The sequence below is a fragment of the Zalophus californianus genome, chromosome X, assembly GCF_009762305.2.
Source record: "Zalophus californianus isolate mZalCal1 chromosome X, mZalCal1.pri.v2, whole genome shotgun sequence".
In the NCBI taxonomy this organism is placed as follows: Eukaryota; Metazoa; Chordata; class Mammalia; order Carnivora; family Otariidae; genus Zalophus; species Zalophus californianus.
In genome coordinates this window covers 91,362,831-91,507,009 of record NC_045612.1, presented here as the reverse complement: position 1 = coordinate 91,507,009, position 144,179 = coordinate 91,362,831, and the positions used below count along the sequence as shown (strand labels likewise).

The following is a 144,179-nucleotide window of genomic DNA, read 5'->3' as shown; positions in this document are numbered from 1 at the left end:
TCCATCATACAAGAGGAAGAGGACTCAGTTATTAGAATAAATTTACTTCCAGGCTTGGGGTATAGGCACATAGGCCTGGAAACACCAGAGATCAGGCTACACTTCTAAGGCACACAGTCATGTCTGTGGGACCCCCACACACACCTGCTCTTCTGTCTGTTCCCTATCTGCCCAGTCATTGTACCACAATCGCTATGAATCACTTCTTTGATTTAAAGAAGGACTTGGAGGGTGGCTCAGTCGGTTAAGCGTCTGACTTCAGCTCAGGTCATGATCTCAGGGTCCTGGGATCGAACCCCACGTCGGGCTCTGGGCCCAGTGCAGAGTCTGCTTCTCCCTCTCGCTTCGCTCCTTCCTCTGCTCATGCTCTCTCTCTCAAATAAGTAAATAAAATCTTAAAAAAAAAAAAATAAGGCCTTGGAAAGACAGCCCTTGACTCTGGAGAAAGTTTTAAAAGCATTTAATCAAGCATATTCTCCTAACAACAAAGATGTTTCATATCCTTTCCCCTTAGGATTAGGAAAATGAAAAAAACAGCAAGGAAACAAAACCGCGGGGAGACAGCAGTGTGAAAGGCCTAGTCCGGGCAGACTGCAGATGCAGGTGAACGGCAGCAAGGACTGCATCAGTCAGTGAGACGAATGAGAGCTGAAAGGCTTTCTCCGGGGCCAAGCCTACCTAAGCAGGAGGTTTTGCTGCCCAAGGCAAACAAACAGATGTCGGGGAGATTTCTATTCTAGAACGCTCTACTTTAGTGAATGAGTCGCAGTCAAACCCCTGTTGTTAGACCTGAAGGTCCTAAATTAGGCAAAAAGTCTTATCACCAACAGACTGAAAACACAGCCATTACTCTAATTGGGCATTCTTAACAATGAAAACCAAGGATGATTTACTGGCAAAACCTTGCCCATTGAAGAAGAGGAACGGACAGTCAGCTGTACTTGCTTTCCTGCTCCCCCATCCCCCGCCCCCCTCTTCGTCTATGTCTGGGCTTGTAGGGGAACTGTCCCCAAGAGCATAAGAACCAAGTGAAAGTGAACATTCACATTCTAGAGATTCCACTTCTAAGGATACCGCCAAAAAGAACAGGACAGGTCTACAGATGTTGAGAAAAATTAGGCAAAACTTGGAAATAATGCAGCAGAATGGATGCATGTTGCTTTCGAATGTCACACTGAAGTGTGTTCTAAGAGAGCCTTTCATTGATTATTTCATTATCTAGGAAAAAGAGAGGGAAAACTGAATGGGAAATCATCAGAGAGAGAGACAAACCATGAGGGACTCTTAACTCTAGGAAACAAACTGAGGGCTGCTGGAGGGGAGGTGGGTGGGGAGATGGGGTAACTGGGTGATGGGCATTAAGGAGGGCACGTGATAGGATGAGCACTGGGTGTTATATGCAACTGATGACTTACTGAACACTACATCTGAAACTAATGATGTACTATACGTTGGCTAACCGAATTAAAAAAAAATTAGCTAGGAAAACATACCATTCAATTCCATTTACTAATACTGTGGTTCAAGACCATGTAGTTACACATTAACACACAAACTTTTGTCCTATAGAGATGCAAGTGATTTTCTTTTCCAGTAGAAAAATAACCCCACAGGCATTTTTGTTGCCATTAAACAGTTTGATATCAAATGTAGCCATCTTATTCCAACATTCCTTCCGGACCTACATATATTAAATCTCTTGAATTGTCCTTTGAACCAGCTTTATCACCACCTGCTAGATCCCTCAATAATGAGTTAAATATTCGACATGAACTTGCTACATTATTTGTAAGTGCATTTTTTAACATTTTTAAAATATATATACTTTGACCAAGATTAGGCAATCAGGAGGTTAAAACAAAAAATTAGATGTCTAATTCTGGACAAGATGGAAGAGGTATGATAACCTTATTCTCCACAATAAATACAGTTAAAATCCTGGAACCACAAATATTGAAAGGAGCTGAATGGGGGGGCGGAGCAAGATGGCGGACAAGTAGGAGACCTGGATTTCGTCTGGTCTCAGGAATTCAGCTGGATAGGGATCAAACCATTCTGAACACCTACGAACTCAACAGGAGATCGAAGAAGAGAATAGCAACAACTCTCTGAACAGAGAAGCCACCACTTACTGGAAGGCAGGACGTGTGGAGAAGTGAATCCGAGGCAATATTCGGGAGGATAGACGGCGGGGGAGGGGACCTCCATCGGCCGCTTCTGGCAAGTGCTAGAGCCGCGGAGCACAAAATTGGAACTTTTAGAAGTCGGCTCCGCGGAGGGACGTTGCTCCAGTGACTAAGCGGGGGGGGAGGGGGGGTGTGGGAATCTGCCCGGGACAGTGTGGTCTCAGGACCCTTGGGGTCACAGAAAGACCGGGGATGCCTAAGTGCGGCAGAGCTCCCAGGTGTCGGAGCGGGGAAGCCGGCTGCAGAGACAGAGCCGAGGCGCGGGCTCTCAGCTCGGGGTGGCCATAAACTGTGATCCGCGGCCCAGTCGGGCCACTGCGCCTCCAGCAGGGACCCAACAAGCGGCAGAGCCGGGGAGACTCCCCTTCCTCCCCCGGGGAGGAGCGGCGCGGGAGAGCACCGCAGGGATCTGCTGGGTTTGGACACTCCACACGGGGTCGGGAGCCAGAGATAGAAACGCTCGGTCACAGGCCGGGTGAGCACGGAGTGAGGCCGGAGACCGGGGAGACGGGAGTGACTGCTTTTCTCTGGGGCCGCACTGAGGAGCGGGGCCCTGAGTTCTCGGCTCCTCAGGGTGGAGATTGGGAGGCCACCATTTTCACCCTGGTCCTCCAAAGCTGTACCGAGAGCTTGCAGGAACAAAAGCTCCTGAGAGCAAACCTGAGCAGCTTGCTTAGCCGGGACTGACAAGGGCGGGGCAATTCCGCCTCAGGCAAAGACATTTGGGAACCACAGCAACAGGCCCCTCCCCCAGAAGATCAACGCGAACAGCCAGCCAAGACCAAGTTTACCGATCAAGGAGAACGGGAGAACTCCAGCGCTAGGGGAATACTGCACACAGAATTCATGGTTTTTTTTTTTTTACCATGATTCATTAGTTCATCAAAGTTATTTTTTAACTGTTTTTTTTTAATTTTTCTTTTTCCCTTTTTCAACCAACATCTTATCAATCCCTTTGTTAAAAAAAACATTTTTTATTTTTCATTTTTAGGGTCATATTTTCTCACTTCATAGTAGTTACCCTTATTTTTGGCATATATATGTAAGTTGTTCTCTCTTTAAAATTTTGAGATACACTTTCTTCTAACAGATCAAAATATACCCTAAATCACTAGTGTATGGCTTTGTTCTAGTCTCCTGCCTGATCACATTCTCTCCCTTTTCCTTTTTTCTTTTTTTTAAATCTTCTTCTTTCTTTTTTCAAACAACTTCTTATCTTATCAATTCCTTTTATAAAATCTTTTATAATTTTCATCTTTACAGTCATCTTCCATCCCTTCACTGTATCAACCCTTATTTTGTACATATATAACTCTTTCTTCCTTTAAAATTTTAGGAGGCACTTTTTTCTAACAGACCAAAATACGCCCAAAATCTAGTGTGTGGCACAGATCTATGCACTAGCCTGATTGTATTTGATCATATTCTGCTTTTTTTGTATTGTTCTGTTTTTGTTTTTATCTTTTTTTTTTCTCTTCCTTTTTTCTTTCTTTCCCTTTCTTTTCCCCTGGTTTCAGGTCTTTTCTGATTTATATACAGTATATTTGCCGGGGACATGGTTAACCTGTTAGCATTTTGTTCTCTCATTCATCTATTCTCCTCTGGACAAAATGACAAGACGAAAAAAATCACCTCAGCAAAAAGAACAAGAGGTAGTACCATCAGCCAGAGACCTACTCAATACGGACATTAGTACGATGTCGGACCTAGAGTTCAGAATCATGACTTTAAAGATACTAGCTGAGCTTGAAAAAAGCCTGGAAATTATTACAGAAACCCTTTCTGGAGAAATAAAAGAACTAAAATCTAACCAAGTCGAAATCAAAAAGGCTATTAATGAGGTGTTATCAAAAATGGGGGCACTAACTGCTAGGATAAATGAGGCAGAAGAGAGAATCAGCGATATAGAAGACCAAATGATGGAAAATAAAGAGGCTGAGAAAAAGAGAGAAACAACTAAAGGATCACGAGGGCAGAATTCGAGAAATAAGTGATACGATAAGATGAAACAACATTAGAAAAATTGGGATCCCAGAAGAAGAAGAAAGAGAGAGAGGGGCAGAAGGTATATTGGAGCAAATAACAGCAGAGAACTTCCCTTATGTGAGGAAGGAAACAGGCATCAAAATCCAGGAGGCACAGAGAACCCCTCTCAAAATCAATAAAAATAGGTCAACACCCCGACATCTAATAGTAAAACTTACGAGTCTCAGAGACAAAGAGAAAATCCTGAAAGCAGCTCGGGAGAAGAGATATGTAACCTACAATGGTAGAAATATTAGATTGGCAACAGACCTATCCACAGAGACCTGGCAGGCCAGAAAGGACTGGCATGATATCTTCAGAGCACTAAACGAGAAAAATATGCAGCCAAGAATACTATATCCAGCTAGGCTCTCATTGAAAATAGAAGGAGAGATAAAAAGCTTCCAGGACAAACAAAAGCTAAAGGAATTTGCAAACACGAAACCAGCCCTCCAAGAAATATTGAAAGGGGTCCTCTAAGCAAAGAGAGAGCCTAAAAACAGCATAGATCAGAAAGGAACACAGACAATACACAGTAACAGTCACCTTACGGACAATACAATGGCACTAAATTCATACCTTTCAATAGTTACCCTGAATGTAAATGGGCTAAATGCCCCAATCAAAAGACACAGGCTATCAGATTGGATGAAAAAACAAGACCCATCAATATGCTGTCTGCAAGAGACTCATTTTAGACCCAAAGACACCCCCAGATTGAAAGTGAGGGGGTGGAAAACCATTTACCATGCTAATGGACACCAAAAGAAAGCTGGGGTGGCAATCCTTATATCACACAAATTAGATTTTAAAACAAAGACTGTAATAAGAGATGAGGAAGGACACTATATCCTACTTACAGGGTCTATCCAACAAGAAGATCTAACACTTGTAAATATCTATGCCCCTAACATGGGAGCAGCCAACTATATAAGGCAATTAATAACAAAAGCGAAGAAACACATTGACAACAATACAATAATAGTGGGGGACTTTAACAACCCCCTGACTGAAATGGACAGATCATCTAAGCAAAAGATCAATAAGGAAATAAAGACTTTAAATGACACACTGGACCAAATGGACTTCACAGACATATTCAGAACATTCCATCCCAAAGCAACGGAATACACATTCTTCTCTAGTGCCCATGGAACATTCTCCAGAATTGATCACATCCTAGGTCACAAATCAGGTCTCAACCGGTACCAAAAGACTGGGATCATTCCCTGCATATTTTCAGACCACAATGCTTTGAAACTAGAACTCAATCACAAGAGGAAAGTCAGAAAGAACTCAAATACATGGAGGCTAAAGAGCATCCTACTAAAGAATGAATGGGTCAACCAGGAAATTAAAGAAGAATTAAAAAAATTCATGGAAACCAATGAAAATGAAAACACAACTGTTCAAAATCTTTGGGATACAGCAAAGGCAGTCCTGAGAGGAAAGTATATAACAATACAAGCCTTTCTCAAGAAACGAGAAAGGTCTCAAATACACAACCTAACCCTACACCTAAAGGAGCTGGAGAAAGAACAGCAAATAAAGCCTAAACCCAGCAGGAGAAGAGAAATCATAACGATCAGAGCAGAAATCAATGAACTAGAAACCAAAAGAACAGTAGAACAGATCAACGAAACTAGGAGCTGGTTCTTTGAAAGGATTAACAAGATTGATAAACCCCTGGCCAGACTTATCAAAAAGAAAAGAGAAATGACCCAAATCAACAAAATCATGAATGAAAGAGGAGAGATCACAACCAACACCAAAGAAATACAAACAATTATAAGAACATATTATGAGCAACTCTATGCCAGCAAATTAGATAACCTGGAAGAAATGGGTGCATTCCTAGAGATGTATCAACTACCAAAATTGAACCAGGAAGAAATAGAAAACCTGAACAGACCTATACCCACTAAGGAAATTGAAGCAGTCATCAAAAATCTCCCAACAAACAAAAGCCCAGGGCCAGATGGTTTCCCAGGGGAATTCTATCACACATTTAAAGAAGAATACCCATTCTCCTGAAACTGTTCCAAAAAATAGAAATGGAAGGAAAACTTCCAAACTCATTTTATGAAGCCACCATTACCTTGATCCCAAAACCAGACAAAGACCCCATCCAAAAGGAGAATTACAGACCAATATCCTTGATGAACATGGATGCAAAAATTCTCACCAAAATACTAGCCAATGGGATCCAACAGTACATTAAAAGGATTATTCACCACGACCAAGTGGGATTTATCCCTGGGCTGCAAGGCTGGTTCAACATCCGCAAATCAATCAATGTGATACAATACATTAACAAAAGAAAGAACAAGAACCATATGATCCTCTCAATAGATGCAGAAAAAGCATTTGACAAAGTACAGCATCCTTTCTTGATCAAAACTCTTCAGAGTATAGGGATAGAGGGTACAGACCTCAATATCATAAAAGCCATCTATGAAAAACCTACAGCGAGTATCATTCTCAATGCAGAAAAGCTGAGAGCTTTTCCCCTAAGGTCAGGAACGTGGCAGGGATGTCCACTATCACCACTGCTATTTAACATAGTATTAGAAGTCCTAGCCACAGCAATCAGACAACAAAAAGAAATCAAAGGCATCCAAATCGGCAAAGAGGAAGTCAAACTCTCACTCTTTGCAGATGATATGATACTGTATGTGGAAAACCCAAAAGACTCCACCCCAAAACTGCTAGAACTCATACAGGAATTCAGTAAAGAAGCAGGATATAAAATCAGTGCACAGAAATCAGTGGCATTCCTATACACCAACAACAGGACAGAAGAGAGACAAATCAAGGAGTCGATCCCATTTACAACTGCTCCCAAAACCATAAGATACCTAGGAATAAATTTAACCAAAGAGGCAAAGAATCTGTACTCAGAAAACTATAAAATACTCATGAAAGAAATTGAAGAAGACACAAAGAAATGGAAAAACGTTCCATGCTCATGGATTGGAAGAACAAACATTGTGAAGATGTCAATGCTCCCTAGAGCAATCGACACATTCAATGCAATCCCCATCAAAATACCAGCCACTTTTTTCAAAGAAATGGAACAAATAATCCTAAAATTTGTATGGAACCAGAAGAGACCCCGAATAGCCAGAGGAATGTTGAAAAAGAAAAGCAAAGCTGGTGGTATCACAATTCCGGACTTCCAGCTCTATAACAAAGCTGTCATCATCAAAACAGTATGGTACGGGCACAAAAACAGACACATAGATCAATGGAACAGAATAGAGAGCCCAGAAATGGACCCTCAACTCTATGGTCAACTTATCTTTGACAAAGCAGGAAAGAATGTCCAATGGCAAAAAGACAGTCTCTTCAACAAATGGTGTTGGGAAAATTGGACAGCCACATGCAGAAGAATGAAACTGGACCATTTCCTTACACCACACACAAAAATAGACTCCAAATGGTTGAAAGACCTAAACGTGAGACAGGAGTCCATCAAAATCCTAAAGGAGAACACAGGCAGCAACCTCTTTGACCTCAGCCGCAGCAACGTCTTCCTAGAAACATCGCCAAAGGCAAGGGAAGCAAGGGCAAAAATGAACTATTGGGATTTCATCAAGATAAAAAGCTTTTGCACAGCAAAAGAAACAGTCCACAAAACCAAAAGACAACCGACAGAATGGGAGAAAACATTTGCAAATGACACATCAGATAAAGGGCTAGTATCCGAAATCTATAAAGAACTTATCAAACTCAACACCCAAAGAACAAATAATCCAATCAAGAAATGGGCAGAAGACATGAACAGACATTTTTCCAAAGAAGACATCCAAATGGCCAACAGACACATGAAAAAGTGCTCAACATCGCTCGGCATCAGGGAAATCCAAATCAAAACCTCAATGAGATACCGCCTCACACCAGTCAGAATGGCTAAAATTAACAAGTCAGGAAACGACAGATGTTGGCGGCGATGCGGAGTAAGGGGAACCCTCCTACACTGTTGGTGGGAATGCAAGCTGGTGCAACCACTCTGGAAAACAGTATGGACGTTCCTCAAACAGTTGAAAATAGAGCTACCATACGATCCAGCCATTGCACTACTGGGTATTTACCACAAAGATACAAATGTAGGGATCCGAATGGGTACGTGCACCCCAATGTTGATAGCGGCAATGTCCACGATAGCCAAACTGTGGAAAGAGCCAAGATGTCCATCGACAGATGAATGGATAAAGAAGAGCTGGTATATATACACAATGGAATATTATGCAGCCATCAAAAGGAATGAGATCTTGCCATTTGCAACGACGTGGATGGAACTGGAGGGTGTTATGCTGAGTGAAATAAGTCAATCAGAGAAAGACATGTATCATATGACCTCACGGATATGAGGAATTCTTAATCTCAGGAAACAAACTGAGTGTTGCTGGAGTGGTGGGGGGTGGGAGGGATGGGGTGGCTGGGTGATAGACATTGGGTAAGGTATATGCTATGGTGAGCGCTGTGAATTGTGCAAGACTGTTGAATCACAGATCGGTACTTCTGAAACAAATAATGCAACATATGTTAAGAAAAAAGAAAAAGAGGAAGATAGCAGGAGGGGAAGAATGAAGGGGAGTAAGTCGGATGGGGAGATGAACCATGAGAGACGATAGACTCTGAAAAGCAAACTGAGGGTTCTAGAGGGGAGGGGGGTGGGGGGATGGGTCAGCCTGGTGATGGGTATTAAAGAGGGCACATTCTGCCTGGAGCACTGGGTGTTATGCACAAACAATGAATCATGGAACACTACATCAAAAACTAATGATGTAATATATGGTGATTAACATAACAATAAAAAATTTCAAAAAAAGGAAAAAAAAGGTGCTGAATGACAATGAGAAGACAACCATCTAAGGACCTTAGGAGTTGAGGGATGGCAATGACAGGAATTCCGTGGGTTTTGTTTTTGCCTCCAATATTCACTGGGTTGGGCTCCAAAGTCCACAATCCAGACACAGAAATGAGCAAGACAAAAATGTCCCGGGAAAAGTTTGCAGTCTCTGGCCAAAAGAACAGTAACAGGTAGTCTCACAAGACAGAAATGTTTTTTATTTCTTTTTAAATTCAATTAGCCAACATATAGTACATGATTAGTTTCAGGTGTAGAGTTCAGTAGTTCAGCAGTTGCATGTTAACACCCTAGTGCTCATTCCATCATGTCAGAAATGTTCTTTAAAAGATTTATTTATTTATTTATTTATTTATTTATTTATTTATTTGAGAGAGACTGGGTGGGGGCAGAGGGAGAGGGAGAGAGAGTCTTAAGCAGACTCTGCACTGAGCGTGGAGCCCAACGTGAGGGCTCAATCCCACAACCCCGAGATCACGACCTGAGCTGAAACCAAGAGTCGGACCCTCCAGCCGACTGCACCATCCAGGCGCCCCACACAACAGAAACATTTTGACAATAGTCACCCAACTGCAATCAAACACTCCTGAGAAAAAAATGAATCTCTCTTGTGCCCATGTGAGCAGAGATGGAGTAGAGCGTGGATGGCCTTCCATCTCCACTTAGGGGTAGTGACATAGTGAGCTGAACTCTAAAGAAAATGGTGAAAGCAGCTAAAGAAATAACACATTACCAACAGTGCAATAATGATTTGAACGGCAGGGGATTTCTCTTTGGCAATCATGGAAGCCAGAAGACATGGGAACATTTTTTTTTAAACTTTTTATTTATTTATTCATGAGAGACAGAGAGAGAGAGAGAGAGAGGCAGAGGGAGAAGCAGGCTCCCAAGGAGCAGGGAGCCTGATGCGGGACTCAATCCCAGGACCCCGGGATCATGACCTGAGCCGAAGGCAGAGGCTTAACCATCTGAGCCACCCAGGCGCCCGGGAACATTTTTTAAAGTAATAAAAGAAAAAAAAATACTTCTTAACCCAGAATTCTATATACAGTGAGAAGGTTCTTCAAGAATGAAAGTGAAAGAATCTCCTTACATGAAAGAAAACAAAGTATTTGTCATTGGAGATCTACTCTGAAAGAATGGCTAAAGAAAGTTCTTCAAGCAGAAAGGAAATGGTACAACTATGAAACTTAGAAAATCAGGAAGAATGAATGACAGAAAGGGTAAAAATATAGGTAAATATAAAGGACTATCCTCCTTTTGTTAAGTTTGTTAAATTATGTTTGATGGTTGAAGCAAAAGTTGTATTATCTGATGCAGTTTTCAATATATTTAAAACAATGATATTATCAAGGAGGAAGACAAAGAATAAAATGGAGGTAAGTTTTCTCCATTTCACTTGAGGTAGTAAAAGTATCAACATCAGTACACAGTGATCTGAGCCTTGATTCCATCGTAGTCCAACACTCAAACAAGGACCATTCCAAGGGCTAGACATGCAGCATTGAACAAAGTACTCCATCTCTGCCCTTACTCAGTTCACTTTTCAACTGTTGAGTTCACTTTCTGTTTGAATGCCTTTCTCCATCCATGGTATGAGAAAAAACTTATTTTGGCTTTGCTTCCAGTTCCTTGCAAAGAGCTCCTCAAACCCTTGCAATTTCCTGATAGGGGTGTCTTTTGTTATTCACAATGAACTGTATTTATGCTAATTGGGTTACTATTGGTTGGCTCCTAAATAACTTCAGGATAAGGTGGGGCTGGTTGCCAAGGGAACCAACCCTGTGATTAGAGGTTTGAAACTTATGGCCCCACCCCCTGATCGCCAACAAAGGCAGAGAGGCTGGAGGTTGTGTTCAATCACCTACCGCTAAAGATTTAAGAAGTCATAGCTACATAATGAAACCTCAATGAGAACCCCAAAACAATGGAATTCAGAGAGCTTCTAGGTTGCTGAACAGCCTGAAGTGCTGGCAGGGGTGGCACGCCAGAGAAGATGTGGAAGCTCTGTGCCCCTCCCCGCATACTTTGTCCTACACATCAATTCTAGTTGGCTGTTCCAGAGTTGTATCCTTTATAATAAACTGATAATGGTACAGTAAGTAAAGCATTTCCCTGAGTTCGGTTAACTAGTTCTAGCAAACTATCAAACCTGAGTGAAGGTTGGGGGAAGCTCTGAATTTGTAGCTAGCTAGGCAGAAACGGGGACTGCCTGTGTACTCCATCTATAGCTGCTGTCTGAAGTGGGGGCAGTCTTGTGGGACTGAGCCCTTCATCTTTGGAGTCTGACCCTAACTCCAAGAGTTAGTATCAGAATTGATGGGGTGCTTGGGTGGCTCAGTCGGTTAAGCATCCTACTCTTGGTTTTGGCTCAGGTCATGATCTCAGGGTTGTGAGATCGAGCCCTGCATCAGGCCCTGCACTGAGTGGGAAGTTTGCTTGAGGTTCTCTCTTCTTCTCCCTCTGCCCCTCCCTACACACTCACTCTCTCTCTCAAATAAATAAATAAATTTTTTAAAATTTTTAAAGATTTTATTTATTTATTTGAGAGAGAGAGAGACACACAGCAAGAAAGGGAACACAAGCAGGGGAAGTGGGAGAGGGAGACGTAGGCTTCCCATGGAGCAGGGAGCCCGATGTAGGACTCAATCCCAGGACCCTGGGATCATGACCTGAGCCGAAGGCAGACACTTAATGACTGAGCCACCCAGGTGCCCCCTTTTAATTTTTTTTAAGAATTTTATTTATTTATTTGACACAGAAAAAGAGAGCATAAGCAGGGGGATGAGCAGAGGGAGATGGAGAAGCAGGCTCCCTGCAGGGAGCAGGGAGCCTGATGTGGCACTCAATCCCAGGACCTGGGATCACGATCTGAGCTGAAAGCAGATGCTTAATGACTGAGCCACCCAGGCACCCTAAATAAATCTTTTTAAAAAAGAGTTATTATCAGAACTTAATGCAATTGTTGGACACCCAATTGGTGTTGGAGAACTGAAGGACTGAGATTGGAAAAGATACCCCATATTTGGTACCTGGGAGAAAAAATTCTCACCATTTTCCAATACACTGTTTATTAGTCTAATTAATTGCAGAAGGAAGAGGGAAAGGTTTAGAAAAGTATTCAACTGGGAGGCCAGGGTGAGACTGAGCTACAGTTGATGCCCATGCCATGAGAGAACCACTGGCTAGGACCCTCTTAACTATGTGAGAGATTTAGCTCGAGTATTCAAAAGCTCTGATCCAGACTTCCACTCTGGCCAAAATGGAGTAACAAGGATTGTATTTATAGTCCAACCTCAAACAAACGAACAAAAAAAACTGGGCTGAGAGTCCAGGGAGACCAAGGAGGCTAGAGTTTATAGACAGAGTACCATAGAGGAGAGTGCTTCAGAGAGAGAAAACTACAGAGATTTGCAGAGGGTCCCCCTTGAATATTCAATACCATCTGAATGGAAACAGTACCTGGTGTTCAGACAGGGCCAAAAACATTGCCTGACTCCACCTACCAGACTGGAAAAATAACAATTTATGGGGCACTGGAGAAGCATACTCAGGAAGGTATTAAAATCTTGCCTTAGTAATGGAGAATAATTAGACCAAGACTGTATGGCGCTCCAGAACCTCCTAACAAATCATAAAAGCAAGACCAGAAAAGAGTAAATTGTTATTAAGTACCATAACTAGATCTTAGAATCAATCTCAAGAAGATTTGTAGCAATACCCAATGCAGTAAAACTCACAATGTCCAGCATCCAATCAATAGTTACCAGGCATGTGCAAGGAAGCAGGAAAATACATCTCATAATGAGGAAAAATAAATCAAAAGAGACCCAGAATGATACAAATACTAGAATTGGTAAAAAGGACACTACAAGTTATTATAACTCAATGCCATGTTCGAAAGATATAGACATATAAGATTAAAAAGGACCTAAATCGAGTTATAGAAATGAAATACAGGGATGCCTGGTGGTTCAGTCAGTTAGGCATCCAGCTCCTGACATTGGCTCAGGTCATGATCTCAGGGTTGTGGGACTGAGTCCCGCATCAGGCTCCATGCTGGACATGGAACCTGCTTAAGATTCTCTCTCTCTCTCCCTCTGTCCCTGCCCCCCAACTCATGCACATGCTGTCTCTCTCTAAAAAAATTAAATTAAATTAAAGATTAAAAAAAATGAAATACAATGTCTGAGATGAAACACACACTGAATAAGATTGCCAGCAGACTAGATACTGCCAAAGAAAAAGTAAACTTGAAGATGTAGCAATAAAAATTATCCACAGTCAAACACAGTTTGGCAGTTTTCTAAGAAATTAAACATATACATACCCTGTGATCCACCAACTCTGCTCTTAAATAGAAGAGATGAAAGCAGATATCTATACAAAGACATGTACATGAATACAAAGCTGTTCATAACAGATTTATAATAGTTAAGAACTGGGAACAACCTAAATCTCCATCAGTAGGTAAACAGATCAACAAATTGTGGTAGACTTATAAAGCAAAATAGTACTCAGCAATAAGAAGGAATGAACTATTGATACACAATATATGAATCAACACATTACAACAACATGTACCTCAAAATAATTATTCTGAGGAGAGAAAGCCAGACTCCCTCCCCCAAAAGTGCATAGTCTATGATTCATTAATACAAAATTGTTGAAAAATGTGGTTTTGATTTGAATTTCCCTGATGGCTAATGATGATGAACACTTTTTCATGTGTCTGTTAGCCATTTGTATGTCTTCTTTTGAGAAGTGTCTGTTCATGTCTTCTGCCCATTTTTTGACTTGATTATTTGTTTTTTGGGTGTTGAGTTTGAGAAGTTCTTTATAGATCTTGGATATCAGCCCTTTGTCTGTAGAAGACATACAAATGGCTAACAGACACATGAAAAAATGTTCATCATTATTAGCCATCAGGGAAATTCAAATCAAAGCCACATTGAGATACCACCTTACACCAATTAGAATGGCAAAAAATGACAAGGCAAGAAACAACAAATGTTGGAGAGGTTGTGGAGAAAGGGGAACCCTCTTACACTGTTGGTGGGAATGTAAGGTGGTACAGCCACTTTGGAAAACAGTGTGGAGAATCCTCAAAAAATTTAAAATGGAGCTACTGTAGGACCCAGCAATTGCACTCCTGGGTATTTACCCCAAAGACACAGATGTAGTGAAAAGAAGGGCCATATGCACCGCAATGTTCATAGCAGCAATGTCCGCAATAGCCAAACTGTGGAAAGAGCCGAGATGCCCTGCAACAGACGAATGGATAAAGAAGATGTGGTCCATATAGACAATGGAATATGACTCAGCCATCAGAAAGGATGACTACCCAACTTTTACATCAACATGGATGGGACTGGAGGAGATTATGCTAAGTGAAATAAGTCAAGCAGAGAAATCAGTTATCATATGGCTTCACTTATTTGTGGAACATAAGGAACAGCACGGAGGACATTAGGAGAAGGAAGGGAAAAATGGGAGGGGGGAATTGGAGGGAGAGATGAACCATGAGAGACTATGGACTCTGAGAGAAAAACTGAGGGTTCTAGAGGGGAGGGGGATGGGGGGATGGGTTAGCCCGGTGATGGGTATTAAGGAGGGCATGTACTGCATGGAGCACTGGGTGTTATACAAAAACAATGAATCATGGGGCGCCTGGGTGGCTCAGATGGTTAAGCGTCTGCCTTCGGCTCAGGTCATGATCCCAGGGTCCTGGGATCGAGTCCCGCATCGGGCTCCCTGCTCCTTGGGAGCCTGCTTCTCCCTCTGCTTCTCTCTCTCTCTCTCCTCCTCTGTCTCTCATGAATAAATAAATAAATAAATCCTCTCTCTCTGGCAAATAAATAAATAAAATCTTTAAAAAAAAGAAAAAAACAAACAAAAAAAACAAAAAACAAAAAAACAAAAACAATGAATCATGGAACACACATCAAAGACTAATGATGTACTGTATGGTGACTAACATAATAAAATTAAATTAAATTTAAAAAATTGTTGAAAAAGCAAACTCTAACCCAGTATGACTTCATCTTAACTTGATTACATCTTCAAAGACCCAATTTCCAAAGAAATTCACAGTCACAGATACCCAGGGTTAGGAGTTCAACATACCTTTCTGGGGAATAGAATTCAACCCACAACACCATCTGAATAAGCCGAAAAGCATTTTAAGAACATGTTTAATGTGATCCCATTAATTAAAGGAAGATGAGGCATAGACACTTGATGCCAAATTGTTAGGATTTATTTTCAACAGCAATCACGTCTATGTAATCATGACCTAAACAGAATCAACACATTCCAAAATGCAATTATAAATGCAAACTTGTTATCAGGAGCAGTGTCACTGCAAGCAAAAGAAATACAAACAATTGTCCAATGTCAGTCACTTTATTTATGGTTCCAGTGATGGGTTTACTCCCTTCTACTCGCAGTGCCTGAGTGCCAAGAAAACAAAAGACTGTTCATTAGTTCCTTTGATTCAGACGTGGTTGAACTCCAGGCATTTACTGTCTCACTCATTCCTTCACAGGCTCACACTTTCTCATCTGTGAACACCAAGCAGCAGAGGGCACATTAGTCTAAACAAGAAAATGGAAGCCGCTTCAAGTATTTACAGTGGATGGAATTTGACAGTGAACTGTCCACCCAAATGGTAGAGGAAATGAGAAGCAAAGAGAGTGGAGAAGGAACCTGGAGAGGAGCAAACCCGGGAACCAACGACAACCGTTAGCCTAGAAGATCAAGAGAAAGGAAGAGAATTGTCAGAGGTCAAGGTCAGCTGGCAGAAGCTGAAACTACAGCCAGAGGTAGGTTTCAGGAAGAGACAGAACCCCTGCCAAAGGAGCACCTGAAGCAGAGAAGGAGAGGGGAAAATAGCCTTTTTTCTTGCTTCTCCCCACCTGCCCATCTTTGATCTCCCACCAATGTCTCCCATTGGCCAAACCCAGCCAGGAGCCAGTATCCACAGAGGCCAAGAGAGTGCAGTCTGCAGGGCTAGGGCAAGAAATCTATGGGAGGGGCACCTGGCTGGCTCAGTCAGTAGAGCTTGTAACTCTTGATCTCAGGGTCATGAGTTCAAGCCCCACATTGGGCGTGAAGCCTACCTAAAAGAAGCCTATGGGAAATAATGCCAGCTCTTATGCATCTTCCTCCTAGATTGTTTGTTGTGATGTAGAAGGAAAGCAACTCATATTTGATGAACCCTGAAAACAAGTACACCTAGCTAATGAATTCAATAGGTGTGCAGTAACTAGAAATAGCAGTCGAATATGCTATTACATACAAATCCTGTATGAATTGTTACAAGTATTCAGGACTTTGCTTTATTCTGTTTTTAGTGGAACTTGGGGGAAATGGATTAGGATTTGGGGATGGAATGATAACATATTATTCCCATTTGAAGTAATCGATCTTTCATTTCCAAATTTTGCTATAAGCACATTTTCAGGAACAAATTGGACTCAGAAATGGGAGATGCATGGACATGAAGCTTCAGTCTGGTACCAAGATTTTCCGCATGGGGGCTAGAGAGCCCTCTTCCCAACTCTTAATTTGTATTTTAATTCTTCCTAGACTCTATTTGTTTTGTTTTATTTTGTTTTGTTTATTTTTTTAAAGATTTTATTTATTAATTAGAGAGAGAGAGAAAGCAGGAATACAAGCAGGGGATGTGGGAGAGGGAGAAGCAGGCCTCCCGCTGAGCAGGGAGCCCGATGCGGGGCTCGATCCCAGGACCCTGAGATCATGACCTGAGCCGAAGGCAGACGCTTAACGACTGAGCCACCCAGGCGCCCAATTCTTCCTAGACTTTAAACTACCGACTGCCTAGACATTTTTTACTTGGGTATATGGTAAACCTTGCTTTGGAGGACTAGTTATTTGTAAAGCACTATCGTGCATCCGATACATTCAGAATACCAACAAGCTAATTAGGTCATCATCTTCTTATGAGTTAACTATTACTACCTTGGGATCTAGAACTATTGGAATTGAAAAAAAAAATAAGTTACAATGCTTTTGCCGAGACCTTATGAATTCTTGGCACTCACACCAAAATTCACTTGGCACTGGAAAAGCACTAAAATGCAGTAGTAATTTTTAGTATCCTTAACTCAAAATGATACGCACTCAGAAAAATAACAGTATTCTGGCAGGTTGTTCATCCTACCAGTAATGTCTTTTACAATTTTGTATCAGTAGGAACCAAGCTGATGTAAAGGATAGGATATATGGGGCGCCTGGGTGGCTCAGTCGGTTAAGCACCTGCCTTCGGTTTGGGTCATGATCCCAGGGTCCTGGGATCGAACCCCGCCCTGGGCTCCCTGCTTAGTGGGGAGTCTGCTTCTCCCTCTCCTTCTGCCCCTCCTCTGTTGGTGCTCTCTCTCTCTCTCAAATAAATAAATAAAATCCTTAAAAATTAAAAGAACAAGGATATAAAATGTTTATTCATGGAACAAAGCTAATCGGTTCATCATCCTTCATTAGGAGAATGCTGCCTTAGCTAGTGTCAGACTCACCAATGAATCAGACATGGCTTTCCAATCACAGCACTGACACAGGATCCCGTGATCTCGCAGAAGTGAAACAAGGGCTCAGGGCTCAGTGTTGGTGGTCTACTCTCTACCAGCATGATTAATACCAAAGGCAGCAGAGGAGTTTGGCCTCCGGTCATCTCAAAAGGGGTCACATAAACAGAAATGGCAAGCCCTAGATCAAAGCACAATCTCAGAACACCTGAAAGTACCACGTGGCTCCTTGCAAGAAGGCTGCTGGTTCACAAAGGGAACACCAACACCAAGAGCTGCAGGAAAGGACGCAGGAATACTCAGTGGAGAGTCTCCCCCAGGCAAAGGTTAATACCATTTTCTAGGGCTCATTCAGGGGACTTTTCCTAGGCGGGCTCAGGTGGCCCATTTAATAGGAACTATGTGACTGTTTAAGCATCGTGCCTATGTGGCCACCATGCTCACATCTTTCAAGCCCGCCCTCAGATTTCTCCAGCTGAGTTAAGTCATTGTCACACCAAGGGGATGGGACAACATAGCCACAGCCTGGATTCCAGAGGGTATCTGGAAAATGTGGTCAGACAAACAGCCTCAGGAAATTGTTTTAAAGATTGTATTTATTTATTTGAGAGAGAGAGAAAGAGAGAGAGCACACCAGTGGTGGGAGGGGCAGAAGGGGAGGGAGAAGCAGGCTCCCCACTGAGCAGGGAGCCCGATACGGGGCTCGATCCCAGAACCCCAGGATCACGACCTGAGCTGAAGGCAAAAGCTTAACCGACTGAGCCACCCAGGCGTCCCCTCAGAGGATACTTAAAGCAGTTGAAAAGGAGTATATTCCTTCAGAAAATACACACAGGGGTACCTGGGTGGCTCAGTGGGGGGGTCTACACCCTCTACCTCTCCCTTTCCCCCCACTTCTACTTTCTCGTTCTCTCTCTCTCTCTCTCAAATAAATAAATAAAATCTTTAAAAAGAAAAAAGATACACAGGAAAGGCCCAACTCTGGTTTTCTGCTAATATACAACTCTGCATTCCCGCAGACCTCAAGTAGCTTTCACACACAAGGAGAGAGATGACTAAGATGGTCCCCTGCCTCTCAAGAGTTATTATGTCTAGTGGCTGAGACAGACTAATATACTGAATTTCGATGCTGGCATATAAAGTGTTTACCAAGGCAAAACAAATGTTCGGTGGTGCTACCTGAAGCAGAGGGTACTCAGAATGGCACCTGAGGTCTCTGCCTGCCCTATACAAAGCCAAATGACTGGATAGGCTGCCGGGTATTACTTGGCATATACTTAGATATTAGAAAAGTCTTACTGAGCAATTCATGCTCCAGAAGATAGTAGCTCAGGCTGTCACAGGAACCAGAACTTAAGTCAGCAAAGCAAGAAATTTAAGCAGTCCATTTTCACAGGACATCTTGGAAGCAGGAGGCAGGCTTTCTCAAGGCCCCAGGGGGCTCTATCTGGGGCACAGCTACTTGCTTTCAGCTGTTCCCTGCCTCTTGGGGAAGACAAAGTTCCACCCAAAGACTGGGCAAGTCCAAGGCTGCAGCCAAGTAAGCACAGGATGCCCATCAAATCCCGAGTGCTCTAGTGAAAAAGAATTGTACCAATGTCCCTCTCCTGGCTTTGACCCTAGACTAAATAAGATGATACCACCAGGGTAAGAGGGTGAAGGGTACATGAGACATTGTTCTATTTTTGTAATTTCTCATGAATCTATAATGACCTCAAAACATAACTTTTTATTGTTATTGTTTTAATGCAGTAAGGGGGTCTCAGAGCTCTTTTCCAAGGTCATAGAGCCTTTGAAAACGTGTAATTAGATCCCAGTCCTGACACAATAACTTATCTGATTAATTAGCCTACACTGCCAGAGTAGGGGTCACCCCCACCCACGTGCTGTAGGCCCAAGTATGCAATCTCTCTTTTACTGTAGGTATTCTTAATTTCAGGACCCAAAATATTATAATATCCATGGAATCTTAATTTGGGCAAGCGTTCAGCTTTATTTTTATTAACCTCTAACTTAAATTTAGCACTCTTTTCAGCTCATATACTCAAACCACTGCATCATTCATAGAATCCATGAATTTGTCACAATAGAAATGAGCTATTTTCATTCCATATCACCCTGTTGCTGAGCTCAAATCTGTGTTTATCACCACCTCAAAATTACGATACTAATTAGACTAGCCACCAGATGTCACATGATCCCTATCTTTGTGCCTGCAGATATTAGTACAAAGCAGCTGGGCAGTTGCCCAACGCTGGGTTGAGCAGATTTTCAGCTACTAAAGAATGAAACAGAAAGCTATTTCATGGATGACCAAGACCGCCATGTTGCTTTCCAGTACTCCCTATCTACAATTATTTTTCAATCCATACATGGAAGGTGGGGAGTCGTTCTCATTCGGGTTTTGCAAAACTAACACTCTCAAATGAAAACACAACTCCCCACAAGTCAGCAGGATTTTTCTAACAGACAGTACATTGACTATAAGGGTAGACTAGGCAAGTTCAAACACATTTGACTGTTGAGGTAAATTTAATACATTTTAACAGATTATGCACTGATAGACGTCATGCACGGTGTAAATGTGGTGAATAACACATGTTTTTCTTCTTATACTCTTTTTCTGCACACAACTGTGTATGTGTGTGTGACTTGTGTGTGTGTATGTGTGTATGTGTGTAACATATGGGGCTTGAACTCATGACCCCAACATCAAGAGTTTATCGGCGGAGCTGGCCAAACGCCCCTTTCTGCACACAGTTAAGAAGTAAAGACAGGCACTAGAGTAATACAAGTTATTTTAGGAAGGGTATTCATATATTATTCTGTGGAAATACCCCACATTAAAAAAGAATAATTTCTGCACAAAAACCAATCACATGGAAACAATTTTTCCAGGAAGGCACAGAAGGCCACATTTACCAGAATGCTAGAAGTTCTTAACCAAGATGAAGCTGCAATTCAAAATCCTATTTCTTTGACAAAAGACAGCTGTTAATACTTGGAAACATTGCACAACTCTTTCAAAAGGAGTTTTCTTGGTGGTAAACTTAAACCATGGGTCCATAATCTTTTCTTAAATCTGAAAGTATATCCAAGAATTTGGCCTAGCCAAAGATGACCTATTGATTTCCTTTTAAATAATGGCTTTGAGGGGCACCTGGGTGCCTCAGTTGGTTAAGCAACTGCCTTCGGCGCAGGTCATGATCCTGGAGTCCTGGGATTGAGTCCCACATCGGGCTCCCTGCTCAGCGGGGAGTCTCCTTCTCCCTCTGACCTCTTCCCTCTCGTGCTCTCTGTCACTCATTCTCTCTCTCTCAAATAAATAAATAAAATCTTTAAAAAATAATAATAATGGCTTTGAGATTTAATTCAAAAATTAAAATTTAACTTAAGTATACAATTCAGTGGTTTATTAGCAGAGTCACAAGGTTGTGTAACCATCACCAATTCCCGAACATTTCATCATCCCCCAAAAGAAATCCCATACGCATTAGCAATCATTCCCCATTCCTCCCACCCCCGAGCCCCTGGCAACCACTAATCTACTCTGTTTTCCTGGATTTGTCTCTATAAAGGGAAACACAGAAGATGTGGCCTTTTGTGACTGGCTTCTTTCCCTTAGCATAATGTTTTCAAGGTTTATCCTTTTTACTGGTGAATAATATTCCACAGTACAGACATGCTAAGTTTTGGTTATCCATTTTATCACTTGATGGACATTTGGGTTGCTTCCACTTTTTGGCTATTATGAAAAATGCTGCCATGAGCATTTATGTACAGGTTTTTGTGCGGACAGATACTTTAAGTTTTCTTGGATATACACCTAGGAGTGGAATTGCTGGGTCACACGGTAATTCTATACTGAACATTTAAAGGAACTGACTGTTTTCCACAGCAGTGACACCATTTTACATTCCCAGCAACTATGTATGAGGGTCCAATTCTCCAAATCCTTGTTAATACTTGTTGTGGTCTTTTTTTTTTTTTTTTAATTTCAGCCACCCTAGTGGGTGTGAAGTGGTATTCCATTGGGGTTTTGATTTCCACTTCTCAAATGGCTAATGTGCTTATTAGCCATTTGTATATATTCTTGGGAGAAATGTCTATTCAAATCCTTTGCCCATTTCTTAATTGGGTTATTTCTCTATTGTTGAGTTGTAAAAGAGCCTATTGATCTTAGTGTGAATGCTTTAATACAACTGGAATTTAACTCAAAAAACCTTGGAGAATAAGTGTTTTTACCCTGCAATATGAACTAGAGAAGCTCTAATTCCTTTGGAAACAATTTGTGAAATTGAGATTTTTCAACCCTGCAGTCCATTAAAACAAGAAAATTTGAACTGATTGGTTGTCCAAAAGGACACGCATATTGTCTTATCCAAAGACTACCCCAATTTAATGCTGTGATTCAAGCTAAGCAGCCTTCACAGTGGTGTCTTTCAACTTTAATTTGCCTCTGCTTAAAACGTACTGTCCTGGGGCACCTGGCTGGCTCAGTCAGAAGAGCATAAGACTCCGGATCTCAGGGGTCAGGAGTTCAAGCCCCACGTTGGGCATAGAGATTAGTTAGACACATAAAATTTTAAAAATAAATAAATAAACTGTACTGTCTTCTTATTTAATGCATTCAGGTACATATTTTCCTGTCACAAGTTTGTTTTAAAATCGGTACCTTTCAAGTTCTTTTCTTTGAAATCCCATGTGTTTTATTTAGCTCTTTAGACACAGGATTCTGAACAGATCTCAGACTGCCAAACTGGTCCACGGGAAAAAGAAACCAAGCCCTTGCTGCCAACAGAGGAACACAACCTTCCAAAGGGCAGGAGGGGGCACTACGGCATTTTTTTCTTAAAGTTATACCAAAATATAGCTAGTGACAATGAGCTTCTGGTTTTTTCCGACCTTGATCTCATGTTGTATACTAGAATGGCCAATATTGTCAATTTGATTGACAATATGAAAAGTCTTTCACCTTTAAAGGTGAAAAGTCTTTCACCTCTAAAGATGCAACCGAATACCTATTTCTGAGATAGCTTGTTTGTAATGATTCCAGGCAAGTTTGTAAAGCAGATTCTTCTATCAGCCCAAAATGGCAATGTCTGCAGAGCTATATGTGATTTTTCAGAAAAATCTCTCACCTTTTTTAGCACCACCACTGTGGGTAGCAAACATGACGCTAGTCTGTACATCTTCACTGCTGTCTTATGGATGTAAGGAAAAGGAGTTCTTCCAACTAAGTCAGAGAGTAGAAATAGAAGCCAATGTCCCTGGGATTGAAGGCATCTAATTAAATGCTCCTACTCAAGTAAAAAAAAAAATCAAACAAAACAACAACAACAAAACTTATAGAGCAAAGCACGACAATCCTGGGTTCATTAGCTCTGTGCCTAGGGCAGCTGGGAGTTATGGGTCGATTCCTTAGGGAAGCCCCAGAATCTGAACTCACACACAGTACATATAGATACTTCAATACAGTGAAAAGAAGCCACCACGATTTAATAGACAAGGTCCCTATCCCGTGGTCTCAGAGACAAGAAGAATGAGTCAAGAAAGAATGAAAGTTTACACACTAGGAAAACTAGATAATCTGAAAACAAAGGATGGAGAGGAGAGGGCTTCCTACTGGATGGCATGGTCGGTGGGCAGAAATAGTTATTTTAGTGCGCCTGGGTGGCTCAGTTGGTTAAGTGTCTGCCTTCGGCTCAGGTCGTGATCCCAGAGTCCTGGGATCGAGCCCCGCAATGGTCTCCCTGCTCATCGGGGAGCTTGCTTCTCCCTCTCCCTCTGCCCCTCCCCCCCACTCATGCTCCCTCCCTCTCTCTCTCTCTCTCTCTCTCTCTCAAATAAATAAATAAAATCTTTTTAAAAAAAGAAATAGTTATTTCTCCCATTTTAGTGCCTGCTGAAGATACCAAGATAAACGATGCCCTTGACCTCAGTGAGTTTGTAGGATGCCATTTTGCATATGTAGGCATATCAGAAACAACACATTCCAAAGAAAACTCCAGGATCCCCATGCAATACCCCCCAAAACACACACAGCCTTACCCATCTCAGCCAATGTCACCAACCACCCAATTGTTGGAAAAAATTTGCATTACCCTGATTCATCACTCATCCCACAATCAATCCATCAGTAGTCATGGAAGTTCACGCTTCAGAGTTTTCAAATTTAGATCCACTTCTCACTACCAACCATCACGTCCGCCTGGGTTACCACCATCTGAAAGACTAGTGCCAAATCGTCCCCACTGGTCCCGTTCCACTCTCACCCCTGCACAAGTCAGGGTGACCTTTCTACCACGTAGGTCAAAAATAGCATGCCCCACTTAAACCCTCCCAATGACTTGACAGTATACTTAAAAAGAAATTCCCACCTCTTTACCACAGCCCACAAGACTCTACATAATCCAGCCCTTTTGCCTTATTTTCGTCCACTTTCCTCCTTATTCAAAATTCTTAGGGCACCTAGGTGGCTCAGTCAATTAAGCACCCAACTCTTGGTTTCAGCTCAGGTCATGATCTTGGGGTCATGAGATCAAGAGTCTGCTTGAGATTCTCTCTCTTCCTCTCCCTGTGCCCCTCCCTCCTGTCCTCTCTCTCTCTCTCTCTCTCTCTCTCAGGTAAATAAATAAAATCTTTAAAAAAATTCTTCAGGGGCGCCTGGGTGGCTCAGTCGGTTAAGCATCTGTCTTCAGCTCAGGTCATGATCCCGGAGTCCTGGGATTCAGCCCCATGTCAGTCTCCCTGCTCAGTGGGGAGTCTGCTTCTCTCTCTCCCTCTGCCCCTCCCTGCCCCATTCATGCTCCTTCTCTCTCGCTCTGCTCTCTCTCTCTTTGTCAAATAAATAAAATCTTTTTAAAAAGATCAAAGCATTACCCATCCTTTAATTGCTCTTGATCTTTCACATCTGAAGGTCATAGGTCTTCATTAAACTATACTTCTGGGATACCCCTAGCCTTGCCAGCCTTCGGGAAGGGCTTTCAGCTATTACTAAAACTGGAGAGAACAACCTGGCTTGAACAACAAATGGATGCCCACCCAAAGCAAGGGAAAAAATGCAAGGCTATGGAGGAAATTAGGGCAATTTACCTGAGCGGTCTCCTTAGGATCTTGTTTCAGGTAGTGTCAATAGCTCCAAGAGGCTTGCGCTCACCTCTTCCTTCTGACACATCTGGAGTAAAGAGATCCTTGGTGATTATACTTGACAGAATAGGTAACCTTTGAGAAACACTTTGTGACACCTGAATTTGGCTGAGAACAGGGGGTAGGAACGTGAAGATCTGGCACTCGTCCAAGCTCTGAACATCTCTGGCTCTTGTATGAATTTTCTCACAGCTATCCTGGCACTAGCCTATCGGGCATCTTCAAAGAAATGGCCTATTTCAGACTTAACACAGGTACCGCATTGACCTTAGCCGCCACCACCTTGCTTAGCAAAATTTTACCACTTGTGGACTAAACCACTTCATTTCCAGTCTAAGCCACATTTTGAGGATAAGCTCAAGGCTCTTCAAAAGTCTGTACCTAAGGGTGTCCAGGTGGCTCAGTCAGTCAAGTGCCCGCCTTCAACTCAGGTCATGATCCCAGGGTCCTGGGATCCAGCCGCGCATGGGGGGGACTCCCTGCTGGGTGGGGAGTTGGCTTCTTCCTCTGCCCCTGCCCCATTCATGCACACATGCACACGCTCTGTCAAATAAAATTAAATTAAAATCTTAAAAAAAAAGTCTGTACCTATATCTCCTCCCCCATCACCCCCAGGCATCCAAGGTACATTAGTGGGGTTTGAGGAATACCCATGCCATTTTGTTTCCCACAAACATGAATGTTGCACCCATTCCACTTTAGGGGGTAATTGCTCGGCCCCAAAACAGTTCTACACCAACTACAGCTTCTATCCCTCCGGCATCTACCAATGAATGCTCACCAGAGAGACAGTACGTGGGAGAGAGGACTCCTCCCCAGTATCCTAGGACCTAGAAGTTCCCAGCAGCCCCCAGTCACTTAGTCTCCTCACAAAGACAGGCTCTATTGCTCACGACTTCCTGGCTTTCTGGACTAGTCACCCTTGTGAAAAGAGTCCATTATCCTTCATCAGATTTGGCAACTTGACATTGGAACCGGCCATTGGCCTTTAAGATTTCTTGTATCCAAGTCTGACACAGCACGAGGTGCTCGCGGGTCCAGCCCTCCTTCGGCTCGCGTCAGCATCTGGCCCTCTTGTGGAGCCACTCGGGCCTACGAGGCACCCTCAGCTCCACAACCAACCAGGCTTTCCACACCCTCATCGGTATCCTACCCCACAGGCCTCTTCTACCAGTTGGGGTCTCCCAACTGGTTTTCAGCCCCCAGGGGCTAACACTACATGGCTACAGCAGAACTCAGCCCCTGTCCTGAGACGAAAGTGCTGATGGCTTAATATTACCCACAAGTGCCTGAAAGAGTTAGCTCTTTCCCGGAGGCCCAGAGAGACTCAAGGGGAAACTGCAGCCGCACAGCGCCCTCACGTGTTAGGGAGTGGTCGTGCAGCTGGGCAAGCCTTCGCCAAAGAGCAAAGCTGCACTCGGAAAACAAACAGAAGTCCGGCAAAATTCCAGGGTCCAGCGGAGCTTAGGCACACAGAATGAAACAATTCACCCTTTCACGGACTTTTAAACAGAGAAGGAAAGAAACATGTGCCAGGTAACACAGTAAGATAAAAGCAAAGTCAAAGTCCTTGCAGGCCAAGGGCAAGCCCTGAATACCTTAAAGGATAGGACTCAACTCTATGACTTGAGATTTGATTTTTCTCCACAGCTGGTTGCTTGGGTAGTTTATAATAGCATATGGGAGTTTTAAGAGTTAGAAACAGTCACTTGTGGGGGCGCCTGGGTGGCTTAGTCGGTTGAGAGTCTGCCTTCAGCTGTGGTCTGCCTTCAGCTGGGGTCATGATCTCAGGGTCCTGGGATCCAGCCCCGCATTGGACTCCCTGCTCAGCAGGGAGTCGGCTTCTCTCTCTCTCTCTCCCCCTCTGCCCCTCCCCACTGCTCCTTCTCTCTCTCTTTCTCAAATAAATAAATAAAATCTTTAAAAAAAAAAAAAAGGGAAACAGTCACTTGTGGGTAAAAAGTGAAGTCTGAATCAGAATATTTTAGAGAGACTTACTGAAGAAAAAGAAAAGCAGTTAAGTTTTCTAATTTGTTTCCCAGACTTTCAGACCTAAGGATGAGAAATAAGGCAGAACACAAATAGAAAACCAAAGGGATTACAAGCCATGAACTTTAGCTTTTTAACATTCACGGGCACGGGGCACAAGTGGTTTGTGGCCAAGGAAAGACTGGTCAAAAATCAGGCCAGGCTGTTTTTCAACAGTGCTCTGTGTCACAAATGAAGCTGTCCTTCCAAAGATTAACTCACTTGATGACTGAAGATTCTCATTAGGTTCTAGTAAACACTGAGCAGTTTGGTGAAGAATGCCATTTTCTAAGAGAAACCTGCATCTAGAAGCCAACATCTAAGGTATTTGATTTCTTCCTTATTCTCAACTGGAAGACGAAGCTGGTGGTGAACCCGCGATGGGGCCAGGGGTTGGGAGCACACCTGGGGAAGAACTGCCTTCAAATGAGCAGTCTGAGCTACATTTCGGCCACAGGCAACTTACAAAACAACCCACAATAGCCAACATCTGACACACTCCGCTCTCTCCTTCAAGAAGAGTCTTGCACTGGTGCTTTTTGAGAGAACAATTTCCCCCCCCCTCCCCAAGAAAACCAACCAACCCATTGGCCATTATTGTAGGGGCCAAGGTCAGGCTACACCAAAATGTGCCACAATGACATATTATATTTGACATATTGTTTTATTTTTTTTAAGATTTTATTTATTTATTTGATATTGAGAGTGAGTGAGAGAGAGAGCAAGAGCAGGGGCAGAGGCAGAGGGAGAAGCAGGCTCCCCACTGAGCAGGGACCCCGACGGGGGGCTCCATCCCAGGGCCCCAGGATCAAGACCTGAGCAGAAGGTAGGGGCCCCAAAATATTGTTTTAAATAAAAGTTACTTAAGAAGCAGCCAATGCAAAAAGAACACTCTGACCCTGCCCACCTCTGTCTCCAGAAAGCAAGAAATAAAACTCCCATATGAAAGGTGCCCTCCCTATATCAAGAGGTAAAGAGACATCTGTCTCACCAGAGATAGGAAATTTAGAGCTGAGAAGTCTATATAAACAACCCTTGTTACTTTTTACTAATTTACTACTCCAGCCCAAATTCTGTTTTGAATTCCTTACTAACTGAAGCTCCTGCTAACCTTAAAAATAAAACTGTCAGTTACTTTACCAGCAAAAATGGCTTTATTCAGGAATAGCAGAGGATTGCAATCTGAGACAAGCAAGCTACAGTAAAACCATAGGTAAGTCCACGGAGCAAAGGAAAGAAATACTCTTTTATAGAGGAAAGGGGGAGGTTTTGAAGGTTGTTATAAATGAAAAGTTCACTGGAGTAAACTGGGAGTTGAAAGGATAGTCGCTTTTCATTGGCTGAGTCGTGACTCTCACTGCTTGGGCTTTGGCGGGGTAGGGGGACGGGGGAGCCTTTCATCCTCCTCCATATCAGTAAAGTAGAACCCAGGTGCTAGGTTTCGCTCTTCCCATTGGGTCTGCAATTGACAATGAGTCGTAGGGTATGAGAGCGCCCCCTGCTGGCCTCCCGAGTCCATTCTAAGTGAAATTTCCTTTTATTGATTTTGCACACTCCCAAAGTTTTCTTTGTCCTGTCAATTCCTCCCGGATTTATCATCTCTGCCTAAAAGGCACAAAAAATTCCTGGTCTTTGGTCATTTCTTTAGGTCTCAATTTCATTATTGGGCCTCCATGCACACGAAATAAAACGTTGGGTTTTTTTTTTTTTTTCCTCCTGTTAAACTGTCTCCTGTCAATTTAATTCTTAAACCAGCAGAAAATCCTTGAAGGGTAGAAGGAAAACTTTTCCTTCCCCTACCTTAGTTCAATCAGCTTCAAAGCACCTGGGACAAACCTGTAGTCTGAGGGTCAGGTTTGTTGACCCTTGCAGCAAGTGAGAACAAACAACAGAGGAATTATGGGGCATTTCCCACCAAAGGAAAAGGTAGTTATTATAGAGTTTGGGGGGCAGAAGTGGAGTTTAGGTAAATGATGGGCTGAACAAAGAGAACAAAGTTTCTCAGTGAGTAGAAAAGAAATAGTCACTCAAAGGAATTCTGGCTATATTTTATCAAATGTTTTCTCAGTACATGTTATAATCATATGGAGTTTTTTTTCCCCTTTAGTTTGTAGCTTTAGTGGACTAGGTTAATAGATTTACTGATCTTCAACCACACTGGTCCTTCAGTCCTACTGTGTTTTCTTTTGATACATTGCTGGAGTCTATTTGCAATTAAGGGATACTGTTCTATAGCTTCATTTATCCCTCCTTCCTCTCTTCCTCTCCCCTTCTTTCCTTCCTTCTTTTTGTATTATATTATCATTGTCAGGCTTTTATACTAATGGCAGCATCATGAAATAAACAAGAAATTTCCATCTTTTGCTTTAAAAAAAAAAGGTTCTTATGTCTCGCAGCTGCAACGACCTGGCAAAAAAATATTGTTTCCTGATCATTTGCAGCTGGCTTTATCTGAATCTGTTATCCCAAGTTGCTGGATGACAAGGCAGATTTTTATCTCCTCGATCTAGGCGAATTTTTACTGTATCACATAAAAGCCAGGCCTTTCCACTGCCCATAATTTGCCTGCCAAGTGTTTCATGAAAATTAAGTCTTCCTCTAACTCTGATGAAGGCAAAAAAGTTCTAAGAGGACTAAGAGCAGGAAAAACGGAGGTCATCAGTGCTTTGCAAATGAAGGAACCCAAGATCAAATGCTTTCTCTTGAGTCCTAAGCATATTACAAAGGCAAACTCTTACGCGGGGAAAAAAAAAAAAAGTTACACTAGGAGAGAGTTATCAAGGTGACTGAACAAGAGCCTAGTAAAGGCAGGATCAATCAGACTAGAACAGAACTCGATTTTCTAGTTTTTCTACAGCAGCAAAACTTCCGCTAGAAGCAGATGAAATAATAGAGTTAACCCCTGCTGGCAATTGGAGAAAATCTTTTATTATTGCCTGTCTGACAATTTGATTAAACAAAGAAAGCCCCAAGTTATTAGATTAGTTTGGGCCAACTGATTTCAGAGCCAAAGACAAATTACATTTGAAAGTCACTGACATTTGAACATTATTGGAAATCTGAGGCCATTTCTACTGTCAGAGATGAGCAAGCACACAAAGACTCGTGACACATGGGGAGGGTGGGGAGCAGTACTGCTGTATCTTCTGTTCATTCTGAGTCAAGACCAGAACTTGCTTGGCTAGGAAAAATAAATAATTCTGGAGTCTCACCCCAACTCGGTCACACACTAACTCTAAGTCCTTGGGCAACTACACCTCCAAAGCTTCAGTTGTTGGAGTTATGAAGTAGGGATCCCACTTCAAGATGCCTCAAGACGAGGGGCTCACTCAGTTGAGCATCTAACTCTTGGTTTCAGCTCAGGTCATGATCTCAGGGTCCTGGGATTGAGCCCCACGTCGGGCTCCACACTCAGTGGGGAATCCGCTGGAGATTCTCTCTTCTTTCCATCTCCCTCTACCCCTCCCCCTGCTCATGTTGCTCACGAGCCCACTCTCTGTCTCTAAAATAAATAAATAAATCTTAAAAAAAAAGAGACTTAAAAGATGCCTAAAGACGAAATGAGAACAAAAGTGGAAACACTCTGTGAGCTGTAAAGCACCACACAATGTAAAGTTATTATTGGCAATGGGTCAAGACCCTGATCCACTTGAGGCAAGTCTTAATGCCAAGAAGAACGCCAGAGAGCACCAATTTCAAGATAAGTTCTACTGTGACAAGGATAATCCACATATAATATAAATCACTTTTAGAAGTTTTTAGAGTAGGAGCACCTGGGTAGTGCAGTGGTTTGAGCGTCTGACTCTTGGTTTCGGCTCAGGTTGTGATCTCAGGGTCAAGGGATCGAGCCCCTCATCGGGCTCCATGCTCAGTGTGGAGTCTGCTTAAGACTCTCTCTCCCTCTCCCTTTCCCCTTCCCCCCCAAAATAAATAATAATTTTTTTAAAGATTTTATTTATTTATTTATTTGACAGAGACACAGCGAGAGAGGGAACACAAGCAGGGGAAGTGGGAGAGGGAGAAGCAGGCTTCCCGCAGAGCAGGGAGCTGGATGTGGGGCTCGATCCCAGGACCCTGGGATCATGACCTGAGCTGAAGGCAGATGCTTAACACCTGAGCCACCCAGGTGCCCCAATAATAATTTTTAAAAAAGAGAAGTTGTTAGAGTGGTTTCTGAGAAATCCTCTTATTACACTCACAGCTCCTGCACTGAAAATTAATTGTACTCAGAAAAGAAATGACATGTGAAGAAACCAACGAGAAGGAAACCATAAGAGAAGGAGCATCTCGAACCCCTAATCTATGGTTGTCCCATGCAGTGAGCATCTCTACAAAACAAGTTTCCTCAGATCCAATTTTAATGTCTAGTTTCTTATTGGCCCAAGCAGTTAAGTATCAGGCCTGAGCTTTCTAGTTTAAAGCCGAATGGCAGGGGCACCTGGCTGGCTCAGTCGCAAGAGTATGTGACTCCTGATCTCAGGGTCGTGAGTTTGAGCCCCACATTGGGTGGAGAGATTACAAACAATGTGGGTGTAATAAATAAACTTTAAAATAAATAAACTTTAAAAAATAAATGGCAGATATAAGATTTCGATGTAAAAATTTAATTTCATTTGAGAATAAGATAGAGAAAAGAAACAAGATGGAGAAAAAAAAATCAAAAGTCCCTGGATTCAATGTTGTGTCTGTTAAATCATTCTACTAGTACTTAACTCCCAGCAATTCGCTACACTTCCCATACATTGACTACACTTGGAAACGCTCATGTTTCATCTTAATCTAGGATCAAGTAAAATTGACACTCTGCTCTAATTCATGGTTCATTACTTTATTACTCGACTGGACCACTAGTTCCCAAAGACCAGGGGTTGACAGGAGAAGAAAAGAACAAGCAGAAGAAAGGGAAGTAAAGAAAGAGCCAGCGTACCTAAACAAAACACCAACACAATGAAGAAGTACCTACCTTGAGGACATTCAGAAAACTTTAAAGATGCTTGGTTACATTCTTTATATAGACTGGCTTCCAGAGCTGCAGGTACCTAGGACTCGTTTTGATCTCATTAAACAGGTGCTCCCTTTAATTTTTCTTTTAAGTAGGCTCTATGACCAGCACAGAGCCCAAACTGGGGCTCAAACTCATGACTGTGAGATCAAGACCTGAGCCGAATCAAGAGTTACACATTCAACCAACTGAGCCACCCAGGCGCCCCTCCCTTTTGACTTTTGGCTGAGAGGTATTCCTATTAGAAAATCCTAGCCATCAAAAGAAAAAAAAATCCTAGCCATCAATAGCCTACTGTGGGAAAAGCTGATGAAATCCTACTCAAGTCTGTAGTTTAGTTAATAGGATTATACCAACATTGACTTCTTAGTTTTGACAAATGTATGTGGTTATGTAAGATGTTCACATTGGAGGTAGCGAGGTAAAAAGTACACAGGAACTCTCTATTATCTTCCCAACTTTCCTCTGAACTTATTTCAAAATAAAAAAATAAAGGAACCCAACACACCCACTGTTGGCCAGCACTGTGCTCCGCAAGGCAATGGTTGGCCTCCCACAGCTGGGTGTGTCTTCCCTGGTCGGCTGCACTACCTCCATGGTCAATTCTGGACTATAAGGCAGCATCCAACCCAGACTACACTTATGCTCTGGAAAATGGCTTCGTTGATGAGGAGGAATACTTCTAGGCGCACAATGGGAGGGAACAAAGAGCTCTGAGAGACTTGTCTCTGCCTGTCTCACTCCCGCGCCCTCCAGCATCAGCTGGATTCTAGAGTCCATCTAGAGAGGCTCAGGAGGAATGTGACAACTGCTGGAGAAACCTTTGCTACTGGACAGACCGTTAGCCCTTTCTCTCCTCTTGCAAATGCTCCATTCAAGAAAGCTCATCTGCCACTCCACTGCCAATTTGGGACAAATGCCACCAGACTGATTCATAGGCAGAGTTCTCCTTTGACACTCATTGGCAGTCTCTCTTGATGGCTGGAGTTCCTGCTTAAGCAGACCTCATGGTGCTTAGCAATATCTTTAACACCCTTGTATTGAAGCACTCCTACTGAGGATTCATAATGATAATCTAATGACAGGATCCCCGTAAAAGACCTTAGTGGGAATTTTACTAAGTGGAAGTATTTTTGTGCTAGATGGCTTTTAGCTAATTACTTCCTTAAGATGGTAGATTACTTACCCCTCTTTGTTTTAGGGTTCCTGCCTCAAGTTTGGGATGTATTAAAGCTAACATTCTCTGCTACCCAGCCTCAATATATTCTGTAGCTTTTCTTAATATTTAAAGTAGTTTTTTTTATTTTTTAAATTTATTTGAGAGAGAGAGGGTGGGGGGAGGGAGAGCAGACTCCACACTGAGCATGGAACCCCATGACTGGCTCGATCCCATGGCCCTGAGATCATGACCTGAGCCAAAATCAAGACTCAGACGCTTAACGATCTGAGGCACCAAGGCTCAGGCCCCTAAAGGAGTTTTAAAACCTCTTGGTTATGTCTTATTTATTGGTAAGCTCCATCACTAAGCTGTCCAGGTAACTCAGTGAAAGCTTTTTACTGAAAAGATAAATATCTCAGACTAAATCCATCAACTGTTCCCAATCTCTCAAAAACTTGATTCTTTATCCATCAGATACAGATGGAAAGAAGATCATATAAAGACACAATGAATGGGGGAAAAGAAAAACAGGGTAAGCTAACATTTTATATCATTCACCATAAGATGCAAGGCACGCTGGGATAATCATGAGGGATGAGACAAGCTCCCTGCCCTCGTGGAGTTTACAGACTTGTAAGGGAGAGAGGGCAAAATCAGTTCAACACAGACATCAAAATAATGATAAGTGGTCATAGATGCTGCACATTAGAGGAGTAAGCAGCCAACATAGAGAATAAGGTGGAAAGGAGAAATCTCCCTTGGAATGAGCTGTCAGGAGAGGCTTCTCTGGGAAGATGGCATTTGAGCTGAGACCTACAAGAAAGAAGGAACCAGCTCTGCCAAGAATGGAGGGCAGAGCTCTGCCACAGCTCACGGAAACCCCTGGGGTGGGAACACTGGGCACACAGAGCAAGTGGAAACGAGTAGGGCAGCAATACATCGAGCAGGGGCAAGTGGCCCACGACTGGCATAGAAGTAGGACTAGGGCCAAGGGATGCAGGGCCTTGAAGGTCATGGGATGCAGGTTGCTTTTTGTCCCAGGTACAAACAGAAGCCAAGGGAAAGCTTTAAGCTAGGGGGTGACATGATCTGTTTTAAAAAGGTTCCTTTTGGGGCACCTGGGTGGCTCAGTCAGTTAAGCGTCTGCCTTCAGCTCAGGTCATGATCCCAGGGTCCTGGATCGAGCCCAGAGTTGGGAATCTCTGCTCAGCGGGGAGTCTGCTTCTCCCTCTTTTCCTCTGCCCCTGCACCCCCTACCCCCACCCCCACTCATGTGCTCCCTCTCTCTCTCTCTCTCAAATAAATAAATAAAATCTTTTAAAAAAATAATATTCAGATAACGATGATAAAGAACTCATGAACATTCAAACAAAACAAAATGTGTTTCTAAAAGATAAGTTGGATGACATGGGGAAGGGGCAGGCAAGTAGCAATTTCTAAAGGAAACAATTATCCACTCCCATGATTCTCTGTCTGAACCGATTTGTTTTGTGTTAGTAAGGATGTATCAGGTAGTATAATTAGACAGCACAGACACACACACACACACACAGTAATTTGGTTACTCGGTGACTATTTCTGGTGCCACCAGATCTTGTGGAACTCCAAAGTGTTACTGATATTATTAAAAAAAAAAAAAAAAAAAAAAGAATAAATTCAAGACGTACCTGGATCGCTCAGTGGGAAGAGTATGCAACTCTTGATCTCAGGGTCCTAAGTTCAAGCCCCATGTTGGGCATAGAGATTACTATAAACAAACAAACAAACAAACAAACAAACTTTAAAAAAAAAAGAAGAAATTCAATAAATATACTATTCACTGTGAAACACTATAGTAGGCACCATCAAATGTTATGGAATATGTATAAGTAGGAGGCATGGTGATGATTTACAGTGATGGGTAAAGGTGCAAAGAAGGAAAAGAGTGTCTACGTGTCACGGATTGTTAGCATCCGTTATTTCACTGAGCCCTTAGAAGTCCACTGTGAAACGAAAATCACCATGTTCTTTTTAGTGATGAATACCAAAGCTTAAGGACATTATGTCCTGCGCCTGAGTCATGCTTCTAGAAAAGCAGCAGAACCAGAATGTCAGCCCACATCTGTCTGGTTACAAAGCCTGTCTGTGCTTTCTCCTTTGTTCCACGCAGCCCACAAGGAACCTACAAGCCAGTGAGGGTATTCAAATCTTAGCACAAAAGTAGATATTTATGCCGCCAAGGTTTAGAAGTGCTATAAAATGGCCCGTTCCCCTCATTGGCAGCATGGAGGCCGAATGATGCCTGTTGTTGCTGCAGAAGATGTGAACCAGCGGGAGTTCGTCAGAGCTTGGCAGCCTTCCTCAGAAAGTCTGGGAGGCTGAGGGGCACCTGGGTGGCTCAGTCAGTCATGCGTCTGCCTTCAGCTCACGTCATGATCTCAGGGTCCTGGGATCGAGCCCCACATGGGCTTCCTGCTCAGCGGAGAGTCTGCTTCTCCCTCTCCCACTCCCCCTGCTTGTGCGCTCGCTCACTCTCTCTCTCTGTCAAATAAATAAATAAAATCTTAAAAAAAATTCAAGGCTTACGGTCATCCCTCAAAATTTATTTTCAGCTAATCTTTGATGGAAAGGTAGGACTAGGAAAGAGTCATTGAAAGCCAAAGTCTTTCTTCCTCCCCAACACCTTGGACCTTTTGTCACGTTCACCAGGACAAAAACGGGACTTCGGCATTACCACAAGATGGACAGGCCATGGTAACAAGAAGCACATATACTCAATTGTGTGGGACTACAAATCAGTTTTGCTGCAAGTATTGAATCTTTGAGGTTCCCTGAAGCATGACGTAAACCCAATACTAAATTAAGTAAACATATTTTTTTCCATGGAAAAGGAGGGGTAGGTTTCGGTCTTGCTATGTTAAATACAATTTGAGGAGCAGTGATAAGGTGTTAAATCCATAGGAGGTTTTTTGCCTCTGGTGAGGCAGGGACTCCTTGGGGGGTATCATTTATCATTCGAACACAGAAAGGGCAAAGCAAATCATTCCAGGCTTTTTTAATATCATGAAGGTGGCACAGCCTTATGAAAATGAAACTATTTTAAATGCAGAGTTTCTAGCAATTCCACAAAGTCTGAAAATTTGATTCTTTATTCTCTATGAATTGCTGGCTTCCTTGCTCTCTGTGTCCCACAAGATAAAGCCAGACTTTTGGAAGGACCCGAAGGACCCCTTTCTCATGAATATTTATATGTAAGAACCCCTCATCCACAGCTCTCCATCATAGTGGATCATTGTTTGAGTTACCTAGTGCTGAATAAAAACTAATCCCAAAACTTGATGGCCTCAAACAACAAATATGTAAAAGGTTCTGTGGGTCAAAAATTTGAGAGCCGTCTAATGGGTAGTTCTGATTCAGGGTCTGCCCTGAGGTCATAATCAAGGTGTTGGCCAGGGCTAAAGTCATCCTATACTCAAAGAGAAGGAAAGCCTGTGGCTGGAGGATCCAACTCCAAGCTCACTCATGGGGCCATTGGCCAAAGGCCTCAGTTCCTACCAGATGGGTCATACCATAGGGCTGCTAGTGTCCTCACAGCATGGCAGCTGCTTTCCCCAAGAGGCAATGATCCAAGACAGAGAGAAGCAAAGGCGAAACCAAAATGCCATTAGGACGTAGTCTTGGAAGTTGGATAGCATCACTCCTGCCGTGCTATTCATTACAAGTAAGTATCTTAAGTCCAGCCGACACTCAACAAGGAGGAAATTCAACTCCACATCTTGAAAGGAGGAGCCTCAATGATTTGTGGACCTATTTTAAAAACACCATTACCACCCGCAGCAAAAACAAGTGTCCTTCCCTGCGAAGCAGAGAAAGTTCCTATTAAATATTAGTGGTGTTCTCTTGTGATTGCCAGTTAAGAGTGGTGAGTTGCTTAGTAAGAAAACAAAATAATGGTGACCTACTCTATCATGTGGGAAATCATTTTGATGCAATCGTGGCCATCATCACGATCAGGCAAGCTATCCCAGAATCCCAGAGGTTACAGAACAGGAAAATTCACAAACCAAATTATGATATAAATAATACGTACATTGTTTATTAAATCAGTTTAAAATACAATGAGGAATGAGAGGGAAGAGACAGGGTAGCTTAATACACTTAGAATAGAATACAAGCAGGGTGGAAGGACCACACATCGAAATCCTTAGAATGTTCCCCTTTTCTCTTCTCTCCCTTTCTCCCTCAATATTTCTCTCTCTCTCTCCCTCTCTCTCTCGCCTCTCTCTCCCACATCAGCCTTCCCCCACTGATGGTGTAGTTACAAACTATGTATTATGGGCTTTCAGCCCACAAACTGAAGATTCCTGAGACCAATGGTATACACTTGTTCAGCTGAAGCGATGCAGGGACAAACACGCATGGACATAGGCATAGCTTGTCAATAAGCCTACTCAACAGTTGTGAGATTCATTTGTTTTGCTTGGGAGGAACACATGAAGCCATAACTGTACCCTACAGGATGTTTGTTACCACTGAGCAGCCAATTTAGGGGTGACATAACTGTTAACCAGAGGTAGTAGGATCATGATTTGGACTTGATCTTTCCAACACCACCCTCTGTTCAGAAGAACAGTCCCATCTGTTTCATTATGTATTCCATTTATCCTCTCTTTTAATACATCTTTTATTTTTTTAAGATTTTATTTATTTGTCAGAGAGAGAGAGGGAGAGAGAGAGCTGGGGGGGGCAGCAGGAGCCTGATACAGGGCTCGATCCCAGGACCCTGGGAGCATGGCCTGAGCTGAAGGCAGACGCTTAACTGACTGAGCCACCCAGGTGCCCCTTAACACATCTTTTAGACACTAACTTACTACCTAAATTTAAAACCTCTTACATATTCTGTCTGCCTGTTTCACGTGATGACTCATGATCTATACTTAACACATCCTATGAAATTTGCCTATTGTCTTATGAGCTTCTAGCTTGCTATTTATGCTTAACACTTGTTATGGCTTTCATCTATCCCAATTACTTTCTTTTCCATAGCAGAATTGAATCACTGAATTAGAGTAGAAATATGAATGATAGCTGTTGTTTTATTCCCCAATAATACCCCAAGCCCCACATTTTCCACTGTCTCTAAAAGCAGACAGCCCGTTCTTAACTGGGGGAATCCGTTGTCTTCAAATATGGATTTGGATTGTATGACCTCTAAAAGAAATGAATGAGGGGCGCCTGGGTGGCTCAGTCGGTTAAGCGGCTGCCTTCGGCTCAGGTCATGATCCTGGGGTCCTGGGATCGAGTCCCACATCGGGCTCCCTGCTCAGCAAGGAGTCTGCTTCTCCCTCTCCCTCTGCCTGCCACTCTGCCTACTTGTGCTCTCTCTCTCTCTGTCAAATAAATCAATAAAATCTTTTTTTAAAAATTTTTAAAAAAATAAAATAAATGAATGAGAGCACTTACAAGAGGTGCTTAGGTCACTGAGCAATGGAGCTGTTATGGCTGACAAGTCTCTTGGACAACAGTAGGTCTCTCTACTCATTCACATCCCCTACCCCACCCCCCTACTGCCTGCAAACCAACCAGTGAAAAACATCAAGGTCTACCCAGAATAATGCAGGATACTTAGTGGATGAATTCGGGAACCAGACAGGATCCAGAGAGCCTCTTACAGGGCGAGTTCTCTGGAAATAGATGTTGTGACAGAGTCTGGGGTGCAAGATGCTTATTAGCAATCAACAGGTTTGAAAGGAAGGGGGAGCAGAAGGAGAAGCTGAGCTACAGAGCAGGCCCGATACAGCCTCATTCAATCCAAAGGGAATCTCTGAAGATGGAACTGCCTGCCAAGGGGCACCTGGCTGGCTCCGTCGCTAGAGCGTGCGACTCTCGATCTCGGGGTTGTGAGTTCAAGCCCCATGTTGGGTAGAGAGATCACCTAAAAATAAAATCTTTAAAAAAAAATTGTCCTCATGGCCTTTAGACCACTGCCTCCCTCAGCCATTGGATGTGGGCTGCCCCAGAAGGGCCTGGCCTCCACAAGGCTGCTGTCTGCCGATGAGGCCGGCCCTAGAAGTGCTGAGAGAGCTGGAGGCTGCCTGCTGACTGGTCTCCTCACCCCTGGGCAGCAAATCTTTACTTGAAGAAGGATTCGGCTGGTGCATCTCTGTGTTGAACACAGAGATAGGTCTTTCCCTGTGAAATGGGATGTCGTGTTCTTGACGAGGAGAGAGGATTCAGACACAGATTCCAAGCAGAGGCCAAACCTGAGGGTAGAAAAGCCAAGTGGCAGGGACGGGAAGCTGGCAAAGCGTGGCCTTTTCCAGGGGAAGACCAAGGCCTCTGGGTACATCTCTCAGGAAATGGCAAGTCAAATGAAGCAAGAACTTTAATGTCTATCTCTGCTCTCTGCTCTCTGCTCCTCTTTTCTAAAAACGCTTCATCCCTTTAGGGACAGGGTAGCCAGAGGATATCCCTCAGATACCCGAGAGAGAAAAACAGTGGTCATTTCGGGCCCTGGAAATCTTCCCACAGTTAAGCCAGATGCCACAGGAAGCACTAAGCCTCTTAAAAAAAAGTGTTTTGGAAAGAACATACACAAAAAATAAGACCAAGCCTTCCCCCGGTTGTATTTATTTATTTATTTATTTATTTTAAGATTTTTTTTTTAATTTATTTGACAGGAGAGAGAGAGCACAAGCAGGGGTAGCGGCAGGCAGAGGGAGAGGGAGAAGCAGGCTCCCCACTGAGCAGGGAGACCAATGTGGGACTCAAACCCAGGACACTGGGATCACGACCCCAGCCGAAGGCAGACGCTTAACCGTCTGAGCCACCCAGGTGCCCCCTTCTGGTTGTATTTATAAATAAGCAAATGATACTTCTTAAGAAAGGGAGGGATCCCGGCAAAATCCCGGTTTACTTAACAAACTTCCCACATTGTGGAGTAGAGTAGCTTTTTCTTCAATGTTCTCCTAGGAACCAGAATATAATTCTAACCTACGTTCTAAATTTTCAGTTCACTCAGGTTCCTATCCATGGTGGGTGGATTAGTCAGGACACAGTAGCAAATAAACCCTAAACTCTCAGGAGCTGAACACAACAAAAGATTATTTCCCATTCAAATTAGACAATCAGTAACACTCATTGGGAGACTGTGCTACACGATTAAGTCACCCAAGGCATAGGAGCTCCACCATCTTGAAGCTCCACCATTAGGAAAACATGTCTTCCACTCAGTTCCACATGCAACTCATGATCTGGAATCCGGTCACATATATGAAATTTAAACGCAATGGAATTTGGGGGTTGGAACCTTCCTGTGTATCCAGATACGGGAAAATAAAAGGGGATTTGGTGAGCACATAGCGTGGCCTCTGACACAATGAGAACAGAGGGCTGTCGGGTTCTGCAAAAGAACCTGGTGAACCCCCAAACCCACTGGTCAGATGCTCTTACTTTCATCTGGGTTAAATAATCTCAGACTTGGAACTGCATACTGACGACACTGACAACCTTCTGCTCAGGCCATGATCCCGGGGTCCCGGGATCGAGCCTGCATCAGGCTCCTTGCTAGTGGGGAGCTTGCTTCTCCCTCTCCCTGCCGCTCCCCCTGCGTGTGCGCTCTCTCGTCTTCTCTCTCTGACAAATAAACAAATTAAATATATTTTTTAAAATGCTGAGCACAACTAAAAAAAACTCTATTAATATGTTCAGGCTCTAGTAATATTTTAGAAAGAGTCTTGACAATTTCTGGGGTGCTTGGGTGGCTCAATCATTAAGTGCCTGCCTTCAGCTTAGGTCGTGATCTCAGGGTCCTGGGATCCAGCCCCCCCGCATCAGGTTCCCTGCTCGGCAGGAGACCTGCTTCTCCCTCCCCCACTCTTCCTGCTTGTGTTCCCTCTCTCGCTGTGTCTCCCTCTGTCAAATAAATAAATAAAGTCTTTTTTTTTTTTAAAGAGTCTTGACAATTTCAAGAAAACCAGAATCAACAGAGGACTGGTGGTCTGTCAAAACACCAAAGAGCAAGGTAATCATTTCCTCAGAAGATAAGGTAGCTCCTTGAGGTAGCTTCTGTGAATTATCTTTTAAAACTATGAGTAAACAGAATGTTTCCAGGACATTCATGCCATCTGAACACATGGGTAAATATGGCATCTGAATATCTTTCATGCACTCCATCTCTTTCTCAGTTCAATAAAACCATGATGAGAAGTTGAATCACTGTACTGTACACCTGAAATTAATGTAACATTGTGTGTCAACTATACTCAAATAAAAGATTTTTTAAAGATTTTATTTATTTATTTTGTCTGAGAGCGAGAGCGTGCGTGCTCGAGCATGAGGGGGGAAGGGACAGAGGGAGAGAGAGAATCTCAGGCAGGCTGGGTGCTAAGCATGGAGCCCAACTCAGGGCTCGATCCCACAACCCATGAGATCGTGACCCGAGCCGAAACCAAGAATTGGATGCTCAACCAACTGAGCCACCCAGGTGCCCCACAAGTAAAAAAAAATTTTAACCCAAAATATAAATAAATAAAACCATGATAGACAGGTACCAGCAGGTTTCCTCAATGAAACAAGTAGATGATTTACTTTCACCCTGCAAATATTCGAGGGACTCAGCCTGAGCACCTGCAACTTGCTATAGTAAGAGACTTTGCTTAGTGGTAGCCTTAGCAACCAATTATAGTCAGCCAAGATTAGTTTTCTGCCACCAATGCAATCAAAAATTCTTTTTAACATATACAAGTTTCCCCTTTTTGCTTTAAAAAATCCTGACTTTTGGGGTGCCTGGGTGGCTCAGTTGGCTAAGTGACTGCCTCCGGCTCAGGTCACGATCCCAGGGTCCTGGGATTGAGCCCCACGTTGGGCTCTCTGCTCAGCTGCAAGTCTGCTTCTCCCTCTCCCTCTGTGATCTCTCTCGCTTTCACTCTCTCCCAAATAAATAAATAAAATCTTTAAAAAAAAATTTTTTTTTAAAAGAGGACTTTAAAATTTTTTTAAATAAATAAATAATAAAAAATCCTAACTTTTGCTCCCTTAGTGGGACACTATATGGGTTGCTACCCAAATCTGTGTACCTCGATTTGCAATTCTTTGATCCCAAACAAATGTTCTTGCTAAATTATTGCCTCCAGACAACTTTAGATTGACAAGTTCGTGCACTCATGAACCGCACATTGAATAGAAGGATATAGGTAATTAAATAAATGGCTGTAATAAAATTGTGTGCATGCCATTACTGGAGGAGAATTAAAGGAATACATGGTAGGGAGACCTAAACTAGAGAAGGCAATCAGGGAAGGCTTCTTGTAGGAAGTGATTTTTCAGTCAGGTAGAAGATGCTGTAGATCATTGAGATAATAGAGAAGAAGGAGCAGGCCTGACGGGAAAAGTGAACAATTTTATTCTAGACCTGTTGAGTGAATTTCTAGTGCCTACACACGAGCGCTGACATTTTGGTGGCAGTCGGAAGAACCTTGTCTGGAGCTCACATGAAAGATCTGACTTGGGAGTCTTCACCCTGTGTTTGGTAAAGGAAGCCAGAGGAGAAAATGAGTTCACCCACTCAGAGGACACACAGTAAGAAGAGAAGATGCCAAGAGCAACGTCATGAAAGACCAAAAAAAAAAAAAAAAAAAATCTAGAAACAGGTAGAAGAAAAGGAGTCAGAGACAGAAAGCTGCCAGAAAAGCAGGTAGAAATCCAAGAGTGTGGTGCTCCTTCTAGAAGCAAAAGGAAAAAAGAGTGCTTCACGGAGGCAGGGAACAATGAGCGCTGTTGAAAGCCAAAGAAAATGACAACTAAGAAATGTGCATTCGATTAGCAATTAGTAGCTGATTGATAAACTTGGCAAAACCAGACTGAACCAAGAGGTAGAGCCAGAATACAGATCGCTAACGAGTGGGAGCTGAACTTGGAAATACATCAAGTACAAGTAACTTGTTCTAGAAGTCTGGCTGTGAAAGGGGGTCGAGAGAGCTAGAGAATGAGAGAACAAGGAAATGAGAAGGAATTGAAGAAGCAAGAGATGAAGCAGAATGGGACAAAAAGAGACTTTTTTATTCAAGCCCAAGTGAGGACAGCTGCCTGGGAAACACACTTTTCACAGGGAAGAAGGTGCTGCAGAGAACGAACAGTTACAGGCTTATACGTTTTTTTACAACTTGTAAAAGCTCGGAAGATTATAGATCGGCATATTGGCAGGAATCAGGAGTTTTAACACCAAGGAACGCAGGGAGCAGGAGCATTGATGGATCTCAGAGACAAGATGGGTTTTCCCTTTAGGCTACTCATTCGCAAAGCAGGTGCACAACCTATGCCTGGTGGGCCATAAATCAGGCTTTTGGTTTAAACAAAGTTTATGCACAGCCATGCTGACTTAGAAGGAAATCTAAAATGGCTTCCCTTCGATCTCAGGCTGTTGGGGAGTTTTTTCTTGCATCACTCTTTAATGGGAGGAACTTGAGCATATTTACATTTTGATGGAAGGACAGCATAAAAAAGAAGGGGTTAAAAATGAGGGGGTGCAGAGACGGAGAGGAAAGGAAGAAAAATAGCCAGAAATGATATGAATTAAAAAAGAAACAAGCCCAAGGTGGAGTGATTTAAAAAAAAAGAAGTCATTTGAAGCAAACCAAATTTTATTTTCAGCCTCAACCTCTCCCAGGAATGTCACCTTGTGACAGTCAGATCTGAAGTTCCCCGATCAGCACTAAGGAGGTGTAATCTGCTGGTTAAAAACCCTGTTGTTTCCTTCCCCATTCCACCCCCACCCCAAAAGCAGCCAACCTGGCCTGGCCTGAAACAATCATTTTTTCTTTTCTTTTGCTAGTAACTTCCTTGCTCTGCCCTCCTGCCTATAAACACCTTCCATTTTGTACAGCTCCTCAGAGCATCTCTCTGCTTGCTAGATGAGATGCTGCCCGATTCCTGAATTGATTGATAAAGCCAATTAGATCTCAAACTCACTTGGTTGAGTTTTGTTGTTTCACAATACTCAAGGAGATAGGATCCAGAGCACAGGTTCTCCCAAAACTGGAAGGAATGAGGGGCGCCTGGCTGGCTCCTATGCAACTCCCGATCTTGAGGTTTTGAGTTCTAGCCCCACGTTGGGCAGAGAGACTACTTAAAAATAAAATCTTAAAAAAAAAAAAAAAAAAAAGAACTGGGAGGAATGAGAAAAAGACTGGAGGAATGCTGATAAAGGTTTGTAGATTTAATTGTAGGGAGTTGACAGGCTTTATTACCTGGCTTTCCAGGCCTCATAAGATTAAAAACAAGAAATCTGAAGGTGTGGACTTAAGAGCAAGTACAGTGACAGTAATAAAAGTAATAGTTAATCTTACGGGACACTGGGCTGGCTCAGTCGGAGGAGTGTGCGATTCTTGATCTTCGGGTGGTGAGTTCAGGCCCACCTTGGGTGCAGAGATTACTTATAAATAAATAAACAAACCTTTTTTACAAACTAACAGTTGAGGGGCACCTGGGTGGCTCAGTTGTTAAGTGTCTGCCCTCGGTTCAGGTCATGATCCCAGGGTCCTGGGACCGAGCCCCACATCGGGTTCCTGGCTCAGCGGGGAGCCTGCTTCTCCCTCTCCCACTCCCCCTGCTTGTGTTCCCTCTCTCGCTGTCTCTCTCTGAGAAATAAATAAAGTCTTAAAAAAATAAATAAAAGTTGAGCTTGATTTTGCAGTTTAAAAAAAAGTAACAGTTGATCTTAAAGGATATTCAATTCATTTATTTAACAAACATTCAGCTAGTACTACAGCGAGTTTTACGAGGATACTTCAATGAAAAACATAATGCCTTGATTTTACGAACAGGGGGAAAAAAAGGAGCTTCCCCCCTCGGTAAATGGCAGCTTCACCGTTCCACCGCTGATCTACTTGCTCCGAGGAGAAACCCAGGAGGCCAACCTGAACTCCCGCCTTTCCCTCAGCTATCCTCCACCACCTGCCTCCCCTCTCCGTGCACGTGCGCACGTACGCACGTACGCAAGGGCGTACTGCGCCACGTAAAGCTCATGCGCACGTAAGCATACGCACACGTAATATACGCACACGTAATATGCACACGCACACCACATCCAACTCCCTGGGAAGCCCTGTCAATTTCTACTTCCAAAACAGGTCTGGCATGTGACTGCTATTTCCATCTCCATTACCTCAACTTTGGTCCAAGCCTCTAGCACTTTTCACGTGCACCACAGCCGTAGCCTCTGTTAAAGAATAATAATAATAAAAAATCAAGAGTAAATGTTAAAGGATTATTTCGCTTTTTTCAGCTGTTTGTGAATCAGGAGGCATCCAAGCTAGATAGCAGAAAGGAGTTCTAAAGAACTATACAGGCAAGAGATTTTATAAGCAGAAGGGAGCTGGAACAAGGAAGTTATACTAAGGCAAAAGTTGAACTGGTTATTGCAAGACTACTTTACAGGGGATGGTAGGGATTTATCAAGCGGATTACCTAACACGTTGGTCAGGCAATTCCTGACTGACTGGTTTAGGATTCCTTCTTGGGAACAGCCAAAACTCTAAGTCTCAGTTTGGTGACCTGGGGCTTAGCAATGAGCGACTCCGTTCCCGTTGTGAAGTCTTTAACACCCCCTAACTTGTCTTCTTTCATATCCATTCCTCTCTTTCCACCCACTGTCCACACGGGGGCTAGAACATAGATCACATCATTATATGTCCCTGTGTACAATCTTCCAATTGCTTCCAACTGCTCAGAAAATAAAATCCAAAATCCTCACCATGCCCTGAGAGAGTCTTCATGAATGTTCTCCTGTTCACCTTTCCAAATTCATCCTTACTACTTTTCCCTTGTTCAAAACACCTCCTCCACATGGGCCGCATCTCAGTTCCTAGAAAAGCTAAACTCTGTTATCAACTCAGGGCCTTTGAGCTTCCTGTTCTTCTGCATAGGGCATGTTTCCCCTGGCTTTTTGCACGGCTGGCTCTTACTCAACTTCAATCTCATTCTTTAAAAACACATGTCAGGCAATCCCATGAAAAGTGTATCACTTTACTCCCTAGGGGTGGCTGACTCAGTTGGTAGAAAATGAGATTCTTGATATCAGGGTCGGGAATTTGAGCCCCACCTGGGGTGCAGAGATTACTTAAATAAATAAGTTTTTTAAAAATAAAAATGATGGGGTGCTGCCTGGGTGGCTCAGTTGGTCATGTTCTCAGGGTCCTGGGATCAAGCCCCTCACCGGCCTCCCTGCTCATCAGAGAGTCTGCTTGTCCCTCTCCCTCTGCTCCTCCCCTCTGCTCATGCACTCTCTCTCTCTCTCTGAAATAAATAAGAAAAATCTTTAAAAATAAATAAGAATAAATTTTTAAAAAGTGTCTCACTTTACTCCCGATCTCAGCACATTAATGATTCCCATCATAACACTTAGGACAATCTGTAGTACTTTTATGTGTTTACTTTTGTTGTCTGTCTTCCCTATGGGAATTCCATGAGGGCAAGGACTATGTATGTCTTGTCCTCAGTTCTTAGAACAGTGCCTGGCATATAGCAGATATCAAAAAAATGTAGCTTGAATAAATGAACTGATGAAAACAACTAACCAATAAAGCAGAATCATGTACTGAATTACATGAAAGTTGTGAGAGCCTAAGAAAAGATGATAAATTCTCCTTGTTAAATAAACACAATTACAATGAGATAACATCTATGGCAAAACTAATCTGTGCTCCTAGAAGTCAGGAGGATGGTTTCTCTTGGGAGGGGTGCAGGAAGCGACTACAAGGGAGTGTGAGTCAGGCTTCTGGGGTGCTGGTAATATTCTGTTTCTTTATGTGGGTGCTAACTACTTGGCTGTGTTCAGCTTGTGCAATTTTCTGGATGTACAGTGTATTTCAATAGAAAGTTAAAATTGAGAAAAAACACAGTGTATGTGGAGCGCAGATCAAAGTACAATGGCTGCTATTCATAATGGTGGTCTAAGTCATCAAAAAGATTATGTTCATTGTGAACTACTTTCAAAAACTTCAGTGTATTATGTGTACTGTAGTTTCTAAAAGATTTATAATGTATAATGTATATAATGTATAATGTAGTTTTTTTTAAAGATTTTATTTATTTATTTGTCAGAGAGAGAGAGCACGTGCAAGCAGGGGGAGAGCGGCAGGCAGAGGGAGAAGAGGCTCCCCACGGAGCAAGGAGCCCGACATGGGGTCGATCCCCGGATGCTGGGTCATGACCTGAGCCGAAGGCAGATGCTTAACCAACTAAGCCACCCAGGCACCCCTATAATGTAGTTTCTAAAAGATTTCCACTCAAAACAGGTAACATTATGCCACCTACTAGATGGATCTGTTACCTGAAAAAACTGAATCAAGCAGAATACCTTGTGCTTCAATGATGCTCAAGAGCTAAGGTAGCAATACAGTAATGCCATTAGAACAACCGCAAGAACCAAGCTAGGATACTGCTCCCATTTTTACAGAAGAGAACACTGAGGTTCAGGGAAGTTACCAGATTTCTTTATAGTTGCACATGGAGAAAGTTCAGTCAAGTTCCTCTAACTCCAGGAGCAGTGCAGTATGCTTCTTACTACTCTTGGTGTGAGTACATGGAAATCTGGAAGAGAAGAGGCCGTAGGGTTGGGCCCTCTCAGGGAGAAAGGTCTGTTAAGATGCTCTGTAAGTGGTCCCCATCTTCAGCACTTGCCTTAACATCTCCCATGACTCCCCCTTACCTCCTTTGAGTGGCACTTGGCATTCTTTTGAACCATGAATACGATTCTTCAACGGGTATTCACTGAGTCTTACCATAGATACAGCTAGGCTCTCAGAAGAACCATCTTTATTTCTAGGGGCCTCTGGTACATCTCTCTGTTCCTTGGTTGTAGATAGTAATAAATATAAACAGAAAGGACCCTGCAAAATGACCACCTTCTGTTGGGGCCTACAGATCTCACCTCAAAGCTGATAAAAACATTTAAGCCAATGCTTGGGTAGCAACTCCTTCAACATCCAAGTTCTAGACTGATTGATTTAGGATATGATCAAGGACTATCAGGTCCAGAATGAGTGAAGATGTGGGATGTCAGAGGAAAAGGAAGATGTGAGGCCCACTCTGGTATATACTAGTCCTGGGAAAACCAGTTTTCCCAGGATCCTATCAGATCCGGAGGGCCTCGTGCAGGCCTCTCCTTGGGGCAATAAGATGAGTATGTGTAATTCACATAAAGCCTACATAGCCACAGAACCCCCACGTGAGCCTCAGAAATGGCGATCCTAAGTCCCAGGAAGAACTTGAACTCCATCCAAAGTTCTAAGGTAAAGCACTTAGATAGGACCCAGAATGCAAAGAAGACCTAAGACCAGATTAGGTTTAACAAAGCCACACTCATCTTCTCAGGCCTGTGGAAGACCAGATATGGCAGAGAAGAAGTTCCTCACCCCCAAAGAATTCTAAGTCTTGCCAGCGTTTTCAACCCCGTTGTGATCCATCATCCCAGAGTCCACCTTGAGGACTGAGACATTCATTATCCCAACTGCCGGGAATGTTGGTGGCTGGTATCTCTCAGATGAGGCCTTTTCAGGAGTCACCCAAAGCCAAAAAGAATCAACTGCCTCAAGGTCATGCTCCTTTTCTCGAGTAAATCTCATCCACTGACTGATCAAGGTCAGAGTGGAAAGCCTGGTCCCCTTAGCTCAGGGTCAATAGCAACTCCAAAGGGTCATCCCAGCTTCAGAGCTCCCTGGGAGATGAGCTGAGCACTTTGCTCTGTCTCTAGTGCAGTTCACCTCCACCAGGCCCTGCTCCTTCACCTCCCCAGATGTGGATCCTGAGAATGATCCTGAATACACTTCCTATATACTAAGCCTTACACTAAGCTGTGGCTCAAGGCCAACTTTGTGGGAATAGGGACTTTGACCTCAAATGATCCCTTATAAAATATAAAAAGTATTCTAAGTTGGGGAAACAGAAAGGCCATGGGTGCAAATAGCTAAAATATGAATGCAGCAGAAAGTATCTTCCTTAGAATATTGTTTTAGGAGTGGAAATGTGTGAAATTTTGAAAAGAGGTCGATAGGACACTGCAATTTACAAAATAATTTAGCTTCAACTCAGTTTTAGTTTTAGGGAGGTTTCAGCCTAGGATTATTTTAGAACTAGAGTCCCAGGCAGACGTGCTGAGTTTTCATTTGTGGTTAATTTTTCATGGCTAGACCAAGGGTTGATATTTTTCTTTTTTTTAAAGATTTTATTTAGGGCGCCTGGGTGGCTCAGATGGTTAAGCGTCTGCCTTCGGCTCAGGTCATGATCCCAGGGTCCTGGGATCGAGTCCTACGTTGGGCTCCCTGGTCCTTGGGAGCCTGCTTCTCCCTCTGCCTCTCTCTCTCTCTCTCTCTCACTCTGTCTTTCATGAATAAATAAATAAAATCTTTAAAAAAAATAAAATAAAATAAAAAATAAAAAATAAAGATTTTATTTATTTGTTAGAGAGAGCGTGGGCAAGAGAGAGAGTGAGCAAGGGTACAAGCAGGGGGAGCTGCAGGCAGAGGGAGAAGCAGGCTCCCTAATGAGCAAAGAGCCTGATGCGGGACTCGATTCCAGGGCACTGGGATCATGACCTGAGCTGAAGGCAGACGCTTAACTGACTGAGCCACCCAGGCGTCCCGGGGGTTGATATTTTTAATGTCTAAGAAGCTCATATACATCAATAAATAAAAGCATGGATACTTCAAAAGATATAAATGTTTAATGGCATCAGCAGGTAACTCAAAAGCAAGCAAATATTAAGAATAAATCACCTCCAGTAATTAAAAAATGCAATTAAAGCAAAACAATGTTTTCTCTATTAAATTAGCATACCCGAAAAAAATTATAAAATGCCTAACCCTGGTGAAGTTTCAATGCAACACATTCTTACCATCGGTGTGGTACAAATTGGCACAGTTTTTTGGGGAAGTACTGTAACATTTGATATTAAAACTAAGAGATTAATATTCTTTATGTTAAGGAAATTCCATTTCTTGGAATCGCTCCTAAAGAGTTCCAAATACTAGAAAAGCTTTGGTCTACACATTTTTTCATTACAGCATTAATTCAAGTTGCAAAGACATGAAAACAAATAAATGTGAAACGTGTAAAATAAGTCAATATATGCATCCGATGGGCTGTTGTACAATCGCAAAGTGATTACAAAGAATTCATAAAATATGAAAATGCTCCTCTAACTTCATGTTAAGCAAGAAAACAAAAATACTTACAATCTGTATTTCCTCTCTGCTATTGATTACAGAAGATCTCTTCCACCTAATATCACTTTTAAACAACTATATCTTGCATTTGCAATATTTTTTCCTCACACGGGGCGCCTGGCTGGCTCAGCTGGTGGAACGTGTGACTCTTGATCTCAGGGTTGTGGGTATAGAGAGGACTTAAAAACAAAACCAAAAAAAATCTTTTAAAAAACATTTTTTCTGGGACACCTGGGTGGCTCAGTTGGTTAAGAGTCCAACTCTTGATTTTGGTTCAGGTCAAGATCTCAGGGTCATGAGATCGAGCCCTGCATTGGGCTCCATGCTCAGCAGGGAGTCTACTTGTCCCTCTCCATCTGCTCCTTCCCCCCTTCACCTTCTCTCTCTCTCTTCTCTCAAATAAATAAAGTCTTAAAAAATATTTTTTCTCACAATTTAAAATACTGAAAAGATTTTATCTGTATCAGTTTTTTGTAATTTTAAGATGTTCCATATCATCTTGGGCATGATCCATTCACATCAGCATTCTCTAGGAACTGGACTGAAGGGTTCATTGAAACTGATGGAACACAACACAGTAGCAGGGTAAGACATTGTCCCACTGTGGAATGGCTTCCAAGACTTTTAGGGCTTTTAAACAGCCCAAAGCCCTGGATCATTGCCCTAGCTCTATTTGCGCCAGCAAATTGCAGTAAAAACACTTTATTTACTGACCTACCAAAGGGATTTTGCCTCAAGGTTACTCAACCCAGAAAGCCATCAACAGTAAAGCCCAAGGACCCAAGGACGTTCTGGAAGGGAGACTGGTGTTACATCCATTTCATCATTCACCAGTTAGACCCCGTGTTATTTGAGCAGTATACAACCGGATGTGAAGGTGCTAGCTTTATGTTTTGTACAAATGTTCCAAAGTAAAATCCACAGTGTGGTACTAGAGACACAGAAATGATTCTACTATATTTCTCTGCATTTTCTGAACAATAATCCTTGAGCAAAGAAAAGCTCATGAAATGGCTTGGTCTGTGACTTATTTCCTTAGCCCTGCTGCCCCAGATGAGTTTGAAATATAGAAAAGTCTATTTCTTTACTGGAGCAGGACTGGTGATCACTTATAGATCACCAAGAAACGTGTTCATCGAACATTTTGAATGTTTGTTTATTTTTACGTTTCAAACCAAAAAATGTGGTGATAAATTTATCATCTGTCCTCTTGTCATACAAGTTTTCAAAAATTATTCCTAATACCTTAGCTATTTAAATATAAATCAATGGTTTCTTTTTCCTATTTTTTTAAGTAATCTCTGCCCCCCCCCCAACATGGGGCTTGAACCCACATTCCCAAATCAAGAGTTGCATGCTCTATCAAGTGAGCCAGCCAGGTGCCCTGATGGTTTCATTTTCCGTACTCGAACTTTATTTTCCTATTTCTTTTCAGTGGGATAGGATTTTCTTTAAGAGGGTAATAAGAATTTGGATTTTAAGAACAGGTAACATTTGTTAGAACAATACTATTATTTGTCTCAACCACACATGGAAATGGACTCCTATACAAAAAAAAAAAAAAAAAGCTTTCTTTTTATTATAGAGATCACATCAAGTCCATTTTTCCAAGGTGACACTCTTAATATTCCAGAATATTGCAAAAATATGGAGGCACTAGAATCCTTGTACATTGCCACTAAGATGTAAAATAGCACAAACACGTGGAAAACAATTTGGCAGTTTCTTAGAGTGAAACATATAACAACTGTATGATCCAAGTGTTTCACTTGCAGGCATTACCCAAGAGAAATGAAAGCACGAGTCGCAGCAGCTGTATTTGTCATAACCAAAACTAGAATCAACCCAGTGTTCAAGAGGTGAATGTATAAACAAAATGTAGTAGATCTACAATTTCCCTGTATCCACGAACACCCAACATCAGCAATAAAACAGAATGAGGGGCGCCTGGGTGGCTCAGTCGGTTATGTGTCTGCCTTCAGCTCAGGTTGTGATCCCAGGGTCCTGGGATTGAGCCCCACATGCGGCTCCTTGCTCAGTGGGGAGTCCGCTTCTCCCTCTCCTCCCTGCTTGTGGGCTCTCTCTCTCTCTCTCTCCCTCTCTCTCTCTCTCTCCCTCTTTCTCTCTCTCTCTATTTCAGACAGAGAGCACAAGCAGGGGGAGTGGCAGGCAGAGGCAGAGGGAGAAGCAGGCTCTCCGTAGAGCAGGGGGAGCCCGATGTGGGGCTCGATCCCAGGACCCCGGGATCACGACCTGAGCCGAAGGCTGTCGCTTAACCAACTGAGCCACCCAGGCTCCCTAAAAATTTTTTTAAAAATATGTTTTAAAAAGCCAGGATACACATGGGGCTCCCTGCTCAGCAGGGAGCTTGTTCCTTCCTCTCCCTCTGCCCTTCCCCCTCGCTTGTGCTCTCCCTCTCTCTCTGTCTCTCTCAAAATAAATAAATAAAATCTTCTAAAAAATAAAACAGAATAAGCTGAGATACATATGGCAACATGTATGAATTTCAAAATAATATGCTGAGGAAAGAAGCCAGATTAAAAAAAAAAAAGAATATCTGTTTAAGTCAGCATATATGACATTCTAGAAAATGCAAACCAATCTAGAGTGACAGAACGCATTATCAGTGGCTGCCTGGGAGTTAGGTGTAGGGCGGAGGAGATGATGAAGCCCCTCAAAGAAACTTTTGGGGCTGTTGGATATGTTCCTTTTCTTAACCATGGTGATGGTTTCAGTGTGCATACATATGCTAAAACATATCAAATTATATTCTTCGTGTGTGTGCAGTTTGTTGTATGTCAATTATACCTCAATAAAGCCCTTAAAATTAATAAATATAAATAAGATAGAATCATATTCAATAGAACATGGTTATAAAAAATAAGAGGTTGGGGCGCCTGGCTGGCTCTGTCAGTAGAGCATGGGACTCTTGATCTTAGGGTTGTAAGTTCGAGCCCCACATTGGGTGTAGAGATTACTTAAAAATAAAAATCCTTAAAAAATAAAAGAGGTGGGTGGAGGATGCATGAAATAGGTGATGGGAATTAAGGAGTACACTTGTGATGAGCACTGGGTGTTGTATGAAAATGCTGAATCACTCTATTGTACACTTGAAACTAATATCACACTGTACATTAACTAACTGGAATTTAAATAAAAACTTAAAAAAAAATAGGGGCACCTGGGTGGCTCAGTCGGTTGAACATCTGCTTATAGCTCAGGTCATGATCCCGGGGTCCTGGGATCGAGCCCCGCATTGTGCTCCTTGCTCAGCGGGGAGCCTGCTTCTCCCTCTCCCACTGCCTCTCCCCCTGCTTGTGCTCTCTCCGTGTCTGTCTCTCTCTCTCTCTGTCAAATAAATAGAAAATAAAATCTTTAAAAAAAAACCTTTAAAAAAATAAGATGTGATGACCAAGTTTCTTAAAAAGGGGATATAAAAAGGAATTTCTACATCCTGATTGTTCAAGAACTGGATGGGGGCTACGTAACAACTTGCAGTAGAGCTGGAAGAATCCTGTGGAAGGGACAGTCACTAAGTGACTTTCTATTCACTGGGTCATCAGCTATGTAATACCCTTGGGAGAGACAAAGTCTATTGAAATGTCAACAACAACACAATATTCAAAGGACACAATAGTCAAAGATTTGGTAAGAGCCAAGTAGAATACTGAGCAAAGGTAATCCTGCTTCAAATATAATCTAAAGTTCATCCATCCAAGAGAGAGGGATATAAAATAATTAAAAGACTCCTAGAATATACAGTGGGCAGTCATGTGACAAATTATAGCCTATTACCTAGGCAAGGAAAGATGGCCAGGGAGTACATGTGAGGACCCATAACATCCTGCAGAATCTCTTCTTTTAATAAAACCGTACCCATGGACAATTTCCCCAAGCATCCTTTAATATTTAAAACTTAAACCCAATCGAAAGATTTTAACATTTCACTTCGGTACAAGCCAAGGAGAGTGAGCGAGAAAGAGAGAGAGAGAGAGAGAGAGATAGCAAAGAAATGCCAGGAGCCTGGGGGTGTGCTGTCCCTGATTTAATATGTACCAGCCACGGAAGCAGATATCCTAAACTAGTTAGGAATATTGGATCTGCCTCCTTCCTCAAAGGGAAGGATTAATCCTACTCAATGTATTTTTCCCCTGAGGCTGCTCTAAAACTGCTGTTTCACATCTTCTCTGGATCCTCTTGGCAAATGGCTTGGAAAAGATACGATGAAAATGAGCTTTGGGGGCGCCTGGGTGGCTCAGTCGTTAAGCGTCTGCCTTTGGCTCAGGTCATGATCCCGGGGTCCTGGGATCGAGCCCCGCATCGGGCTCCCTGCTCGGCGGGAAGCCTGCTTCTCCCTCTCCCATTCCCCCTGCTTGTCACAGGTTCCCTCTCTCTCTCTGTCTCTTCCTGTCAAATAAATAAATAAATAAATAAAATCTTTAAAAAAAAAAGAAAATGAGGGGCGCCTGGGTGGCTCAGTTGGTTAAGCGACTGCCTTCGGCTCAGGTCATGATCCTGGAGTCCTGGGATTGAGTCCCACATCGGGCTCCCTGCTGAGCAGGGAGCCCGCTTCTCCCTCTGACCCTCCCCTCTCTCGTGCTCTCTCTCTCTCTCTCTCTCATTCTTTCTCTCAAATAAATAAAATCTTTAAAAAGAAAAAAGAAAATGAGTTTTGGTCTTGTTTTAAATGACCTTCACATACACGAAAAGAATAAGCTCACATCTAAAAGTTCTGACATGGACAGTGGCCAAGTGTGGGAAGTTAACCCAAGCGTGAAACAGGCAAGATGAGAAGGATGAAGAGTACAAGAAGAGATGAGAGAAGACCTTCATTTGGGGGTAAGGGGAGGAAAGGAAACTAGATTGCCTAGAATGGCAGACCCTTAAAACAACTGGGACCCCACATTTACTGAAAGATATAGCTTCATAAGGAGAAGATAATTAATTTAGCGTAGATAAATAGAGACCGTCCAGGCAGAAATTCATATAGAGAACGACGCCCAGTCTGCAGCACAAATAAAGGGGTGACGTTATGAAACAAGTGTGTTGCTCCTGCTGGTGCGTAGAATGTGTGCAGGCGGTAGGCGGGGCAGCTAGTGCACAGGGCAAAGCCAGGAAACTGACACTGGCTATACAATTAAACCAGACTACAGCTCCGTTACTCACATTTTACCAAACAGCTATGCTTTAAAACTGAAGTGTTAGCATTTTTCTTTTTTTAAAGATTGATTTTAGAGACAGCGGGGTGGGGGGACAGGGTGAGAGAGAGAGAGAGAGAGAGACAGGGAGAGAGAAGCAGAGCTCCTGCTGAATGCAGAGCCCAACTTGGGGCTCAATCCCTACAACCCTGAGATGACAACTTGTGCTGAAATCAGGAATTCGACGCTTGACTGACTGAGCCACCCAGGCACCCCTGAAGTGTTAACATTTCAAGAGTGATACGTATACAAGTCAAGTGTGATTGCTAATAGCTTCTGTAGACCATCATTGAAAAATAATGCAGAGATGCTGGTGAGTATGTACCACCCTATAATGTAAGTACATTTCCTGATATGAGACACAGACAGCACCTGTCGCATAGAAGTTTGCAATCCAGGTGGGAAGCTAGACAATGCAAATAAAGATGAATACACAATCCAAGTTCAAGGTGGGAGCAGTACAGTGGGAAGAACCGGACACTTGCCTGCAGTGCTAACTCCGTGTAACCCAAAAATAATAGGGCAGGAGAATTTTAACCTAAGTGTTGGAAGGGCTATTTATGCCATTTCTGCTGGGACAACAGGTATTTATAAGCAAACCATGACTACTAAACTCAGCAGTTTTGTTCTTTGCGCTTCGATTGTGGCCAAGGAAGGTTTCCAAAATGGCATAGGAGAGGGAAAGATTTTTTTCCTCTACCCATCTTGGGTTCTCAACAAGCGAAACACAAGCAGAAGTATATTAACATATGCATCATGCATACACCCGGGAGAACTCAGGGACAAGTAACTCAAAAAAGTTGTTAGAACGTGGGCTTATACAGCATCTTAACAAAAAAGCAATGCATTCGTAGAGATGTGAAAAGATGAGGGAAAAGGGTTTTAGGCTTCCAAGCACAGCAGACTGTGAGAAGGTCAATAGATGGTGAAAATTAATGGAAGGTAAGGTTATCTGTGCAGGTCCATTGTGGTGCTGACTTTCCATCTTCATGGCCATAAATCCTGCCCAGGGGAGGGGATGTGTCGCAGTCCTCATTTCCCAGAAGTTTCTGCTGTTACTCAGATAAGGAAAGCTCCAGAATGGCTTCATTTGGCATCTGTGGATTCTCATTTGCCTCCAGCTCAAAATAATCTTACACCAGTATGGCGTATTTTGATATGGCATATTCTGCTACCCTTCAGTGGGAACAGAAAAAGTAACAGAGAATGGACTCCTCTGTCCCCAGGGGACAGTGTTCCTAAGAACACTTTCCAAGGAAGTTACTCTCTCCAGGGCTCAACAGCAGCCAAATATCTATTCGGATCATTCAAAACTTAATGAGTGTGGAGCACCTGGGTGGCTTGGTCGGTTGAGCATCTTAGACTCTTGGTTTCAGCTCAGGTCATGCTCTGGAGGTCGTGGGATGGAGCTGCCCCTGCCACCACCCCAGTCGGGCTCTGTGTTCAGCGGGGAGTCTGCTTGAGACTCTCTCTCCTTCTCCCTCTGCTCCACCCCTCTCTAAAATAAATAAATCTTTAAAAGGTAGTGACCAAAGTGGTCATTGAGACCTAAAAATCAATAGACTAGAAAACTTTCAATGATTTACAAGTCAGAGCTGGTTGTCTAAGGCAGATCTTTGTGCCATGGACCCTTCTACAGTCTGGATAATAATGTTTCTAAATTAATAAAGGAAAAGATCTAAGATTACAAAGGAAACCAATTAGATTGAAACACAGTTACCAAAGTATTAAAATTTTATAATACAATAATATGTGTGATTCTTCTTTTCTGTGATTATTAGTGTATGAAATAGCAAGATCTAGCAGTGAGCTTTATGACTAATTTTGAATTATTGTGAGGAGTATAAAGAACTTTCGAGATAGCTTCAAGAACTGTATGATGTAACAATGCCTGCCTATGATTCTTATGGGTGACAAAGTCACAGTTACACCTACTACTGTGGTTTGTCACCTATGTGCATAATTGAAAGAAATGCTTATCTTAGCTAGAAGTTAGTAAAAATGCAAATGTAAGTTTTTTCCCTTTTCAAGATCACAGATCCTCCTGAATTGCACGAGTTGACCCCAAGTTAAGAAGTCTAGTCTAAAAACCTGTGGTCTTACTGTATACACACACATACACACACGGGGTCCGCTAGTGGGTCCTGAGAAAGTCCCCATCATATGGCAGACTCCATGCTCAGAGACAACAGCCAGTCTTTCTAGACCCCTCCCTTCCACAAATCATGGAGAAGTGCTCAAGAGACCACGCAATGCCCAGCAACCCTGCCACTGGCATGGTGTCTATTTATGTCTTTTTATCTGTAACTCTCTCTGCTTGCCCTGTGTCCAATGCTCTCAGCTCATTCTCATCTTTTTAAAAAAATTTTATTTCAGGGACACCTGACTGGCTTAGTTGGCAGAGCATGCGACTCTCTCTCTCTTTCTCTCTTTTTTTTTAAAGTAATCTCTGCCCCCAATTCGGGGCTCAAACTCACAACCCAGAGATCAAGAGTTGGATGCTCTACCGACTGAGCCAGCCAGGCACCCCAAGGATGGGACTCTTGATCTTGGGGTAGTGAGTTTGCCCAACGTGGGGTTGGGCATAAAGATTACTTAAAAAAAGTTGTTTTTTTTTTTTTGCAATAATCATGATTTCAGATTTTAGTCCCCTCCAGGGAAATCTTTAACTAATCTTAATATATCACAGATATAAACTGGAAGGATTTGGGCGGACACAGGTGCTCTGACTTGTAGCAAGAGCTATTAACTACAAGTTTTTTATTGGGAACTCCATGAAGCAATTGAAAATAATGAGGCTGACTGATGCTCACACCTACCAAATCAAAACTGTTCTAAAGAACTTTCACTCTCACACAAAGGATCGTGGTGACTGATAACAGAGGTCAGGTCACCCCCTCTCTTTTTTAAACATTCTCTTTCCAGCTCAGCAGATTTAGAATGGTATATTTATTGTGCAAATACACTGTGATTACCGCCTCATTTTTGAAATATTTATTTTTTATTTTTTTTTATGAAAATGGAGCCCAATGAAGGGCTTGAATTCACAACCCTGAGATCAAGACCTGAGCTGAGACCAAGAGTCAGATACTTAACCGACTGAGCCACTAGGGACTCATTTAAAAATAGAACATAGAGGGACGCCTGGCTGGCTCAGTCTGTTGAGCATGTGATTCTTGAATTCGGGGTTATGGGTTATAAGTTTGAGCCCCACCTTGGGTGTAGAGATTCTTTAAAAATAAAATCTTTTTAAAAAAATTAAGAATCAAAAATAAAAATAGAACATGGAAAGTAAACAGAGCTCCAAAGTCTTTCTTATCGGTAGATCTTGCTCTCAGCAGTTGACCATTAATCAGGGTCCTGATAAGAGACACAGGACAAGCTCAGTTGGGATTTTTGAATGGACTTTTTCAAAGGAGAGTATTTACAAAGGCATGGGCTGGGTTAAGGGAACCTACGAGGGATGACGAGGCACTCGGGAACTAACAGGGTGGGAAGCCATTGTTTGGCCTGACAGGGCACAGGGAAGAAATAGTGTTAAGGGATCCCGGCTGGAGGTGGGGGGCGGGGTGGGCCCTGGGTGGCTCAGTTGGTTAAGCATCTGCCTTCGGCTCAGGTCGCGATTCCGGGGTCCTGGGATCAAGCCCTGCATTGGGGGGGGGGGTGTCTCTGCTCAGTGGGGAGTCTGCTTCTCCCTCTCCCTCTGTTCCTCCCCACTGCCCATTCTCTCTCTTTCCCTCTCTCTCTCAAATAAATAAGAGAAACTGGCAGCACAGGAGGAAAGAGGCGATCATGACCATAACTTCATCTAAGTGGGGGATGGGGAGAGATGGTGATGGCGATGCAATGAACACCCTGACCTTTTTCTCCTGCCCTTCAGTCTCTTGCTAACCCCTACCCCTCTGGCCCAACCCAACCAGAAGCTTAAAGGCCAGGGTGTTCAGGCCGTGCACTCCATGGGGGTCAGAGCAGAGCAGAGCAAAGTGGAAAATCAGTGTGGAAGAGGGAGAAACACCGAAGAGGCAGCACATGCCCTCTGCCTTTTTCAAGTGTTTATACAAAAACAGTTTGAGGAAATTGAAGGCAGTTATCTGGTTTAGAATTCAAGTCCTCTTAAGATGATGCTTTTAAGGAAGGTCTTGTTTGCCTGGCGTTCCAGTTCCATACTGATCAAATTGTGTAGATAATTGCTTGTTTACCCTGCCATTTTACTTTGCCTCCCTGGTCCCAGTCAGTGGGAATGCCTGGAGCTGCATTTCTTACAGGAGGCAGATTTGAGCTTAATTGTTTATTGGCTCCAAAGACAACCCTGCCTGGGTGGTTGGGTTTTTTTGTTTTGTTCTGTTCTGTTTTGTTTTTTAATCATTCCCCTTCAAATTCTGTCTCGAAATATTGAAAGTTAAAGGGATGATTTAAAGAAGAGCCTGGACTTTAAATTGCCTGCAGCCACATGAGTCAGAGGGTTCTTCCGGTCTTGTTGATTTCGGCGAAAGAAAGAGTAAACACGTTTATAAATGTCAGACGTGGCCCCTGTAGGGGCGATTGATGCCGACAGCCAGAGCCAGCATTAAAAAAATTATCCAAAGGGCTTGATTCAATATCTCTGCTGACCAGAAGTCTGGCAAAGAACTGATGCTGATGTGCTTGGAAAGCCTTACCTTTCCCCATCCCCCGTCACCGCACAGAAGAACCTTTAAAGGAGCCGGCAGCTCTCGCCCTCTGAGTACAGAAACTTCAAGGTCAACCACTGAGCGGCTGGGAAGAAGACGGACTTCCCACCACACTGTTCTACCACCCAGTGCCTCACTCGGAACTGAAGTCACCTGTCATCTGCATGCCTTTATATTTCTTCTTGTACCTGGGAGACCCTTCGGAGACTTTAATTTGGTTCACAGATGGCATATCTCAGGGATACCATCACCGGTATCCGCAGGGTCCTCAGTGTGGTTCCTTCCCACGACGGGGCTGTATTTCAAAATATTATTCTGGTGGTATTCTGTTATTTCCTGCCCCCTCTTTACTCTCACTGGTGCCCTGAGGGCCGATTCCATTCTTCCAGTCTACACTGAAGGTGAACTGAAGGTACATAAAGAACGAACAAAGAAACTTCTAACTCGTGTATCAAACAAAGACCCTTGGAAATGTGGATGCCAACTTTTCCTCTCCCAGAGATTAGCTGAGGCAGAGCCTAGGCAAAGTGGAAAGAGACTCACAGGAGAAACTCAAATGGAAAAGGAAGGACAAAAGAGTGGGAGGAATGGATTTTCTGTCACGATAACCAGGGAGCTGAGGGAAAGGGATCCATTTTCCCTTATCCCTACCTACTCATAATCTGTGGACAACCCAGCTTTCCCACAACATTGGACATCTGTTAAGTCCCCCTCCCCACTCCACCCTTGACCAAAAAGTGGAGATGGGATGCATGAAAGGAGAACCTCAGCCCCTGGGTAAGGTGGAATGGAACAGAACAGAAACAGTTGGCGGTATCTTCCTTGAGCAGGGCAACAGTAAGCACATATTTTCTGTTCCACATTCACTTAAAGAACTGTATCAGAAGGATTAAGTTTAGCTGCTTATGACTGAAAACCCCAAATAATAATGGTTTAAACAAAAAGAACTATATCTCTCATGTAGAAGAGGTCTAGAAATGTGTATATACCCCTTCCCTCTTATTACTCTGCCAGCCTCCTTCTATCTCACGGTCCCAGATGTCAACGTGATTTCTAGCCTTCATGTCTACATTCCAGGCAGCAGGAAGGAAGAAGAAGAGGGGACGATCCCTCCCTTTAAGGAAACTTCCCGGGAGTTTCACATGACATTGCCAGTTACATCTATGTGCCAAAACTTAGTCACACTTGGTGTAACAAAGGCTTGGAAATTACAGTCTTTATTCTGAGCAGCAAAAACTTTGGGTTCTAGTTCTTTTTTTTTTTTTTTCTTCCCGTGCTTAGTTACGGGTTCTATTTCTAAGGAAGAAAGGGAAAAACAGATTTTGGGGGTGGTGTAACTATCTCTTCCACACAGATAATCATAGTGATCTTCTTTCATTGTGTTAGAAACAAGACAACAGACCCAAAATGGAGTGACAGACGCTAAGCCCCACATCACCAAACTTAAAATACAGTTTCAGCTCTCCCAGAAATGGAATCATATGCCAATCAGGAACTGCCTGATCAAAACTAGTGAAGGAAATCTGCCTGATAGATCCCCTGCTATCCCCTCAAGGAAAGTAATCCTGCAATAACCGATCAGCTCTTCTGCCTAGTACAACTTCCTTCTTCCTGCTCCCTTCTGCCTGTAAACGTCTTTCATGTTGCAAAGCACCTCAGAGCTCCTCTCTACTTTCTAGGTGGGCTGCTGCCTGAATCATGAGTCATTTAATAAAGCCAATTAGATTTTCACATTTACTCGGCTGAATTTGGTGTTTTGAACACACATGAAAGTCAGCTGGGGCATTTCCCTGATGCTCAGGTTTAGTCCTTTCAGTGTGAACCTCAATTTTGATGACAGCAAGTTTAGAAGGTGAGAGAATAGTAGTAAGAAGATTGGCTACTTGTTGCCCGTTTCTGATTGGGATCCCAGAGGACATACATCTTAGGATAATAACTCGAATTACAATGATGACATTCTACCAGGACATATCAGATTTTTAGGAGTTACATGATTAATTATATAAATTATAATTATATGAATAATTTCCAGAACATTTATATACCCATACAAACTCAACATAAGGCTTAGCATTACTTCAATTTTGGCAATGCTTCCCATGTAATGTAACATATCAAATAAGCCTAATTAATAAATCCATTGAAATGTTGCCAGAACTGTCTGGAAAAATGCCAAAGTTTCTTCCAGGTTAAAAAGACTTCATTTAGAACTTGCCTTGGGAAGGGGGCACCTGGCCGGCTCAGTTGGTAGATCATGTAACTTGGTCTCAGGGTCATGAGTTCAAGCCCCACCTTGGGCATGGAGCTTGCTTTTAAATAAGGCGAGGAGGGGATTTGCCTTGGGAACATTTGTCAAAAATATCAAAAAAGCTTTTAAAGCACTTGTGAAAATGGGATCACAGATTATTATAAAACAATAATTACCTGTTGACAAAACTTCACTCTCCTAATATCAAGACTCGGTTTTCCTAATTATTGAAAGAACTGATAAGGAGAGCAAACATGGGAAATTATTGTGATAAAATGAAGAATCTTTGTTTTCTGGGTAAAGGAACTTTCACAATCTCTTATCAAAAGGACACCAAAAGCCAAAAAAAAATTTCCTTTTAGCAGAGAAAACCAAATTCTAATTTTGCACCAGCTCACTTTTGTAGCCGGCCTCGGGAGTACAAGAGCACCAGGGGTCCCAAACTGACCAGGTTCAGCCACTCGCTGCTGACAAAACCTAAAGGCAGAGAAACGAGTAGAGGTGAAACAAAGGAATTTATTTCAGTGAGGCCACCACCGGGCAGACAGAGGACTAGTGACTCAAATACTGTCTCCAAAGTGCGGAAACTTCGAAGTTCACAGAAGAAAAAGCAGAACAAAGGTCAGGGGTAAGTGCAGGTGGGCAGCAAAGTTCAGCTCATCATTGCCATAGGTGGGGTCTTGCTGGCTCAAGACAGTCCTTATTGCTTATGGGAGGGGGGGTGCTGGGTAGTTTCAGTTCCCATCACGGGGCACTTTGCCCATAGGGTCTTTTGCCCGAGTTAAGAGAGAAGCTGGAGAGAACTTAGTTAGAAAGTTTAAGGTCAAAATGGAGGTAGTTGAGGTCCTCTTTCACTTTTGATATTAAAATATATTCAAATAAATAAATAAAGATATATTCATTTCAACCTTAGTCCTGAACACACATAAAATTCCTTTCCAAAGACTCATTTTGAACTTTCTTTTTCCTCAAAAAATGCATCTCCATTCCCTATATCTTCTTTTACCGAAAATTCATCTCACTTTCTTTGCATATGAAGATTCTCCCCTTACTATTTCTAGTAGCTTCAATTACATATATGAATGAGAATTCTTAACCCTTAGAAACCTTAACTTCTAGTGAAAACCAAAAAATAAACAATTGTGAACGGTATTAGCAGTCTGTGGCTTGACAGAGTTATAAATACTTTTTATAATTTCTTTTTTTTTTTTAGATTTTATTTATCTGACAGAGAGACACAGCAAGAGAGGGAACACAAGCGGGGGCGGGGCAAGACAGGGAGAAACAGGCTTTCTCCTAGTAAATGTCTCAGCATGGCACAAAGCGTGTTTACTAATACAAAAATCTTTAGCTTCTCTGGAATAAGCTAAAAGTGGATAAACCTATGTTCAGTAATTTAATCTTTCCATATTTTATACCTTATTTGGAAATGATCTAGATATTCCATAAATTTCCATCATTTAATTTGACTTAGCAAAACTCTGAAATTTCAAGCTACCAAAGAGATTTAGGAAGCTATTTTTTAAGGACACATATCACGAAATACAATTATTCTTAAAGATTTTATCTACAAACTGGTATTCCACTTACATCCAAATCATTTGCTTCCAACATGCAACTCTTGATCTTGGGGTTGTGAGTTCGAGCCCCACATTAGGTGTAGAGCTTATTTAAAATCTTTAAAAAATAAATACATAAAAAATAAAATGATCTTATCTATTTGGAATGTTCATAATGGCCATTGTAATTCTGGGTCATTTTTAGTAAAATTTTGCCAGCTTGTTAGATCTCCGAAACTTATGGGACTATACTTTTTTTTTTTAAGTAGGCTCTACCCCCAGCATGGAGCCCAATGCTGGACTTGAACCCACGACCTAGCCCAATCAAGAGCTGGAAACTCAACCAACTGAGCCACCCAGGCATCCCTCCGGGACTATACTTTGTATATATAAAACAAGCAGGTAGGCTGGGAGGTCGCATACTCACTCACCTCTCTGGATATAAAGGATCCCATTTCTTTTTTTTTTTTTAAGATTTTATTTATTTATTTGAGAGAGAGAGAATGAGAGATAGAGAGCACGAGAGGGAAGAGGGTCAGAGGGAGAAGCAGACTCCCTGCCGAGCAGGGAGCCCGATGTGGGACTCGATCCCGGGACTCCGGGATCATGACCTGAGCTGAAGGCAGTCGCTTAACCAACTGAGCCACCCAGGCGCCCAAGGATCCCATTTCTTTTAGCTAGGCCTTTCGGTTTCCCAGAGCCACACTAATAATCTGAAGAGTAGGGAAAGGGCTCAACGAGCCTGTAGGCCCCAAGGAATGGGGCCCATAGCTGCCACCAACAGTTCCTAGCCCGGAATCTTGGAATCAGGGAACTGATGAGGAAAAACAACTCTTTAAAGGCCTGAGATAGGGACGCCTGGGTGGCTCAGTTGGGTAAGCATCTGCCTTCAGCTCAGGTCATGATCCCAGGGCCCTGGGATGGAGCCCCGCATCGGGCTCCTTGCTCAGCGGGGAGTCTGCTTCTCCCTCTCCCCCAGCCTGCCACTCCCCCTGCTTGTGCTCTCTCTCTGTCAAATAGATAAAATCTTTAAAAAAAAAAAATAAAGGCCTGAGATCAAAGGGAAGCCATTTTAGATTTCCTTCTAAGTCAGGATGACTGTACATAAACTTTGTTTAAATCAAAAGCCTGATTTATGGCCCACCAGGCATAGGTTGTGCACCTGCTTTGTGAATGAGTAGCCTAAAGGGAAAACCCATCTTGCCCTTGAGATCCATCAATGCTCCTGCTCCCTGCGTTCCTTGGTGTTAAAACTCCTGATTCCTGCCAATACGCCTATCTATAATCTTCTGAGCTTTTACAAGATGTAAAAAAACGTATAAGCCTGTAACTGTTCGTTCTCCGCAGCACCTTCTTCCCTGTGAAAAGTGTGTTTCCCAGGCAGCTGGACTCGACTAACACGCCAATCAAACTCCCTTCACTTTTAGAAATTCCAAAAGGTTTGTGCATTTTGTGCCGAGGGGACCAACCAAAGGGCCGGGGTTTCTTTCTGGCTTCCGAGATACCCACGTAGCAATAACATTTATCTACACAAAGCAAGACAAACACAAGCACCTTAATGTATCAGCAATAACTAAGAGGGATCACTGCCTCCGGGCCACAAGAAGACGCTCTGTGCACCACCACCAAGGCAGTGGAATATTGGATTGGGGAAAGGATTGGACCAGCAAACCCCAAGGAATGGGGACTGCAGACCAATTCGAAACAAATGGGGCACTGCGGACTGAACCATCAGCCATTCCCACAGTGGAATCCAGAGATGAAGTTAGGGCATGGGGTTTTTCCACCCCAGGGCATTGCAATCTGAAAGGCTAGAGGCTTGACTCGACGACATAGACGCACCGGTCCGCCAACTAGGTTGGGCTCTGGCCGGAACCCGCCTGCCAGGTCAAGCTGACCTGCCCTGTTAAGGAAAGCCAATTATTTTCGGAGCTTGAAAGCAAAAAGAGCTAAGCTCAACCGAGAGGAACTTACCACAGCCCTTGGAAACGGCCAGAAACACGGTGAACTCAAGAGTTCTCTGGGCCCCACGGCTGTTTCTCGTTGTCCCCAAATGCCAGGGGACGTTGGCTTCTGATCCCGTTGTTGACACCAAATTCATTAGAAAACGAAACTCAACCAAGTAAACTGGAAGATGTCATTGGCTTTACTGTTTCACGAAATGGGCAGCACTCCATCTAGCAAGTAGAGGAATTATATGAAATGGAAGCCACTTATAGGAGGGAGGGAGGGTGGGGCAAAAAAGTTATTAACAAAAAAGAACAAAGGGTTATTTCAGGCCAGGACATCTTTGTGGGGGGCAGGGACCGCAGGGTTTTTACCAACGCAGATTACCTTACTAGGGCCAATCAGTGAATTTCAGACTAACGGTTACAAGGTCACATTCCTAGGAGAGTTGAAACTGTAATTAATCTGAGGGTCATAAGTTCGAGCCCCACGTCGGGTGTAGCGATGACTTAAAAATAAAATATTAAAAAAAAAATCTCCTTAACATAGTTTACAAGGTCCGATAAGATCGGTCCGCCCCTACACCACATTCATCTCCCCCTATTCCCTGCATTGCTCACTCCACTCCAACATTGCCAGTCTCCTCGCTGTTCCACAAACAAGTCAATCATATTTCTCTTAGTTTTCAGCCTTATTTTTCTGGAGTGCATACTAAAAAATGTACTTTCAGAAAGAGAGGTAAACTTCTTTCTTTGCTTATTTGATGATTTTTTTTTTTTGCCTTCATAATGATTAATAACTTCCCTTGGTAAAGAATTTTGGGCTCAAAACAATTTTTCTTCCAAACTGTTTTCTTCCCAACACCTAATACTGAAAATTTTTCAAAACTACAGAAAATGTAAAAGAATATTTTCATCAACAGGGTGCCTGGGTGGCTCACTCAGTTAAGCATCAGACTCAGTTTAGGGTCAGGTCATGATCTCCAGGTCCTAAGATTGAGCCCAGCAACTCAGCATGGAGCCTGCTTCAGAGTCTCAGGCTTCCTCTCGCTCCGCCCTCCTCTCGGCTGGTGCGTGCCTGTGCACGTGCTTGCGTGCTCTCTCTCTAATTAAAAAAAAAAAGAATATTTTCATCAACACTAATACACCCTTCACTAGATTCACCAATTGTGCCTATTGCCACATTTTCACACATCTTCAGTATTTGGTTTTTTTCTAAATTATTTGAAAATAAGTTGAAACACTCATGATATTCACCTCAAAGAATTTCTGCCTGCATCTCCTAAGAGTAAGAAAGTTCTCCTACAAAACCGCAGTACCATGATCACATCCAGGATGACGAACACTAATGAATAACATCACCAAATATATAGCCCACATTTGAATCTTCTCAATTGTCACCATGTCTATAGATTTTTTATCTTACAATCCAGAATCCAATCAGGTTTCTCAGGGTTCGGTCTTTATGTCTTTTTATTCTCTTCATCTTCAACAGCACTCTTGCTTTTTGGTTTCTTTTCAACGTTGACTTTTTTTTTTTTTTTTAAGGATCCAGGCCAGTTGTTTTGTAAAATACCCTTTGTCTGGATTTGTGTGATTATTTCCTCATGATTGGATTCAGGTTAGACATTTTTGGTAAAAGCATAGCACACGTGAGACTGTGTACTTACTACATCACATCAAAAGACATTTTATATTAGATTCTTTTTTTGAGTGAGCTCTACACCCAATGTGGGGCTCAAACTCACGACCCTGGAATCAAGAGTCACATGCTCTACTGACTGAGCCAGCCAGGCGCCCCTATATTAAATTATTGATAATTGGTGATCTTAAGTTTGATCATTTGGTTACGGTGATAACTACCGGATCTCTCAACCGCAAAAAAGAAAAAAAAATGTTTTTCCTTTATAATTAATAAAATAGTCTATGGAGTCCTACTGGGAGACCATGTGAATAAACTGTTTCTTAATAATCTTTCACTCAAGGTGTTCAGCGTCTGCTGAGATCTTTGCTTAAACCAATTATTACAAGAGTTGAAATGGTGTTATTAAAAATAAATCTATGTTTGCAACCTGATAGTTTCTGTAAAGAATAACTCTCCTTTTTAAAACTCCTTTCTCCCAATATTTTATTAATTTATGTTGTCATAACACAACGGACTAATGCATTTTTATTAACCTTTATCAATTATCATCAGAATCCTTTAGATGTTCTAACTGTTCCGGTTTGATGAGGCAACACGACTTATGGCAAACCTAAGTGCCTTCTGATCAGTAAATAGCATGTGGACTGGTAGAAACTATAAGTGAACTATAAATACTTGATGCAAATGCCGTAATTGGGGCTTCCCTAGGTGTGGTGACTGTTGCAGTTGGGCATGTCCCATAGGAGGGACCCTGGATATTATGCCTGTGAATAAGTTATTGGCTCCTGTGGGCATGCGGCTGCTACTCCAGGTTAAGTTCCATACCTGTCTGATGTGAAACTTCTGCCCTTGCCCCTGAACAACCACTTGCAGGACTGATACTATTTGCACTGCTCTATGATCTGTCTGCTACTGCAGGGTATCCTGCGGCTGAGCATTCTGCCCTGCTGGCAAGCTGGATCTCTCTGAGCAGACTGATACCAGAGGGGACCCATAGTAGTTTTGTGAGTGTGAAGCTTTCATTGAGCCCATGAAAATCCATAATGGGAACCGCACTCTTTTAAAATAGAATACTCAGAAATCTTACTCCCATCCCTACCCCCACCATTACATTGTCACACTTTTCTCCATTTATGATTTATCCTATGTTTCTCTTTGCAAATAAAGGTACGGATTTTTTTCTTACACAAAGGTACAAACACACAGACACACACACATATATATAAAGGTATATATCCTGAAAATCACTCATATCAGTTCATAAAGAACATCCTCATTCTTTTTTTTTTAAAGATTTTGTTTATTTGAGAGAGAGAGAGAGAGAGAGAGAGAGCGCACAAGCGGGGGAGGGGGGGAGAGAGAGAAGCAGCCTTCCCACTGAGCAGGGAGCCCGATGAGGGGCTCAATCCCAGGACCCCAGGGCTGTGATCCAAGCCAAAGGCAGATGCTTAACCAACTGAGCCACTCAGGAGCCCTTTCATTCTTTTTTTTTTTTTTTAATGGCTGCATAGTGTTTCACTCTATAGACATATCAAGTTTATGCAAGCAGTTTCCCATCGATGGGCATGTAAACTGTTTTTATTTTTGCTATTAAAAATAAGTTCACAGTAAATAACTCTGGGCATATGTTTGTCCTGTTTGTTGAGGTGTACGGTTAGGGCAAATTTCTAGAAGTAGGAATGCGGGGTCAAAGGGTGAATGCATACGTGATTTTGTTAGATAGCACCAAATTCCTCTCCACAGGGGTTGTAGCATTTTGCGCTTGAGCTAGCAATGAATGAGAGTGCACTATGTGTCTGCAAAGAAGAACATTTTCAAACTCGGTTGATGTTGTCCCCAGAAAATGCATAAAACTAAGTCTCTGTGAAACAAAATTAAGAAGTCATAAGGAGAAGCTACGACAAGATATATATGGCATCAATGAAGTGAGCTGGATGAAATAAAAATTTAAAGTTCAAGGAAAACCCTAAACTGAAATGGCATTGTCATTTGCCAATTCTGCCAATTCTGCAGTAGAAACAGTAAAAAAATAGAACTGCAGAGGGGTGCCTGGCTGGCTCAGTCAGCAGAGCGCCCAACTCTTGATCCCAGGATTGCGAGTTTGAACTCCACATGGGGAGGGGAGCCTACTTAGAAAAAATAAAACGAAACAATTAAAAAAGAATTAGAAATGCAGAAAATTAAATCACTAATACAAAGGATAAATGTGATTATCTGTCTCAGAATTCAGAAAAGGACAGAGACATGACAATCATAAAGGACATAGAAAGATGCTCCAAAAACATAATTTTAAGTGCTTCTCAGGAAGAAACCACTTAGAACAAATGCAATAATCCAAATTAGAGTAGAAGAAAATTGTCCTAGCATGGGGATTAATTAAAACCCCAAATTAAAAATCCACAGATTGAAAGGGGTTATGATACCACACGCGTACACTCATACACACACAGATCCACATTATCCTCACAAAATTACTTAATTTCAGGGATAAGTAAAACCATTTCCTATAAATATTCTGGAAATAAAGACATCTTTTTAAAAAGATGTTAGGAGCACCTGGCTGGCTCAGTCAGTAGAGCATAGGACTCTTGATCTAGGGGTTGTGAGTGCAAGCCCCACCTTGGGCATAGCATTTACTTAAAATAATAATAATAAGAAGAAGAAGAAGATGTTAAATGAGACTTTCCTAGATTAATGTTTAGGAATAATCACCACCCCATTAATTGATGAAATGATTCTAAAATTCATTTAAACATATAGGAATATATTAACAGAAAGAATATGTAAGAATATCATAAATAATTTATAAAGAAGGGTATTGGGAAGGGACTAATCCTTCTATCTGGTAAAATCTACTATGAAGCAGCTATAAGTAAATCAATGTGACATTGGTAGCAACGTGGAGAGAATATGCATGTAAATATAACAGAAGAGATGGTCCAAAGCCAGATCTCAGTATTTATATGAGATAAACAAATGCATGGAAAATGGAAGGATTTTTCTTTTCTTCTTCTTTTTTTAAAAGATTTTACTTATTCATTTTGAGAGAGCAAGAGAAGGAGAATGAGACAGTGAAAGAGCACAAGCCAGGGGGAGGAGCAGAGGGAGAGGGAGAAGCAGACTCCCCACCTAGCGGGGAGCTGGACAAGGAACTGATCCCAGGACTCCGGGATCATGACCGAAGGCAGACGCTCCACCGACTGAGCCACCCCAGGTGCCCCTGGAAGGATTTTTCAATAGACAGTTTTGTTATGAGTGGTTAACTGTTTGGGGGTGTGTGGGGTGTCTATTTATTTATTTGGTGCTGAAACCCAAGATGGAGTGTCTATTTACATCCTCACCCTATAACATAACAAAATATATCCCAGTAGATTAGGATTGAATAAATTCTAAAATAACCAACCATAAAAAAAAGGAAACAGAATTCATCCTTCAGATCTGTAAGTTTAAAAGCAATGGAAGAAATTATTAAAAGATAGATACAAACACACAAATTTTAAATTTCTGCTTATGTACAATGCCATAAACAATACTAAAATATAAATTGGAATAAACTATCTGCAGTGAAAATACCAAGCAAGGGGTTAATATCTTATTGTACAAATCACTTACAGAAATCAACTACATAAAGGCATGAACTGATCATTCACAAAAGAAGAAATTGAAATGGCTAATAAATATCTGAAAAAAAGTGTTCGATCAGTAATCAAAGAAACACTGTTGCAAATAGCAATGCCAAGCTGGTTTTTACCCTTTCAAGTTAAGAAAGTTTAAAAAGTTAGCTTCCTTAATGGCTTAATATGAGAGTGGGGGCAGTAAGAACTTAGCCATTTTTTTTTTTCTTTTTTTGAAGGAGCAATGAGAGCTTTGTTCAGATCCTACGGCCCTAGACTGTCATTCTCAGACTTTGTTGATGAAGTATAAATTCGTATGATCTCTTGGGCAAGTAATTTGGTGACTTCAATCAAAAGAGCTTTAGAAAAGCTCCCACTCTCTTACCCCATAATTTTAGGGGTTTTAGGACTCTATCTCAAGGAAATTCTAAAAAAGTATGTACAATATTTTATGCACAAAAATATTCATCTCCAAGTGATGCGTTATATTTAAAAATTAGAAAGTATTACATGCTTCATGTTAGAGGATAACAGTCCAGTAAAGTATGTCCATGACATGAATATAATGCAGTTTTTAGAAATTAAAATGTGAGTATGTATTGAATAATTATCTAAGTTTTTTGTATTTGCTTATTGAACCCTCACTACGAGGATACTGGTTATCTTCCCTTGGCCCTTTCCGGGTGCACCCACTGCTCTTCTCCAGCTTCTTCTAACTGGTATGGGAGGCATCAACAGGATCCCTTGCCTTCTAGCGTCTGGTTGGGGTAGGTCAATGGAGAGGACCGCGGGAGGCAGGCACGGAAATTTGGGTATTATTTGTCCTGGCTTCCTCTCTGTGAGTTTCCTGTGGCTGAAAGCCTCCCTGAACTAGAGGCCACAGCTTGTGTAGGCAGCCCCCACCAAACACCACTGTCCCCAGGTTCTGATAACTGTTCCCTCCCTTTACCCCTTCACAATGATGCCTTCTTGCTCTCACCTGCCTGGGGATATGGCGTGATGCCCTGTGGTTTCTCTTCATCTTGCCTACCTCTTTTAAAATATTTCCCTTTTTAAATTTTTTTTAAAGATTTTATTTATTTATTTGAAAGAGAGAGAGAGCACAAGCAGGGGAAGAGGGAGAAGCAGGCTCCCCGGCCGAGCAGGGAGCCCGATGCGGGGGCTTGATCCCAGGACCCTGGGATCATGACCTGAGCCGAAGGCAGACGCTCAACCGACTGAGCCACCCAGGCGCCCCTAAAATATTTGCTTTTTGATAATCTCTTCAAATGATCTAATTAGAGTTTGCTGTTTCCTCCTGGAACCCTGACAGATACAACGGCTTATGAGATTCTGTATTTGAGGAGATAGGCACAGAGAAGTTAAGTAATTTGCCCAAGGTCACACAAGGGAGGACATAATAATAGTAGGGTATGTTGAAATTGTTCCTTTATTTATCTATTTTAAAAGAACTTTTATTGTTTTTATTACAAAAGATATACAAAATATGCAATACAAACAAATAAAATGAAGAGAATACCCATATTCCCACTCATCTAACCCATTCATTATTTATTTAATAGGACTCCCACATTTTTGTCTCCAGGCAAACTCCTGCTTTTCATCTCAGGCTCTGTGTTTAATTGTCTACTCTCTAACCTTCATCTGGATGTCTCAAAGTCACTTGAAACTGAATACGTCCAAAACTAGGCTCATGATCTTCCAGATTCTAGCCACAACCGAGTCCTGTCAATTTTACATGTAAATGTCTCTGATATGTCCACAGCTCTCCAGCTGCCATCACCCACCTTAGTCCAAGACACTATCACCTCTTTCTTTGAAGAATTCCAAGCTTTGGTCTCCCTGTATCTATCTACCCTTGTCCCCTTCAACCCATTATTTACACAGCAGGCAGATAGACCTTTTCAAAATGCAACCTAGTAGTCGTATCACCCCTTGCTTAAAACCTTGCAATGGCTTCCACTGCTTTAGAACAAAGACCAAGGGTCTTACTTTGGCCCAGCTAACCTCAGCAGTTTTGTCTTCTGTGCTCCTTTCCTCCCCTTGCTTAGCTCCACTGTCTGGCTTTCAGCTTCGCCAAGGAACCATGCTTCTTTCTACCACAGGGCCTTTGCCCACATTGTTCCCTCTTTTGGGGGCATTTTTTTTTAAAGATTTTATGTATTTATTTGAGAGAGAGAGTGCGCGCAAACACGAGGGTGGGGGGGAACAGAGGGAGACAGGGAGAACAGATTCCCTGCTGAGCATGGAGCCCATTGGGGCTTGATCCCAGGACCCCAGACGAAGGCAGACGCTCAACCACCTGAGCCACCCATGCCCCTTCTGGGACATTTTTACACACGTCCCCAAAGTTAACCTCCGGAGTGGTCAAGACACCCTAACACTTTCTTATCACTAGGAACCTTTCCAACATAACATTTATCAGAGCTTACTTGAACACATCATGCATGTGGTTGCCTGTGTCCTTCACTAGCTCCTCCAGCAGACTATAGGATAAAGGTCTCTGGATGTCTTGTGTTGCCTGCGCATCCCCAGTACTTTGCCCTGTACCTAGCACATAATATGAAATCAAATATTTGAATGAAAAGAAAGAAACATAACAGGGATAAGGACGAAGTTGGAAGAATCATATTAGAAAGGTCTGAATTCTTTATATCTATTATTTCCTCTTTCTTCGCTTCAGAGTCTAACAAGATAAAAATGATACCGATTTAGTCATGTCTCAACTACTTTTCTAGAAAGTAAAAGCTGTTAAAACTGGATAAAGAGGGGCACCTGGGTACTTCAGTCAGTTAAGCGTCTGCCTTCAGCTCAGGTCATGATCTCAGGGGCCTGGGATTGAGCCTGGCATCAGGCTCCCGGCTCAGCGGGGGTGTGCTTCTCCCTCTCCCTCTGCACCCCCCCATGCTCGCTCTCTCTCTCAAATACATTAAAAAAAAATCTTTAAAAAAGTGGATAAAGAAAAGACTATATCTATATTCCCTTACAGTTTCTTCAACAAGATTGTTTGATACACAATTGGGGGAGCAATGAGAAATATTTATAGGTGGGCACGGATTCTAGTTAACTTCCTGCTGTTCTCATCACTTACTCTAGATGTTATAATTGTATCTGTTTTGAGGGTTCTAGTGATGACAAAATCAGCTCTAAGAGGATAAAGTGGAAGTTTAAAGAAGGGATAAAACTAGCAAGAGGCTGGTTGTACAGTAAAATATGTTCACTAAATATCTCTTTTTGGTAGGATGGGGAAACACGCGTTTTTTTCCTTTATTTCAGCCCTTGATCTTCACTTTTAAAGTGCAGGTCCCACTTAATCTGATAGCTGAGGGGTTTTTGTTTTGTTTTGTTTTTAAAGACTTTATTTACTTATTTGAGAGAGAGAGAGAGCACATAAGGGGGGGTTGGCAGAGGGAGAAGTAGACTCCCCGCTGAGCAGAGAACCTGATGGGGGCTCCGTCCCAAGATCCTGGGATCATGACCTGAACCGAAGGCAGAAGCTTAACTGACTGAGCCACCCAGCCGCCCCTGATAACTGAGTTCTTAATTTTCTCCCCTACTTGCTTTGATTTGGGTCAAGCACCTCCGCTTGGACAACCCCACAAAGAATCAATAATCGCCCAGTCTGCCCCAAGTGACAGTGCCCACTTCACCCCGCCCCCTCCCTAGGGAGGGGCCCGCGGCTGCGCACACCTCACCCAGCCTCTCGTGACGTCACAAAGGAGCCCACCCTAGTGTGCCGCACCCCTGCGACCCTCCCGTCCAGGTCCCCGTCCTTCAAGTACCCGCTTCCCTTAGCCCACCTGGCCCAGTCCTCTTTTAGTTAGGGCGTTGAGAATAAAAGCACTAGGCTGAAACCTCCACGGGGTCGCCGCAGCGCCCTTCGGTGGCGTCGCCCGCCCCTCGGGGCCGGCGAGATAGGCGGAGCCAAGCTGCCAGCCCTAGGCTCCCCCGCCGCCCAGTGGGCTGGGCTCCTGGGGCGGCCTCGTGAGCGCGCGGGTCCGGGACCCCAGGGAGCTGGGGAGGCGCGCGCCCGTGGGGGAGGGGCGGGGAGCAGAACGTCGGCTCCCGCCCAGCGCGTTCCAGAACCATGAGAGCAAACAGCTCGGCCGCCTCCCGAGGTGGTGGCGGTGAGAGGGGCCGCGAGGCGGAGCGCGCGCCCGGAGCCGGGGGCACAGCTGCCCAGATCTCCGACCCGGACTCCAACTTGGGCGCGGCCACATCCTCCGCGTCCGGGTCCAGCATCCGTTCTGAGTGGCGGACTTTCTCCAGTCCGTTTTCCAGCTTCCTGTCGAACGCGTCCAGAGCTGACCCCGGATACGAGAAGAGCTCCGGCGCGCCCGCCCAACTCGGCTCCAGTCCTGGCCCGAGGACCAACACAGACTCTAGGATTGGCCTCTGGGGCTTCGACGCCCACGGCCTGAACCACCAGATCCCCATGTCTGCCACCCGCCTGAGCACCGCCGCTGGGGCCGCCCCAGCCTCCAACCCGGACGCAGGCCATCCCCGGGTACCGGTACCAGGACCTGCCCCGCCCTCAGGCCCCCCTCTAGGGTCGATGCCTGAGTCCACCCCGCCCGCAGTGCTCGGCCATCCCCGAGTATCAGTACCAGGACCTCCTACATCCACCAACTCTACCCGAGAGCCAGTGCAAGGTTCTGGCCCGCCCTTGACGCCCGGCTTCCGCAAGGTATCGATGCCAGCACCTCGTCCACCCAGTAGCACTCCCCAAGTGTCAGCAGACGGGATCGCCCCGCCCTCAGTGATCGGCTCCTCCTGGAGTTCGATGCGAGGACTTCCCACACCCAATAACTACCCCCTAAGGTCATTGCAAGGGTCCTTGCAGTTCTCAGGACCCCGCTCCCCCCGACTATCAGTGGACGGATCTCTTCTGCTCTCGGACTCCTCCCGAGTGTCAGTGCAAGTGTCCGACCCACCCTCAGTGCTCAGCTCCCCCCGGAGTTCGCTGCCTGGACCTGCCCAGCTCTCGGACTCCTCCCGAGTGTCGCTGCAAGGGTCCGCCCCGTCCTCAGAGCTCAGCTCCCTCCCGGCTTCGCAGCAAGGATCGGCCCAGTTCTCAGAGTCCCCCCGAGCGTCGGTGCAAGGGTCCACCCCGCCCTCAGTGCCCGGTTCTCCCCGGGATTCGGTACAAGGACCTCTTACGCCCGGGAACAACCCCGGAGGGTCGGCACAAGGGTCCACCCAGCCCTCAGTGCCCGGCTCCCCCCGGGATTCGGTACAAGAACCTCTTACGCCCAGGAACTCCTCCCGAGGGTCGGCACAAGGGTCCACACAGCCCTCAGTGCCAGGTGCCCCCCGAACATCCGCGGAAGGATCGGCTCCACCCCCGGGCTCCCCTGGAGGAGCAGTACAAGGGGCCGCTCCGCCCTCAGTGCCGGGCTCTGCCCGGGTGTCGGTGGAAGAATCGGCTCCGCCCCCGGGCTCCCCCCGAGAGTCGGTAGAAGGGTCCGCCCCGCCCTTGGCCCGCTCCACTTCTATACCTACGCCCCGGGAGAGTCGCAACCAGAGCATGGCGAGTGGGGAGACGGCGAGTACCACGGGCCGCATGTTCGACGTAGTCGTGATAGGAGGCGGCATCTCAGGTCAGTATGGACCGTAGCGGTAACCTGAGGGCCCCTGGCCGGCCCTGGGTGGGGGGCTTGCGGTAGCGCCGCAGCATTTGGGGATCTCTCTCGCATGCTGGAGTGCAACAGTGCCTGGCCCCGGATCCTGCGAGGCGAGAGTGGGTGTTGGGCCAGTCTTGCGTGTGGTGTGAACTGGAGGAGGCAGAACAATAATTTTACTACTACTATTAAATACTAGCATTTAATTAGCTCTCGCTGTGCAGTTGTATTCGGTACTTTACTTGCATTTCCTCAATCCTCAGCAGTCCTGTGAGATGGGTATTCGCCCCCATTTTACAAAACCAAGTAACTGAGGTCTGAAGACTTTCAGTAACTTTCCAGAGGTCAGACCACTTAGCCAGAAAGTGGCGGAATGATTTTTTTCCATTCAAGACCTTCACTTCTAATACCTGAGGTGGCTGCTTCGCCTCACTGATTTCAGGTCCTTTGCCCTAAACAGAACATCAGTGTTGGGATTTTTGTAGTATTGAAGTAGTAATAGTGTTATTCTGGTTCTGCTCTTCTCCAAGCACTTTTCCTTAGAAAATTTGGTGAGTGAAGAGGAAGGAAGAATCGTTTTAGTAAAAGTTTTTTTGTTTTGTTTTGTTTTTTGTTTTTTAAAAGGAGAGAGAGGGTGGGCTCTTAGTTTTAACCTACTCCGGCTGTTTGTTTGGTTTTTGTTTTGTTTTGTTTTGTTTTGTTTTAGAACTTGTAGGAAGGTGTAGGGCATGTATTGCCCAAAGGGAATCCCTTTGTGAAGCAGAGGCCCACAGTCGGTCAGGGAATGCCCTGTTGTGTCCTTTCATAAGAGCTCCCAGTGACCGAATCCTGTCCTGTGTGGAGCTGGTGAGTCTGGGTTCCCCTGGTCCTGTCTTAGGTTTGCAGCTGACCAAGTGCATGAGGCTTGCCTGTATCTTCCCGGAAACCTCATCATGACTGATATATTCAATTGTCACATAGGCTGTCATAACTGGTAAAATTTGAAATATAGGAATTGTGTTTGAGCCCCAGCTAGAATTCCACATGAATCTGCCCAGGACCTGGGAGGGTGTTAATTTCTGAAATATACCTGCAGGATCCAATGTAGAAAGAGGGAGAAAGAAGGTGGAAGGGAGTAAGTAGGATGGCCCCGTAGTAGCCATTTGTATGTGTAATTTTTTTGGCGGGGGGAGACTCTGAACATGCTGAAAAATTAATTTTGAGAGGAGATAGCTTTTGACTTGGTCTCTTGAGGATCAACAGTCTGAATCGCCAGAGGAGAGGTTGGCCTGAGCTGTTGCTTTGACACTCCAGCCAGTGCTAGCAAAAACATGCCTGTATGTTGGAGCATCGGAGGAAAGCAGACCGTGGTGGAGAGTAAGAAAAAGAAGTATATTTCTCTTATTTCCATTCATTCATTCCTTCATTCATTCAACAAACACTTGCCGAGTGCCTGCAGTGAAGAGAACTGGTCTTTCCAAAAACCTAGTCCTCCCATGCATGCCTCCTAGAAGCAATGTGATTGTTGATCGCTGGGAAATCAATGTTCTGATTGTGTGGTGTATAAATTGATCGGTTCTCTCTCTTCCCCCATTTCCATACCATCCACATTTCACAATTTGGGGTTCTTTCTGGGATTTTATCTTTGTCCTTTTCTTGTTCTGTGCTCCACTATTCCTTAAGGAGCGTTTTGTCTTTTATTTTCCCTCTGCCTGATTACCTACTGTTTCTCCCTTTCCACACCTTCTTCCCAGTAGTTGGTCGTGAGCAGAGGTGGATTTACCCGGTAGCTGGCGACCCTCATGCTTTATGGTCTTACAACTGTAGGTGCCTTCTGCTTCTCATTCTGGATAAATAGCTTCATACTGTGTCTTGTATTGGTAATTTTGCATTCTTCTTTCTTAAAGAGGGCACCCAAATCATGAGCTTCAGGCCCCTCAAAACCTGGATCTATCTGTGATCACTATTAATCATTAATTTGTTTGTTTCATTTGGGGGAAAGGAGAGGGCCTTTCTTGCGCAGTAGTTCACACACCTATCCCAGCAGCTGGCTTCCAGTCCATTAGTGACAGTGGAAAAGGCATGGGGCTTCCTCTAATATCATCTCCGTCACTCAATTGGAGTGATTTTAACACCAAAACTGACCAGAAACATTGCATTCTGGCTGTGATGCTTTCCCAAGATGGTTCACAACTAAAATTCAAAGTAGATGCAAGTCTGGCTCAGGCTAAACCCTGCACACAGACTGGGTATTGCATGAGCAGCTGAGAGGCATTACTGCTCAAGGGGTTCTTGAGATGTCAGAAAACACATCATACTTGCATGTACTTAGCAAACTTAATCCCTCTCTCAGTTTTAAATGCTTTGGGATATTTCTTATAACTTTTGTCACAACTTGCACACTTTAATATGCTACCCACACACTTACAATATATAGCTAATACTCAGCATCTGCAGTGTCATTACTTTTATATAACAGTGTAGCTCCCAGAAGAGTACAAATTCCAAATGACATTCCTCAAACTCAATCCATAGCAACAGAATTACCTTTCATTTTAATAACTATCTTGGCTGTACAGAGAATGACAGCATCTTTTTTTTATATCAACTTTAAAGATTATTTATTTATTTATTTATTTATTTGACAGAGAGCCCCATGCCAGCTCCATCCCAGATCCTAAGACCCTGGGATCATGACCCAAGCCGAAGGCAGATGCTTAACTGACTGAGCCAGCCATCCAGGTGCCCCAAGAGTGGCAGCATCTTATTATAGCTCCCTCTTGTCATTAAAAAAACCCATAAAACAGGGGCGCCTGGGTAGCTCAGTGGGTTAAGCGCCCGACTCTTGGTGGCTCAGGTCGTGATCTCATGTGTCCTGAGATCAAGTTCTGTGTGGGGCTCCATGTTCAGTGCGGAGTCTGCTTGAAGTTTCTCTCCGTCTGCCCCTCCTCCAGTCATGCGCACACATGCATGCTCTCTCCAAAATAAATAAACCTTTAAAAAAAACCATAAAACAGAGCATGTCTTTGTTTTAAGATTTTATTGATTTTTTAACAGAGACAGCGAGAGAGGGAACACAAGCAGGGAGAGTGGGAGAGGGAGAAGCAGGCTTCTCGCCGAGCAGGGAGCCCAACGTGGGACTCAATCCCAGGACCCTGGGATCATGACCTGAGCCAAAGGCAGACCCTTAACGACTGAGCCACCCAGGCACCCAAAACAGAGCATGTCTTATAGCCACAAAACCCCTTTTTCTGTCCATAATCCATTACATAATTATATATACTGTGTCAGTAGTGGACGGGGAAAACCCCTGCTCCTTTGTAAGTAATTTAGTGGTATCTTTAACATGCTCTGGCCCTTTCCTGTCATCCATCATCTATCACCAAGTCCTTCTGGAAACTCCTTTCATTCTGTGACACTAGGATCCTAAATTTTTATTCCACACTGATCGCTCCTTTTCTTTTCCTTTCATTGCGCCCATATTCTTGTGAACTTCCAGTTTTGAAATGGCCTCGAGGTTCAGCTGTTGATCACTGTTGTGCTCTTATGCACTTTTCCTTTCTCTTTCTCATTCTAGGACTTCAGATTTCCCTTGTCTATAGAAGGCTCTTAAGTCTCTAGTTTGGATCCATTTCTTTCTCCAAGATCCCGTTTTATAATTTATCTGCTCCTGGGTATTTCAGCCTGTAATGTCGTTTTCTTACTTCATATTCATCATGTCCAAAAGCCTCCTTGCCCTCCAACCCAGCTTGTCTTCCCCACTTCCTTGGCTCAGTTCTTGGCACCACCGTCCTTTACACCCAGTCAACAGATCCTTCTAATTCCTTGTTTGGGCTCCTCTCCATTCTCAGTGACTCCCCCATCCCCAGGATAGACCCTGGACCCCTTTGGCTCACCAGGTTATGACCGTCTTTCCAGTGGCCACCCGTTACTTTGGGCTCTCCTTTCATGTCCATCCTGCACTGTTCTCTCAGAGCTGATTTTTTTCTTTTTTCAATTTGAGCATAGTTGACACACAGTGTTACATTCGTTTCAGATATACAATATGGTGATTGGATAAGTCTGTATGTTATTCTAGGCTTACCGGAAGTGTAGCTACCATGTGTCCCCTTACACTGCTAGTACAGTACTATTGATTATACTCCATATGCTGTTCGTTTCATCCCTGTGACTTATTCATTCCATAACCAGACTTGATTTTTTTAAACACTTCTTTCATCACCTTGGTCTTCTGCTCAAGACCTTCCTTCACTGGTCTATTAACAGCCCCTCAAGCTTCCCTCCATACCCTCAGTTATCTAGCCCCACTTTGTTGGGCCAGTGGCATCCCCCACTGTCCCCAACATGGAATCACACTGCTGTCTTGTCATCAGTGCTACACCATGTTGATTTTGTCCCTTCACCCTTTCCTTGTTTTTGTCTTTCTTAACGTGGGAGTGCTGCTCTCCGACCGTTTACGTCTCATCCCTTCTTCAACACCTGATTAATGACCCCTTTTTTAAAAAAGATTTTATTTATTCATTTGAGAGAGTGAGCGCACACACGAGCAGAGGGGTGGGGGGGAGGAAAGCAGAGGGAGAGGGAGAAGCAGACTCCCTGCTGAGCCCAACACGGGGCTCGATCCCAGGACCCCTGGCTCAATCCCAAAACCCCGAGACCATGACCTGAGCCGAAGGCAGACGCCTAAGCATCTGAGCCACCCAGGTGCCCCTAATGACCCTTTCCTTAATCACTCTGTCTGTCCCTGATTTTTCCCTGTTAGTGCTTGTCATCTGTATCTAACAATCCACACTTATTTTCTGATGTCTATTTCTTGGTGTTATTTTAACTATAGCAATTCAGTCATTGACCGTAGATGCTAGTTCTTACTCAGGAGCCGACACAGATATAATGAATGGCAGAAACCCAGTGGCATATGATTTTAAAATCTGCCCTGAACCGAAAATTTCTGAATTGGCTCTCTGTAGGGGGAGAAAAAAAAAAGGAAAAGAAAAGAAAAGAAAAAAGCCCACCTCCAGGGGTCAAGGTATACTTCAAACTCTTTAGGCCAAAGGGGTTTTTGCCAGGCAGTCCAGTCCAATCACCTAAGATTTTAATCCTCTCCACGGCATCTCCTTGGTGATGATGTGGCTGTAGCTTCGAACACACATCTAGGGAAGGGGAATGCTCTGCCCTTCAAGGCAACTCATTAGGAGCAGAGGTGGATCCGCTGCCTGGACTCATTCAAGCCCTTTGGGAGCCTCAACCCTATGCCAGGCAGTGGCTAGATCTCGGGGGGAAAGGTCTGATGATGAGTAAGTAGTTTCCCTGCCCATAAGGTGCCCCATCCTCATGCAAGAAGGAGTTGAGTAAGAGAATAATTGACATTCGTACAGTGGAAGAAATATTATTGTCATGAGTATGAACAAAGTGCTGGGACCTTGAAAGATAAGTTTCTAAGCAAAAACACTTCAGTTATAACGCTGGATAATCCTGGGTAGTAAAAGAGTTTTTCCATGGTTTTGGAAATTTTGAAGTGTCATGTGGAAAGAGATTATTTCCAACCAGTGTCTAAGTAGTGGAACCTCCCCCATATTTTTATTCATGAGCCGAGCTCTACTTAATTGAGCACACTAGCCAGCCAGAGGTCGGGGCTGTATAAAATCAGCGGGGACTGAATCCCTTTCATCCTCTGAGACAGAAAAGCCATTTTGCAAGAAGGTTGACTAATGTTCTGAATTCCGACAATTGAGTCCACAACATACCACAATTTCCCTTTTTGCTGAAATATATCACCCTGAAGAATCATTTCTGCTGAAAGCATTTTTGGCATTTTAACCCATAACTTGGCAGCAGACACTTGTGGTTTTGTAGTGATTAAGAAAAACATTTTAAAAACGCTGCTTATTTTTGGTGCCTTAGTTATTTAGATACTCTGAGGTTCATTGCAGATGGGGCATTAATGTTCTGCCTTTTAGAACACTTCTTTGCCTCTGTTTTGTATTTTTTTCTCAAACTAGGATCCTTTCACTTTAGAAATTTTTTGATGTTGAACAAAGAACACAAGAATATTTGGGTTCTGATTTTTTGAAATCTTCGTGGTTGAATGAGATTTGGGGTTTAGCTGACATTTAATGGACCATTTTCGCATTTAACCAATACTAATTGGTTTTACCCAACACGTAATCCTCAGCTAATGTAAAAAATATATTTAATAATAGATCTAAGTACAGTATAATTATATAAGTATAGTGTAACTGTAGTGTAATTGCATCACAGAGACCCATAACTGAGAAGGAGAAAGGTGGAAGCTTGTTATTGGCGAATATGGGTCATACAATCTTTGTGCAGGTGTGACATATACATATTTTATATATAACCGATCTTGCCAGTATTTGGATTCAGGTGTACCCAGAAAGACTGAGGTTCTGTTGTAGTTTTAATTTTTAAAAAAATTTTTAAAAAGATTTTTATTTATTTACACAAGCAGCAGGGAGGGGCAAAGGGAGAAGCAGGCTTCCCGCTGAGCAGGGAGCCCGACATGGGGCTCAATCCCGGGACTCCGGGACCCTGACCCGAGCAGAAGACAGACGCTTACCCGACTGAGCCACCCAGGTGGCCCCCTGTTGTAGTTTTATATCACATACAAGGGTTTGCAAAAACATAGACATCCAGTCAGCCCTTGTTTGACGACCATGCTTCCGTGTACGAGATGGGTATGTTTCATAATGACAGTTCCTTTTTTATGTCAGGTTTGAGCGATCAGAACTGCACAAAATGAGCCAAAAGTAGTTTAGTTACATTTTTCACTATTCTAAGGTTTGAGACAAGTTGGTTGTTAGGACTGTTTTTTTGCCTTTATGGTGAAAAATATTTTATAGTTTTGCCAGGAATTTGTATTTTCTTCCGGATGATCTGCTCCTTATTATGTTGTCGTTTAGCATTATGAATTAGAGCATCTTAAAATCTTTTTTTTCACATTTAAAAACAATTTTTTAAGTCATCTCTATACCCAGTATAACTCGAACTTACGATCCTATGATCAAGAGTTGCACACTGTACCGACTGAGCCAGCCGGGCGCTCCCAGGGCAGTTTAAAATCTTTATGGTTTTGTCATCTGTAAAATTAGAGGTTGGATTAAGTTGGATTATGTTATATGTGATATATCTTCCAGGATCTCTTTTAGTAATTAGTAGTCGTCCTACTGTCTGTCTCTTCAGCTTTCTCTTTTGAATTCCCTCCTCAACACGTTTTTCCTTCCATGTTGTATTCTGGAAACTGTTTGCATGATCTCTTATGTTGACGTCCTACACTAACTTAAATCCGAGTCTGAGGCTCTCTTACACATGCTCATTCACACCTTCTCCATGACTTCTCTGAGCTTTAGTCTGAAAGCCCTTTTGTACTTGTTGCTAAGCCAAAGTAAACAAAACCCCACTTTATAGCAATAATTAATCAATTGATTAGGTAAAAGTGTCAATAAGAACATAAACATCAGGTGATAAGCTTTGAGAGTTGAGTTTATTACATATTAACCATGTTCAAAGGTCTCTCAGAATTGCAACCTGTAAGGGCTCACAGGGACCAACACAGAGGCTCAGAGGGATCGAGTGAATTACCAAATGCCACAAAATTCTTAGCGGCATAACTTGACTTTGGACCCCTAAAATGTTGACCACCAGGGCAGTGTTGCTTCTACACCCTGCCTCGCTGGACTTGCCCTGTAAGCCCATTCCTAGAACTGCAGTAAACTTATTTTTACTTTACTTTGACGCTTGATGCTCTAAAACCTGGTGACTATTGTTTCGCAGTAATTTATATTTTAGAATATGTTACATGGCGTGTTACTGCTTCACGAACACTTATACTTAAAAAGATGGGACACCCTATTAAGGTCAAATGACTTTTATATGAAGAATTTATTTCCTTTTTTGAAAAGTCCATACCTGGTGTGTTTACGATAATTGTGTAGCAATTGTTTGACTAGTTTCCATCAGTGGTTCTTAAGCTTTTGGATGGTATCTCCCTTTGAATATCTGATGAAAGCTACTGAACCTTTCCACCAAAAAAATGCGTATTTTTACTTATAGAATTTTTCTCCCTGCCCCAGGCCAACATCAGATGTTATGGAAACGCCATCAGCATCACTGTCCCTGTAGTATAAATATTTGGGGCTGAGACTGAGACTTCACAGAAGTGGCAAAAAATAATTCAAAGGATTCATTAGGTCATTAGACAGTTACAAGTAATGAATATGTAAATAGATAATGATAAAAACAGTCAAGACATCTAGGCTGAAAAATAAGGCACATGCATCTCCTATATTAAGTCCATGATAAATCAAGCAGTGAACCTGACATGCTTTGGAAAAAAAGAATTTGGGGAAACAACATGGGTGAAGAAAATGGAAGGCTGTGGTGGTTGATGTGATTTTTTAAAATAGTTTTCCAAGATTGGTACTTACAGATTTTAGGAATTGAAATGAAGCCACTGATATTAAATATACATTTGTTATTTAACATGCATTTGTCATAGCTTATGCTCCTTGGTCATTGGAAGCATTTGACAAAATTCAGACCCAAGTAGAAGAGTGAAATTCTCTAGTTGGTCTGAGAGTCCACTTGTCTCTCCAGTGACCATGTGACGCCCAGGAACCTTCCGTGCCGTTCCAACTAGAAACCTGAAATGCTGTTGGTGTTTGAGGTTATTTTGGGGGTTCACTGGTGGCACAGACAAGGGAAGCAGGAAATGATAGACAAGGAGATTATTTCATGGAGGAAGTAATACTTGACAGAAGTGTTGTGAGTTTTGGATAAATTCCGAAATGCAACAAAAATGACTTTTTCTTTAGTTTTTAAAATTAGAAACTTTTTTTTTAAAGATTATTTATTTATTTGACAGGGAGAGAGAGAGAGAGAGAGCACAGGCAGGGGGAGCAGCAGGCAGAGGGAGAAGCAGACTCCCCGCTGAGCAGGGAGCCCGATGTGGGGCTCGATCCCAGGGCTCGGGGATCATGACCTGAGCCGAAGGCAGGCGCCTAATAACTGAGCTACCCAGGCACCCCAGAAACATTTTTATTTTTTTATTTTTATTTTTTATTTATTTATTTTTAAAGATTTTATCCATTTATCGGAGAGACAGAATGAGAGACAGAGAGCACGAGAGGGAAGAGGGTCAGAGGGAGAAGCAGACTCCCTGCCGAGCAGGGAGCCGGATGCGGGACTCGATCCCGGGACTCCAGGATCATGACCTGAGCCCAAGGCAGCTGCCTAACCAACTGAGGCACCCAGGCGCCCCATTTTTTTTTTTAATTGAAGTATAGTTGACACATCATGATGACCTTTAAGGTGACCGTTTCCAGATTAAATGGGTTTGCTTTGAGCTGTGCCTTAAATTCCAGACCTTTTTCTTGCACGCCTGCCTGTGTGTGTTCATTGATTCGCTCATTCATCCATTCATTCGATAAATATCTGTTGATCACTGTGTGCTCACTGTGTGCTGTGAGCAAAATTTATGTTTTCCTGCTTTGGGAACATTGCTTCTAAACCTTTAGTATGAGCTGATGTTTGACTATACTTTTTATTGTCCTCAGAGTCTGGAGTCCAAGAGTCCAAATGTACAGTTATGTAAGAATTCTGTTGGCCAGAGATCACGTTGCTGAATAATAGAAAGTTAACTTTAAAAACTTAATATGTGATACACACTCTACACATTCCTAGGTGGTGATGAACGTGAAAGTTGAAGAAAAATGTCACTTTTAGGATTTAAGAGGAAGAACTAGGAGAGCTAGCAGAGCATAAGCTGTAGCTGCACTAAAGTTTTGCTTCAAAACTCTTAGCTTGTGCTCTAGGCATTGTTCACCTGGGTCCCTGTCCAGGGGAGTTTATTACTGTCAATATTTGGACATTCTTATAAGAGATGAAACCAGCTTTCCCAGAGTGTGTTTTGAGGAGTAGTTTTTTTAACAATGCAGACGGTGCAGAAATGCTGAGTTGAACAGGTCTCTTCACTGCAGGACTTATTAGGGCCTTTAATATGCCAGTGTGTGCCACACATTTCCCAGAAGGAGAAATGGTGTATGTCGCAACGTCCAGGAACACTGATATTTTTCCCCTGAGCATCTTGAGGACTAGTGTTCCCATAAAACATTTTGGAAACTATCACTTTAAACCACAGTGCATCTTAGTGTGCAGAATCTAGGGACAGCAGTGTGGAGGGCCCTTGGTGTATTTTTTAGAAATTTATTTATTTGAGAGAGAGAACACGAGTGGGGTGGGGGGGAAGGGAGAGGGAGAAGCAGACTCCCCACTGAGCAGGGAGCCCTATGCGGGGCTCAATCCCAGGACCCCAGGATCATGACCTGAGCTGAAGGCAGACACTTAACCGACTGAGCCACCCAGGCGCCCCCCGCCCCGGTGTATTTTTAAAGTTTCAGTGAAAGAATGGGGCGTTCATGAATTAAGGGGTAATTGCATTCCCCAACTCGGGTGAGATCCATTTATCTAAAGTGAAGATGAATGCTGAACAATAATCAAATAAATTAGGACTGTCTAGACAACCAGTCTGTTGAATTTCGGGCAAATTGAAGTTAATTGTTAGCTTTCATCTATTTACCATTTGAGACAGCACTGTCTTTTAGCTTATCAAAGGGATTAGAAGATTTGGCATTTTCAAAAGCAGAGAATTATTTCTCTGAAAGGAAGCACAAAATGCAGATGGATATAGGGATCGGAATGGTTATATGTATCTGGGACAAGTTTGTGTGTGCACCAATACTCTCTGTTCTCTTTTGCTAAAAAGTACAATACTGGGTCAGAGGCCAGAAAATGTACTTGTAGTATAGACTCTGATGGCTTACTTAGGCATAAAGGTTAAAATGATGTGGCACCCTGTCCTTGTCAGTCTTTCTTAGTTGTGCACGATAAATATAATCTAAGCGTTAGAAACTTCCCTGTTGCCCTCATCCAGGTGAGCATGGTTTCGTTTTCTCAGTATGCAACTATTCTATTCATTGCAACAAGCATTTAAGCACCTGCAACACGACAGGATCTATTCTGGGATGCAAAGATGTGTAACACATTTCTGTTCTCAAGAAAGTCCTAACACAGTAGTTACGAGTCAGATCTCTGGGCGAGGGGTCATGGTGCCTTGGACGAGGGCAAAAGGCCACCATGGCTTGGACCAGAGTGCCTGTGGTTGCAGTGGGAAGCAGGTAGATTCCGAACATTGTCTGAGGCACAACCAGGGGGGCCTGCCCCTCGAATGGATGAGATATATGAGAAAAGGAGAAGAGTCAGGAATAGCTTGGAGAGTTCTGACCCGAGCATCTGACTAAATGGTGGTGCCATTTACTAAATTGCAAAGCACCAGGGGAGGAATGAGTTCTGGGGAAATATCAGGTGACCTGCTTTAGACGTATTGAGCTTGAGATGCCGCAGTGACCCTACTTTCTTGGGGGCATCATTCCAGTGCGGGTGCCAGAAACACTCTATGTCTGGTGCCAGGTGGCACTGGGTGCTAAGAAGAAAAATAAAACAGGCTGACAGGGACAGAGTGCGACAGAAGATTAAAACCCTTGCCTGTATTGAAAGTGCCATTACCGGACATTTTTCATGAGGAATATGCTCTGTTTCAAGGTTTGTTCTGGTGAAGGAGTGGAGACATCAGGTCATTTGTTGTGGAAGGAAAACCAGAAATTGAACTGGAAAGGGTAGCGCGAGTCAAATGGACGAATTCTCCCCCCCCCCCAAATAGAGTGATATGGATGTACTTGAAGAAGGAAGGCGAGGGGAAGGGCCCTCGGCAAGGTAGAGGTGGCAGGGCTAAGTGTGAGGCCGGGTTCCACGGTAACAGATTTGTTTCCCAGGAAGCAAAGGACCATTTCTTCGAAGGCTTCATTGCGGATATTACTAATTCCTTCGCCAGGTGCGCTGTGTGGGTGAGATCATTCCCTGCACTGTTTCTTTGGGGAAGTTAGGCACCGCAGGACATTGGAAGCAGGGCAGAATCTGTGGGAACACGGTTTCCAGGGGCAGTGGCTTTCAGAAGCTGGAACTTGGTTTGAGGTTGCCATGGCTGCAGCCTGCACACTTCATCTCATCTCACCTCCTGGTCCAATAAACAGCAGTAACAAAAATAAATAAATAAATAAATAAATGAAAGTATTTTGCTTCTATCTGCTCTATAGTATCTCAGATCGAACACGATTTCTTAGTATTGTTATATAAAACAAAACAATTGCCTGAACTCTCAAGACGACATGTGCTTTTAAAAGCAGCCTTGCTTTTTTTTTTTTTAAAGTCTGTCTAATACATCCTTTCACCTATTTTATTTTGGTTTATGCAAAACCCAAATGGTGGAAGAAAAATTGGAAGAGGAACTGTGTTGTTTTAAACTCCTCATTCCTGTTTAGAATACTTAATTGCAAAGTGATTGAAGATTTGCTCGTGCCCTGCTCCTCCGATTTTCCTGTTTTTCAGATTTTATTTATTTATTTATTTATTTGCATTTTGAAAGTGATTGGATCCTTATTTACACAGTAAGTTTTTATCGAACTCTTTGTGAATGTGGCTTCTCTGGGCTCTCTACTCTCATAGAAAACCACAGGACATTTGGGAGTCCTTCATTCTTTTCCTTTCCTCCTAAGGAGCTTGGTTTGCCATGATTTGGGAGAGGAATGGCTCTTGGTGCAGGTGCAATGAATGGTAGATTTTACCAGTGCCCACTTAGACCTCTTCCTTCCAACGGCCCCATGGGAGAACAGAGACTTTAGACGCAAGGACACTTGAGCGTCTAAGACACCTTTCCAGGGTGGCTCTTCATCCCTCACAAGCCAATGAATCTCATCCACCCACTGATTTAATACACACTCTCCCCTCCCTGACTTTATCCCTCTCCTCACAGATCCGAGGCCCCAGAATTTATACCTCTAACAGTGTGTAGGGGAGCCAGCTTCTACTGGCTGGAAAGGCCTCTTTCCACTTCCACATTCAGTGATACCACGTTGGTAGCTTGAAATAAGTAATTTGAAATCAGACACGATGGGAGTGTCTATACACCACGGAAACCCAAATGGTACAAATCAGGTGCCCTCTTCCTCCCCACAGCCCAGAGATGGTTGTTAACCATTTAGCAGCATACCACGATATCAAACCCTTTCCTTATTTTGGCTGGGAAGGAAGGGATGGTGCATACCAGCAGGGCTGGGGGTGGGGGGGCAGGTCTCTTCTATCAATCAGGATTCCATGTGGCAATGAAATGATGGAAAATGAATGAAAGGGGGAGCTGTAGTGTTCAGTGCTCTTAGCTTTGGCTAATCTATATTTCTTTGGAACAAGATGAACATTAAATCTATATGAGATTTTCTCTTTTCATAACAAATATGAAAATAAAAAAATATTTGATTATAAAATCTTTTTGTGGAAGGAATAAGTCATGGAGACAAAAGGTCCAGCACAGGGAATATAGTCAATGGTATTGTACTATCATTGTATGGTGACACATGGGAGCTGCCCTTTTGGGGAGCCCTAGGCTTCAATGAAAAAAAATAATAAAATAAAATCCATTCTGTAGTAGCTACATTATATTTGGTGACTTGCCTTCAGACTTAAAAGCCTTTTCTTTTCAAACAATTCTATCCCATTTACAAAAAAAAAAAAAAAAAAGCCAAATAAATATTTTGAAAGATAAAGGCAGAAGCCCTTAAGCTAATCTGTGGAGTTGACAATTGAGATATGATTTTTTTCTGTGAACGATTCTTGAGTTTTGTGGTGATGAGGGGAGGGTAGAATGCATAGTGATACACAGAATAAGAACAAAATAAGAGTTAAGGAGTGTAATCTAAGACTCATATCTTGAAGCAGGCATTGGCTTCATTTGTTTCATTCAAATCAACAGCCGCAGTTGTTATAGTAGAAAAACTTTCTGGACTGTAAGTATTTGCCTGTGCTTTATTTTCGACTTACTGAGTATTCAAAAGTAATTATTATTCAAAAATAAACACTCAGTCGGTTAAGCGTCCGACTCTTGATTTCCGCTCAGGTCATGATCTCAGGGTCTTGGGATCATCGAGCTGGTGGGCTCCCTGCTCAGAGGGGAGGCTACTAGAGATTCTCTCTCCTTCTCCCTCTGCTCCAACACCCTGTGCATGAGCTCTCTCTCTCTCTCTCTCAAATAAATAAATCTTTAAATAACTTTTCAAAAAATGGCACCTTGCTTTTATTTCCATATTCGGTATTTTCTAATTTTCCAATTATCGTGGAAGTTCCTTATCAGAGTCTTGTTCACAGTAAACACACAAACTGAAACATCGGAACCCCATTTATTCAGCGTTGTAGAAGAAATATTTCTTCCAAATAACTTACATCTTCCTTCTTCAAATTCCAAGGCCTTTTTAAAGATTTTCCTTATTTATTTGAGAGAGAGAGTGCGTGCGTGAGGTGCTCAGCATGGAGCCCCACGTGGGTGCGATCTCACAACCCCAAGATCATGACCTGAGCTGAAATCAAGATGCCCAACTGACTGAGCCACCCAGGCGTTCCGAAGACCTTTGTAAAAGCATTTTTTTTTCTGAAATCCTTTTAAAATGTTTTAAACATTTTCTTTTATTTCTTAAACTAAGAGTTGAAACTTTCCTTGCTGAGATAGGGCCAATGCAGAATGCAGAAACAACCCTTGTGGTCAGCTTTTTATTTTGTTTATATCCTAAAATGACCTTTGTCACTGGTGTGGTCATTGTCCTGACTCAGCTCGACCCGCTCCCCCCACCCCCTCTAGCTTCCCGAGTGGTGCTTATTCATTATTGGCACTGAACACCACTCACCAAACTTGCTTAGAGTTACACATTAGATTTGATTTTGCTCAAGCTCCAAGTGAGGGTGTGAGAAGTAAAATCATTCACTTTCCTGGAGACTTTGTTGTGGTCATATTGGGTGCCTGGCTTTCTCATCTGGGATATGGGGATAATGAAATCGACTCCAAGGGATGGTAACAGGAAAGGCACATGAACGTGATCTGTTATCTGTAGCCCCAAACCAACTGCTAGGCTGCCTCCGGAGCCAGGAGCCCGACACTGCAGGACCCATGGCTGCTGCTAGAGGTCAAAGCCACCTCTGCTTCTCCGTAGGCAGCATGCAGAGGGCGACTTTCTCCTTTAGAAGAGGAGCTACCGATCAATTCCAGTAAACCCTTGGCTGTATTTTTCTAATTGGTTTGTAGATTGATTGCTTAAGGGAAACTGGGAGGAAAGTAACCTTTTTGCATCCGAATTTCTCTGCTTTTAAATACAGAGTGGTACTTTGACATTAGAAGATTTGTGCATAAGTATGCTTTTAATATCAACTTCATCCCTTTTTTAATGACCCTCAGCAGAAGAAGCCTTTCGCTCTGTCCCAGAGAATGCATTGCACCAAGGTTTACAGACATTGGTTTGAATTTATTTAAATGTCATGGGATGGAGGCTTTCTTTATGAGCAGATTCCAAAGGTTCGTTACATACCTAAATCTTTGATGAATGTCAGCAATGTAAGGTTACATTGTACTTGAAGGGGTCAAAACTATGTACAAGTATTAGCGATAGCAGTGCTGGATATTATGGTTTAGCCTCCCCGCATTGTAGATCTTCGAGACCCAGATTCATCCTTGATTCTGTATATGAACAAAATGCTGTGTCGGTCTGGGTCCTCTGAGAGCAGACATCAAGACAGAACTAGCCGTGTAAGAGCTTGACTGTAGGAAAAGCCTGCGATGGATAAAGGGTGAAGAAAACAGGAGCAGGCAAGTCGTTACAAACAAACAAACAAACAAAACCAGGGTAGTCCTGTATGATTTCCTACAATCTGGCTTTTGTTGATTGCATCCCAGTAGTACTATTTAAGCATGTTTCTCTGGCCCCTAAGTGGAAGATCTAGAGGCTTGATCACATTAGAATTTAGTATTTGCTCCTTGTCTCCCTCCCCTTCCTAACGACTTCATAGGTGCTGGTGTGTTCTTCCATCAGGAGGCAGATAACATCTGGTTCTCTCTCTTCTTTGCATGATGTTAGCAGATGTTGATGCTTATTACACTAGATCCATTGATTGATTAGGCATTGCAACACACTGATATTCTAATTTTATTTGTCTTCACTGATTAGGGAGCATGCTTTTATACAGAAAAACCTCCCTTTGTTAGCTCTTTGGTTGCTTTGCGGTTCCCTGCAAGTCGGAGAGGTAGGATGAATGCCAGATGCTTTTCTTTTCCTTTAGGCATTTCCAAACTGGTAAGGTAGTTCCTTAGCATTCTCCAAAGAACCAGTGAGAGTTTTTTATGAGGTTTAGTATTATGATGAATTCATGGATTTAAGCCATTGCAGTGGTTACTTTGATTTGATACTCAAATTGTTCCATCTTTGGCCAGTGGGAGTTTCTATAGGTAGGTTCCTGAGCCTTTTTGTCACAATCCTGGCAGTCTCTGATAGCCTCCTTGCTTTCTGGAACGACTTGATGTTCATACTTTTTGTAATGGTTTGAATTTATTTAAATGTCAAGGGATGTCAAAATATAAGACTCTCTGTTATCCTTTTCATGGCCGCATAGTAATTTATTTTTTATTACCTTTTTAAAAATAGATAATATGTAACATGGTACAGAACCATTTATTTCATTGCCAAGTTTCCTCTTAGTGAACATTTTGACAATTTCCGAACTTTTGCCATTAAAACAGTCCTACAATAAACTTAATCATGCATATATAAATTTTGTTATACATACCCAATTATTATATACCTAGGTATAAGATAGCACTGGAAGTACAAATAAATGTAGATTTAAAAATAAATGTGTACACACATATATTTCCTTACTCTGTGAGCTGAGAAATCCCAGAAGCAATGACACCCCAGTAGCAAGGAGTGCACGTAGAGCCCAGATTTTGGTTTCTAATACTGTCCTCCAGGGCTGCCTGGATGTGCAGTCGGTTCAGTGTTTGTGCTCAGTTCTTAGGTTGTGATCTCAGGGTCCTGAAATGGAGCCCTGCATCCGGCTCCGCACTCAGTGTGGGTCTGCTTGTCCCTCTCCCCCCAACCCCAAGTCTGTCTCTCAAATAAATAAATAAATCTTTAAAATGTACTGTTCTCCAATAAAAGGAACCAAGGCTCATCAGAGACATGGCTGATTCTGGGGTTGGGCAGTGAAAGACAAACCGAGCCTGGAACATCTTGTAATACCAGAAAGTAAGGAAGTACCCAAATGCTCGCTTGCACGCGCATGCGCGCGCACAGACACACACACACACACACACACACACACACACACACACACACACACACAAAACGATGGGGACTTGGGGGACATGTCAGAGGGACATAGGAGCCAACTGAAAGAACTCCCAATGACCAAAGCTGGAACAATTTGAGCAACAAAATAACGTAATATCAGATTATAACCCCAAGCATAAAACAACTATCTATGGATCCATACTGATGTAAATACAATGATTGAATAAGTAAATAAACAGAGGAGAAGAGAGAAATCTCCTTGTGGGAGGATTCCTAATAATTTATGTAGATACTTCATCCTTCAGGAAGTCCAACATAACTCCATGCTCAAGTGTGGGCTGTGTGTAGACTTCCTTCCAAAGCATACAGGATGGAAAGGGAGAAGAAAGAGTAGTAGCTTTATAGTGAAGAAACCTGGCAAAACCCCTTCAGCCAGATGATCAAGATTAACATCAGTGACAAGTGTTGATCGCATGCATCCTTAATATAATGTTAATCCACAGCATTTCCCCTACTTTTCTGGTATTACTATACTGGGTTTTAAATCTATCTTTTTTTTTTTTTAAAGATTTTATTTATTTATTTGAGAGAGAAAGAATGAGACAGAGAGAGAGCATGAGGGGGGAGCAGTGTCAGAGGGAAAAGCAGACTCCCCGCTGAGCTGGGATCCCGATGCGGGACTCGATCCCGGGACTCCAGGATCATGACCTGAGCCGAAGGCAGTCGCTTAACCAACTGAGCCACCCAGGTGCCCCTAAATCTATCTTTTTTGACAGTTTTTCTTTACATGTAAAAAACCTGTTCTCAGCTTTAAGCCAATGAATAAAGTGTGATGCATGGTTCCTACCTTTGGTAACTTTGAATCTAGTGGTAAAAGCAAGCTCTAGCAAGCATGTAATCCAGATATAAATCATAGGATGTGATTACAAGGGTTTGTTTTGTTTTGTTTTAAGTAGGCTCCACACCTACATGGAGCCCAGCGTGGGGCTTGAACCCACAACCCTGAAGTCAAGACCTGAGCTGAGGTCAAGAGTCAGACGCTCAACTGACTGAGCCACCCAGGTGCCCCTACAAGGGGTTTTTAAGTTGAGAAAAGCATAGGTATACTGAGGGCTGGTGTAGCCAGGGGAAGTTTCCAGGAAAACATACTCTTCTGTTTATGCAATCAGGTTTTCTGGAAGAAGGGCACAATAAGGGTTGATTTAGGGGTTCAATGCATTCTCTTAAATAGGATTTCATTATCACCAAAAATACATATATTTTAAAAATAATTACATTTTTTCAACCAACCTTATGAGAGATGATAAAATTACGATAATGTAATACAGGATAGATTATCAAATTGCTGGCTCAATTGATCACAGTGTGGTCAGACTTTATTAGAAAGATATCAAAATCAGTGGATTACATGTGATGCCCTGCGCTCATTTTATGTGTAGATCTGGCTAAATCTTGGCTATTTCATGTTTGGGTCTTAATATGTTCCTTGATTTTGTTTTTGTTTCTGTTTTTGTTTTTTTTTCCTTGTAGGATTGTCTGCTGCCAAACTCTTAGCGGAACATGACGTTAATGTTTTGGTTTTAGAAGCACGGGACAGAGTTGGAGGAAGAACATACACCGTGAGGGTAAGTGCTTTTAACACTTACATGTGATATCTCACTCACACTGGAAGTCACAGAGCTCGAGGTCATCTCAGGGGTTCATGCAGTGAAGCCATTTATCCTCCAGAGCCCTAAACTGCTCCAACAAATAAGGGTCCACGCTTTCAACAAGCACTTGCGAAGAGTGACCACCTCTGACCTTCAGTAGCTCTTATTCTAGTGATGCAAACAAACATGAACAAATAACTTCAATGCACTGTCGTAATTTCCGTACTGGAGACCTAAATAGAGTATGTAGTGTCTCAAATGGGGTACAGTTTGGCTGGACTTGAACTATACACCCCCAACACGTGTGCACCTGCACGCGCATGCACGCGCATGCACACAGAGTATAGGGTCCTTGTTGATTTTTCCAAGGATGCACAACTTCAAAGATATGTGGCTACAGTAAAGCAGCAGCAAAGGTAGCATATTTTTGTGCAACATTGTCCTTGGTCCTTGTTCCCTAAGAGGAATGCTGCTGCCAGAGACACTCTTCGCTCAGGTAAGGCCCGCTAGACACGAGGAGGAAGCTCAGTTCTTTTTATACTTGGGCTAACGTCACCCTTCTAGAAAAATGCACGCTAACTATGGTTTACTGTTATTTAAGGACACGGTTGCAGGTGGTCAAGCCGGTGGGAGCTGGTGAAAGTGCACAGGCAGCCGACATGGGGTGGGGGGCGGGAGGAGAGGGCCAAACATGGAAGTTTGGGGAGCACGCAGCTTTAATGGGGGCAGCGGCAGAGGAGTCAGAGAGAAGCAGCACGGGCAGAGCAGTGCCCTGCAAATCCGTGGATGAAAGAGGAAGGGATGATGCACAGAGCCAGACGCCAAGGGCATGTGACATAGGATGCGGGCTGCAAAGAGGCCCTTGTGTTTGGCAGTTAGGTCATGAATGAGAGCCTTTTCTCGAGCACACAAATAGAGTGTTTTAAAGGCTGGGGACCGACAGGACAAAACCAGACAGTTGCAGTGACTGGCAAGAGAGGAAGCATCTGTCTAATTAGAAGATGTATCAGACTTATAGCAAAATGGCTTAGGCGGTGCTCATTACAAGGGCTTGAGCAATACAAACATTCAGTTATTTTGCTTAAGAAGAAGTCTGCTAGCAGGGAGTCTAGGCTGGTGCGGGCGCTCAGCTTTGTTGTCAAGGCCTTAGGCTCTTCTTGTCTTTCCTGCTCAGCCATTCTTTTCATGTTGGCTTATTGCCTAGTGGTAACCTGATGGCTACTGCAACTCTAGGCATTGAGCCCTCATTTAAGATAGGAAAGAGCATGAAGAGGCAGCCCCAGTTTTCCTTTTAAGTTTGTATTTAAATTCCAGGTAGTTAACATGCAGTGTACTGTTCGTTTCCGGTGTACAATAGAGTGATTCAACACTTCCGTACGATGCCCGGTGCTCATCCTGACAAGTGTGCTCCTTAATCCCCATCCCCTGTTTCACCCACCCCCCCCACCTCCCCTCTGGGAACCATCTGTTTATTCTCTAGAGTTAAGAGTCTGGCTCTTGGTGAGGCGGCCCCAGTTTTATCTGCAACAAAGCTTTTCCTTTATGAGAAGACCCCTGAAGACACTCGCTAGTCTCCTTGGCCAGAGTTGGCGCACATAGCTATCCTTAGCTGCTAGGGAGCCTGGGAAAGCAAGTATTTAACATTTCCAGGCTGCATCATAGAAGCGGGCGTGAGCAAGGCAATATGAATGGACATGGTAGAGCCAACCAACATCTGAACTAGAATATTGTACCAGCTCTCTCAGTCATACCACGCCATGCTCCCCCTGTCATTCGCTTCCTACCTTTTTAGATGTACAGGGATGTACCATAGGTCCCTTTTCACTCGGCTCAGCTCTGAGAGTGCTCTCCAGCCTTGCTACTCCAAGTGTGGTCCATGGCCCAGCAGCCTCTGAGTCACCAGGGAGCTTGATAGAAATGCAGAATCTCAAGCCCTGTCCAGACCCACTGAATCCAAATCTGCCTTTCTGCAAGCATCCCCCCCAGGGGATGGTACGGAAGTGTTGCCCTATGGTGTGTGTTTGCTTGCTGGCTTGAAATTAATGTAAATCCAGATTGATTGTATGTGGAGAATTTCTGAGTGCTTCCTCAGATGTAGTCCACTAGGAGGCTGTTGGTCTGGAAGCGAGGACCCTGGGATTCTGGCCCCTGTACTGTCTGACACACTGTCTTACCTTGGGTAAGTCCTGTTAGCACTTTACATCTCAATGTGCCCATCTGGGCAGTGAAGATACAATCAAAATGTACTCGAAGCTCCCTTGCAGCTTCAAGTTCTAGTGGAAGACAGTGTGTTGGAGTACAAAAGAAGGATTGCATAACCTGCATGTCTGACCTTATTAGATGTAATTCTCCTGTCATTTTCTGAAAACTATTCCTTCACTTTGGAGATAGTTATTAAGTTATTCCTTAGCCCCACGTCTCTTATCTCTAAAACCTTTTGGTTATTAAATAGGAGCATCAGTCATGTTGCAGATTCTCAGTTAAGAACAGGTTTCTTGATATAAGGGAAATGAGAATTCCAACATGCCTGTCCCCAGCTGCATTATTGCCCCAGGCTGACTTTTCATGCTGCATCATTTATATATGTCAGCCCCATACAGGAACTATTGTGTATTGAGCATGATACTGTAACTCCTTAGGTATATGAGGAAGGAACTTTGAAATGCACTTTGCAATGCTTACAAACTAGGATTTAACATTCATAAGATTTCAAATGAATAGAAGGAGAAAAAAGGGCTTTGCGAAAAAGGGTTCGAAATGCTCTTTCATAAGAAACTGAATTGAATATTGTTAGAATTGCTTCTTTTTTCTTTAAATGAGTATCCTTTTTTTATTTTATTTTTTAAGATTTTATTTATTTGAGAGAGAGAGAGAGAGTATGAGCGGAGGGAAGGGCAGAGGGAGAAGCAGGCTCCCCGCTGAGCAGGGAGCCCAACGCGGGGCTCGATCTCAGGACTCCAGGATCCTGACCTGAGCTGAAGGCAGTCACTCAACCGACTGAGCCACCCAGGCATCCCTGTTAGAATTGCTTCTAAGAGCATAGTCACTTAGGATAACTTGGGGTGGGGATGCCCTAACAGTTAACTCTGGATCTTTAAGTACTGAAATGTTAAGTTTGGTATTGCACTTGGCAGCCATTCAGAGAGATCTCCGATGAGTTCAGAACTTCCCAATTTTTCGGGGCACCTGGCTGGCTCGGTTGGTGGAGCATGCGACTCTTGATCTCGGGGTTGTCAGTTCGAGCCCCACATTGGGTGTAGAGATGGCTTAAAAATAAAATCTTTAGGGATGCCTGGCTGACTCAGTCGATAGAGCATGTGACTCTGGATCTCAGGGTCATGAGTTCAAGCCCCATGTTGGGGCTGGAGCCTACCTAAAATAAATTTAAAAAGAAAAAAAAAGAACTTCCCAATTTTTCCTTAGTGTGGTTCCTTTATCATTCTTCAGGACCAATTTATAATGCCTTCGGGGCTACCACAGGGATGGTGTATTGGTTTCCTAATATAGTTGCGTGTTTGTGGCCTCTTCAGAGGCTGAGAAATAAGATCAAAATCAAGACCTTCAAGATGCAGGCACAATATATCAGAATATGGTATTACATTTCCGATATTGTCATGCTGAACCTGAGGCACCTCCTTTAGAATCTTTCACCTTTGTAAAGAAACATCCTGTAAAAGAAAACAAATGAACACAAAGACAACAAACAAAACCAGAAGCAGACTAAGTACAGAGAACAAACTGGTGGTTTTCAGAGGGGAGGTACCTGGGGGGGGGGTGTAGACAAAATAGGTAAAGGGGATTAAGAGGTACAAATTTCCAGTTATAAAAAAGTAAGTCACTTGAAAGGGTTAAAAAGTACAGCCTAGGGAGTATAGTCAATAATATTGTAATGATTCATGTGGTAAAAATAGGAAATACTCTATAAAATGACTCACACTTTTTACTACTTCACAGGATTCTTTGCTTTAAATATAGTGTCAGTATTCTAGAGACATCATGTGTGGAAATTCCCATGAGTCTTCTTGCTGTCTTTGTTAAAGTCTAGACATTTATTGGAGTACTGACTCCAGTTTTGTTTTATATTTTAAAAAAGGGTGCTGGAGAAGGTTTAGAGAACAGTAGCAAGGGTTAGTAAAAGAGAAGGTAGGGATTATATAAGGGACAGGTGAAAGAAGTCAAAGGCACACCTCATTTCTGGTATTAGGGCAGAATGGAAACCCTGATTAATGCTCCCCATGGGAATAAGTAAAATGCTGAATAAAATATACTCTGCTGCCTTGACATGGGAATCAGAAATTTGCAGATCTCCTGGAGGTTGAACAGACATCTCAAATTTCATGCACCCAACCTGAACTTCTGATCTTCTCCATCAAGACCACCATTCCAGCAGCCTTCCCCCATCAAAGATGGCAACTCCAAAAAACTCAAGATTCACACTCAGCACTCTCAGGCTCCACATTCATTCTGTTGGCTCTGCCATCAAAATATCTCCAGAATTCAACACTCTGCACTGCTTCCATGGCTACCACCTGGCAGGAGCCACCATCATCTCTAGGCCACATTGCTCCAATGGCCTTCTAACCGATTTCCCTGCTTTTACCCTTGCCTCCTAGAATCTACTCTTAGTGCAGCAACCAGAGTGAGCCTTTCAAACCTAAGTCAGATCTTGGCACGTCTCCGCTCAAAAGCTTCCAGAGGCTTTCCTTCTCACTCGGAGGCCAATCTGGTGTCCTTACAATGCCCTGTGAAGCTTTCTGTGACCTGCCCCCCTAATAACCTCTCTAACCTCATCTCCAGTTCTCTTTTCCTTTTTTTCCTTTTTTTTTTTTTTTTTGAGGGGAGGGATGGGCAGAGGGAGAGACAGGGAAAACGAATCCCAAGAAGGCTCCACACCAGCGCAGAGCCCAACTCGGGGTTTGCTCTCACAACCCTGAGATCATGACCTGAGCAGAAATCAAGAGTCGGACACTTAACCAACTGAGCCACCCAGGGGCCCCTCCAGTTCTATTTTCCTTGCTCACTCTGTTCTAGCCACACTGGCCTCCTATTTCTTGAACACACTAGTCTCCCTCTGCCTTAGAGTCTGCACAGGCTGTACTTTCTGCCAGGAATGCTCTTCTCCTGGCATATGGACAATTCCTTCACTTCCTTCAAGTCTTTATGCAAGTATTACCTCTTCAAGGGGGCCAACATATCCATTGTATTTTGAACTGCAATCTCCTTTTCTCCTCTGCCGTTTCAGTACCCTTGTCCTACTGTAATTTTTTTGTTTTTCATTGTTCTTATCAACTTCTGAGATACTTAGTTATTATGTTTGGGGTTCATTCCCAATGGGTCTCTTCCCATTGAATGTAAGTTCCTTCAGAACATGGATCTTTGTTTTGTTTACTGATGTAACAGAAGTTCCTTGAAGAGTACCTGGCATCTTGTAGGAGAGCACAGTCTATTTGTTGAATAAACAAGTGATTCCCCAAAGCAGAAATAGACTCAAATCCTTTCCATCCAGGCCTGAAATCATTTATACAGGAAAAGTTCCAAAGAAAATAAGTAACTCATAGTTAAAAATGAAAAAGAAAGTACACAAGGAAACAAGACACCGAAAAAGGATAAGCATAAAAATATGATCCAGAAAGATTTTTAACAGTCATGTTATGCAAAGAGTAAAAAATTATGGTTAAACATGATTTTGTTTTATTTTTAAAATTTTAAAGTAATTTATTTTTTAATCTTTGGTTTTTCTGTTCAGCATGTTTTAAAGAAGTGCTTTTAAAACTAGGAGCAGGGTAAAGAAACTAAAAAATAATCAAGTAAATTAAAAAATAACTTCTAGAAATGAAAATATACTAATTAAAATGAAAAAAGTCAGCGGGCCAATTTAACAGTATATTAGACACAGCTGAAGACAGCGAATGAACTGCTAGATCTGGAAAAACTGTCTAGCATGCAATTCTGAAGCAGAGACTGGAAAATATGTTTTCAGGGGTGGTGGGCAGCTAAGACATGAAAGACAGAGTGATGATGGTATAAAAAAATAATAGCTGATGATTCCCAGCATTGTTGGAAGACACGAGGAAACCTATCAGGTCCAATGCATGGTAAATGGAAAGAAATTCTCACCCAGGCACAGAGAAGCTGCAGTATACCAAAGAAGAGAGATCTCACAAGCAATTATTTTTTTTTGAAAACAAAAAAGGCAAATCATCCATACTCTTAAAAAAATCAACAATTACATTTATGAGTGACCCTTGGACAAGAAAAACAGATGCCAGAAGATATCTTTAATGTTCTGAGACAGAAAGAGGAACTAAACTGAATTCATTACCTGCTTGAACCATCTTTCTGCCAGACTGACAAAAACAGAGACTTTAGGACCCAGACTGGAGGAAATTATAAAGAAAAATGCACTTCAAGCAGAAGGAAAAAGATTACAAATAAAAGGTCTGAGATTCAAGAGGGGACAGTGAGCAAAGATGTTGGTAAATATTTAAATAAAATTCAGCAACATCAAAACAATAAAACAAAGTAATGTCAGATTCATTTCAAGACAAATCTGAACCAAGTACTTTTTATAAATTATAGATTGGAAAAAGGTAATCACAGTTGAAGCATGAAGGTTTTTGTAGTTTTCAGTAGGAAGATAATCTACTGATAAACGTTAGACTATATTAAATATGCATGTTAATATTGCTAGGAAAATGTCTGAAATAGGCCTGACTGTTTAACTTCCAAACAAGTACAAGAAAGAATTTAAAAAGAAAAAAGAAGAAACCCCTCATTCCAAAAGAAGGAAAGAAATCAGGGGGAAAACTATTTGAAAAGACATAATAAAATAAGAAGTAAAACACTTAAAAAGGAATAATAAATATAAATGCTAAATTTGTCAATTAAAGGAAAACAATTTTCAGACTAAAAACTCTAACTGAAAGAAAAAGAGATAGACAAATACTACTCTAAGCTGTTATAACTATATTAATATCAGACAAAGTAAACTTTGAACAAAAAAATGTCATCGAAATGTGTCAGTACATACATTCTGAACTTGTATACAGTGAATGATGTAGCCTCAAAATACAAGGCAAAAATTAACAGGAATCAAAGATAAATGCCCAACGGAGTGGGGGATTTTTACATAATTTTCTTTTTTTTTTAAGGGATTTTATTTATTTATTTGAGAGAGAGAGAATGAGAGATAGAGAGCATGAGAGGGAAGAGGATCAGAGGGAGAAGCAGACTCCCTGCTCAGCAGGGAGCCCGATGCAGGACTTGATCCCGGGACTCCAGGATCATGACCTGAGCCGAAGGCAGTCGCTTAACCAACTGAGCCACCTAGGCGCCCTACATAATTTTCTAAGTTAATAATAGATTAAGCAAACAAAAAAGGCTGAGCACAATTAAGCTCATTCTAATGGACATGTATAAACTATGCATATCATTTTATAGACTACATTTTTTTCAAGCAAATATGAAAGTCTTTGAAAATTGATCATGTGCTAGGTCATAACATGAGCCTCAAGAATTGTCATAAAAACCACATTCTTTGACCACAATGCAGTTATGACAAAAAGATAACTAAAAAAAAAAAAAAATCCCAGCTGGAGAAGTTAAAATCCAACAAAGTTTTTAGAAACACGAGCCTAAAGAGAAATTGTAATGGAAACATGAAAATACTTAAAACTGCACAATGGAAATATTAAAATAAAGTTGTGTATGTAGTTAAAGCAATTAACTTAGAGGAAGATTTATAGCCTAAATTCTTCCATTAGGAAAGAAAAAAAGGCTCAGTGTGAATGAACTAAGAATGTGAGGAGTTAGAAAATTAAGAATATAATAAATCTAAAGAGTGGGGGAAAGAGCATAAATCCATGATACAGGAAATATATATTCAATAAAGAGGATCAATGAGACAAATGTTGATTCTTTGAAGAGACTAAAAATAGAGAAGTGTCTGGTCAGATTTTTCAAGAAAAAGAAAAAAGGAATATCTCAAATAAACAATAAAAGGGATGAAAATGTAGATATAACTACTGATTCAGTAAAGAATAAATGAAAAAAGGATGTCATGAACTTTAAACCAGTAGTTTTGAAACATACACGAAATGTATAAGGAAAAATATGTTTATCAAAATTAACACTGATTTAAAAAGAAATAGAAAATATGGGTCGTGTTTTAGCCTCAAAGTAAATCGTATCTCATAGTTTTAAGATTTTTCCACAATGAAAACAGCAAGCCTAGATGACTCTGGAGTTATATTCTACCCAATGTTTAAAGAATAAATCATTCTATTTTTATACAAACAGTTCCAAAGAATAGAAGAAAGTATGATCACTGATTTATGAGATTAGCAATACTCTAATGCAACAGACAGACAGGGGTTGTAGAAGAGAGGAGAATCTCAATTTCACTCATGAACTTGGCAACAAAAATTCTAAGTAAATTGTTAGCAAAGCATATCCTGCAATAGAAAGACAATATCAGGTTGTGTTTCGCCAGGAAGGCAAGTTGAATAATACTAGACAATCAATTTTCCAGAAATAACACTTTTGGTGAATTGTCCCAACCCTCCTACTAAATGCAAAGAGATTGGACAAATTGCACTGTACACACACATACACACAAATCTTCAAAGCATCAGAGAACTAAGAATGTAGTGAAGAATCACTGGGCCATCACCAGGAAAGGATTGACCTACTTTTCCCCTGGAAGTTGGGGATGGGGAGAGGGAGTTTACTGACCACCGAAGAAGCAAGTGAGAGCCTGAGTAGGCCTTTCAAAAGTCATCCAGAGCTAGAGCAATTGAGGGTCAAGTCCAGAGCCCACCAAAGTGTGTGCAAATGGAGGGAGGTATTGGTAAAGTCCTCACGTTTTGGGTTGGCCGGTGTCCTTGGACCAAGGGTGAACTGTAAGAAGACCAGAGCACGTGTGCATTTCAGCCCAGCTTCAAATCATCCCAGGCACAGGAAATGCAATAAAGTTATCTGGTATTATAAAAGGGCCCCCAGGTGCTGGCAGAAGCAGACAGAAATCCTCTCTGAGAAAGATATCATCCTCCTAGGATTCAAATTATTTTGTATTGGTAGTCAGTACAGAATAATCAGACAAACAAGGAGGAAAGGCAACATGGATGAAAATGGGTATAAACAACAAAATAGAAACAGACCCAAAAGAAGTTATTATAAACACATGGAGGAGATGTAAGTCACCAACAATCAATCTGTTGATTAAATTACCAGGAAATGTGTTCATAAAAAAGCTGGAGAAAATGTAGAACTGCACATAAGAGGGGAAAGTAAATTTCAGTTTACAATGGAAGGTTTGTATATTTATAAAATAATTTGTTAGGTATATGAATCTTTTTATAGCTTTGTGTACCTTTTCCTATGATATATTCTTCCCAGCTAGTATTTTATTTTATTTTTTATTTTTTTAAGGATTTTATTTAGTTATTTGACAGAGAGAGAGAGAGAGCACGAGCAGGGGGTAGGGCAGAGGGTAAGGGAGAGGCAGGCTCCCCGCTGAGCAGGACCCCCGGGATCATGATCTGAGCCCAAGGCAGACGCTTAACCGACTCAGCCCCCCAGTGCCCCCCAGACAGTATTTTAAAATAAGATGAAGAGCAGGGCGCCTGGGTGGCTCAGTCGTTAAGCGTCTGCCTTCGGCTCAGGTCGTGATCCCAGGGTCCTGGGATCGAGCCTCGCAGCGGGTTCCCTGCTCAGCGGGAAACCTGCTTCTCCCTCTCCCACTCCCCCTGCTTGTGTTCCCTCTCTAGCTGTCTCTCTCTGTCAAATAAATAAAATATTTAAAAAAAATAAGATCAAGAGCCCATCAGTGTGGGCTGATTTAAAACTTCATCTGTTAGAAATTGGAGAATTAGGCCTACAGCAACAACCCCAAAGAAAAGCATACATAAAAACCTAATTGCTTTGAAAAGGATCTAGATCGGCAGAATGTACTACAGCACTCTTTATTCGTGACACATGTTATTGTTGAATTGGCCTCACCAGTAACTATACAAGTGGGATTGCTTTGTGATGAGTGTCATACAGGGTTGTGCCCGGTCCTTGGGTGGAGGAGAAAGTTGCTGTTTTCAGTTGCACTTTATAAGAGAGAAGTAAGGCACATGTAAGTTGTGAAAAATAAATGTTTTTGTCTTTACATGAGACATAGAAGCTTTTTTTTTTTTTCCCCTGAGTTTTAACTGAAGTCTTCTGGCCACTTTTCCTCTTTCTGCAGAATGAACATGTCGATTACGTAGATGTTGGTGGGGCTTATGTGGGGCCAACCCAGAACAGAATCTTACGGTTATCTAAGGAGCTGGGTCTAGAGACTTACAAAGTGAACGTAAATGAGCGTCTTGTTCAATATGTCAAGGTAAGTCTGATGTTTTACTCAAGTGACCAGTGGGAGAGAGCACTGTATTCGGGAAAACATTTGGTTTTGTTTTAGTTGTTTTTTTCTCAAAGCAATTGTACCAATAGGCTCTCAGCTTTACAGTAGTATTCTGTGTTTTCTTTTTAAAACATCCTTGTGGACTCTGGGAATCTCTGCCAGGGGTCAGGCCTCGGCTTGGCCCTCCTCCACATCACCCACCGTAGCCCTTGAAGGCTGCACCCTCACCCCCAGTCCAACTGGAGTAGGGGTAGTAGGCTCTCAGCTTTTTTTTTTTTCCTCTTCACCCTTTATGAAGAATGGGGTGGTGCGGGGGGGGAGCAGGAGTCACCTGTGGCAGATACACACACAGACACACACACACACACACACACACACACAGCCCCAGGCAGCCCCCAGGCACACACAGACACACACACACACACACACACACAGCCCCAGGCAGCCCCCAGGCACCTATGAGGCAATTCTAAGGCCCCAAGGAACACTAGTCTGAGGCTACTTCTTAAGACTGAACAGATTATTCATTCTCATTCTTACCTGAATCTTCTTTGCACACTTTGAGAATTTCCTCTGTATTGGGCCTTGACTCTTGGGTAGTCTAGCCGGGTTGTGCCGTTTTGTACTGTTGAAACGAGATTGTTTAAACTCTGCTGATTTCCATGCAAGGAACAGCAGCTGTTGCCCGTGTTATTCTTTCTTACTGAAGCCAAACATGGAGCAGCTGGAGTCTGGGGATGTGCCTTGAGAGGTCAAGTTCTCCGATCTGCCATTGCAGCCCATTTCCTGGAACTACGCGGGCAGGGCTCATTTACTCATTCTTTTATTTAAACATTTATGTATTTATTTGAGAGAGAGAGAGCACAGGAGGAGAGGGCACAGGGAGAGGGAGAGAGAGATTCTTAAGCAGACTCAGCGCTGAGCGGGGAGCCCGATGCGGGGCTCAATCCCACGACCCTGAGATCACCACCTGAGCCAAAACCAAGAGTCAGACACTTAACCAGCTGCACCACCCAGGCGCCCCTCATTTACTCATTCTCATGCCAGGATTCCCACACCAGTAGCCACATCACTTCTCACCAGCACTCCCCCAGGCAGTCAGGCTCCAGACCCGCGGGGGACTTCTGGAGTTTGGAGTTGAAGGACTTGTGAGGGTATGCACACTGATGCACAATCAGGGAAATTTGGGGAATTTCTGATAGCTGGTTTGGGATGCTTGGGGGAAGAGTCTGGCAAAACTAAGTTCAGAAATCCAGGGAGGAATGAAGAAAGTATAAAAGTAAAAAAATTATACGAAGCGTTGATGAACTTTAACTTCCATGGGCTTCATGATCACAAAGGGGAAAACCCCTTTGCTTCTCCACTTTCTCTTTTCTGCACGGCATGGTGTTTCCCTGGACTAGTCAATAATAACAACATTGAGAATGATAGCAACTAACATTTACTGAGCACTTTTACGTGTATTAGCATATGTAACATATTCACACTCAACTACTAATTAAACAAACGGTCATGTAAATTCGCTCTCCAGTCCAGCTGGGAAGCAAATGAGTCTGATGATTGTCCTGGAATCTGAGCAGACTCATGCTTCTAATCTCTTCCTCTCTAACATTCAAGAGCTGAGAGATTTTTATTTTCCCTGGAGGCTCACAGTAAACAACAAAGTGCTTTTTTTATGCACGAACTCATTACATCCACCTTGTTAGGCAGGTACGATTGTCCCCATTTTACAGAGGAGAAAGCTGAGGTTCAGAGAAGTAAAGCAACTTGACAAGGCTATGAAACTAGTAATGGTCTGCCTACCCCCTGAGCTCCTACTGTTCATGAATTTTAGGACTGACTTACAAATAAGCACATATTGAAGGGGCTAAACTAAACACCATTCTTTTCATTTAAGACATAATCTCATCTAAAGAAAAGATGGATTCTAGAAATACTATTAAACCATCCTCTCACATACTTTAACCTGCCAAAGAACACATGTTCTCCCCCCAAGTTAGACATCAATGTTAAGGTAAAACAATAGTGGGTCAGCTAGAGGTTAATTTATTTTACCTGAATGAATGCCTTTCTGCTAGTGTTTCTAATAAATTGTATCATTTCTGCAATGAGAAATACTCGGTGTGGTGGGTGTTTTTATAATGACCAGGAAGCTGTAAAGTGAGGAGACCAGATTAGGGAAATTTTATATTCCATGTACGATTATTAATAAACCATATAGCAAAAAATAACTCCACTTACTTAAAAATATCTCAACCCTCACTGTTCCGTCCACTTCTCGGAGAGGGGGGAAGGGGACTTTTTCCCATCACCATAGTGCATTGGGTTAATAAAGCACATTATCTTTGTGGCACTCTCTGCATCGGCTCTCGTGACAACCCCAGCTTCTATAATCTCCCACAGTGCATTCTTTTCAGTAAGTAACACCAAAATGGTGGTGGGTGCATCACCAGAAGATTGCCATTGTCTAGTTAGAACTAAGCCATATTCGTGATGGTCCAGGTTGCTTCAGCTTTTAAATGTTCCCAGGGTGCAGCCTTAAAGAATGCCTCAATTATTTCTTCTGACAGCAGACTGCAGTGCATCAAGTTTCAATGTGTTCTAGGATGATTTTTAGTATTCACCAAAGAATTATTCACGACCTTTGGTTGATTGTGTTGACAGTGCAAATTTTGGCATGACAGCATGGAGTTCCAAGCCTGAGCCTCTGAGCTGAGCAATGGGGCTAGACCAGTGGTATTTTGCACCCTCTCCTTTACCAGGGAGACCACGTCTATCTACTTCATTCACAGAAGGTTCACGTCATTATTGCCAAATTCATTCATTAGTTCAATAAATAGTTACTATATAGTCTTCTCTGTACAAGATATTGTTCTAACAGTGGACACATGATCGAAGTTTCTGCTTGCATGGAGCTTACCATTAGCTAACATTTCTGCCTGTATCCTTCATGGATCTTGCAAATAGAGTACCTATTCTAATTCTGGTTTAGTAGATTCTGATTCTTTTTTCTTCAGTTCTTTTTTGTTTTGTTTTGTTTTTTTAGTAATCTCTACATCCGACGTGAGGCTCGAACTCACAACCCTGAGGTCGAGAATCACATGCTGTACCCACTGAGCCGGCCAGGCACCATAGGAGATCCTGGTTCTTATAGAATAGGTTTTTGAACGGGTTTTATGAATGTGGTGAATTGGATACAGGTCTGTTTAGGAGATTATATCCGATTTGTGAAATTAAATGAACCATGTTGTCTTTACCTTAAAAGGTAGATTTGAAGTGGCATCAGCTAGGTGTGTTTAAAACATTCTCTTTATGTCTTCTTTTCCTTTGGATGGTGTAAGGGAAGCAGATGGACTTGAGTGCTTCTTGGGTTGGTTGATCCATTACTTGCATTAGTAAATTAGATGCACCATCATTACGATTGTTTTATGAGTACATTTCATGGAGTTGTGGAGACTTTTTGTTAAATTTTGCAATGCTGAGTCTTGGAGAGGAAAGAAGTGCTTGATTTCCTTTTTCTTTCTTCTTTTTTTCTTTTAAGATTTTATTTATTTATTTGAGAGGGAGAAGCAGGCTCCCCACTGAGCAGAGAACCCGACACAGGGCTTGATCTCAGGATCCCGAGATCATGACCCGAGCCGAAGGCAGACGCTCAACTGACTGAGCCACCTAGGCGCCCCCCTTTTTTCCTTTTAATGGGTTCTTCCAGATCTTAATAATGAAGAAATGCTGTAGAGAGGGAGAACAATGCCTCCAGAGATGGAGCAAGGCATTTTGCAGGCGCTGCTCTGCGGGAGAAATTGACACATTTATGCATTCCCACTTTCTCCCTGCTTTCACACCCTAAATAAAAAGGGAGACTATAAATACATACCACACATTTCTTTTTAGAGAATGGTGTGATGAAAAATTATTTAAAACAACATAGGCTTTCCTGATAGTAACAGCTCACCAAGCAAGTTTTCCTAGTATGGGTTCTGCTCTTCCCACAGCCGTTTACTTGAGGTTTCTATGCCAACGACTGAAATCAAAAGGCTTTTCAGAATGTGTGTGCTCTGGAATACTAAGTAAAAATTTTTTTGTTGTTGCTAAGAGGTGAACTCTGTTTTAGCCAGCAGGCCGTGTTGAAAGCAGGGGATTTATTTTTTTCTTAGTTTGTCTTAATGCTTGCCAGAAATAACTGCGTCTTTGACCCCTTACTTCATAATAGAGTGTTTCCTTGGGATTAGGGACATATATTTTTAAGCTGCTTTCAACACCTTTCCATACCAACTCACAGAAGGTGTATCTTTTGTGTTCAAAGAAAGTTCTGCTTTCACTTTTAAGTCTGCTCAGTAGGAAAGGCAAGAAACCAAAGGTGTTCGGCTCTTGTAGGGCTGTTGCTTGTTGTGTCTTTGTCTCCTTTCTTTTAATCACTTAGCTCCATCCCTCCTCACGCCATGCATAGGTATTGTCTTCCGTCTGTAATGTGTCTGTACTTGTGTCACCTTTTTTGAGTGATCCTATGAGGTAATAAGCATGTCCTCCCAACTTATAGATGAGAAAACTGAGGCTCAGAAAGCTTAGTTGCCAAAGTAAGGCTTTCCAGGTCTTGAGCCCAGGGTTCTGTGGGTTATGTCACATCGTTCCTTATTCCACAGGGAGAACGTCAACTTGAAAATCCTTTAGCAAACCTCTGTGAGGTATGACAAAAATCACCTTACCCCTAAGGGTTCTGGACTCCTAACATGCCACTCAGGCAGTAGGGGCTCCTGTGGACGCGGCCTCCTGTGGACACAGGCACTGGGAGCCATATGTGGTGCCGTTCACCAGGGTGGCTTCTTCTCTCGCACCCTGAGCCCATGAATCTGGAGTCCCTCTGGCCTTCAGTGAGTGCCTGACCCCCAAGGAACCCCCAGGCCACCCCAGTTAGGCACAGCAGGCTGAAGACTACAGATGGGTTTTATTACTGTGTTAAACTACTAAGTCTAGAGGTCTCGGGCATGGTTTGGAATTGTTGGCTATATATTCTTTTTGTTAAGTGATTTATGTGAACTCATTAGTCAAAGTATGATCGAGATAAGAGTATCTTATTTTATATCTTCCCTGGTTTAAAAAGAAAAAAAAAGAATAAAAGGGAAAAAAGTGGGGCACCTGGATGGCTCAGTTGGTTGAGCATCTGACTCTTGACTTCGGCCCAGGGCATGATCTCACAGGTCGTGGGATCGAGCCCTCCATCGGGCTCTGCGCTCTGTGGGGAGTCTGCTTGAAGATCCTCTTTCCTTCTCCCTCTGCCCTTCCCCACCCTCTAAAAATAAATGAAGCTCTAAAAAGAAAAAGAGAGAAAGGATTTAAAATAATTTGTGTAAGTCAGAGTAGAGATGAAAAAAACACAATTAGGTAAGAACAGGCACATGGTAAATGGGCAGGTGTTCATGATAAGAAATTCTGTTTGATCATAGAAATGAAGTAATACAAGAGGGATTATTTGCTTTCTCTAAATTACAGTTATACATGGGTTTTTTAAAGCAGAGAGACTGAACATGTTCATATATTCTCACCTTGGTCTATCAAGTATTTAGTAAAATGATACATGGACGTCGCTTGTAAAAAAATAGTTTTTAGTAACTTCCATTCTTTTCCACTCCATTTTAAAAAGACTTCATTTCTTTCTCTTTTTTTTTTCATTTATTTCTTGTGTTTACAGGAAAGTGTAATGACAGAAATTACTCTTAAAGCCTTGTACTGTTTAGAAAGCCAGGTCAGCATTAGCCATTTTCTCTCAAAGCCTCCTTTCTTTTTCCTATAAATTTTCAGGGAGAAATCTCCCATTTAGTTTGTAGATCATAAAGCTTCTACTTGGTTGAAGTGACAGCCCAATAAATAGAAAAGTCAGGTTAATTGTTAGATTTTTTTTCCTTCTTTTTTTTTTTTTTCTTTTTAAAAAAATTGGGGGGTGCGCCTGGGTGGCTCAGTTGGTTAAGCATCTGACTCTTAATTTCGGCTCAGGTCATGATCTCAGGGTAATGGGATCGAGCCCCGCATCAGGCTCCATGCTGAGCATGGAACCTGCTTAAGATTCTCTCTCTCCCTCTGCTCCTCCCGGCCCCACATGTGTGCGCGCACTTGCTCAAAAGAAAAAAAAAAAAAAAACTGGTAAAATACACATAACATAAAAATTTATCTTCTTGGGGCGCCTGGGTGGCTCAGTCGTTAAGCGTCTGCCTTCAGCTCAGGTCATGATCCCAGGGTCCCGGGATCGAGCCCCACATTGGGCTCCCTGCTCCGCGGGGAGCCTGCTTCTCCCTCTCCCACTCCCCCTGCTTGTGTTCCTGCTCTCACTATCCCTCTCTCTGTGTCAAATAAATAAATAAAATCTTTAAAAAAAATGTATCTTCTTAACCATTAGGTGTACAATTCAGCGACATTAGGTACATTCGCATGATTGGGCACCCATCATCTCTTCGCAGAACTCTTTTCATCTTCTTGCTATTCATTTTTAATAGAGGCCAGTTCATTACAGCAATCCTTTTCTAAGCATTCATTGAGAAGTCATCTAGCGTCGGCCTCTGTGACTCAGTGAACTGGCTTTCAGTGGCAGTGTAGAAAGGGGATTCGGTCAGACACGAAGGAGTTTTCTTTGGCTGTGGAACTTTGCTGTCACCTCCTCAAGTGGGGCCTTGGCGTTGCAGTTAATGGCAAAAAGAACCTTGTTGGTGGAATGAAGCTTCCTCAAGAAAAACTGCTCTAGTCTCCATGATAGCCCAACTGCTAGAGGTTCTGAGCTTTCAGGTTAAATGTTGCCAGTTTGAGGTCAGTCTCTCCTTTTTTCCTCCCCCTACTTTCTACTTCATCACTATTCCTACTTCCTCCCCACTCCCCCCCTGCAGCCCCCACTTTACCCCAGAGCATGCACCCACTATCTTAGCCCAAAGACTTAATCATTGGTCCTGAAGTTTCAAACTTTTGTAGAATAGCCTTCTGACAGCTGAAACTGAAACACCCTTGAACGTCCTTATAAATCCCATACCTGGTGCATTCTGGGCACTTCCTGAAGAAGGGAAGTTTTGGTGTCCTGTGAGCACATGCTGACCCAACCAGAAAGTCTTTGCTGTCGTTGCCCTGTCCTGCCATTTAACGGAATCGATGCTGCCATATGTAGCCCTCTATTTCAGGCCTGGACTCTAAGCTTTTTCACTTCTGTGTCAAGCTCATTGAACGAATACCTTTGGAAAACCGGGTGGACCGCAGTTTTAGTAAGTGGCAGTTTTCCTTACTTTAGAGATGGGAGAAAATTGTAAGAATGCAAGTATTTGGTTCAAGGTCCCACAGAAGTGTGTGTGAGAGAGAAAGACAGACAGATGTGAAAATCTAGTTGATAACTAACCTTAGCAAACACATACCTTGAAACTGAAGAGACAAATAATGATAATAATATGGATACCTTCCATTTGAGCAGTCCAGTACTGTTTTCATAACACTTCATTTTGTTGTTTGCTTTGTGTTCGGGGTCTCATGCAACCAGAAGAAGAAAATTCTAGGTGGAGTGGCAGAAAATGTGAATGGTAATTATAGTTAAATGTAATGACTGCTTTGATCCCAAAAGCTGTGGAAATGAGTCCTTTCCATTTAAAGGACTTTTCTCATGTCAGGTTTTTCAAACAGAGGGATCGATTTCTAAACTACTAGTCCATTTCCTTTTATTCTGACAGTGCTCGTGTAATTTCTCAAACTCAAATGATACACTAGGAACCTCAGGCTGAGATTTAATTTTGTGTGTTTGCCCAAGTACCCAATGGCCTAGTTTCCAGAGCCATATCCAGCAGATAAATGTCTCTGAAAAAAACCTCAGGCTTCCGAGACGATGGGAAGAAATCACCATTGGCTCACACTTGCTGCCCAGCAGGGGTCATAAAAGTTGACTCGGAGGCACAGATGTGGGCACATTCACTAATCTACGTAATTATTGGGGCCAAAGGAGTCCCGAGTATCTGTGACTTTTCCCAGTTGGTAGATTTTTTAAAAAATCCTTCTCTGATGTTCAAATGTGGGGAAGACAGTGCTAAGGCTCTACTGACTCCTGGTCCCCTCCCCCTCCCATGTCTCCACCACCATGATCACGGGAGCCCCCGCTGGAGTAACTCCATGCAGTAGAACGGCAGGGTTGCCCCTGCCCAGTCACTGGGATACGCAAGCTGAATGCATTCACTTAACAGCCAGTCTGTCAAGAAGCCCTGCTTTGCCCTTGACCCTCTCTACCTGCTCTGATGTACTTTCTCTTTGTACTGCCCGGTTCCCAGGGGCAGAGTCCCAGGCTCGAGACTCAGCACAGAGCACTTGCAATTTCAGCTAGACGCACAAGTGATTTCATTTTGTTTTTCCTTTTGACTCAGTGTTGTGGGATGACGTACGTTCTTGTTCAGGAGACGTCCACATGAGACCGTATTCCCATTAGGAGCATTTGGAAAATAAATCCTCTGGTTATCAGGGCTCTGCTTTCTAACCCCTGTTCTCCCGTGTTCCCTCGGGCCCCTGCGACTGCCAGCCAGAAGAGGAAGAGAGCATGCCTAAGGGAATATTTTCTAAGCAACATTAATCCCAACAGTGCTTTGCAAGAGGGAGTTTCTTAGTCAGATACATTGTGGAAATGCTCCGTGTTCTATCCCTATTGTTGAGTGCCAAGATGTCTGTTAGCAAATTAGGGGTCCTATGAGGATGGGCAGAAAAAAAAATTTTTTTAAATTAAAAAGAAAAGCTGTTTAACTATAAGCCAGGATTTCCCAGATTCATGACCACGGAACCCATTTTTATATAGCATCCATAAGGAGCAGAGTGAGAGATGCTCACATAGGAAATGGTTTTAGAGATCTTCATCTTTTTCTCTTCCCTTCAGTACCTACACATAGGGAGTTCTAGTAAATCTGATGGTAGTATTGATTATGGCTATTTTAGAAAAGGTGTGTATGTGGAGTTGATCATTAAAAATCAGCGTTAATTGGCATTCATTAGAAGACCTTGTCTGAGGTGGGAAAAGAGGGAGTCATTTGTGTAGAAAGAGGCTGGACTCTTTCTGGAGCCTGGAGGAGCTAGATGTGATATCTATACATGCAAGAATTGTATTCCCCCTCCTTTCTTAAAGATTTTATTTATCTATTTGAGAGAGAGAAAGAGTGAGACAGAGCACAAGCAGGGGGAGAGGGAGAAGCAGACTCCCTGCTAAGCAGGGAGCCCGACCTGGGGCTTGATCCCAAGACCCTGAGATCATGACCTGAGCCAAAGGCAGACAATCGACTGAGCCACCCAGACGCCCCTGTATTTACCCCTTTTATTCCTCCATTTAACGAGCATTTCTCGGAACCCTGGTATATACAAGGCAGTGTAGGAGATATAAACATGTGTGAGGCATAGCCCTTCTTCGGTGTGTGGAAACTAGTCGGGAAAGTTCTTACATAAATCAGTTTAATAGCGTAGAAAATAGTGAGGTGCCATGGGCAACAAACAAAGTGCTTTAGTGTGCCAGAGGAAGTAGAAGTCATTTCCAGCTTCCGCTGCTAGGTAGGATCTTTGGGACCCTGTTTGTCTCAGAGCTGTATTTACTCATGCCAACAACCTCCAGACATAGAAAGCACATCCTAATAGGCTCCCAATGGAGGATCCAGCTCATGGGCACTGCAGGTCTCATCTTCCTGACATGGAGACTGAGGCACAGGGAGCTGGGGGCGGGGGGCAGGGGAGTCTAAATCAAGAGCATGGAGTCATGAACTCTACTTCTGTCTCTGCCAAGGCACCAGTTGGGATTAAACAAATTATACATGTACACACGTATATATCCACATATATGTTAAAAACCTAATATATACATAATATGGACCTCTGAATATCTTCAAAGACGTAGTGAACCTGCTAAATTCATCAAAAGCTGCCCAAATTTATTACTCTGTGATGCATCTCACTTACGATGATCACAAGATTTTAATTAGGAGCAATGAAAACCAAGAGAAATTAGACATGAAATCCAGGCATCCTAATATCAAAGATGTAAGGAACAAGAATAAAGCAAATAAATGTTTTTTTTTAAAAGGTTATTTATTTATCTGAGAGAGAGAGAGCGACAGAGCCTGATGTTGGCCATCATCAGTCATTGGGGAAATGCGAGTCAAAACTACAGTGAGATACCACTTTGCCCCCACCAGGCTGGCTAGAATCAAAAAGTCAGTAACAAGTGTTGGTGAAGAAATGGAGCATCACTGGTCCGAAAGTAAAATGGTGCAGCTGCTTTGCCAAATAGTTGGGCTGTTCTTCAAAATGGGGTGGGGGAGGATGGAGAGTAACTGTTAAGGACTAAGGGTTCCTTCTTCGGGTGACAAAAATGTTCTAAAATTAGATGTGGTGATGGATGCACAACTCTGTGAATATACCAACACCCATTGAATTACACACTTTAAATGGGTGGATTACTGAGTATGTGAATTTTTTTTAAAGATTTTATTTATTTATTTGAGATAAAGAGAGAGACGGAGCAAGCACGAGCTGGGGGGGGCAGAGGGGGAGGGAGAAGCAGACTCCCCACTGAGCAGGGAGCCCGACGCGGGACTCGATCCCAGGACCCCGGGATTGTGACCCGAGCCACCCTAGTGCCCCTCGAGTATGTGAATCATGTCTTAATAAAGCTGTTCTGGAAAAGCAGCCACTCATCCTCACGGTGTAACATTTTCATCTTTTTTTCTAACTGCCTGTTTCTCCAGAGTTAATGGCATTTGTGAAAGAGAAAAAAGCGCTGTCAATTATCTTTACTTACCCAAGAGCCTCCAGAAGAGCTCATATTGTTGCTATTTTAATTGCTTTGTTTGTAATTTCTGTATAGAACTAGAGTCCCTTGGGAAAGGCGGCATAACTATTCATTTGAAACCTTTCATTCTTGATGCATCATTTGTACCTGAGCATATTGGTCGTCTTGTTCCCCGAGATGGGACTGCACAGCTCACGTGCCGCTGCACTGGCTCATAGCCATCCAAGTCCTGAGAGAGGGACTGAGAATAAGATGAAGGTCATGAGCAAACACCCAGGAATGTGCTGCCAGCCCTTGAAAGTTGTGTGAGAAGTTGTACATTACCATTTGGAAGTTCTCTTCAATATAGAGGGAGCAGAGGCATGAGAAATGCAAACCATAACACTGGGCAAAGAGAACAAATCCAGATGTTGGCTGAGCTCCCCAGGGAAATGGGCGGGTGGCTGGGAAAAGGCTGAGGATCAGACCCTGGGGAAGCAGTGGATGGACGGAGGGGGGGTTTTGCAAAGAAGTATGGACACTAGTTGGAGACTTGGAATAAGCCACGCAGTACGATGGCATGGATGTTTCCATGTTACGATGGCTTGTTTTCGGTAGAGTAGAATGCTGTAGGTTTGAAGAGAGCTTGGCTAACCTGCATTCGGAAAGAGGAAGAAAATGATTTTTTTTAAACTACGAATACAACACACTCCTGCCGTCCTATTTAATGGGTGTCTTTTTAGATGATTTCTGCAGTTAAAGCATTATTAAGTACTGTAGAAAAGAAACCACCAAAAGATTTCTCTTATAGGCTTGTCAAAACAGTGGGACAAGAAGGATGCCAAGGAATTCATATCAGTTGGGCAGACTTGTTCCTAAACTAGTCTAGAACATCTCTGTTTAGTTTCAAGCTGATTAAAAAAACATTTGGCAGCTTTCCTCAGGGGCCTGTGATGCTCTAATAACATCCACTTCCTTTTGTTTAACTAAAACTAAAAGTACAGAGAGCCAACCCTCTACAACACGCCAATCAGTAAATGTTACTTGCTTACTCTAAACTTGGTTTATTTTATAGGACCAACAATAAAGAATGATGTGGAAGCCGTAAACTGTCACCTCCTGGCAATAGTCTCTTGTTATTAGGAACATTGGTACATTGAGGATGTGGTTTCTCAAAGGGATTTAAGTATTTGGGGCACAGTTCCAGGGACATTATGTTCTACTGGACTTCAACTCAGAGACATTGTGCTTTAGAGATTAAAGGCCATTTTGGAAGGGTTGGAAGGCTCCAGAGTTTAGGTACAAAATGAACGTGACCTTTACTCAAGGTTTTTTTCCTTTTATTTTCCAAGAGCAGTAGCCATTTGGAGAGACTGAGAAAGTACTGACACCTTTGTGAGAAAACTGTACAATCACATTTATGAGCTTAAGATGGTCCATTTGGCAGGCTGTTCTCACTCCATCAGGAGACAGCTCCAGGCCCTGCCACCGCACTGCTTTAGGGATTCACATGCGCAAAAAGTTGTCTTGAGTTGTCTAGTTTAGAAGCAGGCCATGGAGGAAATAAGCCGTCCAGGGGTTTCTGAGAAAGGAAGAGGTGACATGTAGGTGCCTGTTCCCCCATGTATGCATTTCTTTAGCAGACTTGGGTTTTCTTTTCCTTTCTTTCTTTTTTTTTTTTTTTTTTGTAGACTTATTTATTCAGGGGTGCCTGGGTGGCTCAGTTGTTACACGTCTGCCTTCGGCTCGGGTCATGATCCCAGGGTCCTGGGCCCAGCATCGGGCTCCCTGCTCAGCGGGAAGCCTTCTTCTCCCTCTCCCACTCCCCCTGCTTGTGTTCCCTCTCTCGCTGTGTCTCTCTCTGTCAAATAAATAAATAAGATCTTTTTTTATTTATTCATTTTAGAGAGAGAGAGAGCATGAGCGGGAGGGGCAGAGGGAGAGGGAAGAGAGAATCTCAAGCAGAGCAGAGCGCGACACGGGAATTCGATCCCACAACACTGAGATCACGACCTGAGCCAAAACCATGAGTCAGACGCTTAACCGACTGCACCACCCAGGGGCCCCAGATTTAGGTTCTATGGAGTAAGGGCAGAGAAGCCAGACATGACAAGTGAAACTGATTAATGAAATCCCTTTATCAACTTGGTGCCTCTGTCAACAGGATAAAAATTAATGTTGTAGTCGGCCTTTATGATCTTCTTTTAGAATTCCCATGGCTCCTGTTTCTAAAAAGATTGCCGGGCTGGACTCTTCTCTCTCCTTGGATTCTTTACTTCTCCTGCCACCTCTTTGTTTATTAAGGCTCAGATCATGGGGTCTTTAGGCCATGTGTGAAATGAGACTCTGGTTGGCATAATCCTGAGAAGAACTTTATTAGGAATGTGGGACACATTTTGTTGAATTATATTTATGATACTTTTCTTAATGTCCCCAGATGATTGAGCATATTTGTTTTTATTAAAAAAAAATTTCTTTTCAAAGCAAAAATCAGTTTTGTATGAGACTATTCCTTGAGTATAAATACATCTTACAGAGGAAAATGTGGATTTTCCCCGATTTCAATTAAGGGAAGAACTGTAATGAGAACCCGCTGTTCTAAAGGCTGCCCATGAACTGTTAACCCGTCGGCCTCCTCTCTGTAGCTAGCATAGCATTCTGGGTAAAATGTCTGCCCATTTTTCTCCAGATGTGCTTCCTCATTTCCCAGGGTTGACGCTCTTTCCTCAAACAGAGCTTCTTCATCTCCATTTTTACTCCTTAGAAACATAAAAGGTAGTGTGGAAGATTTCTAGTTTTCACCTTTCCAAACTCTCCTTCATCCAGTTGGGAAGGTTAAGATGTCTCTAGAACAAACCTATCTCCACATTCTATCAACCCTATAGGAAGGCCAGAAAGCTTAATGTTTATGAGCAAAGGCTTTGGGAACAGGAAATTTCCGTCCTACTATTTTCCAGCTAATATCCCTGGGCTTTAGTTTCCTCATTTATAAGATGGAAATATTAATAGTGCTTGCCTCCACAGGGTTGGAGCGAGATAATACATATGAAGAGCTTAGCCAGGGCCAGGCATGGAGAAAGATCTCAATAAATGTTAGTAATAATGGTGGTGATAGTGGTGGTGGTGATGATAAAGGTTTGGAGTCTCGGAGAGTCGTATTGCAGCATTACAACATGGCATTTTTCAGATAAGAAATCAGATCACATAATCTGCCAAGGTTATTTGAATTTGCTACTGTGGCAGGCAAAATTACTTGTCACTTAATGGCTGCTGTATATCATTACTCAGTTGAAGAGTGCATGTGTGCACGCATGCGTGCGCAAGTGTGTGCACATTATTGCAAATGCTGTTAGGTCTTGTGTCCCTGTCTTGATCGTCAGGCGTTTGTTTGTTTTTTTAAAGATTTTATTTATTTGACAGAGAGAGAGACAGCCAGAGAGGGAACACAAGCAGGGGGAGAGGGAGAGGGAGAAGCAGGCTTTCCGCTGAGCAGGGACCCTGGGATCATGACCTGAGCCGAAGGCAGACGCCTAACGACTGAGCCACCCAGGCGCCCCAATGGTCAGGAGTTTTGCTTTAGCTCCCCCCCCCGCCTTTTTTAATTCGACATAGTGCTTAATACTGTGCAGTACACACAGTAAGCTTAATGCAAATACTGAGAGTATGTTTTTATTTGATAAAAAAATAATCTCATGCAAAATTGCATTAGTAGACAATATTTTCATCTTATGAGTGTTTTATTTTTAAAGGAACTAAAAACCTTAGAAAATACCTAGACCTGGTCTCTCTTTCCAAGGATTCACTCTCACCTCACCCCGGTGTTTGCATAGCACAGGACTTGTTACACAATGGGAATGAAGTCAATGGTGGCAAATAATTAGCTGTCTTTGTGTTAGAGGTCTCAGTACCAAGCAATAGAAAGCCAACTCCGGCTAACAAGAGGGCATTTAGTGAAAGGATATCAGAGGGCCCACAGAATCAACGGGAGGCTGGAGGGCCACATTTAGGAATAAGCAGGGATCAGGGGAGCTCTAGCAAGTTAGGGAGCTCTGGCAAGCTCTGGCAAGTTAGGAGCCACGGGAACCACAGCCATGGTCTTTAGAGCAGGAAGCATCTGCCAGCATGCTGCCATGGGGAAGGAGAACCCAGAGTTAGCTTTCTTCTGTTGTTGGGTGACTCATTCCAGGGTCAGAGAGTGTGTGTGATTGGCCAAGCTTAGCTGACAGCCTCACAGCCTGGCTGCACCAGAAGCCAGATGGGGTGGGGAAAGGATCTAGCCCATTGTCTGCTATAATGGGAGATGATACCCAGGACCATCCTCCCTACACATCTAACCACAGAGGAGGAGAGGCAGTTTCCCAAAAAGGAACCGGGATAATATTGGGAAAGGAACATGGATGCTGGGCAACCAAAAAGATGTCAAATGCCCATTATTCTGTTTCTCATATTTTGATTCTTGACTTCAGGCATAGTCGGTAGTCTAGCCAGTCTTTATTTAGCCCGTGTGAACCTTAAAACTCAGTCTAAGATATTCTGCCCTGTTGTTCCAGTCTTCTGTGTGGTCCAAGGACAGTCTTCCATGTCATCATCCTGCTCTCATCTGAATGGGAGCATCCCTCCAAAGAGATTAGCTAGGAGCTCAAGGGTTGAGAATATTGTGGCATCAGCATTAGGTATTAGGATGAGCTACCTTTATTTATTTTCTCTATATAAGTAGGAGTAAGTTCACAGCGATTATTTCCTGTAGATTAAAAACAGGGAGCACAACATCAGGGGAATTTTGCTAATCTAATTGAAATTTGGGGCCGGTATAGGGAAAATGTATTTACTTCCCATCAAAGGTGATGCTTTTGCAACAGGAGAGGATACTGTTAGTTTGAAAATGGCTCTTATGTTGGCTGGGTTTTGTTTTTTAGAATGCCATCCTAATTTAAGGTATTATCCTTTGCTTTTATGTTGTAGGGGAGAACTTATCCATTTCGGGGGGCCTTTCCGCCGGTATGGAATCCCATTGCCTATTTGGATTACAACAATTTGTGGCGGACAATGGATAACATGGGGAAGGAGGTAAAGTATGTGTTCAGCTTACACATGACCTGTTACTAATGTAACAATAGCAGCCGTTTAATATCCTTCCAGTAGTGCAGGGAACGTTGCTCTGGACATTCAAACATACTATTTCCAATGCACCCAACTACTCTGCCAAGTTGGTAGTATTGCCACTTGCAAGGACAATGAGTGCCCGAGGGGTTATGGTAATTTCCCCAACACCACACAGCAAGGGAACCAGGATTCAAACGCACATCTCTCTGATTGTAATGTCTGTGGCCTTTCAACTCTATGGCACTGAGAACTTGTGTGACATATTTTCGCCAGGTGTCCTACTCATAGTTGCCTTATCCATGTGTGATGCCACTTTAGATAGTAAAGGAAAGAGGGATTTATCCCCGCCAAGGTTTTTTACCTAGGCCCAGGCTCCATAAGATCACTCTCTCGCACTTAAATTGGGGACTTAAAATGGGCGTTGGCTTTCAGTAATAAGGATGATCATCATAATTACATATTAATTTATATATACATTTGTATGTAATTCCCCCCTTTTTGCATCGTCATCATCATCATTATTATGGCAACAGCTTTAAGGCATAGAATGCAGAGACCTATGCATCCCAACCCCACCACTATCTATATGAGAATTCTATGCCAATCACACATTCCAACACAGACCCAGAGACTGGTTTTCAGAGGTTCTCCTGAAGGCCTGTTGGCAGGGCAGTGGGCAGTAACCATCCCACCTGAATGTGGGCCCTTCTTCCTCCGCAGATTCCAGCGGATGCACCGTGGGAGGCCCCACATGCTGAGGAATGGGACAAGATGACCATGAAAGATCTCATCGATAAAATCTGCTGGACGAAGTAATCTTGACTATTTAAAATTTACTTTTCGTCTTTCCTTTGGATCCTTTCTGTCCTATCTTGAACTGCAGGATTTTTCTTTTTTTTTTTAAGATTTTGATTTTTTAAGTAATCTCTACACCCAACATGGGGCTTGAACTCACAACCCCAGGATCAAGTGTTGCACACTCCACCGACTGAGCCAGCCAGGCACCCCTGCAGTGTTTTTCTTAATAAGTTATAGGAAAAAAGTTAAGAGGAAACCTAATGATCTTTCAGTCAGTGGCAACTTTGAAGGAACTTTAAACACTTCAGAGGGAGTTTGAACATAAAATGAATCTAAAACATAAAAAAAAAGAGGAGGTGAATGAAGTAGAATGTTTTTAATGAAAGGGCTCTGTGATTTGCAATAAAATAAGTAATTGTGTATTCAAATTATATAGCAGTCAGCTACAGAAGCAATTTGGAAAGATATTAAAGTAATTCCATACAGATGTAGAAAAACATGGAACCGAAGGCAAGCTAGTTTATATTAATGAAAAACATAAATTTTATAATATTTTCAGTCAGAACCTGTGTAATGAGTTGAGCTACAGGTTGTTTAGTCAGCTTTCTGGGGCTGCTATGTGAAGGCACTGTAGCCATCGGTGAGGAATTGTGGTGAATGTGTTAGGCATGGCCCCTAAACTCATGGAGTTAGTATTCTTCTAGCAGGAGAGACTGACATTATGCACATAATTCCATAATGCTACTAGAGTGACTGTAGCAGGGATCTTGACCTCTAAGGGTAAGGAAGAGATTCCCGGATGCAGCCATCTTTAAACATAAACCAAGGACTTAGTGCACCAACTAAAAATGAGTCACAGAGGATGGAAGGAGATAGGGAAGGGTGGATGGTGTGGAGGACAAGGTATCTTCCAGGAATGCCACAAAGTCGATGAGGGAGAGAGAGAGGAAAGATGGATGGTGTGGAAGGAAGTGTCTTCCAGAAATGAACCATAGTATTTGGGGACAGACAGGAAGGGAGAATGATGTGGGAATATGAAATCTACAAGGAATGTGCCACAGTGGTTGGGGGGAGAGCAGATGGATGGATAGTATGGAGATGACATGTTCCAGGAGTGAGCCATAGCAGATGGGGAGAGACAGAAAGGGTGAGCGGTGTGGGAGAATGGTATCTTCAAGGAATGAGCCACAGTGGAAGGGTGGAGAAATGAAAGTTGGATGGTGTATGCAGATGGTATCGTCCATGAATGAGCCACAGTGTATGCCAGTAGATAAAAAGGCTGGATGGTGTGGGGGGAAGGTACCTTCCAAGAATGACCCAGTTGATGGGGGGGAGAGAGTAAGAATGAAATATGTGAGGGGATGGTATCTTCTAGGTATGGAACACGGTGGACTGGGGGAGACAAAGATGGATGTTTGGTGGGATGGTATCTTCCATGGGTGAGCTTAATCCATGGAGGGAGACAAGAGAGGTTGATGGTGTGGGGGAATGATATCTTCCAGGAATGAGCCACTGTGGATGGGGGAGACAGGAAAGCTGGATGGTATGTTCCAGGAATGAGGCACAATGGATGGTGTGTAGGAATGGTATTTTCCAGGAATGAGCCACTTGGATGGGGGAGTGGGAGATAGGAAAGCTGGATCTTGTGGGGTGATGGTATCTTCCAGGAAGGAGCCAAATGGATGGGGACAAACAAAGAGAGTATGGTGTGGGAGGATGGTATCTCCCAAGAATGAACCATAGTGGATGGGGAAATAGGAAGGCTGGATGTTGTGAGGCTATGGTAACTTCCAGGAATGAGCCACATGGGTGGGGGGGAGACAGGAAGGATGGATGGTATGGGTAGATTTTATCTTCTAGGAATGAGTGACATGGATGGGGGTGGGGGGGCAGGAAAGGAGGATTGTGTGTGGTGATGGTATCTTCCAGGAAGGAGCTGGTGGAAGGGGGTAGGCTGGAAGAGTTGATGGTGTGACCAGATGGAATGAGCCACAGTGGATGGGGGAGGAGGAGAGGATGGTGTGGGAGGATGGTATCTTCCAGGAATAGGCCATGGTGGATGGTGGGTAGGGGGAAGAAGACAGCAGTAAAGATGGATGGATGGTGGGATGGCATCTTCCAGGAAGAGCCATTGTCTGTGGAGGTAGTCAGGAAGAGTGGATGGTGTTGAGGGAGTGGTATCTTCCAGGAATGAGCCATAGTGGATTGGGGGAGATAGGGAAGAGAGGATGGTATGAAAAGATGGTATCATCAAAGAATGAGCTACAGTGACTATGGGGTGGGGGTGGGGGGGGAGTCAGGAAGGCTAGATGATGTGGAAGCAAGGTATCTTCCAGGAATGAGCCTCAGTGGATAGGAGAGACAGGAAGGCTATATAGTGTTGGGGGGAATGATATCTTCCAGGAATGAGCCAGTTGACTGGGGAGACTGAAAGGACGGTTGATGTGGTGGATACTCTCTTCCAAGAATGCACCAATTGATGGGGGGATATAGGAAGAGTAGAAATAGTTGAGGGGTGAGGGGATGGTATCTTCTAGGAACGAACCACTGTAGGGGGAGAGAGGAAGGGTGGATGGCTGGAGGGGAAATTTATCTTCCAGGAAGGAACAGTAGTGATGGAGGTGGGGGAGGGGTACCGGAAGACTGGATGATGTGGTGACAGTTATCATCTGGGATGATCATAGGTTAAAGGATGGTATCTTCCAGGAACGAGCCACAGTGTATGGGGGCGGGCGGAGACAGGACGGTTGATGGTGGCTGAGGGGATGATATTTTCCAGGAATGAGCCATAGGTTATAGGGGGAGACATGAAGGTTGGATTGGTATCTTCTAAGAATGAGCCATATAGATGGGGGGAGATAGGAAGAGTGGGTAGTGAGGGTGGATGGTGTCTTCCAGGAATGAAGCACATGGATGGGGGGAGTCGGCAAAGATGGATGTGGTGGAGAATGTTACCTTCCAGGAATGAGCCATAATCCATGGAAGTAGACAGGAAGAGTGTGTGTGTGTGTGTGTGTGTGTGTGTGTGTGTGTGTGTGTGTGTGTGTGTTTGGGGGGGTGGGCAGTGATATCTTCCAGGAATGAGCCACAGTAAATGAGGAAGATGGGAAAGCTGGATGGTATGGGAGAATGGTGTCCACCAGGAATGAGCCGTGGTGGATGGAGAGGAGAGAGGAAGAGGGTGAAGAGAGGAAATCACCCAGGAATAAGCTACAGTGACTGTGGGGGGAGACAGGGAGGGTGGGTCATGTGGGAGCATAGTATCTTCCAGAAATGAGCCTCAGTGGGTAGGAGACACAGGAAGGAGGGATGGTGTGTGGGGATGATATGTTCCAGAAGTAAACAATAATGGGTGGCAGGGGAGAGGATGAGCAGTTGGTGTGGTGAGATGGTATCTTCTAGGAATGAGCCACTTGTGGATGGGGGAGGCAGGAAAGTTGGAAAGTGTGGGAAGATGGTATGTTCCAGGAATGAGCCATAGGAGAATGGGAGGAGACAGGAGGTGTGGTTGGTGTGTTGGGAAGGTTGCTTCCACAAATGAGCTATATGGGTGGGGACAGATGAGGAAGAGTAGACAGTGTGGGAGGATAGTATCTTCCAGGAATGAACCACGGCGCATGGTGGGAGGACAGTAAGGATATGTGGTTTGGTGGGATGGTATCTTCCAGGAATGATCCATAGTAGATGTTGGGGAATAGGAGGGGTGGATGGCCTGTTGCAGGATGGTATCTTCCAGGAAGGAACCACAGTGACTCAGGTATGTGGTTAAGGGGGGGGGGAACTACAGGAAGGACACGTGGTCTAGGGAATGGTATTTTCTGGCAATGAGCTACAGTGACGGTGGATAGGAGACAGGAATAGGGATGATATGGAGGCATGGTATCTTCCAGGAACGAGCCATAGTGACTGTGGGAAGAGATGGGAAGGGTGAATGATATGACAGGTAGCTTCCAGGAATGAGGTGCAGTGGATGAGTGTAGACAGTATAGGGGAGTGACGTTGGGGAATGGTATGGCAGGAATCAGCAAGGTTTAGGGGAGATGCAAAGAGTGAATGTTGTTAGGGGAATGGTATCTTCCAGGAGTGAGCCACTGTGGATGGGGGAGACCGCAGGGGACGGATGGTGTGATGGGTGGTATCTTCCAGGAATGAGCCACCATGAATGTTGGGAGATATGAAGGGGGATGGTGTGGGGGATATTATTTTCCATGTAGAGAAAACAGGAAACAGCTCTTGAAGGCCCCAAGATGGGGAGATTGACATGTTTTTGCAGTGATATGACAGTGTGCCTGGACTCTAAGGATGCCACGGGAAAGCAACGTAATTAGAGGTCGGAGAGCTGGTTGAGAGGCTGATGGTGGAAGATGGAGTGGCTTGATTCCAGATTTTTGCCTTTTGCCATGGATGCCATGAAGGGTTTTATGAAGAGTGGTTTTTTGTTTTGTTTGGCATTGTCAAAAGACTTTATTGGCTGTAATGTGGCAAAGGATCAAAAGGGGCTGTAGTCATAAACCAGGTAGGGATGACCCGGAGGAGCCACCACCGTTGTAACCCAGGTGAGGCATGTGGGTGGACTGGAACGGGGTGGGAGCAGCGGAGGTGGAGAAGAGAGGATGGTTGTTCAAGGAAACGAGAACTGCATCCTTAATGATCCCTCACCAGCACCTTGACCCTTTTAGACGGTACCAGAATTAATATATTTGGAGCGAACCCCTAACTGGCTCAAAACAAAGGAAAAGGTTATTTTTCACCAGAAGTTAAAATATGCATTCCTTCAGAGGTTGAGACTGTGAGGATTGTTGTTTTTTTTTCCCCCCCTAAAAGCAGTGCAGATGCTTTTGAACCGTACTGAGTTGTGTTTTAAAAAGATGCTGTCCTGTGAAGCATGTATGTACTTACACTCGACTGTCGCCTTTGTTATGTGACCAGGACGGCTAGGCAGTTTGCATCACTCTTTGTGAACATCAACGTGACCTCTGAGCCCCACGAGGTGTCTGCGCTGTGGTTTTTGTGGTACGTGAAGCAGTGCGGAGGCACCACTCGGATATTCTCGGTCACCAACGGGGGCCAGGTATGGAGTGTCCGTTCTCAGCCTGTAACCTCCATTTGTGGTTCTGTCCTCACCCAGTGCACCAGCTTAATAGCTGCTTCCATGTCTGGAACCGTGAGTGGATTTGAGACACAAATTTTTGAAATGATTCCAACCAACGTGCCCGAAACCAAAAGTTCTCCTTTCATTTTCTCGTTCCTAGAGATGCGTCCACAGCTAAAGAATGTTTCGTTTTGAACTAATTAGGTTTTGGGAATTTGGGTCCTCCCTTTTTGACGGGGGGGGGGGCGGGGGGAGAGGTAAGTAAAATTAGTCCAGCTCTGTGGGAGGAGCTGAAGTACTACGGATCAACTAATTTTCAAAAACTTCTAGAACTGGTAAAATGATCGTACTTCAAGTCATCTCTGTTCCAGACAGGCTCTGCCCCATAGTGCAAGGTGTAGCGTCTTTCTCCACTAAGTGAATAATTCCTCTCCTCAGGCAATCCCTGGAACACCCTAAGTTGTTCTCGTGGCCCCAAGAGGTATTGGCCATTTGACCCTTAGCTTTAGCAAATGCAGGACAGTTGCATCTTTGAAGTATCTTTATGCTTAGAAATTCCACATTGCTTCTTTTTTTTCTTTTTTTTTTTTAAGATTTTATTTATTCATTTGAGACACAGAGATACAGAGAGAGAGAGAGCATGAGCAGGGGGAGAGGGAGAGAGAGAGGCAGACTCCCTGCTGAGCCAGGAGCCTGATGTGGGGCTTGATCCCCAGGAACCTGAGCCGAAGGCAGACGCTTAACCATCTGAGCCACCCAGGCGCCCCCACGTTGCTTCTTTTGACCTGTATTTTACTTTCTGAGCTATCGTGACCGATGTTTCATATTTATAGTCCTCGTTGCCTGCCTTCTCCTATAGGAACGAAAATTTGTGGGTGGATCGGGTCAAGTGAGTGAACGGATAATGGACCGCCTCGGGGACAGAGTGAAGCTGAAGTGCCCCGTCACCTATGTGGACCAGTCAGGTGACAACATCATCATCGAGACGTTGAATCATGAAATTTATGAGGTAATTCAGCCTAGTCCCAAGGAGCATATATTAAATAGGCCTCGTGTCTTCTGCAGCTTCCAACCAAATACAATCTAAGCAGTGGTATAATTAATGCTGGTATGTCTCCAACTCTGTCTTCCAAATTACCATTTTTAGTTGACCTGCCTTGTTCTGTTGTGCTGCCTCAGAGTGGCCTCATTTTGTATGTGGTTACTGCTCGGTGTCATTCTAAATGATCAGTATGATGTTTCTCCCCCTCTGTAAAGACCGAGACTCACACGTTTGAGGTGGTATTTTGTGTCTGTGTCTTTTAGTGCAGATACGTAATTAGTGCCATCCCGCCAACTTTGACTGCCAAGATCCACTTCCGACCAGAGCTTCCATCAGAAAGAAATCAGTTAATCCAGCGTCTTCCGATGGGGGCTATCATTAAGTGCATGATGTATTACAAGGAGGCCTTTTGGAAGAAGAAGGGTAGGCTGCACTTACTCACATTTAAATTATTTTAAGTGAAGGGATCACACTCTCTTTAGGGACCTTCTCATAGACCCGGAACAGAAAAAAGATGACAAAGATAAATATTTTTAGATTGGCAGAGAAAGGATCAGAAATCTCAGTCTGTCTATCACTTCACAGCCCCTGGTGCGACACAGAATGACCCCAAGAGCACTTGCTCTCAAAGGGAAGGAAGAGATCCCCCCAAGTGGCGGGGAGCACCATTGCCCTAGTCCTTGGCAAATGTCCTGCCCCTTACTCTAAATGAGAGAGTGACGCAAAGGGGTGCTGTGGGAAGAGCGCCGCATTGAAGTCCCACAGTCCCGGGCTTCACTTGCTTACTAGCTGAGTAGCCTTGGCTGTGACGCTTCACCTCTCAGCATCAGTCTCCTTGTGTCAAATGGTGACAGTGAGACCTGCTGTCAGGATGTGTGCGGCAATTAGCTGAGGCAGGGCCTGGGTGGATTTGGTGGCTGTTGTTGGCAAACGTGCTCCTCCTCAAAAGATTCCTTCCCCCAGCTTCTTCTGTGGGTTCCTAGGGGTGATTCCCTCTGACCTAAGTCTCCCTTTCCCCGTGTACTCCAGGGCTCTGGGGCCTCGGTATGATTTGGGCCGTAGCATTGGTCCTACGTGATCTTTATGTAGAGGTCATTGAGATGGGTTGTTTTCCACGTGTCTGGGTCAGCAGATACCCTTGTGTAGTTAATGTGTGTAGTTAATAAGGAGATATCTTCTAGGGTTGGGGCAAAGACTATTTGAGGTTTCCCTTCCTCTTAGCAAAAGAGTTTTGTGTGTGTGTGTGTGTGTGTGTGTGTGTGTGTATCTCTATATATCTATATATATAATTCCTAAATTTTTGATGAGGTCAGTGTCAATCTCCTATTGATTTTCTCTTTGTTAAGATTACTGTGGCTGTATGATCATTGAAGATGAGGAAGCTCCAATTTCAATAACCCTGGACGACACCAAGCCAGATGGATCGCTGCCCGCTATCATGGGGTAAGTTAGAGCTGAATGCTGTGCATTCTCTAAATTGTGTTGGTGTCTTGGTGTGGATGCTGACAGAGCATATGGAATCGAGGTCAGGCAATCGTAAATAACCCTACAGAAATGTATCATTTTCCGCGTTTTAAAATATTAACGTTTTGTATGTGGCACGGAACTCTGGGAAACTTTACAAAAACTGACACTATTTTGAACTTGTGCGCCTTCCTTTCTTGCCCCCATGATACTATTGAGGACAGAGTGAAGGAAGCAGCTAGACAGGCAGTATGGTAGACAACCCTGCCCGGGGGCAGAATGTCCACACTCATCTAGAATTGAGAATTGGTTGTTTTGTTCTGTAAAACCTTTCAGAGTTAGGCTTTTCTCCATTCCAGACATCACTACACCACCATCGTGAATATGCTAATCGTTACCCAGGGATGTGAGACTCATGACCAGTGAGGAAGTGCAGTGTGAGGTAGAGCCGGGCCTTGAGTGGATGTCTCTCATTGTGATAGGTCCCACTGCAGCTGTCCTTCGCTAGGGATGCTCCAGGGTTTGGTCCTGTGTCCGAAAGAGGAGAGCTCTCCCTTTCTCCTCCCAGCCCCCTGCCCTCCGCAGCTCTGCCTTTGGGGGACTAGGGGGTCCAGACAAGGAAGCAGTGCTTTCACAAGGGAATTGCTCAGGAGTGCCTCCGCCTTCCCGAGTGCCCTGCCTTTGACCCTTCCTCAAAGCTCCACAACTAAAAAGGCTGTTTATTCTACCACATGACAACAGAAGAGCGCAGCCTCTGTACTGGCCGAGTGACTGCCAGACACCCGCAGTTTTCCCCTTCCCCCTCGGGAGAGTCGAGCTCACGCACATTGCATCATTGAGGGGAAATTACAAAACCAGAGGCAGACCCGTGACCCGGGACTTAGATTGGACTGCGCACGAGACATTTTGTAACCACGTCTCTGGCTGCAAAATAACAGAAGTAGCACCAGCCTCCCCGGGAAGGGCAGCTGCTCACGGCGGAATGAGCAGAGGAGGGGTGCGTCCTCTTCATCTCTAACCCCACTGGGCAAGAAAGGGTACAGATTGTGTGGGCCGTTCGCCACCACCTTCTGCGTGCCAGAGGAAAACAGAAGGTTGACCTAGAGGTTTCAGGAGACCGTCAGGACCAGTCCGACTGTGGATGGAAGGACACTGATGGTCTTCTTGCCCTGGGAGTAAGATATTGTGGTATCTGCCTTTCTGGGCTTTCTTCGGCTTTATTAGCCACGACACGTGTGGCGGAAGTTTTCCAGATGGGAATGGGGTTATTCAGGCAGTTCCTTTTTAAAAAGTGATACTCTAATCTGTCTTTATCTGGACAGTTGCCTCCGCCCTGCTCTTTGCTCTGGGCAATGAAAGCCTTTACGACAGGGGTGGTAATTGTCCAGCTCGGGCGTTTGTGATGACTAGTACCTTTTGGCAACTAGAAAGGACCTTGTACCTGAGAGCCGTGAAATGTCCCTGACCCAAAGCCAGCATGTTTAATTTCCTCAATAAAACCCCAAAGCAAGTTAAAGAAGATTGTCCGTAGTTAAGAGTTAGAGCAAAGGGGTTGTTGTTTCATTCTCGATTTGAGATTTGACAGGAATGGCCACCACGAACAGCCCTTGAGGAAAGGAGCTGGAAGAAGCACCCAAGATCGAAAAAGGTTTTCAGATCAATCATTTAATGTTTCATCTGGTATTGGTGATTTTCACTGAAGTCCTGTGTAAGCCTCAAATGATTGATTCTTGCATTAACTTAAAATTTAACCAGAATCATTACTGGCAAGACATAATGTAACAGTGTTAAATCAAGCAAAATTATGACTATATCCCATAAAGTTCATTAGTTCAAATATCTTGGGTCATCCACAGATTCCTCCGAAATACTGTTCTCTGCATTAACGCAAAGACGTTTTGTAATCCTTGCTTCCCAGAATGATCTCGACTAAGAGACAGCTCTCACGGAATTGCCAATCAAACTGAGGAACAGTTTAATTTGGGGGTGAGGGAGAGGATGAAATATCTGTGTTCGGCTCTTGCATTCTCAGTCTTGACCTACTTGTCTTTTGGGCCTAGAGCAAAGGAAATACAAGGGTAAAACTTTTTTAAATGGAGAAATAATTTCAGCGTCCTTTAGCTCATTTGGATTTGTGAATGCTTTCTAATAATAGTGTGCATAAGGATTTGTTGTCACCGTTCAGTTCTTTAAAACATACGTGCAATTAGTCATATCAGTATTTACAGATTAACTATAACTGAGTTTTACTGAGTTACTGAATTTGGGGGAGGTGCTAGGCCAGGTTCCCGGAAGCTAAGTTGGAGATGGAGATTTGGGTGCAAGGGGTTCACTGGGGTGTGTGCCGGGGTCACTGTGGGAAAGGGAAGGAATCAGGATTGGGCAGAGGAAGACGTTGGGCTCCGACATTGGCCTGGCGGAGGTCTCAGCCATCCCATAAGGAGTTCTGGAACTGGGATGGCCCTTCAGAGGTGTCATGCCCTGAGGTGAGGGAATGGACTTGGTGCCCACCGCACCCCAGAGATGGTCATTCTGGGGAGGGGCGGGACCTTGAGCCAGGCAGCCCTCTGCCACAGAAGGCAGTGGCTGGGGAAGGGTCCAGCCCTGAGCTCTCAGGGTAATGAGTGCTTGGTCCCAAAGAGGAATCTGGGGGGCCCACCATGGCATCCACCGCAACTACTTACTTCGATTTGGTTTTCCAGCTTTTATCAAGTATTTGGCAGAAGGCAACAGTCAATTACTAGGATAGCATTTAGCGCAATATTAATTCAACTAACATTTGATTTCTAACTATATGCCAAGAGCCGTGCTGTACTTTGGGGGTAAAGCATTGAGCAGGAGGTGACTGGTTACTTAGGAGCCCGCAGCCTAGAGGGGTTTTGGACACAGGCAGATGGAAGGCAGCCTGGCATTTTCTCTAATAGAGGGAAATAATGGGAGTGCGTGGGCGAGAGTTCATCAATGCTGAGTAGGCAGAGGCAAGAACATTTTGGAAAAGAGGAGGCAGCTCTTGCACCTAATCATTCAAATGTCACCTTTCTCTGCAGCTTCATACTTGCCCGAAAAGCTGACCGACTTGCCAAGCTCCATAAGGAAATAAGGTAAGAAGTGACATCTGAAACACATATAAAAGCTTAGCTTGATACCGTGCTTGTTGCGCTAACAACAGTATATTGGCATCTTGAAAAACACCGTGATTCACTAATAGTCTTAAAATCCCAATAAATCGACCTTTTTGTCACCGTGGCAACCTTTGTGTTACAAGTCCCCTCGACTCAGTGCTTGCCCATATGCATTAATTAATTTAGGTTTACATATCTGTGTTTATTGTACAGTGGTTGAGAGGTAGGGTTTCCCCTGTAGGGTAGATGGACAAAAATTATAGGAAACGTTAGCAGTGCAAAAAAGCTTTAGAGGCTGAGTCCTGATTGCCTCACCCAGACCATTATCCCTTTTCCAAGGTCCTCTGACTGTACTTTTTCTGAAGAGCAAAGCCATACGTGTGGGTTTCAACCTGTTTCCACTTGTGTACATAGAAGTATCCCCCTTTGATTATCTAGGACGCAGCTCTGACGTTCCCTTCTCCTGATCAGCTTCCTAGTATGAAACAATCATTGTAGGACAGTGGCTTTTTTTTTTTTCCTTCCTTTCTCCCTTTCCCTTTCTGCCCTGTTGTATTTGTTTGGTTTTGCCTTGGAATCCTTTCCTTTGTTCAGATAAAAGCTTACCAGGAACTCTTAACCTGGAAACAGTCATTTGGCTGTTGGCGGGGTGGTACCTCTGGGAATTTCTGGGCTTCCCTTCCAGAGGGTAGCCCTAAATCCTTTGTTGGCTTTTGAAGAGGACCAGGACACACACAGATGTACACTTCTCTCTGCATTTAATTAAACAATGAAGCAGCAAATCCATAAGCAGCCCTTGCTTTGAGAGTTACTTTGATGACTTTGTAATTCAGGCTGCAAAAGTTTCCACATTTGCGCACGAATTTGTTCCTTTGAGCTACCATGAGGTCTGATTTCGGGAAGGGAACTCTTTGTCTACTCACTCAGAAGAGGGAGAATTTGGGGTCCAGTGGCAGGGAATGGCTTGTCTGGGTCTCCACAGCTAGCTTGTGACAAAGTCAGGAATAGCATCCAATGCAAACTTTTTTTCATTACGCCATACGAAGCTTGACATTTTCTTTTGGATTTCCTGCTTTCCCCCTTTATTAATAGTAAAATAAATACCAGCCTGGATGTAGACATTTGGTTATGATTCCACATGGTAGCTGAACTTCTCAAAAGTTTTTATAAGGCAAAACCCTTAGAACCCTGAATGTGTCTTTGACTGGGGCGAGATTCCCACAACCGACTGCATCAACATCTGCCAGAGAATGTTTGGAAAATATGTTTTTTTTCTGAGGCCGATAGATTATGATGTGGTAGATTAGGGGTGGAGCCTGAGTATCTTGTATTTTTTAACAAGCTTTTCAAATGATTATGACGAGCAGCCAGATTTAGAAACCAGTGAGTAAACACAACTACAAGAGATTTGCACAGTGACCTCTTTTGGCCATGATTTAAAATATGTTCTATTATTTTTAGAGCCCAACTAACCAATCACTGCATTGCTCTAACATTTTTGACTTACATAACTTTTCCAGAAGTTTTTACATTTTAATGGGAGGAAGGGATGGGGAAGATAATTTCCTGATGGATTTATATGAACTCATCCTTGACTCATAACTACAAAATACAGTAAATAATGACTTCCCTTTCTATTATAAGGGACTTATTGTCCATGCATGAAAAATTAACTGCAAGGTAGGTTGATTGGATTTTAGATTTTGTTCTGTTTTAATAAAGATTTTATCACATGTCCCAAAAATAAGCTAAGCATCATTAAACCTTTAGAATAATGATCGTCCATACTTTTGTTTCGTGATTGACTCTCAAATGTTGGAATTTCCTCATAACACCCACGCGAAGTAGGTAAGAATCCATCATCTCATCATAGAGTAGGAAAGAGGTTACCATGCTATGCTGAGGATGGATTTTGATTCAGTACATTTTTATTGAGCTTCAGCCTCCTTGTCTTTCACATTAAGGGGCTTGGATTAGACAGAGAGAGACAGAGGCAGACAGTAGTCTGGAAACTTCTTCTAGTTCTGCATTTCCTTTATGGTTATTGATCTGCAGTAGGAACAGCTCCTTCATGGAAACCAAACTTTTCCTGTTTGTACTGGAACTTACAGAGCCACCAAAATGTTCTAGAACATCACCTCAGCAGTAGCCTTTGTCTATCTCTGAAAACCTTCCATGGGAACATGGTGGCAGTAAGCCACCATGTTTATGATTTCACCTCCTCTTCCTGACTTAACACTGTATCTCCATGAAACAGAAGTTCTGGGAGTTATATCAATGGCCTGAATGTGAGCATTTTGACAAATTTATAAGGCTAGATTTTATCTCACATCGTTCAGAGAAATTGAGGACATGTTTTAAAAATGTTTTCTAATGTAATTGGCAATGTAAAATCATCGTTTTTAAAAACCTCTGTTTCTTTCATTACTAGTAAGTATAACCCCTCCTTTCGCCCTCCTCTCATTTTTGGCCATGAGTCTCTTCACCTCTCAGTACTTGTGTTTCAGATTCGAGGTAAACCCTGCACCCATTTTTCAGCAAACTTTTTTTTTCCAGTTGCTCATTAGCACCTAACAAATATTTTGGAGCAGTTTCAATGTTTAAGCTATATAAAGACTAAAGAAGGCAAATACCAAAGTATATAACTGGCTCAGTGTGAACCTGTTCAAACAAATCCTGAAATTGAACCATTTATTTTGAAAAGGGGTGATTTTAGTAAATTAGCACTTTTTAATTTCCCCAGGAGTGGTTGTGAGTTTGCAAATACCTGTTTCAGGAAGTGCCTAGATCAATGAAGCTACTGATTTTCTTTAAGACCTACCACGTGTCATGTGATGTGATAGTCATTTACATAATGAATTAGGGTAGCCAACGACTGTCTGAGGTAACATCGTGTAGCACATCCCGTGGAAGTACCATGTCCACAGACCATTCTGTCACGTGCCCGATGACTAGAGTAGAATGACCATAGGCCTCTTGTTGTGCGGCATATTTTATGGTATACTTAAAAGATTAAATAAGCTTCAGATGTTCATAGATCTTTAAGACATAAGTGGAGGATAGTTAAAAGATGCTGTCATATGGACTATGGACTTCTAAAAGGGATTATTCTAGAATGCTACGTGTTCCAGAAAAGTGACTTAGCATCATGTCCTAAACTGACTGCCCTTAATCGACTCTTATTTTCCCCATTTGAATCTTGAATAGATAGGATATCGGGCAGTAAAAGAGGCAAAAATATAAAAGGAAAATTCTGTTGCATCTTCAAGTCAAATGACCGTATTGAGGCATAGAGGGTTGATCCGAGGGCACAGATTCATGGAACTATTCATGTTGTGTAGTTACCATTGATTTTAGGTTTTCCTTAATACATCTGGTTCATTGGCGAGAGCCAATGATAATGAATAAACTCACTGTGTTTATGTTCTACTCCTCGGTTATTACTTCCTTAACATTTTTCTTTTTTACTCTTCTTTACAGGAAGAAGAAGATCTGTGAGCTCTATGCCAAAGTGCTAGGATCCCAAGAAGCTTTACAAGTAAGAAACCCTCAGCTTTAATCCCTAGAAGGTTCTGCTCTGTTTGCTCTAAGTGCTAAAGCAAAGCAGAGTCTGGTTTCCTGACCGTCTTAGGAGGAGAGTCTTAGGAAGGGATATGCTTACTGGAGGATTAACTTTAGTCCCAGAAAGGCCAATGAAAGCTGCCGTCAGGGGCATGCAATTTCTGATGCATCAGTTCCTTGGGCTCTTTCCGTGTTCCCTGGATAACTGGCAGCCAATTGCCATCAGGGCCTGGAGTCACAGGTATTATCTCTGGGGTGGGTGAGATCAGTTCCCAGAACAGAGGTCCTGCCCTCCCGTCAAAGCCAACTGACTGCTCTGAAGCGAAATCCCAAATACGTCCTCATCTGTTGGTGAGGGCGCTCTAGTGTATACTTGACAGGGTGGGCAGAATCTAGACTCTCTCTGGTCAGAGCCACACTAATTGATTTTTCCATCCGTAGACTCCATTCACAGCTCATGTAGGGATTTCAGTGCTTTCAGTCCACCACTGAAGGTGATGACGGGAATGAAATTCTATCTGAAGATCCTATCAGCTAGCTGGGGGCTCTTTCACGGGATTATCTCTGAACTGTTCAAACAATGAACTTGTAGACTCTGTTAGAGAAAAACTCAGAGAACGGTCTCTCATGTCTCTTGGAAACCATTGCTCGTCATTATTTTTCCCCGTTTTAGCAGGATTCCCATCATTCACTTTTCCAGCTCAGAGAAATGGCTCCAAAAAAAGCCTTTCTTAGACATTGTGCTTATCTTTTTTTTTAAGATTTTATTTACGTATCTTAGAGACAGAGAGAGAGAGAGCAAATGGGTAGAGGAGCAGAGGGAGAGGGACAAGCGGACTCCAAACTGAATGCAGAGTTCGACACGGGGCTTGATCCCAGGACCCTGAGATCACGACCTGAGCTGAAATCAAGAGACCGATGCCCAACCGACTGAGCCACCCAGGCGCCCCTACATTGTGCTTATCTTATGCCTCCTCCCTTCCACCTTTTTTTTTTTCAGCCGTGGTAGATAAGGAAGTAAAGTCTGTTATTTAGAGAATCCAGAGATTTGAGCAGACCTTTCCAGAATGTGATTGTTGGTGGGGCTTAGTCTAAAGATTTGAGAATCTGCGTGGCAGTGCCCTCTCTCCCAGATATTGGAATACTCCATGCCTCCCCACATCAAGAGGTCGAAAAAGTCAAAGTATACATGTTTTGTCACTTGGTACCTCCCCGAAGGCCATTTACTTGGTACTGTCATGTTTCCCCTTAAGTGAAATAGAAAAACAGGGCCACCTTTTTCTTTAACGTAAACTTTTGGTTAAAGTAAAATACACAAGAGCCTTCATGGTTGACGGGTCGCATTTCAGCTTTGTCTTCCCTTTGGAATTCTCCCCCCACTGAATGCAGCCGGTGCATTACGAAGAGAAGAACTGGTGCGAGGAGCAGTACTCCGGGGGCTGCTATACCGCCTACTTCCCCCCTGGGATCATGACACAGTATGGAAGGTACTACCCAGACACCACCCGGATTGATCCAAGACAGGAACCGAACTTTTTTTTTTAAGATTTATTTATTTATTTATTTGTCAGAGAGAGAGAGAGAGAGAGAGAGAGAGAGCATGCACAAGCAGGGGGAGTGGCAGGCAGAGGGAGAGGGAGAAGCAGGCTCCCCACTGAGCAGGGAGCCTGATGTGGGGACTGGATCCCAGGACCCCGGCATCATGACCCGAGCCGAAGGCAGACGCTTAACCACTGAGCCACCCGGGCGCCCCGACATGCACCAAACTTAAACTCATAAGCAAAGTTCGAGGGGACTTGGAGACATAGGGGTCAGCATTCGGATTTCGAATGCCCCAGGTAGTTAGTGCATGGATTTCTGGCCGTCCGTAGGAAAATAAGGATGCCGGTATGTAGAAGCTTAGCTGTCAGCATGCAGAGCAATAGCAGAGCACGGGTGAGGATTTCAGATGTCGGTGCTCTGTGTGAGTACCCTGCAAGCTGCAGTGTCCTCCAGCCAGCCTTCTTGAGCTCCATTAGACATTGCCTTTCACACGACTACTCTAGGCTTCTGGGTACCCGTCTCTGCCTAAGGACGTTAGCTACAGACATCTTGCTGCAGCTGCTCCTCTTCTTCGGGGGAGCCGTCCCTGCCGAGGACAGCTAACCTGTGAGGAGGGGATCTCCACACGGATTCGGGGAGTCCACCTTGGCTTCGAAGCCCCATAGGCCCCAGAAGAGCCATTGTCTCTTGTAACTGCCTCATAGGGCACAGGGGTCTGTCCAGGGATGTGCTCAGCTGCAAGAGCCCAAAGAAAGAGCCTCCTGCTGGGTATTTGCAACTCAGGACAGTCTTCCCAGCCCCGATGCGGTTGCCGTTGTGAGGGCAGGAGAGGCGTTTGGGCATAAGCAGTGTTGCGTGGCAACGTCCCTGGCAGGGTACCTTCCGTTACATTCCCAGAGGAACGGAGCTGGAAAGTTAATTCCAGCTCACGTGTGTCCACAGAGAAAGAGGGGCTTCTTAACCCTTTCCTTACATGAGATTGTTCGTTGTTTTTAATTAATTGAATCAATTAGTCTTTGTTAGTGATAACGGGATTGATGAGCTGGAGTAGTTCCGAAGGCAGAGTAGAAGGCCAGAAGTGGGAAACTGGAATCAAGGACAGATGCAACCAAAGATTCCTCAATTAGAGAAAGGCGAGAAGGCCTTGGGGGGTGCAGGGTGTGCCGCTCGGGAGATTGTGTGAAAATGGCTTGCCGACGTGATAGGAGTCAAAGCTGACAAGCTAGGAGGGGACACTTCCCCATCCAGCCCAGCCCTTCTGGGGCTTTCTTTGCCAGGACCTCTTTGGAAGAGAAGGCCCATTTCCCTGTCCTCAGCCAGTCTCCACATAAATTCACAAAAGCTAACTGTGCAGACGTGGTTATTTTGAGACAGACAGACCTCTGATCTCTCGGGTCCCTCCTCTGCTACAAATCAGTTCCTGCCCCTGTCTTCCCACTCACCACTGTGGTTCCTCCTGATACCCTGGGAGTGCTTGGCTGGGGTCTGCTGCCCGATCCCCTCTCGTGAAGAATGCACCCCCTTGGAACGATGGTGTGGGGAGGAGAATGGACCACAAACAGGAAACCTACAGCCAAGAAATCTGATTGTGGATTTTCTGTGTATTCTTGTCTTCTGATCCTGGCTGGCTAGGAAAAGGCCAGCGTCACCTTTAGTGACTGATGATCTGACAGCCTGCTTCTCTCTGGCTTGAAAGCTCAGATCCTTGGGCACAGGCGCAGGGAACAGGGAGGGGCCTTCCACCTTTGGTGGAAGCCACACAGGAGTTTTGGAAACAGTCGGAGTTGTGCTGTCTTGTCGGGGCAAATGAGGGCAGCGACGGGCCCCTTTACCCTCCGTGCCTTCCCAGGTAACTCTGTGTGACCTCTCTGTTCTCTCAAAGCGTCATTCGCCAGCCGGTTGACAGGATTTACTTTGCTGGCACGGAGACAGCCACACACTGGAGCGGTTACATGGAAGGGGCAGTAGAGGCCGGAGAACGGGCAGCTAGAGAGGTAAGGGAGTGGGCCGCGTCACTGTCTCTCCCAAGGCCGGTGGTGGTTTTGGCATCGGGCCTTTCCTGCTCTTGACACGGATAAATGTGCACCTCCGCTTCTCTGCCGCTCCTTCCACTCCTGGGGGGCTCCTTGATGGCGAGCGGGGCCTTGCGTCTGTCGGGACCTTAGAAGCTCACTTCACCACGGTCACTTTCTTGCAGATCTTGAATGCTCTGGGGAAGGTGGCCAAGAAAGACATAACAGTTCAAGAACCTGAATCAAAGGTGAGTTCCACAGCTTCCTCTCCATGGACCAGTAATCGAATGTAAAACTCCTGACTCTCATCTTCCACCTTGTAAGGTCATTGTAGATGCCACTCTCAGGCATATGTCCATGCACTGGCTTGGCAGATATGTTCTGCCTGCCCTCAGGGGGGCGAACGAGAGTTGCTGTGCTTAACGCTCTCTGCTCATCCATCCAGGATGTTCCAGCTATGGAGATCACCCACACCTTTTGGGAGAGGAACCTGCCTTCCGTGGCAGGCCTGCTGAAGATCATTGGATTCTCCACATCAGTCACTGCCCTGTGGATTGCAGTGTACAAATTCAGGCTGCTGACACGATCCTGAGGTTTCAGCCTCATGCTTTCTGCCTATTCTTTCCCAGCACCATCAAAAGCAAAATGTTGGCAAAGGCTGTATCATTGGATCATCTTTAAATGCACTGGTTTTCACCCATAAGTTTAGTCTCAGTTGGTGTCAGAGTAAAAACAACCCAAAGAATCACCTCATTAATTTCAATAAGATCAAGCTCCATCGCGTTATTTGCCTTGTGTAGACTAACTTGTGCTGACTGGTAGAATAAAACCTTGTGATCAACTCCTTAATTTCAAGATGTCTAATTGAAGTGCTGGTCAGAAACAATTTCTGTGTCCTGTTTTGCTCCTCTTTAACACGAAATGCCTGATGACTGCAGAAATGAAGTGGTTCCCTTTCTCTTTGTAGAGGTTAGATGGGTGACGGCCCAGCCTGTGACTGTCCTTTTCAGTCCTTAGGAAATAGTGAAGTGTAGGTCCAGAGCCCAGAGGCTGGCAGCTTCCTGGGGGTCAGCAGCTCCCCCTTTGGATGAGGGATAGTAAATGAAAGCAATGGGGGTGTAGACCACTGAGGGACAGCTTATGGGCCGTCCTGGCCACTTCTACTTCCTGTGAAGTTTCTAGAAATCTAGTCTGGTGTTTCAGGTGACTTGTGTATAGCTCCCCACAGGAGCAGAGTAAACTAGTGGCAGGACTGTCCCCCAGGAGGCCTCCTGATGAGCTCCGCACGAGACCCACTGCAATAGGCATTTTCTCTTCCTCCTGGAGGGTGGCTAGACATCACGATAACCTTCTCTGCCGATTTCGAGAAAGTATTTTCCTTTTTTCAGGTAGACCCTGGCTGTCTGAAGGCCTTAGTGGTATACACTTTTTTTCTTTTTTCCTAGGACCACAGTGGAATTAGGCAGATCTGTTAACCTAAATGACAGAGTTACCTTTGAGTAAATATTAGCATGCTGATCTCTCTCAAATAGGAACTGAAATACACATGGTAAATTTCTGATTGCTATTTGTTGAGACTCTCAAATAGAGAAAGGAAATTGGGGCTTTATATTATAACCTCACTGGCCTTAGTTATTCAGTTTGTAACAGACATGAAATTGAGTGATTTTAATATGAAGACTGAGTTCTCCATTTTAGGAGTAATGTGGGCCCAGAACAGTGCCCACCTCTTTCTGGCCTTTCCCATTCTAAAAACTCAAGATTTTTTTTTTTAAACCCCTTCCAGAGGTTTCAGCCATGAAAGACTACTGTTTTACATGTAAGCACCTGGGGAAAAAAATCAACACCAATGTGATCAAATAAAGCAGTTGACAAGATTCAGTAGACTTGGGTACACAGGTGGATACACAGTAACACCTTATCCCACATCACTGATGAATGAAGCATTTCTTTTTTTTTTAAGATTTTATTTTACTTTTGACAGAGAGAGAGAGAGAGTGTACAAGCAGGGGAAGAAGCAGGCAGAGGGAGAGGGAGAAGCCGGCTTCCCGCTGAGCAGGGAGCCCGATGCGGGGCTCGATCCCAGTCACGACCTGAGCCGAAGGCAGACGCTCAACGACTGAGCCACCCAGGCGCCCCGAGGCATTTCATTTTAGATGAAGTTTCTAGATACCTGAAGTTTACTCTTTTATGTACCAAAAATTTTACATAAAAATTTTGATGGGCATACTTCCACACATTATTCAACAAGCTTCGTTCAAATTCACCTTTTTTAATTAATCAGGTCAATCCTTATGTGTCTCAATCATTTTATACTTTTATAAGAGAGTGATAACATTGTGTTTGCCCCTCTACTGAATGTCACGTGATTGTCTCAGAGCTGGTGAGTCTACTGCTTCTTCCCCCCCTACTGCTTCTCCCATATTCAGGATTTTCATACCCTTCTTAACTCCTAATACCTCTTAACCTAATCCCCTATGTTCCTACTCACTGGGAATTAAAGATTGCCAGAGGAAATCAATTCAAGTTACATAATTAACCTTATAAATTCACAAGTCACTGGACCCTGATAATGAGGGCTTAAGGTATTCCAGTTTTGCCTATCCTAAGAGCAAAGAGCAGGATTTTTCTGCCACTCTTTACTTTGTAATTGAAAAGCATTTTAGCTAACGTAGGAGTTTGGGTACTGTCTTGGATATGCTCCAGTCCATAAGGAGTTGCCACATATTATATCAAACTGCTCAGAGAAATCACATCCCTATTTCAGTTGTTTGTTCACTTACTGATTAACTTGGTTCTGACACACCTTTTGGGAAACGCTGACTTCAGCTACTTAACAGGCAACAGTTTTACAGTAAGGAGGTTGTTAACATATCTAAGTCTTTAATGCTGCAGGACTCCTGAGTATGTGATTTACCCTCTTTTCAAACTTTTTAGAAAACCAATTAATTTACCCTAGTGAGATCAGCCCTGTTAAACTATAGATTAAACTATATACTGAACTTAAAAATGAATGCTATTCCAGGTGTGCCGAGATAGGAAATCAGAGCTGAGAACTCCCACCATTTTATTTGTCCACCACCAAGATCCTAGAGGTCTTTCTTCCCATCCCAAGGAACCAAAGGCAGTTTCAACAGCTGATAGAGCCTGGCATCCGCTTCACAGTCCTGAAGGCTGTGTTGGCCTCACTCCACAGTAAGGGCGAGAATTAGACTTAACAAGGTAACCTTTTGGTCACAACTGTTAAATAAGGACTTGAACTGCACGGAAGAGAAAATACCGAAGGACTGTGAACTACGTTTAGTTTGATTGTGAACTTGGTGCCTAATGTTCTGTCTGAAATGTGCCCCAGTGCTCCATGTGGGAGTTCGCCTGTGTGTGTTGCCACTGAAGTAACGATTTTGCGCGTCCGGTACTGTTTTGTTTGTTAATAAAGTGCACTACCATCCCTGATTCAGACCTGGCTCCTCTTTTTAGTCAGTGGGGGATGGGCTTACAAGGCCACTTCGTACTGACTCCCAAATTCTCACAGTTCCCTTTGACTCTCACAGTCCATCAGGGTTTCCTGGGAGCTGATTAAATGCTAGAATATTGTGTTCCTGCCTGGGTCACAATCAGTGGGGAGTCCGATGGCCGCTTTCTCACCTAACTAGCTTCTGATGCCCCCCCCTTTTTTTATTTTATTGTTATGTTAGTCACCATACAATACATCATTAGTTTTTGATGTGGTGATCCACGATCCATTGCTTCTGATGCCTTGAGCAGATCACTGTGGTTCTC

The 144,179-nt window shown here is 43.3% G+C and overlaps 2 protein-coding genes across 2 annotated transcripts; one reads left to right on the top strand and one right to left on the bottom strand.

The window, feature by feature from the left end:
* Positions 1-74,944: 74,944 nt before the first annotated feature.
* On the top strand, positions 74,945-143,852 carry LOC113930699 (amine oxidase [flavin-containing] A). The gene is made up of 15 exons (XM_027608081.2): positions 74,945-76,646; positions 95,411-95,505; positions 105,761-105,898; positions 121,626-121,730; positions 122,487-122,578; positions 127,494-127,635; positions 128,516-128,665; positions 128,962-129,121; positions 130,045-130,141; positions 133,210-133,263; positions 136,765-136,822; positions 138,235-138,332; positions 140,270-140,381; positions 140,585-140,647; positions 140,845-143,852. Exons 1-15 carry the CDS (start codon positions 75,134-75,136, stop codon positions 140,989-140,991), a joined length of 3,024 nt encoding a protein of 1,007 aa, XP_027463882.1. The 5' UTR covers positions 74,945-75,133; the 3' UTR covers positions 140,992-143,852.
* On the bottom strand, positions 122,658-127,483 carry LOC113930700. The gene has a single exon (XM_027608082.2). The coding sequence runs from the start codon at positions 124,369-124,371 to the stop codon at positions 123,418-123,420; it is 954 nt and encodes a 317-aa protein (XP_027463883.1). The 5' UTR covers positions 124,372-127,483; the 3' UTR covers positions 122,658-123,417.
* Positions 143,853-144,179: the final 327 nt, after the last annotated feature.

Coding starts and splice junctions, on each gene's coding strand:
- LOC113930699 (XM_027608081.2), top strand. CDS start 75,134: ATGAGAGCAAACAGCTCGGCCGCCTCCCGAGGTGGTGGCGGTGAGAGG. Junction 105,899..121,625: donor GTCTTGTTCAATATGTCAAG/GTAAGTCTGATG, acceptor TTTATGTTGTAG/GGGAGAACTTATCCATTTCG. Junction 140,382..140,584: donor GAGAACGGGCAGCTAGAGAG/GTAAGGGAGTGG, acceptor ACTTTCTTGCAG/ATCTTGAATGCTCTGGGGAA.
- LOC113930700 (XM_027608082.2), bottom strand. CDS start 124,371: ATGTGGCTCATTCCTGGAAGTTACCATAGCCTCACAACATCCAGCCTT.